A 121,896-nucleotide genomic window follows, 5' to 3' on the forward strand; every position below is an offset into this window, starting at 1 on the left:
ATATGGTGAAACTCAGAAGTATTCTGCAATGGCTAATTGGCAATTTGACATTCATTTCACTCCAGAAACTGAAATCAAATATCCCATCATGGAGTCCAATGATAAAGGAATGACTCAGAAGGTTCACTGTTCCTCACACATGCTTACCTCCATGTTTTCAGCACTATTTTTGCCCTCCTGCCCTTCCAAAATGAGCATGATGTGCTGCCATCATCCTGCAGCAGGGTTTACACGGACAGCAACAGATTAGTAACATAAGGCAATTCCCCCTGCAAATCTCTCAGCCAGCCTGGGAGGTAAAAGGTGCATTGCCACTGTCTCCTGTCACTAACAGGCACTTTAGTTTACATATGTCTTAGCTGGGGACATTAGCTAGCTTATGTCACTAATGGGAACACAGTGCAACAGGAAACGTGCTATTGAGGCATTATGAAGTTAGTCAACATCGAGCCATCTGCTACACATAATCTCAGATTGCACGTCACCAGCGAGGCATGAATTTAAAGAAGGCTCTAGCCTGACATTTTAGCTCTAAATTGAGAACATTTAATCCAGTAGTCATTGAAGAAGAGCAGATACTGTCCCAGGGCACCTTCCTAACAATTGCTTCCCAATGTAGAACAGTGTTTTATGCAGTTTATGATGGTAAAGGATTAGATGATGATGATGATGCTCCATGTTTCCTCCTTCTGTACTGGTTGACTTCACTGCCTGATAACTTATTAACCAGAAAAAGCTTTAAACAATCTGATTTGAAGGATTTTATGACTTAATGGAAAAAGTTGATAAACCATAAAGAGGGTAAAAACAAAATATGAGCAAAAAGAAAGCCTGAAGGCCAGAGACTGTCGCTGAAGAGTCTCTGGAGAGCCTGTCCCACATTTCTCCAAAGCACTGTCAGCAGAAACTCCCTGCCTGCCAAGTCCCTCACGCTATACTGGGTGCTGCCTGCTGGCCCCATGTGCCAAGGGCTAATACAGCCATGGATGGTGTCCTCTTAGATGGAGATGAGCAGGACGTGGTGATTCCATCTTACATATTCAGCCCACCTATTTCCAGTGAAAACAACTGTGACATCTACAAGAACTGCCTGCCCTTTCAACACGCACAGGTAAAAAACAAATATTGGTCAAAAGATGTAGTCAGGAAGGAGAGGCTGAGTGGTGTCATCACTCTCCAGGAGCTCACACCAAAAACCACACAGCTGGAGGAAACAGAACATACCTGTGATAGCAGAAGCCAGCCTTCATCATGGGACCCAAACTGGTTTCATCCTTTCCTGTGCAAGATTGCTCCTACCAGAGGGGGACTTGCAATGCTCACATTACCAAGCAGCAGGTGATGGACTAGTAAAGCTGGAGGCAATGAAGAATCAATAATCATGCACCACAATCCAGTATAGAAAAATATTCAGCCCCTGCAAATGGTAAGGAAGGGGAATTAATAAAACTTCACTAGAACTTTATATAAAGCCCAAAAAGCTGAAAGAATGCAAACCCACAGCATATGATATTGCAACATTGTCTTGTAACCTTAATACAGAAACCCACAGTAACCCCTGCTAAGAGTGTTAAATATTAATAATGGCTCCCAGCTGCTACTGCTACATAATGGGCTTATTTTGATGAGGTAGATGTGCACAGCTTAAGTAATGTGCATCAGTTCAGATGATCCTACTTTCCTTTTGAAATTCATGCAAGACCCTCTCTCCTTGATGCAATTAATTGAAGAACCCAGGGCTATTATTCTTAAAAGGCAAGATTTGTCTCTGATCTTTGTCCTACATTACATCTTTTTTTTTGTCAGAGGTTGCAACATGAGCAGAGGTGGATGGTTTAGCTTGATCCACGACTCATTACCAGAGGGCAGCCTTCTTTTCCTCCACACTGTCCTAATTAGTGCGAATCTGCCCACACAAACAGCCCACAAGGATAGGGGTTTTTTATTGTCCTCTGTCCTACATCAGTGCAACCATTATAAATGGTAATGTCCCTGGCTCGCATCATCATAAACATCAAAGTTAGGAAATGCTCAGTTTCCTTTTATCCTTTACTAAGCAAGCTTGAGTTTCTTTAGTGGCAAAGTAGGTGATGAATTGCTGACCACTAACAGAGTGAATGATTAATCAGCCAGAAGGCATTCTCTCCTCTACTTACTTTGCCATTAAATTATATGGCAACCTTAACTAGACTGAGTTGATACTGATCTCTATTTTAGAAGATTGCTGACTGTAGTCTGCTGACCCATATAATATTTAAAATAAATCAAGATCATTGTGCAGTTACTGATCTAGATATGAATGGTTTTCAGCGACAAAATGGAAGCTAGGTATCCAATACTAAGTGGAAGTAACACAGACTTAAATACCATTGGTTATTTAGAAGATTCATCATGAAGCATTGCTAAAAAGAAAACCCTCATCCTCAGAAATTCAGAAAGACAGAAGAGGCAGCAAGAGTTCCTAGACTTAATGATTCACTACAATTACCATTAACTACTGCTGCATGAGTAAATATTGAAACATATCTTTTCTGGCCTTACCCAATTCACGTACAAAGATTTTATGTAAGAATACAAAACCAGTATTAACTAGGTCTGAACACGTCCCTGAGAAAAAAACGCTGAAAGGGACTTTACCTTTTTCAGACTCAGCTCTAAGTAGAGCCTTAGGTCAGGAAGACACTCCACTCTTCTTGGCTGAGCTTTCTGAAATTAAAACTTTCATCTCTAAAAGTGTGTTTCTAGCTGCTCTAGGTGCAGCCATAGCCTCCCAAAGGTGAAATGAGGAACAGATGTAACAATGTCTGCGGCCACCCTTGGGACAAGGACTCTGAAGAGTGAACTCCTCTGTCCCAGGTTAGTCTGATGAGTGCCAAGTCCAATCCTCAGAGATGTGACTTCAGCGAGCAAGAAGTGGGTTTGGACAAGTACAGCTCCTTGAAACTGGGAGCTGCTGTGGGGAAAGAGATCACAGATGCAGTAATAAGGAAACAGCAAAGACAGAATGGAACGAAGGAAAGGAACTGGAGTTGGTAGTGCCACGAGGCTCCCCCTGAACAGAGAAGGTCATGATCAGACACTAAACCAATAAATTCTAATTGCCATGCAGTCCCTGCCCATCAGCAAATACCCATGGACATCAATAAGCTGCCGATTCAGAGATCAGGAGGAGGAACTGGAGAACTGAGAATCCCAAGGCTACAGCAGGGACTCTTCCTAATGTGGCAAGTTTGGTGTCCTGACACTGAATGCTTACACCTTGAGGAGCAGGTAAGCAGTGGAAACCCTTCCCTCTTTTGGCCTGCCAGAGGAGCTGCCCTTACCTGGAGTCAGACACGGGGTAAGCAACGACCAGCAGTGCCAGCACAGAGCCAGTCTGCACGACAGGGCTGACCCAGCCATGGGCAGCAGGACGGTGTGGAGCAGGTGAGCTCCAACTCCTGCCGAGGTCATGCTAGGGGCTGACAACTAACAACCTCTCAGGGCCCACACACCCTGGGGAAGCTAATATCTCCCTTTGCTTTCACAGGATCAAGGACCAATCCACAAAGATATTTCACTAGCACAAACACCACATTTTCACTGTTAACATGATTTTTAAGAATGAAGTGTCATTAGCAAGACACTTCTAGTTTCTGCTGTAACTCGGTTTGAATGCAAATTAAAAGATACAGGTAAAAATGGGTTGCCTACTTGAAGCTCTTATTCAAATTTCTAACTTAATTTTTGGTTTAGAGGCTATTCAGTTCATGTAGAAAAAAAGGCAGTCAGCTAATCAGATCAAGTATCTTGGCAACATCCCAGATTCAAATGTTCCTCTGGCTATAATACGGATTTTGAGATAAGAAACAAACATTTCCACAAATTGATGACACAAAGAAAGGACAATCCAGCAAGTCCAGAAGAAAAAAACCTCATCTATCCTTGAAATGGTTTATTACTAAAATAAAGCTTTCAATATTAAAATATCTGTAGTAACTTTATGCTACTGCAAGGGATGCTTCTGCTGTTCTCAGAGTCATGACAGCTGATTTAAAGTGTATTGCACATACTTTCCATACAAATAGAGTTTAAGATAACATTAGAGGGAATAATACTGTCTAATATTAGTGTACCTGTCAAGCACTTTTCCAAACTAATTGATATTGCATGTTCAGCTCATTGGAGCACTAATGTTAAACAACATTTCCATGTTCTTGAACTGCAGCTCCCCTTTACTAAAAGCCATTTCAGCTGAAGTAACTGGTCTGAGTAATTCCAGCTCTAGGCAGGCATCCAGATGTTTGCAACTTCCATTAATCATCCTTAAGAGGCTGAAGCTGATCTATGGCTCCACACTGCACACACAGTAGACATTTTTAATAAATGCTGACCTGCAGTTCAGCTCTTTTTCTAGGTGGGTCATGGCTGAAGTGCTGATGCAGTTCTGCAGATCAAATTGTTTCATGAAGAATTGAAAGCACTGAGATGTCACAATCTGGTGCTCACTTTCTATAGCTGGTATAAACTCAATTGGGCATCCCTAGGGGAGCCTCCAACTTCCCAAATATATTGTGTATAAAGACTGCAGAAAAATTAAATTGAACCTTTTCTTGCCAACAATTTATAGTCTCTTGTACTGCTCTGGTCTGTCTGTGTACTGCCTACAGTTCCTCTGCTCAGGATTGTCACACTGGATTCTCATGTGATGGTGAGGTGCTGATGTGTCATTCCTCATCAGCAACTTGTACATTTTGCAGGGCAACTTTTGTATTTTCCTAACTTAGATCTGGAAACTTGTGGCCAGATTAACAATGTTTGGGAGATCTACCTTGATTTTTGTACTGTACTCCTTAAAGAGACTCCATGATCACCACTGAACACAATCTGAAAACTACAGGTAGGTATTATGTATTTTTGCAAATACTTGTGTGAATACATACTGGGCTGAAGAATGTTGAGGTTATGACGTGCATGCTTTTTTTGCTTTGGTTTAAGATACAGATCTATCTCTCTAGGACCTCCCAGAAAAAATAAATGCACCACATGGGTGTTACACACACACACTTCCTAGAAGCCCAGCCAGCTGAGGTTGGAAGTGACCTTTGAGGGGCATCTTTTCCAACAGCCCTGCTCCAGCACAGGCACCTAAGGCAGGCTGCTCTGGACACTTCTTGGTATTTTGGTACGTATTGTGTCTGTACAGGATGCATGCATGTGCACCATCTATACGTGACGTACAGTTTTTGTTAGAAAGCTCCAGTTCAGCAATAATGGATCAGTTTTCCAAGCCCATAGACAGATTTCTTGGTGAGAAGTACTCACTTAGAATGCTGTCACTACAATTAATTTTAATATAACATGGTATTCGAGTACCTGAAGGGAACTTACAGGGAAGATGGGGCAAGACTACCTGCAAGAGCATGTAGTGACAGGACAATGGGGAATGGGTTGGGGAATGGGTTCAAGCTCTAAGACAGTAGGTTTAGATTCGATATTAGAGATTTTTTTTACTGTAAGGGTAGTGAGGCATTGGAACAGATTCGCAGGTAAGTTCTGGGTGCTCAGTTCCTGGAGGTGTTCAAGGCCAGGTTGGACGGGGCTTTGATCAACGTGGTCTAGTGGAAAGTGTCCCTGCCCACGGCAGAGGCTGGAACTAGACGATCTTCGAGGTCCTCTCCAACCCAAACCAGTCTAGGGATTCTGTGATTCTAAGACACAAGTTATTTTCCTCGAATGAATCTCCCAACGTGTTACTGTTTCAATAAATCTGGCATAATGACACTTCCACATTTGTGCACTTACGCCCGAAGTCACCCTTTTTTACACTCTCTTCGATGGGCCGCACTCCCGAGCCTCCAGCCGGCAAACGGGCTGGAGCCCCAGAGGCCGGGGCGCTGCTCTGTGCCGGCTCCCTCAGCAGCGGTTACCGGGCAGCCCTGCGTTCCGGGGAGCGCTGCGGCCGGCGCGGGGCACCGCACAGCCCCGTCCCACCGCACAGCCCCGCACAGCCCCGTCCCGGCCCCGTCCCACCGCACAGCCCCGTCCCAGGCCCGGCCGGGCGCCGCCGGGGCGGGCGCTCCCCGCGCATGCGGCCTCTCCGGGCGGGCGGGGCTGCCAGGGCGAGCCGGGGCTTCCGCCGGGGCCGGGCCCGTGTCCGGCGCGCCGGGGCCGGGGCGATGCCCGGAGCGGGGCCCGGGGCGGCGGCGCGGGGCCGCGGGCGCTGAGCGCGGCGGGAGCATGGCCGAGGCGCTGCGCCAGGAGCCGCCGGGCGGGCCCGAGTCGGAGGCCGAGCTGTCGCAGCGGCTCGCCCGCACCAAGGCCCGCTCGTACGGCAGCACGGCGAGCGTGGCCGCGCCGCTGGCCGAGCGCTACGTGGAGCACCGGCTGAGCGCCGGGGACACGCTGCAGGGCATCGCCCTCAAGTACGGCGTCACGGTAAGGGAGCACCGCCGGCGGGGCCGGGAGCGGCGCTTAGAGCCGGAGAATGGCCTGGGTTGGAAGAGACCTTAAAGATCATCATCCCGTTCCAAACCCCCTGCCGTGGGCAGGGACGCCTTGCACTAGACCAAGGGTGCTCAGAGCTCCATCCAGCCTGGCCTTGGACACCTCCAGGGATGGGGGAGCCACAGCTTCCGTGGGCAGTCAGCGCCTACATGGCCCGGCTCCCCGGACAGCGGGGCCGTTGTTGGGCCCAGAGCCGAGAGATGACAGCAACAAGTTGTCCCATAGAGCATTTCCTAAACACAGCGGGCAGAAAACGGTGTGGGTACGGCGCTAGTTTTAGTTTCAGTATTTAAAATGCTGACAGCAGAACTTAGGGCCTGGCGGAGGGGTCAGCACGCAGGGGCTGAGCGGGCGCTGACCGCCGGCGAGCTGGGGCCTGGCGGGAGGACACACGGCTGCTCCCGCCCGGGAAACCCACACAGCTGCTCACCGCGACACGCGCTTCAGGTTAAAAAAGAAAACCGGTGGGATTAAACTTACCCTGTAAAAAAAGCGTTATTTTGAGCTTGACACACAGGCCGTTGCAAGAAGAAGGAATTTCTCCCTGTAGCTTCAGGGCTAAACATTCTTCCGTTGTCATCTGCCTGCTGCCCAGAGGCGAGGCACACACACCGCTGATTGGAAAGTGTGGCTGCTTTTCTGGTCACTTTCTGTGGAAAAAGAAAGTTTATTTCTGTGAAAAATGCCGAAAGTTTATGCCAGCTTAGGACATGCAGAGTCCAATAAAGTCTACCAGCAGGCCCTTCTACTGCCATTCCAGGCAGAGCAGAACTCGGCTACCCTGCCTCATTCCCACTTATTTGGGGCCCGTATTCCAATATGCAGCTTCAGCAGTCCCAACACACAAAATTGCTTGGGGCCAAGCAGCTGATGAGCGTGGCACTGGTAGGGTCGGTGGCACTTTGACATCAGCTGCAAACAGCACTTTCCAGTTGGGCTCTTTCTAGAAGAGCTACAGTGTAGTCCCAAACTATTAGGTTCTGACTGGAGTGTTTTCTTTTGCTTCTCTTGGTCTGCAAGATCTAATAAAGCCTTCCATCACCTTCAACAGCATTCTGCTTTTATTGTGAAAAGGGTTGAAAGTCTGTTTCTCTTCTCTTCTGAAAGATTACACCACTTTTGACCAATTCTTGTTGGCAGCAGGGTTAATGACACTGGTTCACATTAAAGTAGACTTTTGCTCACTAAGAGGGCAAAGCAGCTCATTGGATGTTAGATTTTTTTTTGTTTGTTTTTTGCTGCACTTTCCATAATGGACAAAGTCTCTGGCCTAAATGTTTTAGCTGTTTTACTCTTCTTCAGAAGTGTGTTTGCTCACTGCAATTAGTGAAAAATACAAAGAGATCACTAAAATAGTAGTTTTCTAGAAAAAAAAGGCATTTCTAAGCAATTTACAACTCTCTTTCATCTCAAGTGAAGCTGTGAATCAAACCTGTACGAACAGCTCTAAGTTATGAACCATAAACCTTGTTTAGAATATGAGTTTAATAAGCATTTGCTGTGCTAATGATGTAAAATATATACATTGAGGTTTTTCCCCAACATCTTATTGGTTATTTGATTTAATAAGTGTTCTGCTTAAGAAGCCAGAGCTGCATCATTAGAGACTTCAGCTGAGAGAGGTTAAACTGACATGAAATGCTCCTAAGAGCAATGACAAGTCCAGCGGAATCAGCCATTGTGTTTCTTTTAATGGGTTTCAGCCCAGGGTAGGATTGTGTGCAAACACGTTTGCTTTTAGCAAAGTGAAGACTCTTGTGTGTTCACACAATGACAAGGACTGACTTCCTCTAACGAGTGCTTCTGTTTGCTTCCTGCACCCAGTATTCTTGGCTGGAAGTGAGAGTTGTAATGGAAACATCAGAATTATCTTTGGCTGCCATTGCCTCCAGTATTACTGGTTTTAGAAGTTTCCCCTGTGGTTTTCCTCACTGGGAATTACTTTGTAGCCAGAGACATCCTGTCCAGTGCCTGCCTTTGCATGACTTGGCATAGACAGTTCAAGATAGATAAAAATACTGTGCTGGGGGGAGGGATCAGTGTGCTTTGTTTGGCCTCAACCTCTGCCCTTCACTTCCTCCCCCGGATACTCTATTAATCTTTACAACTTGCATTTGTTGTATCTTCCTTTTGAGTAAATTAGCACTGGGAATTCACATTTATGGTTCAGCCAATTTATGGTTCAGTGCAAGTGCTGTATCCCTTTTGAGGGGAGAAGGATGAAGACTATATTTCATTGTAGGTAGAAGTAGTTTTGATTAATTAGTTCAGCACCAGTTTATGTGTTAGTGCAGCTTCAGTTAAAATCTTAAGTGTGTGCTGGAGCTTTTGCTCTTCCTCTATGATAGATCTGTAGCTAACGGGCATTACTTCAGTCTTCCCAACACTAAAAAAAGAAAACTTGTGTTAAATCCTGCTCTCCATACACCTCTGAATGTACAGAGTCACACTGAGTTGTAGGAGTTACATTGCACACACGAAGTAACCTGCTCAGGGCTGAGAGATGTTCTTTTTAGAACCAAGTACTTTCCTTTTCATTATTGCTCAGTGCAGAGATACAGACTTCCAAATGCTGTGAGCTGGTATTTTAGGAAGAAATAACCAGAGGTAGAGTTACAGTGAAATAGGAGAGAGAATAGCAGTGCAGTGCATTATTTATCAGCTATTGAAGCATCACCTTCCAACTCTTCTGCAGTAGGATCTCAGTTTTCAGCTTCTGTATTGTATTTTTACAGAAAAGCTCCAGCTAGTATTCTAAACATTTTATTATACCCATCAAGACAGACAACTTCTAGAGATTTTAACAATCAACATTTACACTAGGGCCATTAGAAGTCTCATGACTAAGTCAGGTAGAGCTTCCTTTCTGCCCTTCAGATGGTGCTCAGCTTGGGAGAGAACTTGCACCCTTATCCTCTTTGAGCCTTACTGCAAATGGTTTCCAGCCCTTAGGAGCTGGAAGAGTAGTGATCTTCTCTTACTTGTGCCACTGGATATTAGCTATTCAGTTTTTAAATGGGATTATTAAATCTGAGCATTTCACCACCTTAGCCATCTGCATCAACAGGTTGAATCCTCAAGGTAACTTTATCCCCCTTGTTTGGATTCTGCATGATTTTTACCAGAGTTCACCTATAGGAGCTGCTAGCAGTTCTGAGCCTTATTCTGATATGAATCCAAACCAACAGTACTTTTGTGATTGAAGATTTGTTCTTTGGCAGGCTCTTCCTGTGAGCCTGCACAGAGACTGGAAGACTGCTCAAGGAAAGCATCTTTAGGTAGTGCAACACTGGAGAAAGCAGTATTGTGGAGTCAAGTGTACATAAAACCTGGGATGTTAGCAAGGCTAAAACAGAACATGCACTCTGAAATCACTTTGAATGCAAACAAATTCTTTTCTGAAATAATTGCTGCTGCAAAGAAAGTATAAATTTATTTTAACTAAAGGTTGTGTACTACTTCAGAAATCTAGTGCTTTATACTTCACCAAAACATAATAACTTGTATTTTCCTATCTTTTTCAGATGGAACAAATAAAGAGGGCAAATAAACTGTTCACTAATGACTGTATATTTCTGCGGAAAACCCTGAATATTCCTGTTATATCAGAGAAACCATTGCTGTTCAATGGACTTAATTCACTGGAGTCTCCTGAGAACGAAACTGTTGACAGCTCCCCTTCTTGTGATGAAGGACTAGTGGCAGTTCAGGAAGAAAGTAGTTCTTCCCCCAGTCCTCAAGAGCCTGACAATCAGCCCACTGCACCAGAAGAATTATCTGCCAAAGATTTCCTACAGAGACTGGACTTGCAGATTAAGTTATCCAAACAAGCAGCCAGAAAACTAAAAGATGACAATGTCAGGTAAATGCCGCTTTTGGTGTTAAGCATCTTAATCTCAGCCTGAAGCTGTTTTAGTCTAAGCTGACCCCTCTTTGTGGGGTCTCAGACAGCATCTGTAGCTTTAATTTGTGTGCTTGCTATTCTCATGCACCAGATACATTCAGAGCACAGCATTAGCAGGTGCCTTGCTATGGCAGTTAGAAAGGCTGCCTCACAATATTGTGTTTAGAGAATATGAATACTATTTCAAAAGAGCCAGGCAGCCAGGATTCTCCGAGATGTCTTGCTGTGTAAGTAGGCAAGTATTTAAGCAAAAGCATAGTTTTTGCTAGAGTGCTAAGCCAAGGCCTATGAGGAAGCTGATTGTGTACAGCAAGGCATTATTCTATTTTTCTTCTGTGCCAAATTGCCCCATTGTGTAAATTTTCTCCGTGATGCAGTTTCAGTTAAGCTTTCCTATCTCCTTTCCCTATGCAGTTCCCCCCTTTGTGGATCCACCTATGCAGACTTCATCTTTTCTTCAGTATTTCCAAAGCCAGGAACTCCCACATATTTACTTAAAGAAAAAGCAGTACTTTCTGACCTCTGTGCCACAGTAGTCATCCCCTCACATACGTAGGTATCCCATGGAGAGCACAGAAAGACTCAAAGCTCTAAGAGTGGACTTCAGTAGTGTTTGTTTTCCATGTCCTTGGGACAAGCTTCCTCAGCTTGTTCACAGTCAGTCTCTTGGGCTGGCTCTGCCTGTTTATTCCCTGCAGAAATACCTCAGTGGGGGATGCTGAGGTGGCCTTTCTCACAACAGTGAAAGGTATGACTGCAGGGGACTGGTACTGCTTCTCTCACCAGAGAGCTGGAGAGAAGTTACACCTGCAGATAGATGCTTTGCTTTCGCAAATTTGTTCAATGCAAAACTTAGTCCACCGTCTTGGTTCACTTCACATACTCTGATTTTGAGGGCAAGCAACATACTTTTCATGCTAAGCAGAAAGTAACCTTTCAGGACCAAATTTATTGAGTCGAGAGTCCCATAATTTGTTTAAATTAAGGGATTATTTCAGCAACTAAAACTTTGTTCAGCAGACAAAAGTTTGAAGGACAGCAGTATATTGCGTTTAGCAGTTGGACAAGCCTCCTTTGGAGAAATATCTCCACAAACAACTCTCCATTGCCAGGACGCTGGTTTAGAGTCTCAGGGAAGGCTTAAATGCTTTCACATCTTGTTAACACACTTGTCAGTTACTTTCTTTTGCATTGATTGCATGAAAGGAAAAATGGCTGTTGGAACTCAGAACCTTCTCTGTGCAAGCTCATCCACTCATCCACTTCCACTGTTGTATTTGAGGCAATGTAGGGCATCTATCAAAATGTGCTGCTGCTGACTTTCAGATCGTTAGATGTATGTACCTAACACAGATTAGAGTAGATGTTGACCCAGCAGTTACACTGCGTAACAGGAAACCACAGTCCCTGCCAGAGGAAGGCAATTATTTTAACACCCCTTCAACAAAATAACGTGCTAATTTACAGAAGGAAGTTCACTTAGACCTTGCTGCACCTTGAGCAGAGCCAATACAGCAGAAGTGACACTGCACAAATAGTACACTGCTGCCACTAATACCAATTTCCTATACTGCTTCAGTTACAAATTGGGAAACGAGGACTTGGTACCGAGTTTCCTCCCCAGAAATAATGTACACAAGAGGATGAGTTACTTTCCCAGCTCCTGTTCAGATTTAGCAGGTAATTCTGTTAATTATGAATACAACAGAGCTTTATTGGTCAGGATGCTACTGGAAGCATGAAGTACAGAGCTGCAGTCAGTCTGCTGAGCAGGAGTTACCTAAAGCTTTTGAAGAGAAATAGCTTCCTGTGCATCTGATGGCCTTCATAACGTTCCCTTCTGCATCACTGCCCTTGGCTTTCAGCCATGGCTCACAAAAGCCATCCTTGCCTTGTCCCCTCCAACACAGTTGGAAAGGACAGACCCCTTTACAGTCTGGCAGGAAGGGGCAAAGAACCAAAGTCAATGTTTACTCTGCAGAAAACAGGAGTAGAGAGAGACCATTGCCAAAACCCTCAGAGATACTTTCCAGCTGTGTACCATCAATGCTGTATCTGGGTCCAGACTGGAAGGTGGCAACATTCCTTACTGTGCTCCAGCAGCTCCCCAGAAGGCACCTGTTCTCCTTCCCACCCTGACCTTTCATGTCCCTTGCTTGAAGCAGGAAGCCTTTGGAAATTGGACAGCCATGATAATAAACCAGCCTCATGAATATGCACGTTTTCTATTCTTAGAGTGAAAACCATTTATGAAATGAGAGTGCTGTTTCCAGCTGCTCTGGCCTGCGTTCAGGTTGCCTTGTCAAAGGCTGTTTAGAATGTGATGTGCCAACGCTGCCGAGTACTTCCGTGCCTGCTTGAGAGTAACAAAGGAGCACCTGGAGTTAATCCACTACACCAAAAGGGACCTTGGAACTCACAAAACTGCAAGCAGAAGCAGGCTATCAGTTCATGAACTTAAAGAGCCATAACTTCTCACCATAGCATGAGCCTGATTTGACAGATGGTGAGAACCACATCTAGTAAATTGCTCTTTATAGCCTCCTTTAAGTTGCCAAGGATGCATGTGCACACATGCTGCCCTGATCTGGATTAAACCACACATGGCAGTTTCATAGTCAGAAAATGCCCTGTGCCACAAAGGCAGCTTAGAGTGAATTATATTGTTTAATCAGAACTCTTGGAGTCACTCCCTTAAGTGCTCTTAAAGGAATAAAGTTTAGCTAGAAAAATTGGAGACCACATAGTTGCATATTTAGACTAAATATTAAACTATACTAGCTGTGCAAGCAGATGAGCATTAAAGGTTATAGAATGTGATCCACTCTGTGCCAGCTGCCTTTCACTATTACAGTTTATATAAGCACATAGCTAGATCTACATGTAATGATACTTTTACTAGAGTTTCATTGAGCAAGAAATCATGCCTTAATGAGTCATTAATCATGCATGTTCACCCAAGATGCAGCTCAAGGCAGTAAGACCTTTTTGTTTTGAGCAATGTTTTTATAGTAGGCCAAAAGAAATGCAAAAAGATTAATATAGTTGTCTGTAGCATATGTTATTAACCCATGTGTTTGCATATTAGGGAATAATACTCAGTATTAGTTTTATCCACACATGGAATAAAAGCAATTGTGATAATTTGAGAAGATATAGTAGTGCTTCACCTGGCCCAAAATGGTGTTATGCCGAAACTGAAAATAACTTTAGTGATGCTTCTTGTATCAGATAGTTGAACACGAGATGTCTAATGCAAGCTCTTTATAGAGCCCTTAAGATATACCTAGGCCATATACTGTGCTTCTGGAACAGGTCACATCTTTCTGCATTTGCCTTTTAGCACCTAGTTTTGAAAACCTTGTAACCGAATAGAGCCTTTCAGTCACTGATGGTGATACAAGCCAGTGTGACTGGTGTCAGCACAGGAACAGAACCTCATATTGTCATCTGCTCGCTTGCCTTCATCTGAACCTAGGAAAGAGTATGGTCTTGAAGCCTTCAGAACTGAAAACTAATTAGGTAATTTGCCCAGTAATTTTTTGTCCTATTGGCTATCAGCTGAGAAAAGAGATGCCTCAATAAAGGAGGCTGTCTGTGGAGAATCCTTTCAGACATCCCAAAACTAACAGCTCAGATTGCTGCCTTGTTTGATTGTGGATTCTAGAAGCACCCAAGCATTTGAGTGTACTTGCTCACAGTCAGGTGTCCTTGCTCTTAGAGAAGTGGTTGTTTGTGGCCTGGTGCACACCATAGCTTGCAGGAGACTTCTTTCTGTTCCTGTAAGCCACTGGGCAGAGTGGGACAGCAAATGGGAAGAGACAGCACTACAGAGTGTTGTAATGCTGTGCTGTTCCTTTTCCATCCCCTGAGGGAGAATGTTGCAATGCCTTACCACTTTGCTATTTTAAGCATCTTAAAAGTGAAGTGAATTGTTTGGTCATTAAACATACACACACTGCCATGCTGGTGCTTGTTGGCCATGGACTAGGGCTGCTACTGTATCATTTTATTTCATACAAAGCTCAGCTTGTTTTTAAGCCATCAGAACAGACTTGTACTTGCTATGTGTGGTTCTAAGATCTACATTAGTATTATTTCCTGGTTGTTACCCTGGTTTGGGGCAGTGTTGCAGACGTCACAGAGGGTGGCACTGCAGCCTGGGACAGAGGAGCAGAAGCTGTTCTTGCTGAGCAGTTCCAGGCCTTGGTCAGGAATGTACTTTGCACATGACACCTGTCACTGCCTTGCTTCAGTTCCAGCAAAACAAGCTGCTTTATGGTTCTTAGGTCGCTGCCCTGTGGAGAAGCCCCTCAAGGCTGCCCATAACCCCAGTGCTGGCCTCCTGCCCTGTGCTGCCACCCGCATCCGAGTGCACCCTGCACAGGGGAGCTGGGGACAAGCAGCCCAGACAATGGCTTTGTTCCTTGCATGTCTGAAGACCTGCCAGTATAACATCATTATTTCAGCTCTTCAGTTGTCTATATTCACCCATAACCAACTCATTTCAGTCCAGTGTTTGGCTGTTGCCATGTCAGGATGGATGTTATTCCTGTATTATGGCTTTCAGGAAGAATGACTGAAAGTCTGATTCTAGAGCCTTTGATGAGAAGGAAGGTCTCCTTGCTGTATCTCTGCCACATTTTATTCTCCTAGAAGGGGAAATTAAAAAAAACCTAACCAAAACAAAGTAAACTTGATTTTTTGAGGTTTCTTTTTTTGGCAAGATTATTTCAAGGCAAAAGAAATATTATACCTTTGTCTTAAGATGATAATTTTGCTGGGAAGACAAGTGCAAGTTACTCCACTGTTTGGTTTGTTTGTAGGGTTCTTCAATTCTGCTTTGGGGGAAGATAGATAGATAGATAGATACTTAGATAGATAGATAGATAGATAATCATGTTTATTAGGGAAAAGTCTTCATGGTTTTGATACTGAAATATTTAATTTTTACCTTATACCATTATTAGACTCTTTGAATAACTGTACCTTTGTATGAAGGTACATACAGTATTTAAAGTAATCCTTTCACAGTGTAGTAACTGTAAAGTCCTTCTGTTCTTACCAAAACACTGAACTTGGCAGCATCTTTAAGGCTGGACTCTCAAGAAGAAAACTTTGAAGCTACAGTAGTACAAAGCAATGACCTTGGGGGAACTTGGAATCCTTGATTTAGTACTGGATACTGCACTGCAATAGGTTTACATAACCCCTGTGTTTTTGAAAGGCAGTATTGCCAGCAGGCAGACTGATTTTCCTGAGGATGTTTTAAAAGCAACATCACTTTGCTTTATCCAGTTACTGCATTAACAGCAGCACTTGGGAGCAATTGCTTTTTCCTAAGAAAATCCAAGTGATCAGCCTCAATGGTGATTGGTGCAAGGGAAGTACACATCAGGAGTATCCTTGCAGCATCAAGACCCAGATCCACCAACAGCTGTGATGGACTGCTCTTGCTCTTGCTTCATTTGGTCTGCCTGTCCCCCCTGCCATTCAAAATGCTGAAACAAACCTCTAACTCAGCTTTACTTTTTGAAAGCAGAAATTAAAAGCAACAGTACAGGAACTGCGGTATGCCCATCCTTTAAGTTTTTCTTTGATTTTATCAAAAATAGTTCTTTAAAAACATTCTGATGTTGTTGAACCTACACAGCTTTACTTGCTTTCAGCATTTTCAACATTTCAGAGGTTCTCAACATCTCAGGAACTCCAGAGATGTGTAATTACAGTATTATACTCCAAGTATTCCTGTTAGGCAAGGCTGGCATTGCCTAGTTTGATCCATTAGGAAAACTGGTCACTTGCATTTTCATTGCAGTTTTACTGCTGAGACATGGTGTGTTCCTGACCTGATGATCATGATTATTTTCTTTTTAGAGATGAGGAGGATGAGGAAGGTCCCTATGCAACTTCTTCCTATCACCAGTAGAAGATGGATGTGATGGCCTGGAAACTTTCCATGAAATCAGTTCTTACAGAACTAAACAGTCAATAATTCAAAACCCAAGTCTTTTGGACTCATCCTCTTGATGTACTTAAAAGAAGTCATGAATGGGTAATTGCACTGAAATTATGACCTCTTCTGCCTTCCATAGGTTGATGTCCTTATGCTATATCAATAAAAGGTTTAAGCCTTCCAAAACTAGCAATGGCCTTTTTACCCCTTCTGTGCAAACTGTAGCATGGTAGCAACTATATATCCCTGAGGTCACCTTTATGCAGGATGTTGATCTTTAGTAAAGATTTTGTAAATACTTGTTAAAGTGAAATTTGTTTTAAGTATTTAAAAATATTAAATAAGTTTGCTTGTAAATGACAAACGGTGAAAGTAATAGAAATTTACTTATTCTGCAAACAGAGGCAAGTTTGCTGTGAAAGTTTTGTCTACTTCAGGGCTGCAGAACTTGCCTGTGAACCTTGTGTGTGTCTGTGCGTGGTATGATGTATTCCTAGAAAGGGGAATGCAGCTTGTTTTGATTAGTTACAGTCTTTATGGTTAAAGAACTGTTTGCATATTGGATTTCTACTAATAAAAGGGATGAGTTACAGCAAGAGAGGTTTTTTGTGAGGTACAACATTGGAATATCAGATGTGTGTTCTTGTGTGCAGTTATATTTTGTGTGGTTTTAATTTAATAAAATACAAAAAATACTGATGTGTCTGTTCATAATGAGGTCAGCTTGGTTCTAGCCTGTTTTTTGGGAAGAACGGTTTGTCTAGTTTCATGAGCTGTTAGATGCTAATTTCAGGGTAAATGATGTCTTTACCCTTACCATATAAGTCACCCTCCTAAGTGAGACCTGTAAGAGCTATCTGCCCTGGTTGTGCAGTCTGTTAAGATGAGTAAGAGCCAGACCTGCAAGCCTTCCCTGTTCTGAGAAGAGGTGCCAGCATTCAGGTCTGCAAGTGGACCCCGTCTGAAGCTCAGGGAGCCTGCAGTCACTGTTTGCCCTGAAGTTAGTGTGTTCGCAACTTCTTGGTAAATATCCTATATTTTTTTCCTCAGGTATTCCATAAACTTCACAAAACTCTCATCATTAAAGATTTGCCGGATCCCCACTGCAGCAGATACAGTTTCCTATCTTTTAGCTCATCAGTATCACTCCCTCGAAGCAAAACCTTTCTGCAGTATGTTAAGAGGGAAACAGTATGGAAAGTATGGAAAGTTTCATTAATTTACTCAAACCAGAAGTAAAATTTCACAGCTCAGCAGGAATTGCAATTTCCCTAGAGCTAGCAGGAACTCAGAGCCAGCAGGCTCATTGAAATCAACTCTAGCTTGTCCTAAAGAGAAGGTCTGCAGTGGCACACAAATTAACAAGAACAGAAAAAGCTTAGAGTGAAGAACAGGAAGCACTGATTCTCGTGAAGGGACTAGTGAATTAGTTTTAGGTCTTGTCTCCTTCTTAAATTGGGAGTGTATCTATTCCTTACACGATTATTACTTCTCTTGTTGTCATTTAATTTCAGTAGGACATTACAAAGCCAGAACAAACTACTTTTCCAAAGGCAACCCTAGCTTCAAGCCCAGTTATATTTTATTATTCCACAGAAAAATGTAATCCTTTTCTACCAAAGGCATGCTGTTGTGATACCCCCGTTGCTCCAGCACACCCAGGCCCAAGGTGCTTTGCTGAGCAGGTCAGAAGCACCCGTGGCACAGGAGCACTGCAGCTCTGCCTCGACTGGGCTGGCCACCTTTCACTCAGGCCTTCCCGAGAGCAGGGCTGTGCCTGTGGGCTGCAGGACCTGCAGGACAAGCAGCATTTGCACCTGTTTTCCTTGACAGAAAGCCATGCAGAAGCACAGGGGAGGAAGCAGCTCTGGCAGCCTGAACACACCAGAGCCCATGGCTGCCCACCCGTCCCCTGAGGCAGCAGCAGCGGGCACAGTGCGGGTAACACCCGGTAACAACGCAGATACCGGCCCCTGATAACCCCCGGGAGCTCCCCTCGCTGGAAACCCCTCCACAGCTGCACACAACGTGGCACTGAGTGTACAACCCACAGAGACACCCAAGCCACCTGTGCCACACAAGCGTCCTCCCACAGGGCTGCCACTGCCCAGCACAAAGGCCACCTGCCAGAGCCCTGCCTCACACCGCTGTTCCAGAGCAGGTCCCTACTCCTCTCCTGCCACACAGACACTCTTCGTGGTATTTTTATTCATTACCATGTATATTTTGCTTCCCACTCTGCTTTTATTCTTCATACACTTGTCGTTTCATTCTTTGTTTATGTATTTTTACCAATTCTGCAAGGTGTGGTTTAGGGCTGGAATAGGGCCATGTCGGGCTGAAGCGAAGCAGATAAAATTCCATGTTTTGCAGCTATTTTGTAGTGAGGAACCTGCATGTTTGAAGTTTTGTTTTAATATATTTCTTCAGTCAAAGCTTGAAAAGTCAAAACCTGGGCAGTCTTGTGCAAGGATCTTTTTAAATGAAGTACGTGGGACATACCTGATAAAAAGTTTACCTTTGGGACTCAGTTGCAATGTGGCTGGAGGCTACTAAAGCCCTGTGAATCCAGCTAAGTCAGCCACCAGGTGCTGTAGCTGCATTTACCATTCTCAGAAGGGCATCCCTGTGGCACACCACCCCTTCCTGCATCGTGGTGAGCTGCTGCTGCTCCGTGGAGCAGGATAGCCTCAAAAAGCTGGGCAGTGGAGAGAAAAGATGCATTCTCTTCGACACACAACAGCAGCCTTGTACTGCTTCTTGTGGTTTAACCCCAGCTGCCAACTCAGCCCCACAGCCACTCACTCTTCCCACAGAGGGATGGGGCAGAGCATCAAGGCTAAAAGCCAGAAGCCTCACAGGTTGAGATAAAGCCAGTTTAATAGGTAATGCAAAAGCTCAGCATGCAAGCAAAGGAAACGAAAGCAAGGAATTCATTCACCGCTTCCCACGGGCAGGCAGGTGCTCAGCCATCTCCAAGACAGCAGGGCTCCATCATAAGTAATGGTTATTTGGGAAAACAAACATGGTCCCTCTGAACATCCCGCCCCCTTCCTCCTTCTTCCCCAGCTTTATACACCGAGCATGGCACCCCAAGGTCTGGGACATCCCTTGGCTCGGTTGGGATCAGCTGGCCTGCCTGTGTCCTCTCCCAGCTTCTTGTGCACCCCCAGCCTCCGCAGGGGTGGGGTGAGGAGCAGGAAAGGCGCTGGCTCTGTGCAAGCTCTGCTCACCAGAAACTAAAACGTCTCTGTGTTATCAACACGTTTGTGTTTCCAGCACAGATCCAAAACATAGACCTATACTGGCTACTGTGGAGAAAACAAACTCTACCCCAGCCAAAAGCAGCACACTAATATAGCTTGTAGTAAAGTGTTTAATAAAGTACAGTATCAGAAACAATAGTCTATTAGAAAAGCTCAAAAGGTGAATACCATATATATTGTACTTGTTACATTTTCAGTGATAATTTAGGAGTGAAGGATTTCCAAAGGATCCAGCAGAGATAGAAACAACACAGAAACCTATTTTTGTCAGTTTTGAAACAGAGATGTGCAGTTGTTGAAAATACCTTTCTCGCCAGGAAGAAGGCAAGCACTGAGATTATGATTTATTAGTTATGGCTAAACACACAGCAGTGCATGTCCAGTCCTAATGTGCTCCAAGTGTTCCCTGCAAAATAAGGAGTGATCTGTAGCACAGGTTGAAACTTGTGTCACTCAGTTTGATTTTATTTCGAGTAAGTCACAGCCCTTCAGGAATGCAGGGTGATTCATCAGGCTGGCTGTGCTCTGCTGGCTGGTTCTGAAAGGTGTGATGTACTGAGAGATGTTCATTCCATGTTCCAGCAATGGAACCAGTCTTTGAATCATTCAAATAACAAGTTTAGTGGGCTTGGGCAGGATGGAAAGTGAATTCAGTTTGAGGAACCGTAGCTGTGATTTCTGGTCTATCTGTCAGAGGCTTGCTCTGTTCTCAGCTACTCATCAGGCTGCTCTGATTATCTCCATGGGTATCCCCAGGGATGCACAGCAGCAGGGTAAGCACAGAATGGGTCCAAGAATGTGCATACTCTGAAATACAATCCCGTCATACCCCTTGTTGGGACTTTTTTTTCCCCCCTAAATTATGTTACTGATACTCTGTTCAAGCTATAAAATTTGCAAAACTGAGAGGTTAACAAATATCCCACCAGCCTTTTTGTGGACATGTACTGTTCATAATCACAGGTCACTAGTTGATGACATCTTCCCTTAAGTACCAGACTCATGAGAGGCCAAAGCAAGAAACTAACTTCCAATGAAAACTGGAATTATTATTATACAACTCATCATTTTGACAGGAGAAGAAAATTTGGGGTCTTTCTTAAACCATTGGGGAAGGAAAATTTGTCCTTTTTTGTTTTTTCAAGTGCAGACCCTAGGTCACTACCACTTCCCCAGCTGTAAAGGTCCATGGTTATAGTTACCATCCTCCTGATTTCTGTCATAAATCCAAACTTGGGAGTTTCCTTTTCCTGTGTGATGGTCACATAAGAAAGGAAGTCACAAGCTGTTGCAGAATGCAACTGAGATCTATAGGGATATAAAGAAATTCAGATCTTTGGGAGCATCAGCAAATAATAATAAACAAATGAGAGGGTTTAGATGAGAACAAATACACTGATTTAAAATAACACGGATTCATTTTTCCTAATTTTTTTTTTCTGTAGAGTTTCTAAGGGACTATGTTTCAAAGAGGAAGCTTAGATTGATTACATTTTTGGATACAGTTTTTACCTGAAAAAAAAAATCACCATTAGTGACTGATACTGCAATTCAATGATTCACATCAGGATGTGTATGAGCAGGCTGTGATGTATTTTGTGGAGGCAAGAAAACATTCACTGGCTTATGTTTCATCAGTTTGCAAGGAGTTGTGTTGTTACACCTCAGTGCTATCACATTCACTTAAGACTGATTATCAATAATGCTCAGTTGACAATTTACACTTTGCAGGGATTCCAGAGTTTACTTCAGTTGGCTGAGAAACATTGCTCAAATCTCCAGCTGTGAGGAAGGAAATGACCCACGGAGTGATTTAACACTTAGAGAACTCTGTGCTGTGCAGGCAGTGCTGTAAGTCAGTATCTCCATTCCTGGCAGGCAAATTCCAACCTCTGCATCAGGTAACACTTTTTAACTGTATCAATCTTAGAGATATCATGAGGGGTTTTTTTTTAAATCAGAGAAGGGATAACCTCAATTATGAATGAAGAATCTGTAAGTAAAGAGTACAGGGCTTTCTGGAGTTCCTCTACACAACTGACTGCTGCAGGTGATAGGTCTAAGGCCTTGTATCTTCTGGGACTCTTTGAAATTTACCTTTGTAAAGGTTTCTTTACCTTTGATCTTACTTCATGAGTTCTTCATACATAAAATTATCCATTCACTTAAAGATAGAAGACCCCATGAACATTCTTCCAAAACTCTGTTAGTTGAGGAAGAAGAATGAGGATGACATTTTTGTTTTCCTTTTCCATTCTTTGGGAAATGCCAAATTCTTGGCTAATGCTGGCATATGTAGGCCAAAAAAAAGTAGTTCTCCAAGATAATACTGCTCAGCACAGAACAGAGGTCAGTAATCAGACCACAGCCTTGATATTCAGAGATACTAAGATACAACACATTCTTTAAGTCTTTGTGAAAAGCAGGGCTCATGTTCCTAAAAATGTCTCTAGCTGCAAGCTTCCCTTTCCATACAAAACGACTTGAATTGCTTTCTTTTTTTTTTCTTTAGAGAAACCAATGGCTATTTACACTTGCTATCAGGATATTCACATCAGGAATTCAACTAATTATGCATGCACAACCATCAAATGGTGCACCAAAGAGAATGTTCACACATGCTGAAGAAGAGAATACAGCTCTGTACTATGAAAGGCAATTGTAATGTCAAAGATTTATCAGTTAGCTAAGGACACTACAGTCCAAGTTACAGACAACTACACAGAGAAATAAAAAAGGATCAAAAAAAAAGTATTAGTATTTAAACCCAAAGTTAATGAATATAAAATAATATTAAGATTAATGAAAACCTTAATAGGTAAATTATTTTCAAATAGTTTATTTAGAGAACTATGAACTATTTTCTAATAATGCCCTTTACATAGTTGCATCTATAGAAAGCTTGTTGAGTGAGAGCAAAAAAATGTAGCATTAAAAGAATTTTCCATCAGAAATGATTGGTTTAGCTACAAAAGTAAACCAAGCACAAACAATAAATCAAAGAGAGCATTACAGAAATATTTACCTTATCAAATAGAAATTCAGTGTCAGAATTTGGTGTTTAGGGTTGATTTGTGAATATAGGAAATTACAGTATGCAGAAAGTGAATGGAGCACTACAGCTCTTCATTTCTGTCTGGAGCTGTCAGTACCATGTAAACAGAGCATTTCTAACGATATCCTCAAATTAACAGATCATAAGTCACTGAGCCAGGAGCAGGGGAAACTAGACTAGCTTTCTACATGTTTGGCAGTCACTAACTTTTTACAGGCTGCCATAGATGCGTTTAATTACATCAGCCTCTTCCTTGTCCAGGATGCCCTTGTCCACGTAAGCATCAGCCTGCTGGTCAATGAAATCTCTCAGCTTTGAAAGATCATAGTCTGAAAAACAAGAATTCATTTGCACAATGAGTCATTGCCATTATACTGCTTCACCTAAGAACCAGTGTCATTGTAAAGTTTATCCAGCCAAAGCACTTTACCAAACATGAAGAGAATTCTCTCTAAGTGCAACTTGTGAAAACATTAAAAACCCCAAAACAGCTGCACAAAGTCTTTTTACACATCACGGTGCTTTTATTATCCAAGAGGAATAATCATCTCTTGCTCTTGATTGATTGCTGTCAAATGCCAAGGCAAGAATATTTTCTGGTCCAGAGATTTGTGTTCTAGTCTGCACAGCAAAAGCTGTTGTGCCCTATTATTTTCACAACTGTCATGGAATCAAAAGAAAGTGTTAAATGTACTATTTCCTATTGAAATTCCAGTAAAACTCCCACCTACTACAAACACTGTAGTGAAAATTCATGAATGCCCCTCCCTGAAAATAGATCAAAATAATACAATTATTTACCTTGATACAGAACATAATATTCTGTTTGAAAAATACTGCAGTGAGCACTCTGTGTTAGTGGCAGTTTTTGACAATCTTCCTCTGTCAACCTGCAACAGATCTGAAAGATCTGAAAGCTCCTTCCTCCTTTTCCAGTAGAGGAGTGCACCTATGCAGCCTGATTCACACCATATGCATTAAATAGACTTTTCCTATGCTCAAAAACATCACTATTTTACATGACAAGAATTCTGCTGCAAAGCAATTTTTCAAATAACATAAAAAGGTAACCTATTGTGTAACTCTGGCAACAGGTTCAGTATATTCACACATAAGCACAATAAAGTTTCAGTTACATAATTTGCTGCATAATGTAAAGCTTAATTTGTTAGAATCAGAAGAAGAATATCAATATTTTAAGGGTTCATACGAAGTTAAGTGATCAGTATCTTTCACAAGAATGAATACATTCTGAATTTTTCAGTATGAATTACTTATTCCACAGACAGAGCCTTCAGAATACATTAAAACTGATTTTGCAATGTCCAGTGTATAACATCACACAGCAATGCATGGAAGAACCTTCTTTCAAACTGTGCATTCTTAACAAAATAGACAATAATGAATTTGTGGTTTTTTAGGGTTCAAAAATTAACCAAAACGGGAGAGAAATAGAAAGATATTAAGAAGCAAATTCATGTTTGCAATCATTTTTATAAGAGTATAAGGCAATTTCAAATGAGTAATACAGAAAACTGATATTCAACACTCCCCACTCCTGCAGAGGTGTCCTCTCCATATCTGAGTTAGCAGGAGTTTTGCCATTTGCTGTACTGAGGCCAGGATTTCTTGTCTGGTCTGTTACTGTCATTACTTAATAGAATGTAACCTGCTTGTCTCTCCATCCTGTGTGAGTAATAGGGACAAATAGTGCTGAGCAATTTCGTAATTGGGATGTGAGATTTCATTCATGTTGACAGAATGGGGGTGTCCAGGGAAAGATACCAAAGAATGGAAATGAATGAAGAACAAATACTAAATTAATTTCATATCCACTTTTCACATTAAAATCTCTGTTCTTATTTTACTTCTAGAATACTGTTTCTAACTCTGAGATTATTATGTGGAGATATGAAGGTTTAATTACTAAACATTCTGTATGGGATTTCAACCATTATGATATTATCCAATTCGGGCTAATTTGTGTATCTCACAGCAATTTAAATTGATTTTTCTTCTAGAAATTGATAACTGCCAATTTCTAATACTTATTTCTAATCTATTGCAATTAGGAAAATCAGCTTTGGGTTTATATTCACTGCAACAGCTGCAGCATTACATGGAGCTGTGAAAGAGCTCTAGTAAATGAAGTGAGCTCTTATTTGCATATTCAGATCAAGCCATTTGCCATTGAAATTAATGACAGAATTGACTTTCATTTCTAAATGGCTGCTGTTAGTGTTACAAAGGTCTGAACTACCTAAGTATTTGCTGAACAATCCACACACGTGCTCTCTGCATGTATCAGTTAAATGCTCAGTTCTGCAGTGGTTCCAAACCTCAAGCCAGGTCTGGGAGATACCAAGGACAGGCCCACAGAGCCTGTAGATTGTAAATAGGCAAAACAAACTTAGGGCACAAAAGGCAGTCAGCCCAAAATCCAGGCTTTTATCTTTAAATCATCCCAGCCACTCAAGCTTACCAGCCTCCTTAATAGGCAAGTGATACTTTTAAACTGCAGAAATGCAAATCAACATTTCCAGGGTTATTAGTCATTGAATGAATAATAATATCTACTGAAATTCATACAAAGTTGAGGACCCACAAACATTTGCCTGAAGAAAATCTAAACCTCTTCAAGGATATTTGGTGAGTAAACCAATCCATGAGTAGGGCTGGGAAAGTCTGGCTATTTTAATACATGAATTACTTTGAGAATGGCTTTTCTGCCAGCTCCCAGGTGCCAGCTGGAAGTGGAGAAATGATTGATGAGCACACCAGCACCACCTAATCTTGCACTGAAGAAACACTGCAATGCATTCACGGTTAGATAAGCTTACCCTGACTGTACTTCTTTTAACATCATCCCAGGGGAACTGAATTAGCATTTTACAAAAATAAAAGAGTATGAAAAGGCACAATAAAGATGATGTATCAGAACAGTAAGAATACTATTCTAATTTTGTCATAACTTACACTCACTTTAAGGCCTGTTTCCATTGCCAGAGGACAATAAAGATATTTTAGTACAAATGAAAATCCATCTCCACAGAAATGTGTATCTTAATGCATTCACAGGCAGATAAAATGCTATTGATCTGCAGTCCCAGCCATTTTCAGACTGCAGCAGTGCAGAAGAAAGATTACTACAAAGAGGAGCGAGGGGCTGCCCAGGCAGTATGCGTGATACAGAGATATAATCACACATGATGGAGATCTAATTACTATAATGAGTACATTGCTAAACAGAACCATTAATTAGAATTGGCAGGAAAACTCTCGAGCAAATATGCACGCCTGCTGCTAACTGCCATGGCTGCCATTGTGTGCAAACGATTTGAGAGATGGGAATTTTTTTTATAGTCTTTCCTATTACAGTTTCTGTACAGGAAAATGAATGTGTTGGGCTGTGGGCATGCGCTCATCTCTGAAATGTAATTCATACACACTTCAGCTGACAGAGAGGATGGATTGACTACCCAGGGCTAATCTCATCTCACATCAGCCTCTGCTTGGCTGGTGCAAGAAGGATTCTTCTCGCCAGGCGCCAGTCATAGCCCAGGGGTGGATCCCCTGGCTAGGAACCTTCACTTCCAGAGAGGGTGGTGGCAGAACACACAGCCATGGCAGAGAATAGGGATAGTAAGCTGGTTTTATGTAAGAACTTGAGGGAAAAAACAGTATGAATAAATAAAGATCTTTGGAAAATAAACGAGAAATCCTGCTGCCGCCAGCTCTCACACAGCCCTGCCTCCAAGGAAGAGGCAAATGGTGGGACAGCTGGTGAGCAAACCCTGTGCAGCTGCTTCAGTCACTGCTCCCTTCTACACAGCTTTGCATGTGAGAGCTACAAGTCATTCGAGTTGATTTGGGCTGCAATCCAATCCAATCCAATCCAATCCAATCCAATTCCAGTGCTACTGACATGAGTTTGTATCTCAACTATTCCTGGTTATGAGACAAGACTCGTTGCTATTGGGGCAGGCACGCTGGCCAGATGCACCGAGCTTCTCTAGACACACCCAGACATTTCAAATGCATCCATCTCACATACAAAGTCATAATTAAACAACATGATGAGCTGAGAAATGAAGCACTAGGCAAAGCTGACACAGCTACCTAGTGACAGGCAGACCACCATGACTGTGTGGACAGCCCATGACTAACTCCCCACTGGTCAGTCTCTGTGGGTTTTGTGGCCAGTGGCCATTCGACCCAGTTTACATTAATCTACCTTTGTTCACTATTTCTGGTCATTGGCTTAACTTTTACATGACCTGTATTATTTAACTCTAAAACCACTAATGATCACTGTAATCGACAAGCACAGTTAGTTTCATATTACTATTATTTAAGTTATGACACAATATTAAGTTATACAACACAGTATAAATTACTTGCTTTTTAATGCATATGGTGCCCACCCCAATGTCAAGGCCTTTTACTTCATACCTTCTTTGTTACCTTGTTTATTGTGTTTTTTCAGCCATTCTATGTTCTTCCTGATTGCTTCCAAGTATGCCTCAGATTTCCCTGGAGGAAAGGATGAGAGAGAAATCAGGCACTTACATCAATGATTGATGCAGCTTGCTTAACTGGGTGAAGTTGGTCACAGCGAAGGCAGATTAAAACTATTCTTAGTTTCTGTTTAAAACCTGAGTCCTGTCAAACTTAGTCAGGCAAAATTCCCACAGATGGCTAGCAGCTGTTGCCTGTGCAAGATTAGTCATACACAAACTTAGGATCATGGCTTTTTTTGATCTTTAGAAACTGCATATGTGGATTAAAAACAACCTGTAGCTTTTTGATCATCACAATTGTTCAGCAAAGAAGAAGCTGTTGAGAGAGCAAGGAATGACTTAATTAGGACTGAGAGCTTTCAGTGTCAAAACTCCTCCATATAGTAGGACTAGCAGCATACAGCAAACCTAAAATTGTGGTATTTTGGAAAGGCAACTTGAAATATAGTTAGTATTTTACTGAGAAAAAGGATGTATTAAAATTACCATGATAAGTCCTTGTTACAACTGAAATCTTAAAATGATGACTATTTTTGGACCAGAAAGCACACAGGACAGAATTAGTTCAAGGATTACCTAATAAGGCCCCTAAGGAAATATTCCAGCTAATGGATTTTGAATTCTTAACTTGGCTGGAGCTTTATTGATGTAATGTTCTTACATTTGTCAGGAATAAAAACCTAGTGTGATTAGTGTGTAGAAGCTTACTACTGCCAACTATGCATGTCTGCTCCTGTTAGTAAGTATTAGACACAGTATTAGATATTACCCTCATTTTTGAGCTGGGAGTGCAGTAACTTTATAATAAGTTAGTCTGTGGAGGAGCAAGGGCATTGCATGATGAGACAAAGAACTAAATACTGATCCAATTTAAATTTCTAAAAAGCTATTGGGCTGAAGATAAAGGAAAATAACCTGAAGCAAACTGAAAAGACAAATCTTCAAGAGACGAGCAAAATGTGTTATTTATCACTTCCCACGGGTATTGAGATAACTTTTCTTTACTGTGAAATCAGACAGCCAACTTGAGCTGTCTCCCTCTTCCATGTTCAAATAATTACGCTGCTGGAAAAAAAGCCACCTTCCATCTGTGAGTGGCTGCACTACCCACAGGGCTGAACCAGGTGATGGACAGACTACAATCTACTGCAGTCCTGACTTCTGCAATTCACTACTCAGCAGGCTGAGTGAAAACATTGCATTCCAAAACTTTTGAGCATCAGACAGCACTGGTGCAAAAGAAGCAATTTCGTTTAACCATCTGATTACAAAACACAAAACTTATGCTGGACCCTTAGCCGTAAGAACTCACTGAAAGGTTTCTGCACCAACAAGCATTCTCTTCCAAGAGTTCAGCACCATACGAAGGCACAGTGTCCCCTGCAGATTTGTTTTGAGGTAGAGTAGCTGATTTGCACCCAGGTGATTTCAGCCAGCACAGTCTAAGTTAGCACATGGCATTATATGTCATGCTGAGGCATGACAAAAGTAACTGTACTACTGTGCTACGTTTCCTTAGGGAGACACTAACTTACTGTAATGTTTTCAAAGTTATGTAAAACAGATTAATTACTGATAACCTTTAACCTCTGGCAGTAGGCAATGCAAATTGTGTCACTGCCTTTCAGCACCAGCTTTCGATGGGCCTGCTCTGATTGTTGAATATTCTGGCCATCTGATTTCACTGAAAAGCCACAGATGCAAAGCAGCAAAATCTCTCTGCACTGTGTCAAACTGCATTTCATATTGTTCTAAAGGGGTCTATGAATTCTATGAATATCTGCTCAGCAAGGGCTATAGTGTCATATGTTTAAAACTTGGTAGGTAAGTACACTTCTGAATCAAGCTGTTGTGTGCTGACTCCCAGTGACTATAGACTGAAGATATTTATGCTAACACAATGGAAAATCAATACCAAAGAGAGGAAAAGACTCCAATCACTTGGAGCACACATAGTAGGAAAAGAAATGGCTATTCTGTACCTCCAGATTCTTCACTGTTTCCTGCTGCATTTTGTCCTTCATCTTTTGTAGAATCCTTCGAAACTTCATATTCCTTTTCCATTTTAGCTGCTTCTTGCTTTGTACTGTCTGCTTCTTCACTACTCTTGTCTAAAGAAATAACAAGAGCAAACAAGTTTGTATCAAATGTACCAAGAACATTTCTCAATCACATCAATACAATCTTTGGCAAGTAAAGCATTTTGAATGATGGTTGAGGAGGAGCCTCATTGGAGCCTGTCTCAAAGAGGTTTCTAAAGGTCACCTCTACTCCAGACCTCTGGAAAGAGGAATGCCTGTTTCTGCTCCTACAAACAATAGCTGAATACAGGTGACTGCAATGCAAAGGCACATTTCTTTGTGCAGAGAAAAGTTATATGAAATTGGCATTCGCTAGATCCCAAGTTGACAAATAATGGGTTTTCATTATTATTTAAGTATTAAAAAGCACTGATACAGCTTGCTTTTGTATATGTGTAATGTCTGCACTCCAGTGAAGGAAAAGACTTCTCAAAGACTGGACAATTAAGTGAAAATTTCTCCCTTGTTGTGTGTTTAGATAACCAAGCTGTGGCTACAGGTCCTTGAGGGACTGTGGCTTTAACAAGCAGTCTGGCTGCTACAGCAATTTGCTAAAGCAACTTTTAACTGAATAGGTTAAAAAAAAGTGTTATTCCAGGAGAGAAAATTGGAGAATAAGTACCTGCTGTTAGTTTTGTCCTGGTTTTAGTGGAAGGGTTTTCAAGCTTCTTCTTTGTCTGCTCAGCTATCATTGTATCTAAGTTTTCTAGAAATCAAGGCAAAACAAAACCAAACCCCAGTTATTCTTCAATGGATAAGATGCAGAATCTATACTATATTGTCCCCAACACCAGTCTGACTGGTAAGTAGAAAACTAAAAGAACAGCCTTCATCCTTGCCTCTGAACAATTAATGCAGAGCCAATTATAAAAGAACAAACAACTCTATGGAATATTGATCAATCTTATTTAAAAAAATTAACAACTGAGTCATGACAGTAAGAGCACCAAATAGAGCCAACATGCATAAAGACAGTGAAAGTGTGCATCTATACTCCATATTTCAGTCACGTAAGTCACAAAATACAGATAACTATCTGTAGCAATTTATTCTGATGAAAGCAATGAAAGGCTTTAATTAACTTCACAAAGAATACAAGACTATGAAATATGTGCTTCATCCTGGTGGGAAAACACTATCCCAAACTGCCTATGTGTCTGGATTTCATATGGTTTCATTAGAAAAGAAGTCTAGTAAAAGGTTTTAAATTATATTTAGATGAAATAAACATGTAAATTGAAGAGATTAAAACAAATACTTTCTAAAGTCACTAAAGTCAAGCATTTACCTGAAAACCAACTAGACAGCTGTGGCCATGTATATAGCTCTAGAAGACCAGAAAATGTATTTCTATGCAAATTTCAGGGCTGAATTCATCTAATTTGAAAGTAAAAGCACCTCTCCATAAAGATGGATGTCTCAGATATAAACATTGTATGCTTATGTGGGAAAGAAAGTCCTTTTGATACCACACTTGGTAGATATTCAAAATACGGATCCCCATACAATCTGCCATATTTCCTCAGTCATATTATGGACATGGTGTAGAATTTTCCTTCCCTTTATCAGCTTTTTAAAGGGTCAGTTAAATATGGATTCAAAATTTCATACACATTCTCTTGTTGGTGGGTATTTTTGAGAGACTTAAGTTTCAAAATTTGTGAAAATTCCTTTTCTATTAACAGCTGAAATTTTCAGCATGAGATGTGGCAACTGTGGCAGAATAGATATAATAAGGCTAATAATATTTTAATTCGTATTTTCTGCATAAGGCCAGTATTCTATCTATCAGCTGGGAGAATTTTTTTCCATCAGAAAGATACTGAGCACTGCAACCTAAGGGGTAGTTTTTTAGCAAGCATATTTCTCTTTGTGGCAGATCACCAGAAGCAATTATGCTTCCCATCTGATGAGAAATCACATAATCCTGTCTGCCTGCATCCTCTGTATTTTGTTATTTACATAAAATTAAAATGTAAGCAGTAGTTTTTGGCACCCTGCCTGACTGCACCCTCTCAGTTCTACATCACATCATGGTTTTTTTGTGAATATTTTCATTCGGTACATATCCCTTTAATGTGATTTCTGACCTTGCCCCATATGCCCTAAACAAAACAGGTCTGGGCTGTGTTACAAGTGGATCAGACATCCTGGTGAAATAAAAAACAAGCTAGAATTAAGAGTGGTGGTATCACTAATCACTTGATCCAAAGCTTATTGAAAGGACTGTAAACATGTCTTTCAGTTGATCTTAACATTCTGGTTTTTATCCTGAATCAGTACCATACTAGTATTTCAAGAGGAGTATAAGGATTTCTCTGTTGCAAGAGGTACAGTTTTCAGGATAAGATTACACAATCAAAAACTTAAAAAACCTTTGTAAACTCAAGTGAATAGATTATTCTCCTTCACTAATTCATGCAAATGCAAAAATGTCACTGATTCTGGAGCTTAATCCAGCATATTCTATTAAATTAGGCTTAATTTTAAGTCTCAACATAGTATTTTAAAATTAAAAGTATTTAAAAATTTCAAATATCACACATTTGTAAGTGCATTGATTCATAAGTGCCTTTCATGTTCTTCCTTAAAAGTGTCTGCATCTAGGCAGTAAGGTTCTATTAGCAGGAAACAAAAAGACTCCACCACAAGATAGATTTACAACCTGCCAGGACATCTTTAGATTTAAATGTCTGCATACTGATATTTCCAAAAGTTTTTGTTCTGTTGATAGATTGTAGTGTTTAAAAGTTGTACACATATCCACACACAGCATGTGCTACTGAAGGCAACAGGATTTATATTCTTCCATTATTTATTAACTTCTATAAATAGCATCAGGAATTGTACAGTTCCTCTGAGTCCTTTGATTTGGGTAACAATTTCATGCACTATCACTCCTTTGTGAGTACAGAATTGCCTTCCAGCCCCATGAAGTGTAACAAGGCAATGCTGACCACTGATGCCCTGAGCTTTGCCACTACAGCCAGATTGAATATGGTAAGTGCTGTGTTCACTTTCAAAGCTTTGTTTTGTCAGTAAGGATATGGACAAACTCCCAAGACAGGCCTTCTAACAAGCACTACATTTGATGGGAGAAGTGGTGGAGTTACCTTGCCGGCTGGATAGCCCATCAACACGGATCTGAACATTTATAATCAGCCGTATTTCCTGAGTGACGGAGTCCACGTTTGTGGGGCTTGTCTGATGCACCTACACTTGTACCCTGGAGAGAATATTACCAGATAATCCCAGTTCTTCCTGAACAGGTTTTATTGCCCTTGCTCCACTTCAAAATTAATGCTTTAACAGCTGGTATTGTTTCAAAACATGCTTGTACTCGCCATGTGTGGCCAGGCCCGGGCTGGCCAGGGTTTGCTCTCAGTGACACTGATGGAGTGAGTCATCTTCTCGAGTGAGCCGTGCCTGGCCAGCAGCTAAGCAACCGCATGTCCTAGCGCAGGTCTAACAAGGATTGATTACTTTTCCGGTGTCGTTTCCTTAGCAACCTAATTTGCACAGAGGAAGACCTTAGAAAGGTACTGACCTTTCCACAGAGCTGGCCACTTATTTGAAATGGCACTAATTAAAACAACAGAACAATAACTACTGAGCTAATGGAAGTGACCTACGTTGGTAAATAGGTCAGTGCCCCGGCGGCGGCTTTCCGCAGAGCAGGATAATCGCATCATCCAACCAGACAGCCGGAGTCACAAGATCTGGTTTCTGCCTTGCCTCACTTTCTAACCTGCTCTTTGATCTGGGATGACTCACTGAAGCATTCATGCTGCAGGAGGGCTTCTGTTTTGAGTAGGCATCCTGAGACGTCCAGGCCCAGTTCCTACACACTGATAGATCCTCCTAATTCCACCTGAAAATGCAAATTCCCAGCACTTTTGAAACTCTGAAGTCCTTCAAGTTGGGCATCCAAAACTCTGAACTGCATAAACCCAGAATGCTTATCTTTAGTCTGGGAGAATGCACTGTGGTAACACCCTCTAAATTAATGGGAAAAGATACTACGTGAATAACTATTACAAATTAAATTACTTTGTTCTTATTAGAGAGGCAGAAACTAACGTATCCATCTGAGTATTTAATGGAATTTGTAATGGAAGCCTGAAATGGACCTTTCTCAATATACTGATTCATGGTGTTTTCCAGACTCTCACAAATTTTCCTGCAAAGGGTTTTTTCTTCTGCATAATTGTCCTGTACCTGGGAGGCAGCTTCACATTCTACCCTCATCAAATTGACTGAAGCTGAGATTCTATGTCATTCAACTTCCACAGAAAGACCTGCTTTGCTGTTCTGTTTTCATACAGCATAAAAAGACTGTGTTTATTAAAGGAGGAAAGGGATCATCAAGGTACCTGACATCACTTTTAACACTAACTAAAACATTAGTTTACTTAATGAGTTCATACACTCCAACTGCTTCAGCTGGAAAGCTTTGTGCTGATGACTTCTTGTGTGAGATGCACATATTTCAGATATTAAAAAAACACAGTTCTCCCAGGGCTTTTCTGTCTCCTTATGATCCTTAAGAGTTTGCAAGGGTGTTTTCCATCTGTGAAAAATCTCTGGACATCTCAGCATTTGCTTGGGACTATTCTGTGGGAAGAGCGTATCTGATTAATTCTTTGGCTAAGTGCATGTCCAAGAACTGTCAATATCCACAGGATTTTCCCCAAAGTAGCCAAAAGCAGAGTTTGACCTTTGGTCAGCTATAGATGTATCAAGCATATGTCACATAAACTGCTAAAACTGTGACGAACAAGAGAAATCCCTCCATTGTGGAATTACAGATGGGTCTCACCCTTGCAAATCTCCTGCTCCTCTCTAACTCCCTGCCTCACATGTCAAGATAAAGCATTTTCTTTCTGAATCTCCCTGTTTGACTGATTTGTTGTGATGTGTGTCTGAAGCCTAATGCTGCCATGAGGAGTGACATGTCAGGTGACGAATCCCAGGTCATGGCATCACTTGTAAAGGGATTATAGGCAAGATGGTCAGAGTGATTTGAAATTAAGACAGAAGCAGTATCACTTGGCAATCAGGTTAAAAGCAACTCCACAAGTAAAACACAATTAAACAGATGTGCTTTGAGGTAAAAATAGCTCTGACCAAGTCTCCTTTATTACCCTTATTAAATTCCCTACCTCACAGGCAATTTCTCAGATTTATCCTTTTAATATTCTACAGGCATTTCTTTTGCATTAGTCCAGGTCTCTTAGAGCTGTGTGGTGCAGTCCTTTGCTAATCCTTTCCCATCCTGGAGCTGCTCCATGGCCTGTGCACACATTTTATGTGCTTTCACAGCATGCCCTTTACAAGCGTGATGGTTTGGGACTGGAGCAGCACAGAGCTGCCTCTCCTGCAGGAGTGGGATGGAGCTCAATTTTGAATGTTCAGTGACACCTTCTTAACCCACACCCACGTAATCATCTCAAATCACAACTTACGGTCTCAGTGCTCAACTGTCAACAGAGAGACACTGAATTCAGAAAGCAGGGGGGGTTATGGAGCTACTAAATACAGTGAGAAAAAATAAAAGCATTACCCTCCTCTAGAAATGCAAACCACTTGGTAGGATGCAAAACCAAGGAATACATTTGTCAAATAATACACTATAAGAAGATGGAGATTTCCATCCAGTTGGGAAAGCATAGAAGAGGTAGAGAAGGGAAGTGGAAGAAGAGGCAATATATTTGCAAGAAATAAGTGCAAATTTAAACGGTAGATAGTCATAAGCAAAGGAAGAAACTGTATTTGTTTGGGTTCTTTAACACATGATTTGATAGTCATGTAATGTAGTGGGAAAAGCAATTAGTGATACTAAAACTACTGGATCTCTCCCAAAACATATCTGAGAAGATTTCAATCCTGTGGCTACTGAAAATACTACGCCTTCACACAATGCCACCCTCAGGTGATGTGCAGTTTCCTGTAGTGTGTAGTGGTCCTGGTTCTTGAGAAATGTGAGGTCAGGTGTCATACACTTTTCACACCATAGCCACCCATTTGTTTTATTATGCAGTGAGAGTCTGAATGGGGGAAAATATGAGATAAGATCTAAGTAGCAGAGGAAAAAACCACATTCATGTGTTTGTGCAAATGCAGAAGTAGCAGGGGACAGACATGGAGGAGGTTACAGAAAGAAAAGCTATAAAGGTGCAGTGGGGTCTGCAACCAATATACTTCCTCGATTCCAGTCTTGCCTGTCTTTGCACACTCTCTGTCCCCATATCCTCTTATCTTACCTCCATGCAAATTCATCTTGGGTTTAACTATTTGCATATACTTTACATAATCACTGCTGCTCCTCAGTATTCACTCTACTCTTATTATCTAAGGTGTCCCTGATTTCTCCTTTTCAGATATAGCACAGTACAGTAGCATCTGTGTGACCTTAGTTCATCAGATACAAAATAAATACCAGAGGAAAGAGCTGCCTGAAATTAAATAACTCCCACTGGCAGCTGTACGCATCATTCACATGATAAATACTGGGTAAGGAAAATCACCAAAAGGAAAATTAAGATAGGGAAAAATTCGTTAAATAATGTTTATGAAGAAAATCTACAGTAGCTACAAAGAGACCTTTGGAAAAAAGGATTTTAAAAAGAAAAAAGATGGTATTATGCATGAATGGTTCCCTGTATGAAATACTGTCAGTGCCCTTCATCGCCCAGGTCAAAATGAAGAAAAGGCCCACATGACACTGCCCATATTCCACCTGCAGCCTCTGGCTCTGCTTTAGCTACACCTTCCCTCACCCCTCTGAAATCACAGCCTGCATCAGGGAGCATCAGCTGATGGTCACGGCGAGGAAAGACAATGCCAGTGTGGGCTGTGATCTGCACTTTGCCTCACACTCTTGGCTCTCTGCCTGTTCTTGGCTACCTAAATAAATAGCAGGATCAGATCTTTGACCCGCAGCATCTGTGCTGATGAGAACTTTAGGCATTAATCACATTATTCAAACAAGTTCTCCTCTCCCAGAAAAAGGCCAGATTGTGTCTACTGTGCACTGGCCTACAATGGGGAAATCACAGAGCTTTGCCTTCGTCAGAAGTGGAGCTGTGGAGGTACCAAGAATGAATATAAGATGCACAACAGCTATTTCATATTCCTTAGCATGGGGAGGCAGGCACATGTCAAAAATCAGCACAGGAGACTTTCTGCCTCTTCTCCTTCCCCTGACTTTTTTCATGCAGCCTCAGTCTGCCTAGAAGACAGTAGTACAGTAAAACAATGTCCCAACAGTTCTTTAGGAAAGGACCAAACTAATGAGTGTTCATATTCCTCGGCAATAGTTCCCAGTTCCACCTCCTATTGCTCCTGCGTCCTGCAGCTTGCTCTTCTTTCCTGTTGTCCATGAAGAACAAACGATATGGGGGTGGAAAAGGTAAACAGAGACATCTGTTCATGCCCATTTCTAACTAACACGATCTCCTACTCAGTCACGGGGGACAGTGTGGATTCTGACAGTGAGTCAGAGCCAAAGGGAGGAGGTGTGAGAGGTGGCTCTGGTTTGGTCTACGGAGGGAGGCAGCTGTGACTCAAACACTGCACACTGATCAGCTGGAATGATTTCTCTATTTCCCTCCTAAACGAAGGGGGGTTTGCTCCCCAACCAGTCTGCTGTGGGCTGTGTGTTCTACACTGTGGCTGCAGTACTCTAAATGCTTTACTACAAGGAGGTAAAAAGCGGCATCCCCTTTTGAGAGAGGACAAAGCTACAGAGTTCTTAATTTTCTTTCCAGTCCTTTGCTGCTTTCTCTTCTCCAGTTGTGGAAGATACAGAAGCCCTTTAGAAAGTGAAAACAAGATGACCATCCTCAATTATAAGATGCAATAAAATATGCATTATATGCAGTATCATGGTGGAGCTTCTATGTATCTGTGAGATAGAGAAGTACTGATGGCAAAAGTTTGTGCTACATGTGCCAGTCTATAAATGAGAACTCCACACAAGACTACAATGTGCACAGAACTAATTTGCATTTTTAGGGTAATAGTTTATTGGGTAACATATCTTTCGCTTGGTTGGGGTGGCAATGGATAAATTTGCTACAAATCTACTCTTGTAAGCAGCACACAGCAGGAGGATATAATTAATCTAATGTGTAAAAAGAATTCATATATACACACTGGTGCCTCTTATGAATTTGCCTATCCTCTCTGAAAGCTCTATTTTTTTATGGCCCCAAGCCTCTAATTGCAAATATTTCCTAGAATGATTCTGAAAATCACTCATTATTTTGGTCTTATTAGTGGGAGATGATTTACAAATGTATCTGAACAAACTGGCAGAAACCATTTGTTCCTGTTTCTAAGCTGACAACAATATTATTAAAATAAATCTATTACAAAACTATAGTTTACTTTAAATAATTACTATAAATAGAGCTTTTACCGAGATGGTAGTGGACTGATAGGCTTTCATTTTAGAAGTAGCTAAATAGCCTGGCATATGCAGGAAAAGTCACTTGTCATACAAAAAATCTTTTGTGTGGTGTAGATGAAGCTTTTCCTGAATATTTATCTGGTCTGTGATAGATGGCTTGGTGAAAAAGCTATCACAGTGAGTCTCCTCCATCACGTTACTCAACAGACAGAAGGAAAATGAAGGAAAGTATGATATTACTCACAAACTAATATTTAAACAGTGCAAGCATCTGTGCAATGCATGCCTTGTTCTGCTCTGCTGAAATCAAAGTCAGTTTTGCTATTGGCTCAAACAGTTCTTTTTCTCTTGAAGCACTCAGCACTGGGAAGGATATTGTCCTTTCAGTTGTGCATGGAGCATCACCTATTTACTTATGCAATATAAATGTTATGAATGCCATGAATAATAAAATATTTTATGCTGAATCAGTCATAACTTATCCAAAAGCCTCTTGCTGCTTTCCTCTAGTCGCTACATGGAAGTGTTCCAACACTTCCATTCCCCTCTGTCACTGCACCCTTGCCAACAGCAACATCATTTCAGTAACTGTCCCAAGTCCTTCCCAAAAGCCAGCCTGTTCAGGGATAGCAGCCCGTGCCTCTGGCAGGCTGGGGCAAGCAAGGGGAGCTCAGCTGTTTGGGCAGCATTTGCTGGATGCTGCCAACAAACCCAAAGGTGGATTAACACAGTTGGATCTAATTCACAAGCACCTGTGTTCCTGAGATCCTGTGTCATAATTTATTACCTTATGCTTTCTGGACCAACATTATTTGTCCATTCTTTTAGTTGCAAAAATGATTTCAAAGCAGCTTTGAATCTTGAGAGCAGATGGTCTTTCTAGAAAGATTTCTGAAAGCCTTTGAACAGGCTAGAAACGTATCATGAGGCTTTCACTCCACAGAAGAATTTGCTCCCTGTAACAGCATTCATAGCTAAGAAAGTAAAGAGTGATAGAAGATGGTGGCATTTTGCCACAGCAGGATAATTATCAAAGAAGATGCACCTCAGCTGAACACACATTTTCCATCGGTTTGTTACAGGCTCTCTTTAATGCTTCCAGAGCTATACTTTCTGAACACATACTGTAAAAGGTAGGCACTACTTTTTCTCCTCTTCCATATATATGAATACATTGGTTTGGGCCTTCTGCATTCTGTTACAGGTTACATTTAGCATATGGAAAGCTTTTAAATATGTATTACATAATATTGAATATATGTATTAAAAAATAAACTTATTCCTTGTGTTTCCATGTACGTGCATCTGTGTTTTTCTTGCACCACACTGCAGCTAGACCCTTTGTAACTTAAAGCTAAACCCAATAACATCAGTCACTGCTGCAGCAAAATACTTTCCCCTACAGTAAGATACAATGATGATGACATAATGCTGTGGTTTCCAAATCCCAAGCCAGCTGTTACTGGTATATGAATTCAAATTCACTGTCTCTGCACCCTTGTGACAGGCAAAAAAAGCTTGTGACTTGATTCAGTAAATGATTTATTATTTTGAATGTATAATTCAGAGGCATAGCTTATGCATGGCTGCAGTCACAGAGTGGGGAAAATTAATTTAGACCGTTTTCTACTGTAATAAAATGGAGAGAGGATGTAATCCATCTGCACAGACCCAGTAGGTATTTTCCACTGACTAGCATAGAATCTGCTCACTGATCTTGGATTGAGGAAACAACAAAAAGCTGTCAATTTTTTACACTGATTCTTCTCTCTGATAGATATTCATACTAATTCCTTTATCTGCTATAAATAAGCACACCTGGGTATCAATCCCCTAATCCAAACTGCACCAAGATACACAGTACCTATCCAACTATTACCAACTATGTAACTTTTAGTTGAATAAGAGTGGCAATAAAACTTCTGCCACACTTAAGGGTAGTGCAAGAAGCTAACATGCTCCTGTGGGTGCTCTTCTTCAGTATTTGAGAGTATTAGCTCAATAAATGAAGGTCAGCTTTAAAGCAATTTCTCAACAGCAAGTCTAAGAAAAGAATACCACAGAAGCAACTTGAGAATCTATGAGAAAGCTTTTTCCACTACAGTAAGTTGCTTTGATGGAGCACAAAATCCATCTCTGCCTTGCAAATGAGTGATTTATGCAGAGTCTGGATACATCAGTTGATAGTCTTACTTTACATCCAGACTAAATCAGACCTCTGAAACTCTTAACCTAATCCTTGCCTTCTGTACTATGTCATTATGGCAATTTGTTTCCAGGGTTACAGTATCTATTTGCTCAAAGGAAAGCCAATATGAACAACTGCCCTGAATTTTAGCAGGAAAAATGCATTCCTAGTGTAATTCCATTATCTGCATGGTCTTGTATCAGGGATAATTTAGCCTATTGAGTTTTGGCAATATCTGATCAAGCCACACTATCTTCATTTGTAGAATGACAGTGAAACCACTGTGCTTAAAATCAACCATTTCTTTATGTGCATCTTTCTTTAAATGTACTGGCAGACAGAGAAATAAAAAGCTGAATTGGGGCATAAGTTGTCCAAATATTCCAAAATTCAAGGAAACTTCTTACAGCAAATAAAGGGATAGCCTTGGTCAGATATACCACGAATTCTTTAGAGAGGAGGTGCAATCATGCACTGAATGTGAGTCATGATTCACTGGATCTTTTGTAGCCAAGTAATTGATAATCAATCTGTACAGTTACAGTTGCATCAATCAATCAATCAATCAGTCAGGTGTCTGCAACGTAGAAAGATCATTGCCAGTCCTCTCTCTGTGACAGGATGATTTATGAAGCTGAGAAATTGCCCTGATGCAAACAAAAAATTTCAGACTAATCCAGACCAGGAATACTTCAGAAAAATGAAAGGATTGTGCAGAGTTTGTACAGATGAGCCCTTCTTCTGTAGGTCAGCTTGTTTAACTAGACAGGCTGGCAACAGTGAATGGAACAGAGTTTGTCAAAGCCAGGAAAGGTGTGTGAGAGACAAACCAGGCCAGTCCAAATTCCCTCTTCAGGAAATGGTAATGATTTTACAAAACTTGCATAGCCACAGACTTTAAAATGGATCCAGGAAAGAGTGCTTCAAAATCTACTCCTGTGCCAAGATGTAACACTTTTCACAGATGGAAGGAGTTTTACTAGGTAGACAACTTTAGCATTAGGTCTCATCTATTCCAGCTACCTACTATGACAGATTAAAGGAGCTGAAGTGCTGCATTATTTTGGGGAAATGCAGGTACCTAATCCACTTTAATAGAACAGAGAAAACCCTAACCTTCCTCTGACATAAAGTCATTGAAATCAATTGTGCTTCACAGATGTGAAAGTGTAATAATACTCCAAATGTGTATATGATAAATTACCTTTTCTTCATTAGATGGAAATATTAAAGCAGTATGGAATTGAACATTGCTATAGGGAATGATCAATCATTTAGAAGTGCAGCTTTAGCATTTTCAACGAACAAATCTGAAACAGGTTCCATAAGAGCAAGGGAGATGAGAAGATAATTATCACTGGTAGAGGAAGAATATAACACTAATAACACTTGTATGAAGTATGTACTCTCACCCAGATAGGAAACTCCTTCTTCTGGTGTGATTGTTCCATATTTAACCATCATCTTCACAAAATCAATCAGGGTTTTCATGATAGTTATCAAGGTCTCTTTCTCTTTTGTCTCTGTCTCTGTGTGAGGGGATGAAGCAAAACTAGTCAGACTTGAGGCAACTTGGGAAAACTGTTCTGCAAACTGCACAAACCTCATGCATAAAGAATGACCTACTCATTGAAAGAGAAAATGCTGTGCTGGATTAGCAAAGAGAACTTACATATATGTTCATTTTAAAACTGTTCCTGCAAAGTACAGCTGAATATACTTTAAAACATCACGGGCTGGTTCTTTACAGCTTTTTGTCTTGCAGGGCTGTGTTATGGAAGGCCAATGGTATTAATTCCATTTTACAGCTAAGAACACTAAGCACACAAAGATGGAGTGACCTGACAGCTCAAATTTATGGTCAGGGAGCAGATATAGGTAGAGTTTTCCAGAATCTCTGTCATTTTTCTTTTATTTGTTGCTGAACTATTTAGTAGATCAGTCTGGCTCTGTATGAAAAAGAGATCCTTTCTCCTACAAGATCCATGGGTTCAGTGACAAAAATATAAAGTGTCCCAAACGAGATTGTTACTGTGCACAAGTCCATGACTCACATACTGGGACAACAAAACATTACATGGCTGGGAGGATCATGACTTCAGAATAGGATACAAAAAAATTATTTTTATAAAAATCATCAATTTTTGCCCACACTTACCTGCTTCTTAGCTTTTCTGTTCCCATTGTGCTTATGTGCTGAACAATATTTCTGCTCTTTCTGCATTAGCAGTGTGAAACTCCCCCATCACACAGTCACACAAGCTCTCCCCACTCCCCAGGCTGTCACTGAAGGACCCAACAGAGCCAGGGGCACTGTCAGTCAGGGACAGTCAGAAACATATTCCCAGCCTTGGCAGAGGGCCAGCTGCTCTGGAGAGCTGCTGAACAGGCTTTTTACTGCTGCCTGCAATTTAACACACAGCTGTAGGATGCAACTGAATCCCTCTCCTCCAGCTTGATACAACCTGACAGGCAAACACATAAAGCAGGAGATGTGCAGACAGTGGACCCCAACATACCTTCCTGCATTGTGAGTAGAAAAAGGAGAAGAACTAGCATGCAAAATTGCCATGAGAAAATTAAAAAGACCAGGAAGAAAAATATAAAGTTTGTAGATTGGACTTGAGCAAAATATGCCCTCAGGTTTTTCATTTTAGCTCTCCACTCAGGAGTTTATGGGGACAATTTGAAGCAATATTAAGGCTCTTGTAGGACGAGGGATCTACAGAAGAACCCCCCTGCCAGAAGTTAGGAGAGTGTGTGTGGCTGCAGAATGTGGTGTGTGTAGAGGGTGCTGACACAGGGCTGTGGCAAGGAGCCACAATCTTGCCTGCAATAACTGGAAGGCAGTGATGTCCAGCACCGGAATAGGAAGAGACGTGCAGGGCTTTCACTGCAATAAACAGCAACCCTGTGGTTTGTGGAAAGGCTGGGAGGCTCAGACTCATTTACTGGTACCATCACTGTGAGGATTCTACTGTGGCTTACTCGTATCTCTGTCGGCTTAGAAGACACAGATGTTACTGGAAGGATCTCTGGAGAAAACCATTTGCCAGTTTTTCATCGTGTCCTTACGGGAAAGAAAAGAATTCAGGACTCCTGGATCACACAGCACAAGATGGCAAGGGCTGTCTAGGTCACACTCTTTGCCATTCTGAGTGCTGTTCCTCCCAGTGTTTTGCCATCAAAATCACTAATCAAATTAGTTTCTGCTATACATCTTACAGAACATTTTCAAAGTACATGGTCTCTTGCAACTAGGGAAGTTGTGGGGAAGAGAAAAGAGCAGGAGAAAACAGAGAATCTTAATTTTAAAAGTTTTTCCTAAATATTTCTGTGAACACCTGACAAGCTCACCTGAGTTAAGACTTTTTAATAATGCGTAAAAATTTGGAAAATATTGGAGGTCTTCAAAATTATCTTCAGAAGGCAGCTCATTTCTTCTTTCCAACACATTAGATGATGACCATGTGTTATCCAGTGTATCATCAACTTCTTCATTAATGAAACTATCCTGATCAGATTTGCTTGGTGTCTCCACATACGACATAATAAAAAAAAGATATCTATAAGCACATTGCTTTTGGTGATAGAGTTAATAGAGCAAAAAATTCTATCACAACCTTCTATCACAACCTCAAGGACAACCAACATTGTCCTAATTGCAAGGTTAACACTATATTATTTTCTCAAAGTTATTTCAATTGACATCTGGCTTAAACTTTAAAGTAACTCATGATTCTTTTTCCTATTGGACAGAATTTCTTTAAGAACACCTCTTGTTTCCAGATTGAACAAACTATTCCCTAAAGAAAGCAGTAGTAGTACCATTTGGCAAGCAAGACAAAATTATTAGCTAAGAAATTACCATTCTTTCCTGTTGCTTTTCTTTTGTATCACTGTCTGCTCTGCTTGCAGGGTAATCAAAATCTTCAGACTCCTTCTCACGATCCTTTGCTTCATTTGCAATTAGCTGCTGTAAAACCTCTGCCACTTCATCTTCCAGGGTGTAGGCCTGACTCTCTGTGATCTGTTAAAATATTTGTGCAGAGTATTTACAGGATACTGTGCTTTTTCTAGCTCAAACATCAGTATGAAACCTGATATCAATATGAAAATAGGTTTGCTTCAAAGCTGAGCACAGCCTAATGAGGTGTAATACCTGTGTGTGTGCATACATGTGTACATATACACATGTAAACACATCTACATTTATAACACACATATATATACACAAAGAAATACACTTCAAATGTGTGTGTATACATAAACCCCACCCATTCACACACACAGCCTCCAAACCAAACCTCTTTAGGGCTTAACACAGTGGAGTGTAGCTTGAAAGATGGAGCTGCAAGCGTGGCACCTCCCTGTATGTGTGTCCATGGTGTGTATATAGAAATACATATGCTCTGCAACACATCTATGGGAAGTGGAATAATTACTACAGTATATAGTAATATAGAAAGGGAAAAAAAGCAAATAGCTTTCCATGGTATCATCAAAATGTTTTCTCTTTGCTTCATAACAGCTGTCACTTGAACAAGAACTCTCCCATGCAGCTGTCCCACAGCTCCCTCTGTGACCAGCGGGGTGCAATACCCAACTGCAAAATCTAGTGCTCAAAAGATAAGGTTAGTATTTTAAAATATAAGGATCCCAAATGGCAATGGCTAATGCCATTGAGACATCCAGAGGTCAGAGACAAATCCAGTCTTCCTAAAAATCTGGAACATAATATATCCTCAACTAGCCAGCAACATTATGTGTTTGCTGATGACACTAATTAGCATTAGGTGGATAGGAATGAGCTCAGACCTTTCCTCCTTAAGTATAGAAAAGAAATTAATAATAGAAAAGCACTCAGTGAAAATCAGAAGAGAAATTAAAGGAAAAGTGAGGGCAGACATGGGAGGAGTACAATCAGTGAATGTTTTTTTAACATCAGAAACATTCTGCAGTTTGGCCTATTTTGTTGCAAAGACATCACAGAAACAACAACGTTATTGCAGAGCTTAACCAGCCTGCCCAAACAGCTCTAGAAATTTGCTTAGAGCCTGAGTCCCACTCGCTTCAGACGAAGTTTGCATCCAAATTGTTTTCTGAAAGAGCATTAAACCAATCCACAAAACAGTTGAATGACAATTACTGAGATACTTACTAGCCCCAGATTTAGAAGTTTTGAAACAATCTTGTCAAACACTCCTCTGTCATTTTCCTCATAAATTCTTGCAGCAATTTTTTGAACAATGTCTTCAGCAGTCAAAGGAGTGCCATCTAATTGATGGAGGCCATCTGGATCATCTGAAAGGATTACAGTTTCACTGTGTGCTGACTGTCCTAACTCATTTGGATTGAGCATCTCGTAAAAAATATCTGCCCACATCTTTTTCTCTTCAGAACGAAACTGCATTTTTAGACACATTAGGAATATATTTTGATACACACTTTGCAAGCTATTAAATCATTCACAAGGAAAAGTTCTTTGTGTCTGTTTTCCACATCTGAAAAATGTCTTTCTGACGGGCTCTCCTGAAAGAGCAGAGATGAACATTAGGAGCTTACTCTCCTGTTTATAGAAAAAATTAGTAGAATGAGAAAGCACTGCTCCCATATCCATTTATTTGTGTCTTCCTACTTTCATTGTATGGCCACTTAGATCAAAACGGTTCATGACAAATGGCACACAATCTCATTTGAATTTCAGCAAATTAACTTTTAATTATGTAATTGTTACCTATGGCAAATAACATCATCATGACAATGGGAATATGATGAGTGAGCTTTGGTCTGTGATCAGCATACTTTGATATAATTAAAAATATCCTGAGCTAAATGCTGCTTACAATTCTCAGAGGACTCACCTAAACTACAAATCAATTAACTACTCCTGTAGCAAAGGCAAGTATTCTTCGGCCTTTGGTAATTTCTTTTAGCTTTGTGATGATAAGAATTATCTAAACCTGCACATAATATTTGGAATCAATATATGTGGTTTAGCTGTAGTAGTGCTTCTTCCTCACAAAAGAGAATAAATATATTTTCATTCAAAACTATGTCCCATTTTCCTTCTGCCAAGTCTAAATTGCTAAAAAGCATTACAAATTACACAATCAGATTTCCCTCCATGGAAGACTGTTAAAATCAAGAGCAATTCTTTTGTACTGTGTTTCAAAACCTAACTGTAATACAACAAGCTTCCACAACTGGAAAGAATTGAAACTGCACTCCAGTAACAAATAGAGCTCATGTTTAGTGGTGAATACAACATTCATGAAGGCAATCAGTTTGCAAGAGAAATCTAACCTAGAAGTCACTGAAAGATGATTATGGGATACCTTGGAATTTATAATCCAGCCCGCTTTTAGTGGAGTCATAGTCATCCACAAGCCTGCGGTTCTTGGTGGAGTCTGCATCATCAATGGCCAGTTGCTGTTCATACAAAGAGCTTCTAATTGACTCCCTCTCCTTTTCATTCCTCTCTCTTTCTGCTACTGATTTTAGCAGGTTCAGGTCATCAACAAAGGAATAATTCCTGAACTCTGGCTTATTTTCTGGAAAATATATCAATGCACACATAACATAAAATCTTATACCTCTTTGCATACCATGATGAATATTGCTATAAAACCAGAAAAAATATTTTACCTGTGGGAGCTATTTTCCTATTCTTGTCTGCCTCAGCTTCAGCAATCTAATACAGAAAAATAAAGCAAACAAAACAGCAAACAGGCAGAAGGAACAAAATGCATGACCTCTTAATTCACCAGTATCAGCAGAAGGCTTAATGCCTGCTTTTCACTCTTAGTAAGAAGTTTGACTGAATAAGTAGAACAGGAATAAGCGCTTGGCACTTTTGTCAGCACCACCCATCCTCTGATCAGAATCAGACATTATGAGAAGCTGCAATACACTTTCCATTTTAAGATAAATACCAGTTACATTTTCCTTCTTCATTCCAAGCTCATGCTATATTCCCATAGGATGTCAATAGAAAGGGGTGGCATATCTGTGAGCTGTTGGAGCTAAAAATCTGCTTTTAGAATACTGGACAGTGAAACTCTATATGCCAGTCCTTAAAAATGATTGAAATCCTATTTTGTATCTAACCCCATCAATAATGGGCTTTACTGACAAATCTATTTTTCACCCATTCATTAGCCGTTCATGATATTCATGGATCCACTACCTGAAAGGCTAAAAATATCTATAGGAGCTTCATAAAAAAAAAAAAACCATTTAAATATTTTTTATTTCACTCACCTGTTCCTCCAAAGGTCTTTCTACACTTAATTGTCTGTTGTGTATAGCTTTATCTAGAATAAACACACACACACACACACATATATATATATGCTCAGTTATATGATACATGCAACTACAAAGAGACAGCACATTTTTTTCTTAATTTATAGTTTTCTCCCATAAAACATGATGTCTTAAATGGGATGCCAACTGTTAGTTCTTGCAAAAAAAAAAAAAAAAGTCAGTGTTCCTAGAAGAATGACAACACAATAAAAAAAGTCAAACCTTTAAACAAAGCATGACTGGGGCAGAAAGAGAGATTCTGCAGAAGACAGAAATACAGATATAGGCTCAGCAATCTCTTTCTGATCAGAAAACTCACGAATCAGGGGAAAAAGTGCTGGAGGAGATTGACTAAAATAGCAATAATCGGATTGGCACAACCAAGAGATTAAAAATCTCTTCCATCCAGAATACCGCAGGAGACAGGGAGCAAGAAAGACTTGTGCAGACACTGCTGTAGATTGGATGAAAACATTGCTTGGAAAAGATTCACAAAATTCAGAGCTTTTCCCTCTACCAGCACCTATCCCTTCACTTTAATATTAGATTGCAACTTCAGTGATCGGTGTCTTGCACCACGAATATTGTTGCTTTAGGATCTCCTTGCTTTTAGCCAAGTGGAAGGAAAGTTTTTCCCATCCTCTGTCTCTACCCTGCAGAACTTTCCCCATCCGCAGCAAACGGCGAGCAGGCTCCGGGGCGGGCGCTTACCTGTGCCCGCGGGTCTGGGGAAGCCGTGCCCCCGGCTCGCCAGCAGCGCCAGCAGCTGCAGCGCGACCGCCAGCCCGAGGAACATGGTGCGGCCGCGCAGCCCCGCGCCGGGGCCTGCCAGGCACCGCCGCCCGCGGGAGCCGCCGGCCCGGACGGCGCTGTCCGGCCCGCGGTGCTGAAGCTCGGGGAAGCCGCCGCCGCCCGGGGCTCGGCCCCTCGTCCCCGCTCCCGCAGAAATGGTCGAGCCCGGCCCCGCCGGCGGCCCCGGGCACGGGGAGGAGCCGGGGGCGGGCCGGGCCCGGAGCATGCGCGGGCCCCTCGCTCGGCGGCGGGGGGCAGCGGCGGGGCCGTGGGGGTGGCTGTGGGACGGCGGCTGTGGGACGGCGGCTGTGGGACGGCGGCTGTGGGACGGCCCCGGGAGGGCGGCTGTGGGACGGCGGCTGTGGGACGGCCCCGGGAGGGCGGCTGTGGGACGGCGGCTGTGGGACGGCGGCTGTGGGACGGCCCCGGGGCAGCCCCGCGGCCCTGGCGGCGCACACCGGGCCGGGAGCCTGCCTGCACACGCGGGCTGGGTGTGAGGGCAGACTCGGTCCCGCACGGGAGGCCGGTGATTCACTGCCGTCTGCTTAAAGCCTTTCCGCGGCGCTGAATTACGCAGCAAAGGCACAGTCGTCAGTGACTCTCTTTACGACAAAGAGAGGACATGGAAAGTTTAATTACAGCACATCCTGCTCTTTAAAATTTAGGATTTAAAAAAGCAGTAGCAAAAATGACAATAAGCATGTAAGCTGTTTCTGAGCGTTTTCAATATCGAAACGTAGCACTTGTAGACACAGAACACCAACGAATCCCTAGGGATCAGAGGAAGACATTTTCACAGGTTCGCGGCAGAACAAAGGATTGCAGTGGTAGCCCGTTCCAGAACTACAGAAGCTGCTTCCAAAATAAATCACAGTGTTCTTTCTTCAAAAAAGACCTTATCATTTTGTAGTCGCAAATGCATACACTCAGGGAGCAGATGAAAACACTTTAACATTAGAAATGTCAGTGCTTGCTGACTGCTAAAAATGGCTAAAACCTATTTGAAAAGATGAAAAGGACCAGTGCTTTCACAACTGCAAACCAGGAACACAGCTGAAATGTTCATTCCTTTGTCAATGAATACATACACAGTATGATAGCATAAACTGGGAAGAACACACAAAAAAGTAAGAGAATGATAATTAACTGAGCCACAAGCGCTAAAAAAATTGCAATTTTTTTCCCATTAGCAGCCACTGTGTATCATAGTCAAGCCTTTGCATATAAGTTAGATAAAATGATGCTCTATTTTACATCAGATTCACTTCTATAAATTAGTCTACCACATCCAGAGCAATGAAAATAACTTCCAGAAATGTACTGATAACCCCAGCATCCTCACTTATCACCAGGCTCCTATTCTTGGAGCTCAGCCAGAGTTAGGAATCAAAGTATATTTTGGATAAAAACCTTTTCAGCATAGTTGTATGTAAGAATAAACAGCTTTATTTACACTTTGCTTGGTAATCTACAAGGAAAACTATTATAATAAACAGATCCTTCCCTCATTTTAGAAGCACAGAAGACAAGTAGCTTCCACTAGGGAGCATAGAGTAACCTCCTCCCCTGCCATCTTTAGCAGATGTGTATGTAGGAACCTCAAAACTACAGAATATTGCTGGTAAAGAAAAATGGAAAGATCAATTCTTAATTCAGTGTGGCTTTATATTCCATCCCAGTCTGGTATTAATTCAACAGTTCATTGCCTGTGTAATGTTTTCAATGTTACAAAAATGTGTACTTTCTCTCCAGGTACCCTTCCTGATATTTCCTTCCATTCCACTCAAACATTTCCCACAACGCATTGTAAACGTGCATCCATTGCTACAGCTTTACACATTTGTCATTCAGTCAGAAGTACTGAACAATACAAAAGCAGTGAATGCATTTTGAACTTGCTGAAAGGAAGGTATCTGTAAAGCAGTGAGACCAGAAAGGGAGCTCTAATTAGAGACAGCGGCATGAAGAAGGTGCAGGTCAAAAATATGCCTGTTTATGTGATATGTCTACATATGGCTTTTTGTGTGTAATGATACCTCTAATGGTGTTCAAATGTGTTTATTTTATAGGGTATCCTTCTGTTTATGCGATAAATGTTTCTATTTCTGTGAAATCTTTTCTATACTATTTCCCAGATCCATACAGTTCATTTCCTTAGTGCTAAAGCATCTCCTGCTTTGGCAAGCCTCTCTTACAAGGAATGATGAGAAGAACAGTGCAGGGGCTGGGACTGATGGTGGGGAGAGAAGACAATTCAAAACCTGCCATCACTAAAACTTGGGACACAAACCCTTTCCCTGTTCCTGGCGCTGCCAGCCCTGCGCTGCAGCTGCGAGCACAGAGCACACTGGCACTGCCCCCCTCTGCTTTGGCACACTGGGCCCCCTGCTCCTCGGGGGTGCCCTGGTGAGCCTGTGGGACACGTGACAGATAATACAGTCTCTGCTAATTATGACAAAATAGGTTTCATCCTCATAGAAAAACGACTGGGTAAGAGTGCTGTATTTGTTTCTCATTACACCTGTTTCATTTGGCATCATTTACATCATCTACTACTACACACTCCCCTGCCCAGTGCAGACAACACAGTGAAGAGCATAAGCTCTTCTAGTTTGGATTCTGTTTTGGCTCATGCACAGTCAATCCATTTTCTATTCTGGAACTATTTATTTCCAGTGATGTGAAATGAGCCAGAAAGAATACCACTTGCCTATCAGATGCCAAGGAGAACTTAGGGGAATGACAATTAGAATGTTTCTTGCTGTGGTGAGAGCAGTTGATATGAAGCCTAGAGAAATAACTGAAATGCAGGCTTTCAGTGTTATTTTTGCAGTTGTTTTATAACCACACTTCAAAGTTTTTCCTCTAGCTGATGAAAAAAGAAGGCAGATGAAAGCAGGAAAAAAGCACAACAACCCACCTTGCCAAGTTTATGCCTAGATGGTAGACATTCCTTGCTTCTGTGGATTTGCTTTTTCTACTTTATCTCATATCATGCAAATGATATACTAAATAACACAGTGCTTAAAAGGAAAAAAAAACTTGGAAGAGTTACTGGTGATCTTTATGCAAGGCATTAGGTGCATCTATAATCATCTGACAATAAGTCATGTATTTTGCACATATGTGTGCACTATGAATAGTCCTCTTGATTTCAATGCAATCATCAACAATTAACCATGCACAAGGCTGAAGGTTTGTGCTCTATGAATCATTTTACACACAGCATTTATTTATACACCACATAAATCAAAGACAAGGACTTAAGACTCTAGAACCTCTAAAAGTAAAAGAAAAAAGTCAAAGCTAGTGCATTTAGAGCATTTATCCAAGTTCCATCAACTTTATCAGCAGCTTTTCCTGTGCTTTTTCAGCTTACATTTTTGGTCTGCAAAGCTTACGAGTTTTTCATGCTTCTACAATGGAATGTGATGTTTTTACATGACCAGTTTTTAACTGAGATATTCTTAATCAACTCATTTTGTAAAGTGGACTTCAAAAAATACTGGCCCGTATCTTTCACCTTAGCTTCAAGGAAATGCCCACTTTCAATACTTTTAAAAATAGTGACCTCAGTTTGTTCCTATTGGGCTTTTCTTTTTTTCTGATAATAAATCAATTTATAGCTTTGAAATTCAGAATGATTTTCTGTCCAGATGTATGTAGGAGATGGAGGGATACCTTTTCATTGGAAATACATAGCTTGGAAGAGATTATTTCAGTCTCTTCCCCACCCTTTCTAAAAAAAACCCCCAAAATTACCTTTAACTGAAATACAAGCTCCCTGGTGAAAACCTTCCCAAGAGGACAAACCTCTGCCAGGGGTGCAGTAATCATGTCAGGATCAGCCCTCTGGGAGCCTCTCAGCCACGACAGACCTCTCGATGTTCCCACCTACACTTTAAGAATAATATTTTTCATAACTGGGCGGTTTGGATTGGACATTTGTCAGGATTTCCTCACGGAAAGGGTGATTATAGATATTGGAATGGGCTGCCCAGGGAGGGGGTGGAGTCACCGTCCCCGGAGGTGTTTAAGGAAAACTCAGTGCCATGGTCCAGTTGACACGGCGGTGTTTGGTCACAGGTTGGGCTCAGTCGTCTCTGAGGTCTGAACTCAACTGATTCTGTGATAAGCTGTCTGCCACGCGCTGCTCTTTCGAAACCCACCCTGAAATGTCTTTGTTCCGTGATGCTGACAACAGGAGCCCCCGCGGGCGGGCCGGCGCTCGGGCCGCCCTGCTGCCGCAGCCGGGCCCGGCCGTGCTCCCTCAGGGCAGCGCCGGAGGCGATGGCTCCGTGCCCCGCACACCCGCGGCTCCCCCACAGACAGCCCCGCTCGGCACGCGGGGCTCCAGCTCCATCTCCCGGCCCAGCCGGAGCGGCGGGCGGGGCCCGGGGGCGGCTCCGCCACCGCGGCTCTGCCGCCCCTCACGGCCGGCACCGCCTCCCGCCCCGCCCCGGAAGGCGCCGCCCGGGCCCGTCTCTTCCGGGGGCCGTGGGTCCGGCATGAGCGACGTGGTGGAGCGGACGCTGAGCGCCCTGCCCGGGCTGCTGGGCCAGCACGACCCGGGCGCTGGCCCGGGCGGCCCCGGCAGGGTGTCGGCCTCGTCCCGGCTCGGGAGCCTCATTCGGAGCATCACGGCGCTCACCTCCAAGCACGTACGGGCTGCGGGGCCGGGCTCCTCTCCCTTCCCGCCCCCGGGGAGCCGGCGCGGGGCTGGGCTGGGGGCCCCGGGCGCGGCGTCTCCCCTCGGTCGCGGGGCTGGGTTGGGCTGAGCTCAGGAGCCCACGATAAATGCCCCGATAAAGCCCCGGTGTTTGTGAGTGGCCGCGTTCTGCTGCTCTGGGGCACGGGCTGGGCCAGCACGGGCGCCGTGCTGGAAGCCAGCGGCCCCGGAGTGAGGTACACACTGCCTTGAGGAGAGCGTGGGGCACTGCTGGATTGCCGTGTCTCCTCTGACGCTTCTTTCACGTTCTGCCTGTGAAATCTTTGCGAGATTAAAACAAGTTTAATTTTTCTAGGAAGAAGAAAAATTAATCCAGCAGGAACTAACCAGTTTGAAAGCAACAGTTTCAGCCCCCACCACAACACTTGTAAGTTCTGTAAGGCTGTGGAACAGCACACCGAAGGTGAAGGACAGCAGTGTTCTCACTCTTTTTGACAGGTGGATGTGCAGGTTATTTGCATTATAGATATTTAATCATGAGTATTAAAAAGCACCAATACATGTGGTTTTGCAGCCTGGTTAAAATAGTGAGAAGACTGTGGTTCTGTTTGATGTGCATAAATTGTAACAATATCGCACCCAGGGCCTGTCATCGTGTAGTTTCTGAAGTAATGCAGACAGCAAAGCTGGCTGATGAACTGCTTCCATCAAATCATGCTCTTTGCAGGCTGACATTGCTCTTACAATTAGTTTCTGCTCTTTAAGGAGCTGTGCTTTGTTGTATGGACTGTTGTCATGTCTGAGTTTCAGGAGCTGATGTATTCTGGTTTGAGTTAGTTAATGCATATCTCAGTCCCATGAGTGAGGATCTTTGAAGGGAAAAATAAAGTTTTATGTCGCATGTAGTAAGAAACCATCCTAGGTCAGGGTAGTAACTGGTTAAAAATAAATTGTATTAACAGTGTGATCATCATAATACTTCAGCTAATTCATATTTTTTATGTTGGTCGTAGTTAATCTACTGTTGATCACATGCATGCTAATCAAAATAAGAACTATTTTAGGGGTACTATAGGGGGTGTTCTGCCTTTATAGCAGAAATTTAATATTGCTTTGCAGAAGAGGTTCATGGCAAAAGAAAAAATTACTAATACCCAGATTTTAGAAAACACATGAGTGGATGCGTTTCTATGAGATAAAGTGATAAAGTTCTCTGTTTCAGCAGAGCAGTGAAGAAGAGCATAAAACGTGGCCGACGTAAAATTTTCAATAATTTGTTTCTGGTATTTCAGAGACTGATGAAAGAATGCATGGTGAGACTCATCTATTGTGAAATGCTGGGCTACGAGTCTTCCTTTGGATACATCCACGCAATCAAGCTTGCCCAGCAAGGGAATCTGCTGGAGAAGAGAGTTGGTACGTGTATGGAGCTGTAGCCCTTTTAATGTTCTCAAACTCTTGAGTTTTAAAGTTTCTCAGGATTTATAGTTCGTGTCAAAATACGGCCTACTTAAAATGTTCCTCTGCTTTCTTGGTCTTATTTCATGGTCTGTTACTTTTTGAAATTACCTGAATCCTTAGCTTGTGAGATGCTCTGTGTGTGCTTGCAGCACAGAAGGCAGGGGAAACGAAATTTGAGTCACCAGTAGTTTCATTGTTTTCAATTAAGGCACCAGTAAACAAATAATTTGAGAGAATATTTATTAAACACATCAAGCAGAAAACCAGTTTTTGTCAGGATCTGGTTTCTTTTCCAAGTACTAGTACAAGATTAGACAAAGATGGTTCTGTCCGGCAAATATTTTCTGGTTTGGTGCTTGTAGGATTTTTTTCTTTATTTTAGAAAGAGTTGTAGGGAATGAGGCAAATAGGGAGGCCCTTACAGCATAGAGGCAGAAGTTCCTGATGAAATCTTAAAGGTTGGTTCAGATTTCTTTGAAATTTCATGGGATTGATTTCTTTTCCTGCCAGTGTGGCCATTAACTTGTTTCCAGTAGATGTGGTTTGAAGTATTTGTCAGCCTGTCTCATCTGGAGAATTTCCTTGCAGTTGCTGATTCAACTGCCTAGTGAAGACATTTCTTCTTGTTTGCAGAGAAAATGGTTTAACTCCAAGCAATACCATGTCTGCATGCACAGAAGGAAGGGTCTTGCGGGATATGCTTGTTTGATATCCTTTGTTTGAGTTTCATCTGGATCATCCACTCAAGTATTGGAGTTTCTGAGAGAATCCATTACAAGTGATGAATTAAATTTGCTTTTCCCTGAGTAATGAAAGCCAGTGTACAGATGCTCTGGTAGGGATTAAGAAATTTTGTCTTTACCAAACCTGGGAAGGCAGGTGATAAGCTGTTTTGAAGAAAACTTGGTTACTTCTGTAAGTGTCAAGAGCCAGTGTGTCTTGTTATTAATCAGATTAAGACCTTCCATACTAGGGCTCTTTTTGAGAAAGGTTTGGTGAAGCAGCATCCTTTTTTAATTTTGAATGTAGGTTGCCTAAAGTTCTCCAGACACAAAGTGCCCATAAGCTTTGATCTGATAAAAGAGTGTTATCAAGAGTTTTGGTTTCTTTCTTTGTTGTTGTTCTGCAATTATATATGATACATGAGGATAATCTTGTCAGTTCTTGGTGCAATATACCAGAGTTTGTATTGAGGAACTGTCAGTTGAGCTGATCAAAATGAATGACTCCTTTACCCAGTGTGAGCCTCAGTTCAGGAGAGTGACCTCTGTCTTTGTGCTGAGCTGATCATGGCCATGATCATAAGCAGATAGATCAATCTGATAGCCCAGCCAATACAGTTATTCATTTTCAAGTTGTTCATTTTGATCCCCAAGCCCTGAATGAACCAAAATTCTCTCAAATCTGTCTGAAGTACAGTTCTTGCTGTAACTGGTAGCACACTCTCCCTACCCCCCATTTAAGTCCCATAGTTTAAAAGGAGAGAGGGGTCTTGAAGAAAAAGTGTTTCTTTTCCTGGGTTCTGGAATGGTTTCCTCGTTGTTAAGAAATAACAAAGGAGTTTTTGGCTTAGGATGGTGAATATACTTTTCTATATTCCAAGTTGAATATAAAATTTCTTTGGAGAGATGTTTTATTACTTGAAAACAAAAAAAGAAACAGATATAAGGAAGTGCACTTGTGTTGTGTAGTCTAGAAGTAATGTACTCTTCTCTGTGCAGAGAAAATATTAGTTTTCCAGGAAGTGATTTATAATATAATGGTGCTCTTGACTGCTCTGTAGCTATAAAAGTATTGTAATATCTCTTTATTTCTCAAAACTTATGAATTCTTAGCTGTTATTTTTTGCACTTTATTGCAGCTTAAATATTACTGATTTGCCTGGAAATAAGGGAGTCTTGACATTTAAAATGTGAGCAACTGTTATCCAACAGTTTTTTGTTGGGTTTCTGTAATTGTTTGGGTTAACTCTTCTTGTGTTACAGAAAGTCTTAAGGTTTCTGTCTTCAAGTTTCTTACTGCTTGAAAATAGTAATGAAGGCTGCTTTCTTTTATAGGTTACTTGGCAGTTTCTCTGTTTCTACATGAAAATCATGAGCTGCTACTTCTACTTGTGAACACAGTTGTGAAGGTACAGTGTTTTTGGGGGGGGGGGGGAGAAAAAACCAAAAATAGGAAAATCTTACAGGTGTCAGAGGGGTTATTCTCATCTGCCAAAAGATGAGCCAGTGGGGAAGAAGACCTGTCTGAACAGAGAGCTTTGCCTGGAACTTGGGGCGTGGTGACGGGTGTGGTGTAAAAAAGAGTTTATGACCTCTGGAAGAAGGGGCAGGCAGCTCAGGAGAACTACAAGGACGTTGTGGGGTGATGCAGGGAGAAAATTAGAAGGGCCAAAGCCCAACTACAACTTAATCTGGCTACTGCTGTAAAAGACAATAAAAAATGTTTTTATAAATACCTTGGCAGTAAAAGGCAGGCTAAGGAGAATCTCCATCCTCTATTGAGTGCAGGGGGAAACGTAGAGGCAAAGGATGAGTAAAAGGCTGAGATACTCAATGCCTTCTTTGTCTTGGTCATTAATAGTAAGACCAGTTGTTCTGTGGTACCCAGCTGGAGGACAGGAGCAGAATTTCCTGCCCAGAGGAAATGTCAGCAACCTGCTACACCACATAGACATGCACACGTCCATGGGGCTGGGTGGGATCCACCCAAGGGCACTGAGGGACTAATGGAAGTGGTCTGAAGCACAAGTCTGATGAGGAGCCCCTAAACTAAACTAAACTTGGACCAATTCTTCCTGTTTTGTCACACAACATTTAATTACTTGTCTTCCTGTCTTAAAGTTGCTGTTTCTTTGATTAGCAAAGAAAATCTGAGATGGCTTTCTCTTCCATTTCCTTTTTAATTTAGTCTTTATGTTCTTGCTCTTGAAGCCATATTTTAAGTTTTCTCAAAGGAGGTGTGCAATAAACTTTTCTTTATAAGTGTACCAACTGTATATGTTCTCAACTCCAGGAGGAACCATGCATGCATCTTGCAGTGTCAGCTTTGGCTTTTAGCTGATGGCAAGTATCTGTTGCCTTCTCTGAGTTCATCTGATGACTTTGACAGAAAATGGAAATACATTTTGGAGTGCCACTGAAAATCTGTTACTACTGTCTCCTACATGGAGCAATTACGACTTAATATAACTCTTCCTCTGTAATGTTTACTTTTATATTGTGGTAGGCCAAAGTCACAGAAATTATAGATTGAAAGTGATGTTTATTTTGTTGCTGTGATTGAAAACTGTTCTATAATATTTAAAAATATGACTTGAAACTCAAAAAGAACTAAACCAAAATAAGGACTGAAACTGATCTGGGAGAGATGAACAAAGCAAGTTATATCAGCTGGAAATCTTACACACTTAATTTGTTTTGAAAAATGATTGTAGTCTTGTATTAATAAATTCATCCATCCTTCTTTAGTTTAAGGTTACAGTGAGCTATACTTTAATTGTATTTGGGACAGACTGAGATTTTATTCTTAGTTTTGTAGAATGTTACTTGTAATTTGCATTTGCTTCTTAGGAAGTAAGTAATATTTTAGGGTACAGATATGTACTTGGCAGTACTATTGAGCTTGCTCTTTTTAAATTCTTTTGGCTAGATCAAAGGCAGTAGAGAGTACTATTGAATTCTGTGGGAAGTGACTCGTCTCCCTGATCCAAACAGGGATTCAACGTTTTTTTACAATCATTTCAGTAAACAAAAATTGATTGTAGCTCTATGTGTTAATCTCACATATATTTAAAATATGAATGTAGTTCTCTATGATGAATGTGAGGAGCTGCCTGTGCCCTCTTCCTGTGGAAGAGAAGAGTCCGATGAGCTCCCTGAGAGCTGGCACCTCTCAAACACGAACAGGATGCTGGCTGTGGGTGGGCTCTGTGGGGTGGGGGGGGTAGGTCCAGCCTGCTTGTGAAAGATTCGGGGGATGTCTGTGCAGAGTTTAAAAGTCTAAGAAAAAATGTACTGTCTCCTATGATTGTAACAGGACTTACAGAGCACTAATCTAGTAGAGGTGTGCATGGCATTAACTGTTGTCAGCCAGATCTTTCCACGGGAGATGATTCCAGCTGTTCTGCCCCTAATAGAAGACAAGCTTCAGCATTCTAAGTATGTATTCATTACAGGATTTCAAATGGCCTTGTACAGCTGAATAACTTAATTTTGTAGGTACTTTTGGTAAACTGATGTTTCTTCTCTTAGTGGTCTTTTCTAATCATCACCTTTAGAAATTAATCCTGTCCTTGTATTTCTCTTGGATTCTTGTCTCATTTACTTGCAGCTTGAATGAGTATTGAATAGGTAGCATTTTTTTTTCATAGCCAGTTTTGATAGGTAAATGTAACAGACTTTATTTGCTGGAGTCCTTGTAACAAATGTGCATGAAGAAGTGTTTGTGGAGTAGGAGGAGAAACAGATCAGGATCCTTGAACTTCACTGATACTTTTTTCATAAAGCTCTTTATAAAAACTGTGATAAAGGTTTATCTGTGCATACCCTTGATTTGTTTCACTGGTAGTTTACAATATCCCATAAACAGAGGAAAATACTATAATGGTTGTGTTGGTTAGAAAGGGAATTGCAGAATGAATTGACTCAGTAACTTTTAGACATGTATTTTTTGGAGCTGCATATATGACCACAGCAGATTAGTCATGGCCTATTTCATTGTTTATTTGGTGGACATTGTTTTAAATCATCAATCTGACATCAAGCCCTACTAAGCTTTAAAGTTGGCTTTGTCCCTTCCTCTCTTAGGTGGTATTTGCAAAGTTATTTGCTACCAATATGTAAAACATGGGTTCTCATCTCTACAGGTCATAATGTTCTGGGGTCTGGCAAGTTTTTTTCTAGAGTCAAGTACTTGAAGTACCTAAGCAGCTTCATTTTATTAAGTGTAACTCTCATTTCAGGGAAATTATCCGAAGAAAAGCTGTTCAAGCTTTATATAAATTCTATCTCATTGCTCCTAACCAAGTTCAGCACATCCATGATAAGTTCCGGAAAGCCTTGTGTGACAGGGACGTTGGAGTCATGGCTGCTTCTTTGCATATTTATCTTCAAATGATTAAGGTAGGCAAACAATTAGAAGCACAACCGAATTCGGGAGATATTTTTATTTATTTTTTATTTTAAATACACAGTGTGCTCTACAAGAGTTTTGCAGAAAAATCTCACTTGTAGTAGTTAGAAAAGTTAATTTATGGGATCGTGTGTTACGGTTGTTTCTGCTAGCTCTCCATTTAGCTGGACAGATCCACTTCTGGCAGGATCCGAGTGCTCAGCATCGCTGGGTCCTTCGCCAGAGGGTCTAAGTCCTACAGTGAGTTAAAGGGAAATTTCCTTGTAAATGTTATACCTGCTCCCTTTGCAAACATGTGAGAAAAGAGCATAGGCTTAAAGTGAAGAGCTCATGGGTGCTGAGGGTTGAGAGCAGAAGTCTGATTTAGAGAAACGAAGCCATCAGTGTAGCTATTTTGATCTTACTCGAGTTGTAAGTATTATTGTAAGGATTATTTTTACTTTTGAGTTGCTGTATCGAAATATTTGAATTGTATTTAATTTTCATTATGTAGGAAAACTCATCTGGATACAAGGACTTGACTGGGAGTTTTGTAACCATCCTGAAGCAGGTGGTGGGAGGAAAGCTCTCTGCTGACTTCAACTATCACAGTGTGCCAGCACCATGGTTACAAATTCAGCTTTTAAGAATATTGGGGCTGCTGGGAAAAGATGATCCAAGGTAACCACATTTTTCTCTGTAATTAATAGTTTGAAGGTACAGTCACAGCCTGCACCTCATAGACTGTAAGAGGCTTTCAGTGTTGAAATTCTTGCAGATTTGTTTTTAACCAAGACAGCATATTAGTTTCTGCAAAAAATGGTTTTTTAGCTTCTGGATTGTCTAAACAATTGATTGTTATGGAATATGCTTAAAATGTAATTTTACTGTGACTTGTATTACAATGTTACCAAATAGCTTTACTCCAGATTTTCGCAGTTATTTTTAAATTGTCACCATTTAGTGAGGTCCTAGTTGTCTGTCACCCTTTTTCTATTTATCTTTTTATTTATACAAGCACTGAGGGAAGTGTTCTTATTCTTATAATTTAGTAAATGTTTCTTTTGAAAGCTGCAAACATCTTGTTAAATGCCATTTAGGATCATGGTATAGAGCTCTGCTGTGTTAAAGCAAATTTGTGGATGTGAATAAAGTGTTACAGGTTTCAGTAATAGTGTTTGAACTGTTTGGCAAAATAAGACCACATGCTTATTAGTGCTGCAATTAATTGTAAATATTTTCTTAAACAGGACAAGTGAATTGATGTATGATGTTCTCGATGAATCGTTAAGAAGAGCCGAGATTAATCATAATATTACATATGGTGGGTAAGGTTATTTTATGTAATTATCGATATTTGAAAAGGTAGAAGATGAGTAGGTGATTGTACTAAAATACTTACACAGTACTTTTGAGAAATCTAATTATAGTCTTAACATTAAGTGTATTCTGAAGTGTCCAACTAGTATATAGTACCACAAATGATGCATTGCTGTACAGCACAAATTTTTTATCATTGAAATAAAACACATCTATATACAGGGAATTCATTGGCTCAGAAGCCTTTATCCTGTGTTTGCATTAACCTTGCCCTTAAACACAGAAAGTCAGCTCCTTCTTGAAAGTTCTTATTGGACATTGCTTAAGTTGAAATAAGGAACAGAAGAAAATCCTACTGATGCATCTCTGTGTGTTAGAAATGCTTAGATCTTTTCACTGCCCCAGGAAAGGCACCAGATGGTGTGCAAGAAGGACAGTGTCAGTTCTTTGCAGCTGTGTGGGGCTTCTCTGAGCACAGCTCATAAACGTTACACCTCCAGAGTTCAGTGACAGTGCTGCCTGTGAAAGGATGTCTTTGGCACATGCCTCAATTGAAAACTTCTAAATCATAGCAGAAGGTTCATTTTGGTAGAGGTTCATTATCTTTGTAGTAGAGAAAACTGGTTTTGTTGCTAGACTAAAGCAAAAGGAATAATTGCATTGTTAAATTTTTCCTACTAGAAAGTTGAGCAATTTATTTGTCTTTTTTTCTTTGTCTTCTCCTCCCCAGGTTCTAATACCTCCCCAGAACCCTAGTTCTGATGCTCTAGAACCCTCGTTTAAGAGCTATTTCACTACTAGAAAAACCTGCCCCTCCAATTTTTTTATTGCTAAAGAAAGCCTTGCAGATGTGCCAAAGTCCCTGTGCTAATGGAATGGAAAGAAAATTGAGACTTTCTTAAAACAGAGTGAGGGGTAAAAAAGAAAAAAAAGGGAACATGGCTGAAAGCTGTAGATGTCTAACACCTACATCATACATCTGTTGTAAAGCATTGTGTAAGCTTCACTGCCATCAAAAGGGGAGCTTTGGGGAAGTATTCTCTTAGTAAATAATAAATGAGGAAGCATCTGTCCGACATTCAGAGTATTCAGCTGATTGCTTCTGTTCTTTTAGGCAAGAACATATAAGTTATTGGGAGGTGTGTTGCCTTGTAATACAGATTGTTTGCACTTGCCAAGAGTTAAACATTAAATTTGTTTTGAGCACTTAAAGGGACAAAGTAGGCAGTTCATTATGGTTTGTACAAGGACATAGAATTTAGGTATGTAGTTCTTGTTCACCTATGGCAAGCATTTTATAAACTTACAGTTGATAATCCCAGACAAAAGAAAAATGTAATTCTGAGTGATTGCTCGTTCTTACAAAAAGTCTTTGGTTCTGGCATGTTTCTTGTAGGCAGTTTTGTTGTGTGCTAGTCTTTCTCAGATTTAGTTTGTAATGCCTAAGGAAGAGAGGAGGTTGTCTTTTGGACAGTTCAGTTAGTGACTGAAGAGCAACTGAAAATTGCATCACGATTTTAAGACTTAATTAACTTGGGAGACTAACACTGTCTGAACCTTTGCCCAAATTATTGCCACAAAGGATTAATTACTTTTTGTGTGTTGTTCAGTTTACTTCTAGATTTTTCTCAAACAACTGTACAAAGCTGCTGGGTTTTTTCCTGGTTTTGTGTTTTGATTTTTCATTGGGGTTTTTTTTTAACAGGAATATTCTTGGGATGATTTTGGCTGTTGGTAGTAGCTAAGAAATGGTATGAGTTATCAAAACTAATTTGTCTCAAATCCTTTATAGTTGCTTATTGGCTTTCTGAAGACCGTCCCAGTCCAGTGCCTTGAGCAGCTGTAGGAGACTTCTGGGTTGGAAGAACTTTAAGGACAGAAAGTTGTATGCACAGTGGCAAGGGCTAATTAAAATATGTATGCACTAAAGGAGATAGACTTTCACCCTGCTTTTCCTTGTGTCAGATGGTACTCTCTGGTTACATTTGGTGGGAGTGGGACAGCACTGTAGTCCTTTGAGGCAGTCACTGAGCTTGTTTGTTTGTTAAAAATTTTTGGATTATAGAAGTATTCAATACACATTAATTATGTGTCTTTTCCTCCTGCAGCCATCTTGTTTGAATGTGTCCAAACAATTTATACCATTTATCCCAAATCTGAATTACTTGAAAAGGCTGCCAAGTGCATTGGAAAATTTGTTTTGTCACCCAAAATTAATTTGAAATACTTAGGTAAGGATGCCTGATTTCATTATGCTGTCTTTAATTTGGCCATAGTGGTAGCATTGCCTTGTATCACTTGCAATCACTTCCATTCCAGGTTTAAAGGCTCTGACCTATGTTATCCAGCAGGATCCAAATCTGGCACTTCAGCACCAGATGACAATAATTGAATGTCTGGACCATCCGGATCCCATTATTAAAAGGGAGGTCAGTGAATTTCTAAATGTCAAAAATGCAGTTAATTGTTAAGATGGGTGATAAGTTTTGTAAAATGAGAAGGGTAAAACTGTTATGTTTCCGTAACTGTGAGAGAGCAGTTACAAACAGTATTAATGTGACAAGCTGTGTAGATAAGCAGTGTATTTCATTGAAGAATAGTTACTTAGTTTGGCAGTGTACTAAAGCTGATGTTTGCCTGCTTCCTTTTTTGAGTCATCAGAACCATTTTTTTTTCTTTTGCTTTCTCTTTCAGACTTTAGAGCTTCTCTATAGGATTACAAATGGACAGAATGTAGTTGTCATAGTTCAGAAGATGCTTGACTACTTAAAAGAAAGCAAAGAAGAATATGCTGTCATCAACTTAGTTGGCAAAGTGGCAGAACTAGCTGAGAAATATCCTTTTATTTTTCTGAACTAGCTGAGAAATATCCTTTTATTTTTCTGAAACTTTGCAGTCTGAACTCAGGCACATGTAGCACTGATACCTATCAAAGCATCTGTCATGATCTTGTGAAGTAGGAAGTGTTAGAGCTGTGCCTTCCATCCTTTCAAATGCAAAAGAAAGCACATGCAAAAATGACTACAGTGTTTCTTGTATTTCACTGGGAGAAACTAATTGCACTCAGCTTTTGGCTTTGGAGTTTACCATTGAAACCTTGTGGTTTTAAATTTGGACTTTGAAACCTTATACCACTGTATAGAGATATCTCAGTGCTACCTGAAGTGCTGTTCTGTAGTTGTGGGACTGATCTTCCCTGATCAAGCTCTTCATCGGTGTATGGATTTTAGCAATAGCACACTTCGATGGAAATGAAGAAAAGATTTTTTAAAAATGCCAAAAAAGATGGAAGTGATGATTAGGGATTTGGCTTATGATGGGCATTACTGTTAGACCTGCCACTGCCTGATTTTCTGTTTGTTTTTTTATTTGATAACTTGAGTTATAAGCTCTTTATAACGGAGCTGCCTTGTCATCCTGTTTGTACACTGCTTGGCATGGAGCAGTGTACCAAAAAAAGCTCTGTTGTCCAGCAGTATGCAAAAATAATGCAATAACACTGAAAATTCTGTACTGTTAAAAATTTCCGTTCATTAACTGTGGGTTTTCAGGACTTGTCTGAGAGAAGGCAGAAGCCAACTTACAAAGTTGGCAAAGGCTGATCAAATGTTAAATATATTAAAAAAAGCAGTGGTGATTTCTGTGGAGTGCTTCAGAATGTTTTTGTAAAATTGGTAAATCATTAGCAAAGCACTGCTGAAAAGAGCAGTTTTTTTGTCATTGATCAAGTGATGCTGGGTAAACAAAAGATTATCTGGAAGCCTAGCACAGGATAAGTGTGAGCTTAAAATAGAGTAGGACAGATGTGAACGTATCTGTTCATAGTGTGTGAGGCCTGCATAAACTTAACTTTTTCAACAGAGCAGTAACTTAAGACTTTTCTAACTTAGCACCAGTTATCATGACATTTACAGGAAATACTTGATAAAAGATACAGGAATATTTCCTCTTTACTTAGATGGAGCTGATATTTGCCCATCAGATCCCCAGCTTACTGGGGAGATCACAATTGGGCATTCCTTAGGAAATACACTAAATAAGAAAGAAAAAGTTATGCCTTAGCATTTCATTCCTTAACATCTGGACACGTATGCCCCTAACAACGAGTGGTTCATCCAGACAATGAATGCTGTGTTCTCAGTTGGAGGTGATGTTGTGCATTCTGATATCCCAAACAACTTTCTGAGGCTCTTGGCTGAAGGTAACTCCCTGCATGCCCTGAAGAATTAGACACGTTCCTTAATAATCTGTTTGGTTTGTTTTGGTTTTTTTCCTCTTAAAATGTACTTTGAAATATTTGGTAGGACGTGTTATTTGTGTTTCAGGGAAACTGTGTTGTTTTCTATCTAGGATTTGATGATGGAAAGGAAGATCATCAGCTACGGATGTATGCAGTCCAGTCTTATTTAGCATTACTTGAAGAGGAAGATAAATTGTATCCACAGAAATTCCTTCAAGTTATGAGCTGGGTAAGGTAGACACATGGTCAGAATTCCATACACATATTTGAGGAAGCTGTCAAAGGTGATAATGTTTTTAATAACTGTTTATTAAACATTTGTTTTTAGTCATTTTTACTTGAATTCAAGCTGACATGCTGAAGTCTCTTTTAGTGACCAGGATCCTCAGTGACTGAGGACTATTCACTTGTGGTTTGTGGAAAAGCTGACTTGCTCCCTGTAAGGCAGGTGATTGTTGGAATGGTTTAGCAGCCACCTGAATCTGACTGCATACTGAGAGCCTTTCTGTCTTCATCCAAATGAGCCAGATGTGGTTGTGAAATGCACTTGCAGCCTTGCAAATGACTGGCCAAGTGCTATGCTGGTGTTACCTGACACTTGGGGAAGCTTCAGCTTCCAGCCCAGGGACAGGCTGCAGTTTGAGGAAATGGTGTTTTATCAGGGCCTAGTTATGTTTAGCTTTCTTTTCAAGACAGTTACTTGATTTTTAAAAGGCTAAAAGTTGGAATCTGTTGAGGTAAACACAAAGATCACTTCAACCCTTTGACATTTAAAACACAAAATGGTAAAGAAATAACTTGAAACATGCTTAAATAATAGTTTCTTGAATGTGAGGTGGATTTTATTGTGTTAGTTAGTACTATATTCTGATTTCAAAACTGAAAGCACTGCTGTGTGTAACTAAATGCATATTCTGTGTGTTCTTTGTAAATAGGTGTTGGGAGAATATTTCAGTCTTGTTACAGATGTTGATCCAGAAGTTATTTTGACAAAGCTGCACAGTCTGCTGAAGAAGACTTTTGTTACTTCTGAAACTAAAGCGTGGATAATGGCTGCAGTCACCAAGATAGCCTCACGCACCTCCTGCTCAAAAACAGTGGATGAACTAATCCAAGAACTCAGCAGCTCTCTGGATACATGCCTGAGACAATATGCCTTTGAATTGAAGCATCTGTGTGAAGACAAAGCACTGATGAAGAGCTTGCTTCCATTTGATGCTAGCTGCAATGACCTGGTGGTAAGACACTTACCATGGGTGTTTTTCATGAACCTCTTTGTAGTTCAGGGGGCTGAATATTTTGGTAAAAAGGTGTTTCCAAAATGAATGGTGTTTGCAGTTCTCACTGGGTGCAAGTCTGCTTAAAGTGAGCTTTCAGAAGCACTTTTTCAGGCATGTGTGATGTATCATGGTGCTCTGTACAGAAAGATAAAGAGCCATGGTGTTTTAGTTAAGTAAGCTGGAGTAGCTTTTAGCAAAACTATCATCTCATACACTGGTTTATTTTTAGTTGTCTTTTTTGTCTTTTAGTCGTCTTTTGTTTTTTCAAAGATAAGGTAGGCCTGCTTTAGTGATACAGTACTTTTGAATTCAAAGGGTTTGCCTCCTATTGGAAAATGACTTATTTTGACCATGACATTTCCACAGTAAATGATGGAAAAGATTCTGTCCATACACCATCTTTACTGGTAGATATGGGAGATGTGAGATGAAGATCCTGATCTGCTGATAAGACACGATATTCTTCTGGTAATGTCAGGCTCACATGAAGCAAATATTTTCATTGCCTTTTCATTCCTTTTAATTCTGTGTAGGTAGATGCTTCCTTATCTTTTCTGGATGGGTTTGTGGCTGAGGGACTTGCTCGTGGTGCAGCACCATATAAGCCTCATCACCAGAGACAAGAGGAGAAACTTTCTCAGGAAAAAGGTGACAGTTTACTGCATTTATTTAATACTGGTAAATTACCTGATAAGTATTAACGATTTAAGTGTACAGTTAATTTATCTTCTTAAAATAATAGTGTCTTAATGCAGCTCTTGTGTGTAGTCAACAGCTAAGTTCGACTTAAATTTTAGTTCCACCTCTATCTAGCTGATGTATATAGATTGTTCTGCAGGTGAGAAAGTCTTACTGTAATCCTTGCTGGTCTATAGATTTGAAATTTATGGGGATTATCAAAGTGAGAGCCTGCGAAGTCCAGCAGTACAGGGATATCTATTTTCAGAAAATAGATTTCGTTCTTACTTTTTTTTACGCCTCCTTGTAATTTAAGATTGTCTGTCTTGCAGCTCTGAATTTTGAACCTTATGGATTGTCCTTTGCTTCAAGTGTGTCCTCATCCGGTGTCACTGGCAGACAGTCCCCCACTGGTTTATCTTTTGGCTCTGATACATCTGCAAATAGTGCTGAGACGGGGCACAAAGAGTGAGTTAATTTGTGTATGAAGTGAAGTACTTTGAAGCTTCTGTTCTTGTCAGTATCATGTGTCTTTGTTGCTTCATTGCATGGAACTAGAAGGAATGCAGTTGAACTTGGAAACCCCTATCACATACGAAGAAAATCAGGTGGGGGCAGGAATAACTAGGGAAACGGCTGATGTGGTCAGACTTTTCTCCACTTTCTTCACAGACTACAGCTTAGGTGATAGTTAATGCAGTAAAATTGGGACAGGATTGCCTAATTATTACATTGTTAACTATTTTTTCTGCCTTCTTTCTTTTTCTTACAGGGTACACTTACTTTTATTGGCATTACAATAAAGTCCCTTTAGGATACTCTTTTTAGGTAAAAGTGAGGCTATGACTTGCAGTGTAAGATGCTCCTTTTATTTTTAGTGCACTACACATCAATTCCATGTCCATAGTTTCATACAAATTATTAACTTCATTTATGCTCTCATAAACTGGTATACAGTAAACCTTTCCAGAATCTTTATATTTTACTGCTCACTCTTGTCTGTCAAAGTACCAAAGTAGTGAATGGGTTTGAGTGTTGGCATGTTTTTAGGAACATGTTCATATGGCTGATCCTGCTTTGTTTCGTTTGCCTTTTTAGGACAAATACTCTGAAACTTGAGGGAGTACGCAAGCTGTGGGGGAAAGAAGGCTACCTTCCAAAGAAAGAAAACAAAGTAGGGAAAGGAGATGAGCCACAAACAGTGCCTTGTGGCAGTTTATTAGCAGGGCAGGTCGGGGAGCCTCCTGCACTTCAGCCTGGTCAAGGTGCCAGCCTCTCTGAGGAAGACAAAGAGAAGCAGCAGTTAGCATCAACTTTGTTCATTGGGCTGGGATCAAGTGCTGGTGTCAGCCTGGTAAGTGATTTTTTTGAGATTTAACAGTTTAAAGTGTACATATAGTCTTACTTAAAATTATAGATACCTGTATGCAAATGGAGATCAAATTAGTGGTAAGAAACCCCCCCCAAGTCATTGAAAAACTACTGAGAAGTACTTTCGCAGTGTGATAATTTATTGAAACCTGAAACAGCTTGATGAAGCAATCTCTGGAGCAGGTCTGATTTGGTAACTAGAACTTTCCTTTGTTTACATGTTGTGCTCCAAGTTTTAGTGTCAGTTTTCCTGAACAACTGCTCCTTGACCCAGCTTTGCAGAGCTGTCACCGTTCATTTGGATGTGAGGCTGGAATTTGACACCCTATGTCAAGGCCATTTTTAATTTATGCATGGTAATATGTGGAACACAGAAGAATTCACGATTAGGTAATATTTTTAAGACTGGGCATCATATTAGCCAGCTCAAATCTTGGCACTTAGTAGCAGTTAACCAGTAACTTTACCTGTGCTTAGCTTTTAATAAGAGCTTTTAGTTTAAGAGAATCTAGAGTCATTTTGCATTATAAGCTAATTCAGTACTCTGTAAGAGATCCAGCAAAAGCCTGGTTCCATTAAAATCTCTGGAATCTATTTGTATTTGTCATCTGTTTTGATTCCTTGGTCCCTCCTCACTGTTTCATGGTATTAGCAGTAACACAACTGGTTGCTACAAACTTTTCCACCCTTTTTTTTTTTTTTTCTCTTTCCTTTTTCAGATGGGGAAAGCAGACACAGCTACTCAGAAGTTCAAAAGGAAATCAAAGATAAATGAAACTCAACAGAGTGAGGAGGCATCAGACTTCCAAAACAGTGCTGCTTCAGATTTTGGTCCCTTACTTGATACAGTACCTACTAACGTGGAAGACTGTGAGGGAAGTACACACACAAGGTTAAGGAAAGCCTCCCCTTGTTCTTCAGATATTGTAGAAGATAATTTAGCATTTGAAACACCTCAGTCCCTCAGAAAATTTGTGCTGGATGACAGACTTTCAGCTAACAGGCTGTCACAGTCATCTTTGTTTGCTGCTAGCAACATTGAAATTCTTCAGCCTTCTCCAAGTGCTCAATGTGGAAGTGCCAGGGAAACACCATTGGTCCCTTCCTTACCAGAAGAACTTGAAGAGCTTCCTCACTCTGAGGTAGTGGGACTTTGTCAGAGTGATGCCTTAGCTCTGCATTTATGTAAGGTGTGGACAGATGACTCTTTGTTGCTCATTGTTTTTGTTTCAAATAAAACCACTTCTGCACTTACTGCTGTGAACTTAGTGTTTGAAGAAACAGAACACTTTCAGGTAAGAAACTTTGTTTCCATTGTATTTTAAATTCACTTGGAACTTCTTGCTTTTTGCTTGCATTAAACTGTGCAGTGTCTGGTTTAATAGTCATGCCTTTTTCCAAAGTATTTCCTTAAAACCTTGTGGTACAGCTATTACACACATTTTTAAAGGGTGGTGAAAGAAATTGCACTATAAATTTAGTGTCATTGGCTATAAAAGTGAGAGGCTCACTTTTCAATTCACCTTGATTTTGTTTGCCTCTGTATAACAAATATGTGTGATTTTTCCATTCTGAATGCAAAGACTAAACCAAGTGCCAGCCTAACTTGTCCTGCTTGGATTGGTATGACTTAAGTTCACCTCACTTGTTGCTTTTGCCTGTGTGGCTGTTGTGCTTGTGCATTCATTTGTATTTACCTGACAGGCAAACGTGATGCTTTCCTGGCACCAAATTTGTGTAAGCTTCCTTCAGGTTTTTTTTTTTTTCCAAAGGCATGGTTCATTCTCATGCATTTAGTTGATGGTACAGAGGAATTGGTTAGTTTGTTTTTTTACATTGGCTACATTAGAGATTTAAGTATGATTGATAAAAGCATGTTACAGTCAAATTAAAACTTTATTTAAATATTTGGAAAGATATTTAGGAATTGCCAGTTGGCATGACTATCCACAGACTTTGCTAAAAGAAGCATGGAATAATTAATCAACTCAGCAAGTGATAACTGGATAAAAAGAATTAAGTGCATTGTTTCTTTTAGAATTGACTTAATCAAGGAACTGCTAATTGGTTATGGAGTTCCTTCCCTTTCCATTTCTGACTTGAATCAAACTTGTCTTGGCATTGATAGAAAGCGGGTATCTCATGTCTAGATTTTTCTTGTAATTCACTTAACTTCCCACCCAGACCACCACCATGGATAGAATCTCTTACCAGTTTGTTTTGAGAGCTAGAGACTGCTGAGTAATCTAGAAATCCTTTTTATTCGGGATGTTATCTCAACTTCTTGCTTTTAGCATATAGTTTGAGCTATGTTGCAATGCTGTTTGCTTGTATATTAGATTATTTTGGGACTGAGCTACAGAATTCAGGTCCTTGGTGCAGTTCTTTGGAGCTGGGAGAATCCAGTTGTCAGAAAGAGATCCATTTCACTGGTGTTATGCATCTCATAGCATGTTTGTAGGTGTAAATGATTGATTTATCCTTCATGAGGGCTGAGAAATGGTAGCTCTGTTCACTTGTCAAATACTCCAAGAAAAATCAACAGAAATAAAAGGCACTTACACAGTTTTATAGCTGTATCTGAATCACTTGCACAACTTGACAGCAAGACTTATATTCTGTATTCCTTCTATGACATTATATAGATTTTGGAGAGTGCCACCTCCCAGTTTCCTGTAATTGAAGCTCAAAGTGTGGAACGTTGCCAGAAGTATGTGAGGATGAGCAAAGTCTGTACACAGGGAATTCTTTCTGGCTCTGTTAATTACCAGTCAGAGATGGAAACTCGCCTTGAATTTTCAGTAACTTTATCATTGATGGACTTCATCAGGTAAATAAAACAAGCTGCACTTTTTAAAAACACTTGTATTCAACTCAATATTAGACAAGGTAGGATGGTTTGGGTATTGACTATGAAAATACAAGGCTTCACCTTGAGCAGCTAATTCAAATCTGAGATGGCTGTTCAGGATAATAAAGGGTTATTTTACACCTGCAAAAAAGGGGCAAAGTTCCAGCAAGAAGTACAAATGCAGGGAGAATATTGACAGTAGCTGTTTTTGAGGAGGCTAACAGAACAGAGAACAGAAGGACCTGCTGCTTTAAAATATGGCAAAATGTAAACGTGTCAAGAGGAAACAAGTGGTTTGAGTGCAGAGACCAGAACATGGTATGAGAAGGCTGACAACTTTTGCAGAGGAAGAAGGCTTATTCTTTTCATTTTTGAACACTGCATTTATTTTAGGAGTAAGAAAAAACAAATATCCTTTGTCCAGCAGACTTCTCTTTTGAAGTGAAGTAAATTAATTTTTTTTTGAATTTAGAAATCTAAAGCAAGGAATAGAAACATTTTTTAAATGTTAAGGAGGAAAAAGGAGGGGTTTGTTTAGACTAATACATGTTTACTGCTTGTGTGCTCTATTGTCCAGTTGCTTCTGGGTACAGGGGTTTATTTGAGACCAACTATATCCTGACTTACATATATTATTTGGCTAAGAAATGTGGTGAACTTCCTTTTAGGCCAATGGAAATGACTACAGAAGACTTTGGGAAGCTGTGGTTATCCCTTTCCAATGATGTGAAACAGAATATAAAAATGTCATCTTGCCAAGGCTCCCTTTCAGCAGCCCTGGATACACTGCAACAGAAGCTGAAACTCCACAGAGTTGACATTATAGGTAAGTGAAAGTATGCTGTAGGGTTGCTCACAGGGTAATTTGTCCCAGGAAAACAAGTGCATGGGAGTGAGTATCTTACAGGTTAAGGCAGAGAATGTTTGGGAGCATGGTAAACGCAGGACTGGTGTCCCAGGGACTTCGTTTGCCTCACTCAGGGGTCTGTGGGGAGGTGATGTAAAGGTACAAGTGTTCAGCAAACAGTGGATTTTGCAAGGGAGAAAACTTGCACTGGGAAGAGTTTTGGACAGGACAAAAAGGGAATGAAGCTGTATGACAAATAGAAGCTGGGATTTTGGCGTGGTTTGTGGTGATGTGTTCCATGAGTTAGAGGTAAGGGTAGGGGAAAACAGCGGACATGGAGTGTGAAAGATGTGTTTTCTATGAAGTCTACTGTAGCAATTGTTAGTTAATTGTTACCTCATTTTTTTCTGTGGTCTCTCAGGTAATGAGGGAATACTGGCCTGCCAGCTCCTGCCATCTGTGCCCTGCCTGCTGCACTGCCGTACTCACTCAGGGATGCTGGCCCTGTGGTTCAGATCCCCTTGTGCTGCTCTTCCAGATGGTTTGCTCTATCAGTGTCAGAAGGTGATGGAGGAATCCTGAGAACAATACTGCCTGCCTTAATCTATTTGGTGTGTGAAAGCAAATCAAAGATTTATACAGTTGCACAGATAATTACCAAAGCTAAACTAAGATACTGCTTCTTGAAGTATTAAAAGTTTTCTTCCAGCTGGCAATGTCCAAGTGGACTTGTGGGGGAAGAATGATGACCTAAATTACCCCTGCAAAAACATGCTCAGGACTGTACAGTATGTTAAAGTATTGTTACCTGTGTGAAATGTATATTAATTTTGTTGTAAATGACTGAAAGTATTTATTTTTATTACGCAGCTTTTATAGATGCCAACACTTATTCCTCATGGCAACTACTTCAATATGATTTTGAAGAAAACGTATTTCCATTATGAGGTCAGACTTGATCAGTTTTATCAGTTTAATTTTATTTTGATAATTTTTCTAAAGCTATTTTTAAGTACTGCTGGCAACAAGACCCATATTGGTGGTTATATAAAATAAATTATGTAGCAGCAAATGCATGGTTTTAAAACAGTTAAAATATTCTAGGGAGCAAAACACTTCCCATGATCTTTGATATTTACCATGGAAGTGATAACATCTAAACAAGTTTTTGATAGGAGTCAGGCATGTGAAATTGTATGGAAGCACCTCCTGGGGGATTATCTGAGGCCCTTCAGGTTAGTTCCTGTCTGCAGTTCTTCCTGCCCCATGTTTCAGTCTCATTCCCTTTCCAAAGGGGTCTGTGAGTATTTGTGCATGTCTAAAATGAAGTTCCATGTGGATCAAGTCTGAGATGAGCTGGGGGCACTTGGCTGTGGACATGTTGACTCCTTGATTGTTGGGTAGTGAACATGTTCATTGCTTTTCCAGTCCATCCTATAAATTTAATCTGGCCAAAATCCCTGTGCATGAAAATTCACAAGGGAAAAACTTCAATTTATTTTTATTTCTAATTATTTATAGCCTCAGTATGACTCATCAAATGTCTGACTTGCAGAGATGTGGCTGTGTTGTGTGTGCATGCCTGGGAACTGCAGCAAAGCATGAGAGATTAAATCAGAGCAGCAAACGTGGAAAATGTGTCTGAACAGATTCTCTCCTCTTCCTGAAGTAACCTCACAGCCTTGAAAATCCAGCAATCTTAATTTATTTAGATGTTAAATGAAAAGTAGTACTGGTTATTATTATTTATAGCTGGTCATGTTTTCTGTTTAAGCATCTGAGGTGGTACACACAGTTCAGACACGGTCTGAAGGGATTCTGTAGTGGAATTCTCTCCTCCGTGTGTTTGATAAGCAAACTTGTATTTCAGCATTACTGATTCTTGCCTGTTAAGTACTGGTTGTAAAGGAAAATATTCTTTTACTTTGCTGACATTTGGTAAACGTTCATGGAATCGTTGTAAGAATGTTAATGTGCTGATAGCTATTTTTTTTTTTTAAGTCCAGCTACCTTTGTTATCACAAGTATAATGATCCAAGCAAACCTCCTTTTTTATTGTTTCAGTACCCTCTTACTGAGGAATTTAAAGTGCACTGAACCTGTAAATATATTTAATGTTCTGCATACTTCAATGTTTACTTGGCACTTCAAGACAGTTTATATAAATGAAAACTGATTTATAGTGAAATAATTTCCAGCAGATGATTTCCCTGCTGGTAAATCAGACTTGTGTTATGCAATTGGACTTCTGTAATCATAGGAACTCTAATACAAGTATCTGTTTGTGGCCTATGCATTTAAACCATTTCAGCAAGGAGATGTTCAATGTCCTGGTGTTTAAAGAACAGCAAAGACAACAATGCCTTCTGTTGTTCATGTAATGTTCTCTGTAACTGTTTTCACTGTATGAATAGTGTGTGTTAGGGTGTCAGTATTCTGATTCTAATTGCTTTATGGTAACATCACTTAAAGGAGTTTGCAGGGAATTGTACCTATGTCAGTCTTTATTTTTGGATTGCCCAACAAATACTGTTCTGAATCTATCACCATATTTGCATTTCTTGCAGTTTAATAAAACTCAGTTTTATTTTAAAAAAATCAGTTTGATACTTGTTAAATGTTCTCTTCCACCATATGTAGCAGTGTTTCTGCATATCAAGAACTAGTTTCTATTTTAATTTTTTCTTTGCATCTGAACAGTGATTAAGACTGTAACATCACAGAAGTCTTAAATCCATTAATAATTTAAATGTCATGTGTCTCAGTTGGAGATAGATATCAGAACAGGGAAGGACTATACTTTTTAAACAGCATTCTGTGTGCCAGCTCACATTATCCAGTCCTTTTTTTGGGAATACTGCCAGATTGTGATTTTGTTTTTAGGCATCACAGGAGATTTCAGTATCTCTTGTTGGTCATAGGTGACAGGAAGAGCGTATTTGTAAGTGCAGTGTGAACATAAGAAGCCCTTGCTATGGAGTTGGGAGCTTGGGCAGTGTGACTTTGGCTGAACCGAAGGTGGCTGCAGCTCTGAGCTGAGCCACGAGGCTGTTTGGGGTAACAAAGCTGCTGCTGTGGGGCAGGAGTCCTGGCTGAGGTGGGGAGCTCAGGCCCTGGGGAACCTCAGCATTTCCCTGCTGGGAATCTTGATCTTAGTCCGTCATCCGGTTGTCTTGGAAGTAGAGCTGCAGAGGTAACTCTACAAAGGAGTATTATTCCACCTAGTTCTGTATTGAAAATTCTGTCATGAGTATCCTCATCTTCCATAGTGGTGTAATGACTTCTCTTTGTGACTTGGTCGATCCTGAAGGATGAACCTGTTTTCCAGGAAGGGAAATAGGGTGCACAGAAGCAGGCTAGAAGGAAGAGAGCACAGGAGCAGTTTGCATGAAGGAGTTTGTCCAAGAGGCAACCAGAGGCCCGTCAGTCTATAGGGACCTTGCTGAACTGGCAGGTTAGCAGAGACTGGAGCAAACCCTTAGCTACCAGCAGGCCTCACTGTTCTACTGCTGTGTGCCCCGGGAGTTCTGGACATCTGGGAGTCAGCAGCAAAGTGATTGTATTGGACCCATATTGCAACTGTTTTGTCAGCTTCTACCTCCTCACCCCAAGTATTTTCAGGTATTTTGATTGAAACCAACACTTTGGCAGGAAAATGGGAGGAAGTGCAACATGGCAGTATGATGCAGGGTGTTTTCCCAGGTACAGACTAAATCTAGTGGATTATATTACTTTCTGCTAAGTATTCATAAACACTCCTCATCCTGTAAATTTGTATGATGGATGGCACTACCTGGAGGTTTTCCTGTACGTGCAAGTAGCTCATAAATGACACTGGTGCTTTCTGAATGTCGGAAAAGTGTGTCTCTCCTGTAGAGTCCCTCAAGTAGTTTTTCAGCATAAAAAGCTGTATTCTCTTTTTCTGTGTGGGTAAGACTGTGCGTGGTCTTTTTCTGGCATTGATTTATGTAAAAATGAAAATAGACCTGCTTAAGTCATCCAGTTAAAACTTGCTTTTGCATTTCTGTTGCTGTGGTGAAAGTTAATTGTGCTTTGCTGCTTGGTTCTCTTCAGGGCCAGCTATTTATGTGCTTGTCTGTGAGAATGTTTCTCTAGCACAAATCAGGTCACATGTTCAGTGTGATGCTCTGTGGTACGGGCACCATTTCATTAAGATGTCAGAAGTGGTCACTCCCATGAGAGTTTCTTGAACATTAACCTTTTTGTCTTTATTATATAAAGTTGTCAGTGATGAAGCAAAGAATATTGTGTCCTGCCATGATGTGATTCATAAAATTAACCTGACAGCAATGTTTTACCAGCAGGAAGGCTCAAAGCACCACTTAAGAAGATTGCTTTAAACTTTGATTTTAAGGCAGTTGTCAGTTTTCTCTTTGTGCCAGTATTTCATTGCTTTCAGTATAATTGCCATGTGAGTTGTTTGCAAATCCTGAGCTCTTTCAGCCAAAACAGTTTGCCTTTTCTGGGAATAAGGACAGGAGAATAAATGCTTGCTGCAAAAATGCTCTGGTAGGTTCCAGCATCTCCATGTTTAGGGCAGGGCTTTGAGGTCTGTCAGGGCTGTGTCTTCCATCCACCTTAAATCACGTCGTGCTAAACTGGGCTGAACATACAATGGGAAACTTGCAGGAAGGACTTTGGAAGAGTGAGATTTGGGCTTGTGGTGTCTGCTCCTTTGCTGCTGACGTGCTTGTGATACAACAGAGGTGGTAGGATAAATAAATCAAAAGGAAACAAAAAGGGCAGTAATCACACATTTTTAATCCACAAATGTGATAATACATAATATATTTAAGGTGACCTGAACATTGCCCATATTTTAGCAATGTTGTTACATACCAAGCTACAAGTACAAAAGTAAACAATGAATACACAGGATATGCAAGTATGAGAAATACTTGAAAACATATTTTTCCTTAAGGCTACTCAGATTACTTTTAAATAAAACAACAGATGTTCAGCTGGTGTGTTTAAAATACCAGAATCTGAATATTGATACTTGCAACACACAAAAAGTCACAAATACAGGATATCCCTTTCCTTTAGACATCTTGAATGTTGAATAATCTCTTTTTCTGGCTTTAAAAGAAGAACCCAGGTTTGTTTGCCACGAATGAAACACACAAAATCTGACATGTGCACTGGGACAGGAGCATTGGATACAAGAAATACTGTTCAAAAGCATCAGCTGACAAGTACATGCTTGGAAGAAATGCAGGTAATGAGGCATGTAAATATGGCTCTGCAACTGGCTGAACTTGCAACCCCAAGTGTTGCTGTTTCATTTCTGTGTTGCAAAGGAGTTGTCCGTCTTCATTGCTACTAAGTCTACTTTTAATGGTTAAAGGAACTATGTGGGGGAAATTTACACCGTTAAAAACTGTTCTGCCAATGTCTTTCACTTTTACTGTGCTTCAAATGAGTTCTCCTGGGAACAGGTAAAAATCCATCTAGGACAACCCAAGTGAGTACATGACCTGGGTGTGTGTATTTGCAACTGTATAAAGTATGACAGTAAAAACTGTTGTTGCAAGAGATAAAGGATAGTTATTCTGGGGTGAGGAAAGACAGAAGGAGAATAAGAATTTTGAACAGTTTTCTCTTAATACCATAGTATGTGACAATTTATTTAAATGAAAAACATGGGTTTTGTCTTATCCTAAAGTAATGAGTGATCAACCCTGTAAGCTTCCCCTAGAGAGGAATGGCTTTCAAATACATTTTCTGGTCTTTGTCAATGTTCAGATGCATGCATCTTTCTATTACAGTATACATGATATGGAAGGTGTTACCCCCAGATGATGGCACTGGCTGCTCTCTGTGTCAGCTGAATGGAGAGGGCTCCTGATACTGCAGCATCAGAGATAGAGATGAGTCTGGAGGATAAAATGGAGAGGACAAGGAGAGATTTCTGAATATGTTTTTTACTCTGGGTCAGTTGGCACTTACCCAGGTTCTGCAAGTGGCAGCTGGAGCATCTGGTCTGCTTCCCCACTCCCTGTGTCCAACCACGACTGCAGAACCCACTCTTTCTTTGCAAAATGTTTTCAGTTTGAAGACATCAGTGTATTTTATTTCAAAGAAAAAAAAAAAGGAAAAGTCACTGAAAACATTCTGAACAAAAACTCACTCCAGAAACTCGCCAGAGTCACTAAGGCTGTTCTCTTTTGACTTGTGGATATGCTACACTCGGAGGCACTGCAAGAATAGTGGATGGGTTCCTTTGTATCCCACCTCTGATTACTGTAGGCACAAATGTCATGGGCACATTAAACCAAGAGTTGTACCTAGGCTGAGTACTTTGAGGATCAGGGATGTAAATGTTGGTGTCTTGGTCATGCTGCTCCTCACAAGGGCAATTTCAAAATCTTCACAAAGAGTATTTTGTTCTGTCAGGCAGAACAGTAAGAGGAGCACAGCCTTCAGCCTGACCTCACCTGATGTCACCCAGTACACAAGCCCTGGGAGCTGGGGAACTGCTGTACTACTTTATTTACCTTTGAGCTCGAACCACTGAGCTGCTTTTCAAGTTAAAATCAAACCTTCTCTCTGTTGTTAGCAGGGATAAAACAAAACTGATGAAACTGTTGCTTCATTGAGCAGTTCTTTAGATTTTCTCCCACTTCAGTTTGTGTGATGTGTTGTTCTCCTATTAGATTTATATACCATGTAAAATCAGAGATGTTTTCTCATATTGATTCCTGATCCTTTTGAAAGGAGTGAACTTAATCCATTACAGCCCTACTTTCTGTCAAAGCTTTTTCATTTGGCGTGGAAATAATAAAAAATATATGCACCAAGGGCCTTGGGGGTAAATTCCATGCATTGCTCTTGCCTTTATCTGTCTGTTTTTACACAGCCATGCATCTGAGTTTACTTTCTGTTTGCATGTTCAGCCTTGAACACAAAGCTAGCGAGATCAGGGTGAGTAGCAATCTGTTTCTGAACGATATACATCAGCAGCCTTGTTCACTCTGCTCCTTGGAAAAGACTGAATGATCTGAACAAAACAGTAAAATCGATAGCTTTCTGATTTAAGTTTTCCACTTCATCATGAGCCTGGTGAGCACATTCTGGGCCCTGCTGGGGACTGCAGTAAGACTGATGGGGAGGAAGCTTGCTTGCCTACCATGGCTTATGAAGGGTGGCCAGTTCTAGAGAGAAGTTTTTGGTTGGTTTCTTGCCTTTGAGCGCAGTTTCAAAGAACCTTCTCATCAAGTAGTTTGTTGATGCCATTGCAGATCTTTTTGAGGTATGGCCGACAATCCCCGTCCAGGCTGTACAGGGCAGACAGAAACTCCACATCTGCAAAGTGGTTGAAGACGTGGTTGATGCGCCCGTGGGAGCGCGCGGTCAGGTGTCGCCCTACGAGTTCATGCACGAGGTCTTTGCACTCGTTCAGCAGTTCTGCGAGCACGTTCCTGTCAAAAGTGTATTCGACCTCGTAGAAGCTGACGATTGTCATGGCAGTTTGGTTCAGCTTCTTCCTGAACTTGTCTACAATCTCCAGCTCTTCCTGGTTGAACTGATTATTTCGATAGAGGATCCCGATTTTTATTGCCACTTTGATCAGGTCTTTCATGATTTTATGGGCTTCCTTTTTGTTTCTGGTGTGTTCCTTTGTTACTTTGTACAGCTCATCGAAGATTTCACTGCTTGTGTCATCGATGAGCATGTTAGCCATGGTTTTGGTTGCCATTTTACTCAGGATCTTTTTCTGGGCTTGCAGTGCGAGATTCTTGGAGCTGAAATAATCGGGACCTGGTTTGGGATAGAAAAAAAGGGGAAATGTTAATTTTATTTGGTGAATTATTTTTGCAATGATTTAAGAAAAGTAGAACCGATATCCTTAACTGAGACCTGGCCTGTGGCACTGACCAGAGCAGCCACGGCTGCAGGAACACTCCCAACACCCTCTAGCCAGGTAGGTATCCTTGGGGTTTCACACATGCATGTTTCAGGTCTTGCTGTCACTGAGGGCTTTTGCTTGCAAATAAAGAACAGAATATTCTGGCAGGGGATATATATGCTGATTCTTTGATAGCCTTTTAATTTTGTAGTTCAATAGGAAAGCTTTCTTGGCAGAGAGATCCACTGAGATGCTGTGGTTGAAATAATACATAAAATACTAGAGACAAGCAAAATGAGATAGTGGCAAGCAATGCATGAACCTTCAGAGTTACACTCTGGTCATTGGGAGGCACTGTTGTTCCACAGCTAGGCTAAGCAGCTTCACGAGCATGGGGTTTTTTTGCCTTGATCTGTAGTATCAATGCCTTCCTCTTTTGTTACCAGTTTGTAAAATTACAGAATATGATTTTTATAAAATGTTGGTGCTTCAGTGCACGCGGTTCCTGCCAGACAAAAACATCTGAGCTATTTGCTCTACAGTTATCAAACAAATATTAGGGATTTTTGATTTTTTTACTCATATCTGCACCTTTCACTCAGCAGAGCACCTGAGCACACTCCTGCTGGGCTTTATCCCATGAGCTTCTGTAATTCTTGGTAGAGATTAATCTGACCTTCCTCTGTTCTTCACATTAATGTTTGCTTCTAACTGACCCTCTGTGGACAAAGTAAAGGAAATATAGATATGAAAGAATTATCCAGGTTAATACAGGGGCAGCAAAGCCTCTGTTGGATCAGAGGGCACTTTATCATTGCAGCCAGGTGGTGATGAGTGTGTGTATCTGGGGAGGGCAGCCAGTGAGCTCTGAGTGATGGCAGAGTGGCCTTGTTCCAAGGTTCCTTGTTCTTGGTCTTTGTTCCAAGACACCTTCCTTGCCTTTCCCTGTCATCTGCTCTCAGTCTCTGCTCCTGCAAAGGAGGTGCCCGTGTCTCCCTGCCAGCTGGGACCTCACTCTACTCACCACCACACCACAGCCTTGGCTGCTCCAAGGGGGATGGAGTTATCCACGTCCTTCACCAGCTGCTGGGAAATCAAACCACTAAGAGATTAAAAATGACAATAAAAATCAAATCTTCCAGTGCTTATTTGATTGTGGAGCCTCAGTGAGTCTTTAAGTTGGTGGGGTGGGCTCTGAGGCCCTCTCCAGCCTTCAGCACACGAGTGTTGTCACTCGTCCCCGTGCTCCCTACACCCTCACGCCAGGACAAAGGGGTGCTGGCTGCCAGTGCTCACTTGGAGTAAGTAACACTCTGAATCCAAAGTCCTCTGGTTAAATTCTGACTTTCAAGTTGGCTGGAACATTGAAGTTGTCATCTTTGTGTGCTGCTGAGCAATGTTAAAGAGTAACATTTAATTTCAACTGAACCACCACCTGGAAAAAATAATTCAATGTGCTTAAAAGAATTGCCTGTCATTTGGAGAGAAAATTGTGGGGCTGAGCTGCTGTCTGGAGGAAATAGAAAAACTGTGATTTAATCTAGAAATGATAAAACCAGGATGAAAGCATTCTTTCACTTAGCAGTACGTGGGTATATAAATAGTATCCGTGATGAGTAATTATGTGCATTTGACACACTGAAATGGTAGATTGTTAGTGTCTGTTTCTGTAGTAAGTGTTTGCTATTAATCAAGTGGATGCAGTTGTTCAGTATCTGGTGTGATCAAAACCTGGAAATAATTGCAGTAGATTTTTAGAATATTAATTTTACTGAAGTTCACGACACTTCAGCTTCGTGTCCCTTTGCCCAGGTGAGAGCCCAGCTGGCTCGTGCCCTGCCCAGCTCTGCTGCAGGGAGAGCTCTGCAGAGCTGCTGCAATTCTGTGGCTCGACACAAAGCCAGCAGTTGGGGTGAGCGAAACATCCCATCCCCATCACACAGCCCAGGGGGGAGCTGGGACCAGCAGAGCCACCAGCACCTTAAACACAGACACATCCAGCTGCCCTCCCACCTATGTGATCTCTGAGACAAAGCTGGATGCTGAATTAGCACATAAAAGCTTCTGATGAACTTTTAAGAAGGGAGGGATGTCCTGCACAGAAAAAAAAAGTATGATATATGTTCGTGTACCCAAAGTCCTGTGTTTTATCCACAAAACTGAGCAGTGGGACCTTCAAACGTGGGTCTCTTTCCCGGGACATCCCTGGGTTTGGCAGCTCAGGCAACGGTACCGCAGCTCCCAGGGAAAGGTGCAGGCTGTGAAAGGGGCAGCACAGCTGGAAAGCATCAGGCCAAGTTTAACTGAATGTTAAGGCTGGGATGTTTTTCCATGGCGAGTCCCAAGTGTGGGATCTGCTAGTTAACAGCATGAGTCTGAGCTCCTGCTCATCTTTCTAAAACTAAAATAAAGATGTATTGTTGTTTTGCTGCTGTGGCTCCCTCCCCACTCTGTGCTCCTGTCTCTCCATCCCATGCTCCCATGGCATGTGCATTCCCCAGGCATGCCAGCCCTCAGAAACCAGGCACATCCAAATCCTCTGTGCACGCTCTGCTCCCCTGACTCCAGTGTGCTGCTCTCTGCACTGCACGGCCTGTAGGAGCTGGGAATTACTTTCTCCACCGTGGCTGCCATGTGCCTTATCCCAGCCGGCTGTACCAGGCACAGAGGTTCCAGCGGGCAGGGGCAGAGCCTGGTGGGACACAGGTTGTTGTGCACTGTGGTGTCTGATAGATACAGAAGCTGCTGCCCCGGGTCCTCCACCGTGTCAGGAAGCTGCTGACGAGCTCGGGAGGAGGTGAAGGGCAGCGTTCCACCTGCCTGCCTGGACACTGGGCTGGGCACTCTGCAGAGCCTCGGCCGTGGCTCCACTGCCCGAGCCGCTGCTGCCGGGGGCAGACAGCGCGTGTGGGATGGGAAGAAGGCAGCCAGCAGCCCACTCGTGCATCCAGACAGCGGCGCGGGGCTGTTCACAAGGGGCTCTGCTCGAATTCAGGCTGTGCGTGTGCTGGAGAGCCAGACAGGCTGTTTGGATAGATTGGATTCCTGCCTCCAAAACCACATTGTGCTCAGACACCCAGGTGACGCCCTGCCTTTCAAAGATCACAGGTGGTTAGCCACATGATTACATGCAGGCTTTCGTGGGGACAGCATGTTTACCGTGGCAGCCTTTTCTTACTGCAGCACATTGCTCACTACACAAAATACATCTTCACCTCCTACATACAGCAATTCTATTTTCTGCTTTCCTCCACACAGCAAAACAAATCAGCAACAACATCATAGATGCTATTAGCTTTCAGGAACATTACACCAAGGCTAAAAATGAAAAACGACCCTCCAAGCACACTGCTTTGTTGGGTAGTGATTAGCTTCCATTATAGAAAATCTGACATCTTAGTTTTTACTAAAGAAAGGGCCAGTTCTGCCTCAGATCTGCTCTCAGCCTCTCTCTGTCACCTCGAGAGCTGTGTATGATAAAAGCTGTTTAAAAAGGCCCTCGTGACGGTATTGATCCCACAGCAATCCTCCATCCCTCAGGAGCTGCAGCTCTTCAGCCCTGTCTCCCACGGGGGGATGGCGAGTGCCCAGCTGTGGGCAGAGCCTCCCTGTGCCCAGGGAGTCCCACGGCCAGGGCAGGCCACCACTCCCCACCAGTGACCACCCAGCTCCTGGCAGGCGGTGCTGAACGTGGCAAAGAGGTCTCACATCCACTAAACTTAATAACACGATTGCTTAATAACAGAGTTGCTTAATAACAGAAGTGCAGAAAAAGTTTGGCAACTCTAGTAAGAGTTTTACATTTTAGGAGTTTTTGAGACTAAAATGCAAGAACATCTGTAATATTCTCCAAGTATTTTGATTGCAGATGGCTGTACCAAATACAAAATGGTCAGAACTAAATGCTCAGCAATACTATTTTTATGTAAATCCCCATTCAGCCACTCTGTACAAAACACACGGCAAATCCAGTCAACCAGAAGATGCTCCCACCATGCCGAGGAGGAAGAATGATCAACATTTGCTGGAAGCAATTATGAGGATATGGAAACCAGCCTCCTGAGCACATGAATCCATTTCCCTCCCAGTCAGCCACTTACTCAAAGCCGTAATACCATTTTGCAGCCAGGATATTTTCTCCCCTGGCTAATGGCTGAAAGTTGAGTTGAAGTGAACTCTGGAGGGAGTGTGGCTTCACCACAAAAGAGGAGAGAGGAGGAGTTGACCTGAAGGGTTTCTGTGGAGGTTGTCCAGTGCATTTTTAATTGTATCAGCAGGCTGGCTTGGAGAAAGGAATTTCACCTGACACTGGGAGCTGCTACCCCAGTGCCTGCTGCAGCTTGTCCTGGGTAATCAGTTACCTCATTGGCTTCACCTGCTCTCAAGTGAGACACACGTGGAGCCTCTGCCTCGTTTCCCACCACGCTGAGCGTGGCCCCAGCTCCCAGCAGTCGGGGTGACTGTGTTTTCCAGCCAGGGAGCGCATGGAGTAGGGTACTGAGTAGTCTTGAGAGCATCCTGGAGAGGTGAGTTGAGCTGTTTTAAATTAAAGGTCTGAGCTAAAGTCATGAAGAGGCTGCAGGTCTGAAGCAGCTTGGCAGGAATGGGAGGTGATGGGCACCAGAAGTGGTTCCCTGCATCTGTGCTCCAGCTGTACTGGAAGTGAGCAAAGGGCTGAATCTTAACTGAACAAGATGGAAATGCATAAGAAAGTAAAGATGATGAAGAGGCTGAAATATTTTTAATACTCCTGAATCTTCACTTTTAAAATGCAGCACAGCTTCTGCAGCAAAAGACAGGCTTTAAGAGTCAGCAGTGCTGCTGGAAACGTGGGCATCCCTCCAGCTGCTAGCAGTTGCTCAGGCTTGTGGGAGATGGACCAAGCCAAGGGCCAGGCATGCTCTCAGAGTCTACTACAGTGTGAGATAGATGGGTTGTGAAAATTGTTGTAGGAATGTGCTGTTTTAATGCCTTGTGTGACCCAGTTTGAATGCACCTGTGTATTTTAACTTAGTGATATACCTGCCCTTGAGCCGGGGGAGTCTGGGAATGGCAATGAGGCAGCTGGGTTGTAAAGCCCTTGTAGTGGATATCTGAATGGTGAATCCAGCATTGCTTCTCGTGTTGATAATTTACTGTGTTGCAGCTTGCTTCTTTATAACCTAAAGAGTTGCCTGTAGTGGCTCCTTTTCTTGACATAAATACAAAAAAAAATCTAGTTGCTTAATTTGCATAATTCAGGCAAAATATTAGAGTAAATGAGCTGCAAACGTGTGTGTTTTATTTCTCCATCAAGTCTCACTTACACGTTATAAGATTGATCAGAAATGTGAACCGCAGGACTTAGGATTTCAAAATAGCTCTAAAAGCAGACAGGAAAAAAAGTCCACTAAAACCACTTGTCCTGTAGTGTTTTAATCCTGAGCAGCCCGGGCACGAGCTCTGAGTGTGTGTATTACTCTTGGACAGCTACAGGATCACTGCAGAAGAAACATTCAGTGTTTCCAGTAACTTTAAGCCAAGAAATCCAATAGACCAGATGGAATACATCAGCTTTCAGGGAGGGCCAACTTAAACATGTGTAAGCATCAGGGGCCCAGTGCTCAAACTTTAACACTTCTAAATTGTTACTGTGAGCATAAAAGGGTTGCTCATATCCGCACTGGAACAGGAGATTACAGACTGATAATTATATCATCCTGGGAGAATGTACCAGTACCCAAACGTCTGAAAGCAAAAGCTGGACCTGCTGGAAATGGCAGCGACAGCCCTGTACAGAGGAAATATGACTGAATGGAAAAAAGACCATTTTTCCTTTCAGTGCTTTAGATGAGCAGCAACTGTGCCACAAGAAAAGGCACTGTATGGGAACCTGGGGACTGGAGATTCCAAAGGATAGTCTTATTTCTGCTGCTGATTTGTATCTGGCATTCACTTTTCTAGCACTATACTGGAGTTGCCTTTCAATACCTGGAGGAGGTGGTGGAAGGCTGGGGGGCCCCTTCTGTAAAGAGAAGAGGAGCAGTGCAGCGTGAGCAGATAAACTGCTGTCCTCTGGGTGATGCCTCCAGGAGCCTGTCCAGGGGACAGGAGCTCAGCTGCAGTTTTCATCAGCTCTGATGGAGCTGCCAAGGAGGGTCTGGCTGAGCTCTGCCCCTGGTAGCTGGCTGGGAACTGAACTGCACGGCTGTGTTCCTCTCCTGTGTCTGAAAGCAGTGGCTGGCAAGAGGTGTGTGGATGACAGCACTGTCCCGGGGCTGAGCCTGGCTCACAGGGTGGAAACCCTCCCAGGCACTCCCTGGAATATATGGCACAGCTGACAGCACGCTGGGATTCTGTATGGCTGCTGTTTGACATTACAAATGAGACATTAAGCTTGGCCATATCCTGCAAACTCGCATCCAGCCGGTGGCAGAGGAAAGCACTCCCTGCCAAAGGGGCTCAGGGAGGATCCCCTCTGTGCACTGCGTCCCACAAACCAAAGGGCTGTACCAAACACATCTGGTTAGCTCCTGGCAGCTGGCAGGGAGTGTAAGTGATGCAGAGCCTGCACAGCACCCTGAGGCACGCCCAGGGTGTGAGCAAGGTTTTGCTATTACCTGAAACTGCTCGGGAGGTAAAGTCTGTCTGCCAGGAGCGAGAGTAAAATGCTGTGGTGTTTGGGTTTCTAAGCTTTACTATACAACTAAAAGAGGTTCTGTTAAACTGACCACTGTATTTTATAAACAGGTTCAAAGTCTTTTGATGTCAGTTCGTTAAGCTCATGGCAAAATTCGTTGAAAAGAGTGACCATCCCTGTCCCAGAAAAAGCTCGTTCAGCTCTGCCTGACACTGCCAGAGGAAAAGCTTCCCCACTGACAGCAGAGTTTTGGCAAGGGAAGATTGGTTACTACCCCTTGCAATGACCTATTGATCCTGTTCCTGTATTTTGAGACAGGTGTTTATGACTACATTAGTGTGGGGTATTTTTAAATGCTAGTTTTACTCTACAAGACTTCTTTTGACCAAAGAGGCCTGAAGGCATGCCCAAAACACTACAGCTGGATCTTACTTTAGCATGGGTAGCTCACAAACCCCAGCAGCCCACGCCTTGGTGGCACTTGGGGACATCTTTAATTGGCTGGGAGTTTTTTGCCTTCAGATTGTCTGTGAGGGTTTTTTTGCCCTCAGTATAGGCTCTATAGAAAATCCTGGGCAGGAACTACTGAAGAATTTAACTTCAGTGTCTGAAACATTTTGTGTTGAAGGTCCGTTGCCTTCTCCACAATTACCACATTTCTTACATTGTCCTTTCAAGAAAACACTGCATGGAAAAAAGAAGCTATCATGGGGACTATGTGGCAAAAATACTCAATTAGTCAAATAATTATTATCTCTATAGGAAAATTATGCTTGTTTTAATGTCCAGCCATGTAATTTTCACAACAGGAGAGTAACGAGTTCTTTGATATGTGCTAAGGGGTTGTTTATTGCTTAGAAGGGACAGAGGCTCTTGGGGAGCATCAGGCATATAATGAATGATAAACAATTATCTTGTTAAGGAATGAAGGCTCGCAGGCTTCTTTGAAAGGATTCAACCACCACGTTCTTCCACACTAAGTAACAATTACCCAGGAAAGAAAGGCTTCTCTTGCCAAAGTATTGTTTAAAAGCCATGTGAAACCTTTCAAGCTCTTGCAGCTGTCCTGCTTCATCCAGATGCAATCGTCGCAGCAGCTTCTCTTTGTCAATGATCTGTAGAACTTGCTTGCAGTGGTTCCAAAGAGGCAGATTTGTTCTGAACAAAAACTTTGAAAAGCTGTTTGAACATTGTGACACTTGCACAGGTCTTGGGGGCTTTCAGTCCAGTTTCCCAAATGATTTGAATTCTTGATCAGGATGTATATGGTTTTCACGTATTCTTTTATCCCCTCCTCTGGCAGGCTGAGGGAGAGAGGAAGGCTGTGGAGGCATCTGTGCTTTTGTGGGCTTGGTGCTTGGCAGTTACCACAGGCACCACTCCTGGTTAACGGGAGGGTCAGATTTCCCTGGGCTTCTGCAGCTCAAAAGCTTTCTATCCCTTCCAAAGAAGTCTCTTTAGCATGCAGGAGCTGGTTGTTCCCAGTAGGAACAAAATAATATGCTGTTAGTAAAACAAGGCCCGGCAACATCAGCCCTAAGTATTAAACAAGGCCTCGGTGCAATCTGTGTGCTTTAAATAGTTAAAGTGCAGCTATGAACAGGCTATTGGGTACTGCTTCACCAATTTCTATTTTTTCCCCCACCCATTTCTCATCCTCTCAGGAAGAAAATTTTGAGGGTTTATTTTTGTGCCTTCAAATTGCTTGCTGTTGCACTACACTGCTCTTTCTCCAGAGATAAAACGTCCTTGCCTTTTACATAGAATAATTCTATTTTTGGCTCCAATATATTAAGAATGGCATGAAAAATAACCACGTCTATGCTCTGGGGATGTACAAAATTCCATGAGAAAGCAAGCAACCGGGACCCCAAGGGTAGCTGGTCTGAAGATGCCCTGAAACTGAAATAGCCGACAGAAAATGGGAAGGGGGAAGTAATTCTGCTACACCAGGCCAGGGTGAACAAACTCCAGAGAACCCACACCAGGACGCAGCTGCAGCAGGTGTCCAGCTGCTGCTGACCAAGTGGTCATGGCTGTGTGAGCTGAGCTCTGAGGAGGGGTCAGCAGCTCCACCCCTGCAGAGCTGTCCCAGCCACGCTGCTCGGATGCTCCCCTCCGTGGGACGAGGCTCTCTGCGGTGTGAGCAGCACAACTGTCCTTCGCTCTGCTCGTGGGGCTTTTGGCTTGGCTTTTAAACACAGGCAAAAGCCCTGACAACAGCACTGGGTCTGCTCTGCTTGCATTGAGTGCCCTGACACAGTGAGAGGGGTGGGTGGGCTGGGTAACACCTGACAGGGTGTGTGGGAGTCGGGAGAGGCCAAGGGAAGGGGGGTGGAGGGGAAGACAGGCTCTTGAAGCTTGATTTCAGTTAATGGCATCCGTGTATCTGGCAAATGAGGGAGATACTGTTTTATGGACAGAGTGTGCTGCTGGTTTCCTAATTTGGTACTTGGTTGCTTGACCACTTGGTTTTGAACTAAGAAGGTGATGGGTGGAAGGGGAATAAACCAATGCCAGATATCAGGTACTAATGGAAAAACATACTGTTGGTCCCTAAATAAAAACCCCAGAGGAGATGTTAATTTCCACACTTAATTCCAGCCAGGCTTCCCAACTCTGTTTATACCAGAGAACAAATTCAAACGAGGGGAAGGTGAAGAGGACAATAATGGCAAGAAATGTCTGACAGCAGCGCACTTTGCTAAGTCAGGAGCAGACGCTGCAGACTGATCACAACATGTTTAACACTATTAATGAAACAAGGTTTCCTTGGCCTTTTGCATAGACTGTTTATTGTCTAATTTTTATTCTCTGTGCATGTGTTTTGGGGGAGTCAGCTAAATTAAAAAAGTATTTTGAAGATGCTGATCAGTGCTCACAACTCTGGAAGGGGAGGGCTTACAGGTTATAGCCCGTTTGGAGCAGCTGTTTGACAGTGCACAGAGAGGCACAGCTGTGGCTGTCTTACAGCTGGAAGGGTAGGACTGGGATGTGTCACTAAGCAAACAAAAGATGTCAAACCTGCTCCAGCATGAGAGCCTGGTAGGAGCATAAGGGAGCTTCCAGTGAGTGAGGCTTATCCTGTGATGGATTGATGTTCCTTAACAGATTAAACTACAAAAAAAACCCAACAAAAACCCCAAACCCCAATCCTCCCCCTCAAAAAACCCTCAACAAAACAAACAAAACTCCCTAACCAAACAGAAAATCCCACTAAAAACCCCAACCCAAAACTATTGCTGGAAGTGGCTCTGCAGGTGTGTAAGTCTATTAGTAAAGAAATGGTTTCCTGAACCCTCCCCTTGAGTCATGCTTAGTTATATTGTCTGTGTCACAGAATCATTACTTACAAGGTATGTGGGTGCTGCTTGTCTCTGTGTATTTATCACAGCTTTCACTCCCTCCGTGAATGCAAAGGCCTGGATTTGTAAAGGCATCTAATTTATCACTGACTGCAGTCCAAGATTTTAGCTCCTATCCTGAGAATGTGCAGGAGGTAAAAAAGGACTTAAACAGATCCCGAAGAGTTGCTGTGACTTGTGAAGTCTTTTGGGGTAAAGCAAATGCTCTGCATTAATTCATGGCTCCCACTGCCAGTGGCCCTCCTTGTGCCTTCCAGAGCAAGCATCCCTTGCTCCCTCTGCCCCAGTGCTGTGTCCCATTGCAGGGTGGAGACAGCACCAGCATTTCTGAGCCAGGTGTTGAACTGTTACAGCAGGTTTCAGGTGCAGATCCAAGCTCCACTGTGGCAGTGAGGGTTTTGTGGCTGCTTGAAGCAGTTTTGTCTCACCCAGCCCCAATTAGCTGTTGATTGTGCTGCAGCTTTATGAGCCCAGCACAAAACCAGATGGGAATGCTGCTTGTGCAAGTTCATAAAAGACCTAAGACCGTCCTTCCTTTCTGAGCAAGAGCTGCTGATAATATCAGTTTCCGAATTATGCCTGCTCTGGTTTCTTTTAACTCATTTGAAGGTTTTTTTGTTGTTTTTTTCCACCATTTCCTTACAGACTTCTAACAGACAATCCCATCGTGGCCTTGCTGAAACAAACCCTGCGTGCTGTTTGATTATAACCACCAGGGCTGATACTGCAGAATCCACCTACAGCGAGTTTAGTTCAGGGGTATAGCTGTAAATGAACTAGTGGTGTTACAAGTTTAAAAGAGAAAATTTATTTTTAAATGTCATTGGCTTCTTGCTGGCAAGCAGAGACCAGTAAGTTCCTTTTCCTTGCAGTTTAGGGGTTTTTCCCCTTCTTCAACAGAGAGGAGATTAAGCCTGGGCTATACTGAAATAGCTGCCCACATATGAGCACTGGAGCTCTGCACAGCTCTACAGGAAAATCGAACCTCAGTGTGTCAATATCCTCCACGCAGGGGGAAACCAGGGCCTTGTTTTCTGTCTGAAAGCACTAGGAAAGTATTTGTCAACAACAGCAAAGATGAAACCGAAAAGACAGAAGACGTGAATATTTAGAAGGAAGAAGAGTTCGCTGTTTAGTGTTGCTCCCCAAAGAGGACAACAAAACTAGAAGAGTCTCCATGTACTTATTGCTTTAAACAATGCTTTACTGTTTGCCTGGTTATTCAAAAGAAAAGACATTTTTACAGTTGCACAATGTTAGGCTGTGTAGAATCCTTGAGTAACTTTTTTTCCCCATTTTTTTTTCCTTTCCCCTGTCCCTAGAGAAGGATTAGCTGCTGGGGAGATGGCCAACCCAGATTCTGAATGGAAAACTCCTGACCAAAGGAAAAAATTAATGCTGGTCAGTGCAGCTGGGATTCATCACACTCTCCATCTCTCACAAGTTTTTGAGCATCTGATTGGGGATTTATTGGTAGGAACGTGTTGCCTTATGCCTCAGATGTGATCTATAACCCTGTTTTCCTTGAAAATGAAGTCTGATTTGGACTTTAATATATCCTTTGGGTGATCTGCTCCGCACTGCTTGTCTACAGTGTCAGGTCAAGCATCTGATCAAGCTGCACAAAGTAGTAGGAATGAATATGTGATGACTTCCACCCCTGTGGAAAAACAAGACACAGGCTAAAATACCTATCTATTCCACATGAACCAGACCACCTGCTGTATTCTCCATACTTGTCCTCTGCAATCCTGCCATAAAGAATGACCACTGTGGAAACCTTAGTCTAGGCTAATGAAGCTGAGCCTTACAGTACAAGCAAAAGGTTATTTCCTTTGGAAGGACAGAACACCTGGGAAGGTAGAACTGCAGGTCAATTCTGTTCCTCCTCGGTTCAAAATCTGCACAAATAATACCTGCCAAAACTTACAGTGTCTTAGTGTCTTACACCAATGAAAGAAAAAGTCCTGAATTTATGGTGGGGGAAAAAAAAAAGCAGGAGAAACCTGACTACAAATGATAGTTTCCTTGTTATGGGTTTAAACTAAACTGCTAAGCATGGCATCAATATCTTCACAGTGAGGTGACTGACCCAAGCAGCACCAATAACAGCTGACAGTCACAGCTCCTGCAGAGGATAAACACTAATGGACATAATCTGGTTTTGTACTTTTACCTTGTTCGCTGTGTGTATGCATACTGCAAAACACATCATGCCAGGAGGAAAACACTGATAACAGGGATGCTTTTGCTGTCATCAGTCTCTAATAACACTGTAACAGCAGTGGCTGTAACCACCCGTGGTGCTGAAGTCACTCTGAGTACAACTCTTTATTTCAGGAAAGCAGAAATGGAAAAGATGCTGGGAAAGTACTGAAATGGTCAGGACAGTTCTTAGAAGGTCTGTTTCATTATTCTGAGGCATGTGAGTAACAGCAATGTGTTGTGTGGGGGTTTTTATATATATATATATGGATGGATGGATGCACATGTACCCTCATTATATAACATTGCAGCTCCAAGGAGTCAGGACTGAATTTGCATAGGAAAAAACCAAAAATCACTGCCTTTGCATTACCTGAAGAAAAGCCTGGCAGGACAAACCTCAGCAAAGAGCACAGACAGACAGAAGGCGCCGTGCTCGCGGTTCCGGAGGCGCACGGGGCCGATGTGCGGGCGCCCAGAGCAGCCAGCGGGGCAAGCAGAAACCAAACCCCGGAACGCAGCAGCAACGTCGGTCTCTGCAGAGAGGCTCCACAATTCCTGAATGTGGCCCAGGCTGATTCCCAGAGAGAGGCAGGCAGCACAGCCCACACGCCGTCGCCATCGCGCTGCTCCAGCTGCCAGCAGAGCTGCTGCCCTCGGCTCCGGCTGCCGGGAACGCAGCGCCAGTGCCACGGCTCTGAGGAACGCCGAGCCCGGCAACAGAAACCCGTTCCAGCCACACACCTGACACTGCTGAAGGGAGCTTGGGCAAGGCAGCCCTTCCGTGATCTCCAGCATGGGGTTTTAGAGTATCTGTGGTACCTGCTGAAGAAGCAGAGGCACTGGCCTGTTACTTCTCCTTCTGGAGCCATTCTAAGCATAGGCAGCTTCTTGAGGCTGACCTAGAAAGCTTCCAAAGGTGAGTTTAGACCCATCTTATCTCTCCTGGAATTGACATGGTATTCCAAGACTGAACACCCTGTGGAACGTTCTCAGATAGACCAGCAGCCACCTGAGGGAGAATACTGCTTACTTTCCTCTCGCTGCTTTGCAAGACTTGGTGTGTCCTTCTTTCCTAGAGAATTAATCCTGCATTTCTTAGTCCTGCTCGAGGGCTCTACTGGGTTCAGTGCTCTTTCTGCCCGAAGAAATGTGACAAAATCCACTTCTTGCCCAGCTCTCATCAGTTCTGTAAGAAAAAACTGGATTTTGCCCAATCTTATGTTTCCCATTCAACTTTTTATACAATGAGGAGAAGTGTTAATTCCTTTCTTGAAGAGGGATTTGAGCAGTTCTGGCACATTCTGCTGCAGACAGGCAATGCCCAGAGAGGACTTTGCCAGGCAGGGATGGGCTGGAGAGAGGGAGGTCTAACAAGCCCTATCACAGACTTGTCTAGAGAACTGGGATTCCCATGCTCCTGCTTTTGCAGGGCTCAGGTTTCCCTGCAACGAGGTCTGTCTGTCGTTCCTGCTCGTGCTCCTGCCATTGCCATAGCATAAGCCAGGGACATTCACATCTAAGTACACACAAGGAATGAGCAGAAAGCAGAGAGCCTTTGGTCAAATGAGACATTTCTGTGCTTTTAACGGGAGACAGGAGCCTTAAAAAGGAATGACTGTGTATGTGTCATTCATTGCTATTATTTCATAAACCCAAATAATCTCGAGATTCCTGTGGGTTTGCACCAGAAAGCCTAGAGAGTGATAATGCAGTGTTTGTGCTCTGAATATAGGTATTGCTCACAGGGAACAAACTGCTGGCAGGAACACTTCAATAAACTCTATCATCAAGCTGAATGATACTCTAAAATAATTATTTAACCTTTACTAACAGTCATTATTAATTTGATGAAGTTTCCCAGGATGCTTTAAGCCAAAAGAGAGAATGTTTGCAGTCCTCTGCATAGAGACATCACACATTACATATTCAACAGGAAAGGTCTGGAAGAGGAGCCCTTTTGTTTATTCTTATTTCCTTTTAACCAGTGCTAATCTGAGCTGCTAGTCTCATGCTGTTAAACCCTACACTTCCATATAGCTGAAGCCTCCCTTGGCAAATAACTGAGCAGCAATTTAACCCAGTGGGTCTCACCTTAGAGAAGCTGGGTTTGCTGCCAGAGAGAGCTGGCCCGCTTTTCTTTTTAGTATTTTTTTTTCCCTTTTCCCCACCCAAGTCTATTCAAATAGTTTCTTTTCAGCAATCTGTTCTCTTCCTCTGGGCCTGCTGAGGTCCCCTTGGCATGGTGCTATTCAGGCCTGCCTGTGCTCATCTGCATTTCCTCAGCTTCTGGCAGCACTGGTCCCTCCCTGCCCACAGATCTCTCAAGGTTTGTTTCAGGAGCAGCACTTCCCCATCAGTCAACTGTCTGCCTTTCTTCAAGCCTAAAGCCAGAAGATGGTTTGCCACTTGCCCCTTTTCAGTATTTTCTCCCCAAATACTAAATACTCTCATGCTTACAGAGAAAGCACACGCAGCAGCTTTACCCTTCTGGCTTGCTTAACAACCAATGCAAAATATGCCTGTGATAAAATTGCATTTTCTTATGGCAAATGGGCTCCCCAGTGAGCCTCTCAGACTCATTCCCACTGTGTGAACCCTCATTAAGTGCAGCCCAGTGGAGGTAGCATAATGTTGCTTCAGTGGACATTTGTCTGACTTTAATATACAAAGAAATTGCTTGTGGAAAGCTTCTATCAAAGAAATAAAACTCCAGATACCAGAACTCTGCCTCTTATCTAGTGAGAGACAGCCTATAAATCCAAGCAGCACGTTGGAGGTTGCAAGATTTCTGACCAATGGAAAGAGTGGGGTAAAAATGAGGAAGTCAGCTGCTGTTGTGTGTTCTGGTCCCATGTTCATGCTCCTGGCTGGCTGATGCATCTTCTTCTTGGAACTCACACAAAGGATGCATCCTGAGACAGCAGCTGAAGAGAGATTTGTATCCAGTAACTTTTGGTTAAGTGAGGCCATCAATGCTCTGAACACAAATCTATCAATGTGATGATACGCCACGATTCATTCAGGGCAGCACTGAGTTTCTTAATTGAGATGGTCATAACAACCACACTGCTTTGTAAACTGCTCACATGGAGCCTGATGAATCTCCTTTACAATCTGATGGGTCTGGTTTGTAAAATTCTAGAGATGCTTGACAATTGTACAGCAATCTGCTTTAATCCAGAATAAAACTCGGTCCAACACTACAAAAGGAATGTAGCATATTTCAATATTCTAGAAGTGTACACTCGGATGTCTTACTCTGGATATTCCTCTAAGGGCTTCTTCCAGTATCATTTAATTGCCTTCTTATTTTACACTTACCCATAAAAGACCTTTGTTTTACAACTAATGAAACTATATGCTTTTGGAGGCAGCTTTCCCCTTCATTGTCTTTCCAAAGAAATTTACAAAAATTGAAATGTATGGCCAAGATGGTGTGGTAAGAAAAAGTTATCTAGAAATCTGCTCGGATAAACTACAGAAAACAAAATGTTTAAAGGAAATACTTGCCCTTTTTTTCTTCACAAAGGTGGAGAAAATACTGCCTTGTGGAGGAGCATTTGCTGTATGGGGCTCTGCCTCTGAAATAGCTGCAGATCCTAAGGTTGCATATGAACAAGATTTAGGATTCCATTCTGCTTCCTGTTGCACAGATAAGAATTCTTTTGCTATATTCAGAGTTTCATGAAAGAAAGTTTTTACTGATCTCAATGACAATGGCCTGAATTGGCCAAGTAAATTTATGATGTTGTGTATGATGACACAGAGCTTGTTTTTCCATGATGTACTTAGGTTTGACTCCAAACATTTCTCATCCAAAACTGACTTAACCTCCAGCAGGCCCTCTCTCCCAATTCTTTTAGAGGGAACTCACTGTTTAAAGGGGCTGTATCCCAACCAGCCATCTGTGTTTTGGATGCACTTCATCCCGTTTCTCAGAATGCTTTGTCTCTGTACAGGACTCTGGGTGTTATCGTTCTGAATTCCCACAGCTACCAGAGAATAACCCTGCACTGCACAGCGGCTACAGTCTGCATTAGCCTCCTGAATTCACAAAGTATGTCTGTCTCAGGCTCTCATCCTCCTCACTGGGGAGTGAACCAGCAAATGAAGAGAAGGACTATTTTCTGGTTTCTTTTAGTTATGTTTATTTTTCACTATGACAACTTCACAGGGAACAAGCTGAAATCTTACAGTGTCTGCTCTTGCCTCATTCCCCCTTTGTTTTTTTTTTTCTCACCACAAAAGAATAGAAATCATCTGGAGTATGGGGATATAAATTATTTGTGCCAATGGCTAGATTTAGGAGTGACTTTTAACGGCATTATCTTTACATTGCTTCAGAAGTGAAGAGACCACAGGCATAGGTCAGCAAAGCAGTAAATGAAAAAAACAGCTTCAGAGATAAGAATGGAGAAACATGTGCAGTGGATGTTTAAAAACCCCATAAGTTTTGAAATATAATAGGCTAATTCTGCCAAACTCTCCTGATTTATAAGATCTCTGAAACTCTTAGTTCCATGTTATTTCTTGGCTGTCATTTTTATGACATAGGCTGGTTAATGTACTTTGGTTAAATATGGGCAACTATAATCACACTCCGTTCTTCAAGCCCTGCTTGTGCAATCTTTTCCCCTTTCTTTGTCGTACAAGGAAAATGGACTTTCATCTTCAAAGGTTTATGTGGGTCTTTTAAAAGATTCTGTGAAAAAAGTTTCCTCCAATTCCTTGCAGAGTTTGCAACATCACAATGCAGCACTCTCATGAATGAGTCCCAGAGAGTAAAGCTGCTGGGTCTGCTTTCCCTAGCTGAGATGTGCAGAAATGAACTGAGCTACCTAAGAGTAAGTGGAGCAAAGTAACCCTCTGGAGCTCCTGTAACAAACTGCCAGGGGTTGGTAACACCAAAGCCACCTCCACATAAAAATATAAAATCCTTATCCTTTGAACAGCTGCCATAACGAGCCTTTTCTCCTCGGTTAGTCCTGACTACCCCACTGGAGTGGGAAGAAGTGAATGAAAAGACGTTTCACTCTCCATTGCCAGAGAACAGCTCTCGGAACAGCGCTTTTCAGCAGTACCCTGATTAGAATGGCTGCAGGCTCAGGGGACTCCCTGTTGCCAGCCTTGGCACCTTGCTGATTTTCAGCACTATTTGTTACTTTTTTTAAACCCACAGCCAGTTGAAACTAATGAAAACACGCTTCTTTAACAGCCAGGGACTTCGCAGCCAAGGCTGCTTAAACTTACTAATGTAAATAGCTTTGTCATTTTATAGGGTATGCTCTGAGTTAAATGAACAGACCTTACTGGGAAATTGAATTAAAAAAATATTGATTTCCCCCCTTCCTCATATCTTTCCAAATATGTCCTAAATTTTTGCCAGTTCTAAGGTGACCCTGTTCATGCAACTTAATGTTTAATAGCTATATTGAATAATATCCCAAAGGTGAGTCAGAGCATGGCTGAAATTTGCACTGAAGTCATAGAAAAACATAACCCCTGAATGAAAGAGAATCTGTGGTCTTTCCTATATCTCTGTCCCAAGGTACAGAACCAGCCTCTGAAACCATTTGCTTTTCTTAAAAGTAAGGAGCTAAATCCTCTGGTGTACACCAGCACAGTTCCACCTGCACTGACAAACTCGTTCAGTTCTACACCCCGCGGGGGAGCACTCCCCTCATCAGATTTGTTTTGAATAGGTTGACTGAAGAACAATAACCACTCTGCACCTAATGAGACTTAAGGCTGGACAAATGCTATGGCTGTATCTACTCATGCAGTTGAGAACAGGGAAAATCACAAGTTCTGGGCTGTCTCTAGCATTGCTATAAGCTGGAATTATTAATCTATTTTGACAGAAAACGTTGGCTGGTTGAAATATTGTTGGAAGTGCATGTATTTTTTCTAAAATTCCTTGTGATTTCCTGTAAATCTCCCAGGCTGTCAGCCCTTTCTCCTTGTGTCTGCTGTTTGAGTTAGCTTTGCTGCACAGATTTTGGCTGAAAAAGTGAATTGTTCCCCCGTGCAATAGGGAATCCAGCTCAGTGCTCCTCTTCAGACTAACAGAGCTGAACTGACCTTGGTCATGTACACTTGGTGTCCTTTTGGAAAAAAATCCCAGACAAAACCATCAAAACAAACCAAAACCACCAACAAATGTATAAATGAATTTATGCATGGATATGTTACACACATATACATTTTTTTCAGGAGATTTTTTATTCTCAATGCCAACACAGCACCACTAGATTCTGCAGTGCAAGGACTGCCTCTTAATCAAGTCTAATCTTGCATACACTTATGTAGATTTCCCTAATGATAATTTCATCTCTGTGACACCATAGGACTGACAACACTAATTGTTTCAGCATTTATTATTACCTACTGTCCAAAGCCTTTGTCATTTCATTGGACAGCACATACATTTATTGTGACACCCTACTTCTAAAATATACAACAGAAGAATTATTGTTGTCATAAAATGTTCTAAATGTATGAAGCATGGAGGGAACAACCCTATTTCTCATACTCGAAGGGTTAACTCACATACTTTGGGAGCACTGTCGCTTATTAAAAAATTATTGATGAGTTGAATTGTATCACTTCTAAACGCATAAAGAGTTGGGATGGCTTCCAGCAATTACTAAAGAAGCCAGCCAAGTGATGCTTTCCAATTAAATCAGGCTGAGTTGATTTTTTTTTTAACTTCTCAGCGTCCTGTGTTCTTGCTCCTGTTTTTTCATGGTTCAAACAGACGAAGCATTAACCTCGTGCAGGTGAAGTCTCACACGTCTCCTCTCCAGCATCCTTTCATGTGCTGCTGAGCAGTACGAGTCTCTCTGTAGGTACCCACCACATGAAAGGTGTCTTTCTTGTCCATACAAGTGCTGCTGCTGGTGCTTCAGTCCTGGCTTTTATTTAGAACCAGTTGTTATACAAAGCTTCAAAGCCTGTAACTTCTGATAGCTTATTTATATTTGTGATGTTCAATCTTTGATAACGGCTGTGTTAAAAAACCTGAGTAAAGCGTGCAGAGCTGAAAGCATTGACTTCCATGGCAGTGCCTGTGCAGTTCAGGTTATACAAAGAGACAGATGAAAGTCCACGATGTCTAATTTATCAGCAGGGAAATAAAGACAAATTAATTAAAAAGAAAAATGCTGAATTTAAAAAAAAAAAAAATCACTAAGCCCTAAAGTACTCCCTTTCCTCCTCGTACTGGATGAAGCTCAGATGCTTACAGGGAGATCATGCACCACTACTCACATGTGGTATCGTGCTGGTACCAGCTCTTGACAGAGAAAAAATTCCACAGCTCTCCACAGGTTTATTTCCTGGGTGAAGCATATTACAGAAAGTTACGTATCTAGGCTGAGTCCTGGACTGTAGACCTGGAGGACTTACCCAGACCAGAGAAACCCAGGAACTTTTTCCAAGATGTCTGTGAGAAAGGTAATTATGAAAACCTAGTGAAGTCTTTAGAAGCCTAAATTTACTGGAAGCACTCTGAACCGAAAAAATGTTATGTAATCTGCAAAATTAAACAGAACATTGAAAACACTGCAGCAGACTATTGAGTGCTGACTCCTTGGGAGTGCCTGCTCCCTTCCATAGCTGGCTACAGTCATTGCTGCTGCAGAGTTCACTTTGTTCTGTGCTGAAGAAATATGTCAGCTCCAGAGTACATAGGACCTGCCTTTATTGCTGGGATTGGAAGTTTGCCACTCTGAGATCTAATCAGAATTGTTTATTTTTTCCAGCACTCTGGAGTAGATAACAAGCTCGTTTGGGTATCTGGCATATTTATTTAGCTCTGTTACAGGTTCATCTACTCACCCATGACCGTTTACAAGATTTAAACAAAGGTTTCTCCTCGATTAGTGCTGGAAAATGAAACCAGCTTGTATAACTTGGAAAAATGATTTAAAATGATGGAAATTACTCTTGTGCAAGGCAGACAGAAATAGCCCAACACAAGTGCATTCTGCAGTTGCCAGTTGAAACAGCAGCCTATTTTGTGCTGTGCCTTTTTCTGATTCATTTCTAGGCTTGTTCTCCAAAAAGAATCTACAGTTACTGGGGCTGAACTGCTGCTTTCTGTCAAGTGGAAACTGAGTGGCTGTTCCATAGCCTTTTTCCAAAAGCTTCCTTTGAAAGCTGAAACACTGGGGCACAGAGCTCTGCCAGAGCCTGCCACTGGGAATGCAGGAATGCAGTCCTTGCCCAGTGTCTGTAGGTCCTGCCAGCTCCTCCCTTTCTGCTGTGACAATTCAGATGCTGCAGTAGTGGCTATCGCTGCCCATGCCACACACAGGAGTTTCAGCCAGAGAATTTGGGAAGCCAAATCCGTTTGTCACATGTCTGCATCTCCACTAGCCTTTCCAAGAGCATCCCAGAAACGATGTGCAGCAGTCCTGCAGGTAGAGCACACTCTCCTTCCCACAGAGCGGAATTACCCTGCCACGCTACCCCTCTGTTAAGGGATGGGCACTTACACACCTGTCTGTGGTTTTCAATAAAGATTTCTTTGGGTTGGTTTCAGGAGCTCAAGTTTTCTGGGCACAGAAACACCACCTGTATTGGCACTGCAACCATCTCTGCGTGGGAGACAATACAACAGCAGCTCGTGCTGAGAACATCTCCTGCTGACAGAATTCAGGCAGTGAGTGATGTGCCCTGGGTAGGGTTCCTGACCACGTGCAGAATACCCCTGCATTTCTTTTACCTTGCACAGCCAGTGCACTGGGACTGCTGGGGAATGTAGCCCTGAGGAGCAAGCCAGAAGAGAGATGGTCTGTGAGGCACCAGCCAAAGAGCACTCACAGGACTGTGGATGAGTTTGTCATTATCAAAGTTGAGCCACTCCAACTCATGGTTGGTTTCACTCACAGACTAATCCCATTATAACAATGTAAAGCCACTCTGCTAGGCCCAGGTAGGGCTGTCAGTCCCTCAAGTAACATCCCTCACAATCAAATGATGCTTTAGATTTGGGAATTGGCAACAAAACTCACCATCCTATTGAATTACACACCTCGCTACATTTTCACAATGCCATTCAACGAGTAACCAAACACTAAAGTACTTATTTATGTACTTCAAACACAATAGCCTTAAACAGATTTCTGTGGAATGTCCACCGTGCTTCTGAAAACCATTCTCACAAGCCAGCAAGCTTCTGTGAAACTCTTACCAGCCATGATCAACCCTGGACAATCTTTCATGGCTAGAATTGAAGATTTTCTTAATACTGTATTATCTGGGGGCGATAGGATGTATAAAGAATCCCTGGAGAACTCTTCAGATTGCTTAAGACCAACACAAGCCTTCAGCAATATACATTCTTTAGGTCCTTATTGAAGTGTATCTTATGGGTATCCTTTTTACCCATATGAATTTCACAGTCTGAGCTGGGATCGACAGATGAAGGAGTGGGAGAAAGGGAAGTTTTATCCCACTTTCACCCCCACTTCTGCTCAGTTCATTCATTTCATTATGTGCTCCTGGCTGCACAGTGTATCCTCCTCTCCTGGGTCAGGCTGCATCCACCCTGCTTTAACCTCTTTCTGTCCCTGTGAGTTGTTCAGCTCATGTCCAAAATAGCGCTGGGCTGCTCCAGAAACGACCATAGCTTCTCCTCTGGGGCACAGCCAGCATGGCCTCAGCCAAACTATCTATTTACAATACATCTCAAAAGCCCTCTGACATCCCAATCAGTAGTAAAATGAAATAAACATTGATTTCTTACAAGATATATGAATCTTTCTACCGTGAGGGAGAGGAAGGAAAATAGAGGCTTTAGAGACAATCAGAGTAATAACTTTTGAATCCCAGTCTGGAAATAGCAACACACACAAAAATAGACATATTTTTCACATATAAAAACCTAAAATGTATTTTTCTACATTTTTATAATTTGAAAGCATATAATATAAAGCATATAATTCTCAAAGCATAACGAACACAAACATCTTTTTGTTTGCAGAGTGTGTCCTGCCTAATAAACCATGACACAAAGCATTTTGGCTCTTATAAATAGCTACTAAAATGAAGGCTGTCTAACAGAGCACAGATCGAGATGGTTATTAATGTTAACACTCAGCACCTAGATAGTCTGTCAGTCTCTGCTCAGTAACAACTGAGAAGTTCTTTGCACTTGTCTTAGAAATGTCTCTCCATAACATCCATACTTGGAAAAGAAATATGAAAGGACGCTGAAACAAATTATTCTTTCCCTCTCCAAGCAGAACTCAACAAAATTGGGTATTATCTAAAATTGTACAAAGAAAAAAAAATGCTTCCACTGCAATCAGTTCCTGAGGTATTTAAAATTCTCTTACTTGCCTTAGTTAAAAAACAGTATCACTGCTACCTCAGATTTGCTACGAAGAGAATGACAGATCTGTCCTGAGCTTCAAATATCAGGCACTTGTTCATTGTTCTTTCCTAATGAAAGACCAAATTTTCACTCCTGTTTGGAAATCAAATGACAAAATCGTTTGACTACAGCTGTGTACAACAAAGGCACTAATTAGAAACTTCCCTGGCAAATGACACAGCCAAGACTCTTTCTGTTCAAGATGTTTACCCCTGTTTGGGTAAATGAGAAATACAGAAGACAAGGATAATCAGCTATTTTTGTGTATCCTAAACATTTTTAGTCCAAATAACTTGTACCTGGTTCTATTACTCTAATTTCCACGTAAAATTATAACTTCAAATCTTTTAGAAAATCCCAGTAGCATCTTTTACTCCCCACCTTCTCCTAAGCTGTAAACCTTGTCTGCTGTACATGTTATCCATGTCAGAAAACAAATCCCTCTGGTTTTAATTTATCCAATCACATCATCTTTGATTTTGTACCCATCAGATTTCACACTCAAGCTGAGAATTTTCATTAAGGTCTACAGAAGGACAGATTTTGGGACCCAGCTAATCACGATTCCTTTATTCTACCCGTGTATTACAAACCACTCCAGCAAATGCAAACTTTCCAAAGCTTTTTACCATTTGAACATTTTGATTTAGAACGAATCCTCAGCTTGTCAGTTGTGTTGGTTTGTGCTTTTACACATAAACGGTATCTCTTTCTTCTCATGGTAGGGATCCCACTTCACACATCGGCTAATTAACTACAATTTACACTGAAGTAGGAATGATTGCTCGCTGTAATGCTGCTGTTTCTTAGCAACCATGAAAGATATGGTAAGGGATGTGAGACAGAGACCCAAATAACATCATTTCCAGATTGAGAACTTCCACCTAGACTAACCTACAAGTGGGACAGTAAATTAATTTCAAATTTCTATTTGCCTACTTCAGTGCTACGTCCCTTGCAGGCTCTTAACAGTGTGATTTTTACAGTCCATGATGGCACTCAAGCATTTAACTTCCCCACAGCTGATGATACCTGCTAGCTACTCCAAAAAACTTTTAAGATTTAATTAGAAAAATATTTTCCTGCATTCTTCCCACGTAATGACTTATGTCTAGCAGTAATTCCTCACTTGATGGGAGTTCTACCAAAGTAAAGCAGCAAGGTTAGGCCTTGCTTCAATGTTACACAATAAGCAAAAATCTATTTTATTAGTAGCAAATTGGTAATTATGTTTTTTCCTCATAATCCTAATAAGGTATTTTGAGCATTTCAATTGCCTTACTCTGATCTGAAGATAATTATTTTATATATTAACCAAATTTACATTGCAAGTAAAACAATTCTGTCAAAGCTTTTCAAAAATACTGACAGAATTAAAAAAAGTCTGACCACTAAAAGTCCAATTAAAAATCAAATTCCTTTAATAAGTGATGAATCTTTTTATGACTTGCTATGTAGTTCTACTCTGTGATTGCTACTTGCATTTGATGATGTCAATAGTGCAGATTTAATTTTTATTCTCGCAGAAATGGAAGATTGGTTTCTGTGATCCTATTTATATTCTGCTTTTGAACAGAGGAATGACTGAAGCAGGAAACCAAAAAGCAGACTTTGAAGTACCACAGTGAGGACAAAAATTGATGGCTCAAAATAAGATGAGCCATGCAGGCACATTTTGGGTTATACATCCGAGGCACGCAGAAGGCGCAGTCACGGCAGACACGGGTGCTAACAGCGCTCCTGGCAGCTGGGAAAGCTCCAGCTGGAAGGGATGGGCTCTCATGGGTCACCTGAGGGTCACAACCCCTCCCAGGACGCAAAACTTCAATGTCTGCACCTCACCTGGCACAGAGGGCAGAACAGGGCTGCCAGGAGGCGACGTGGGCATCTGGCAGCCTTTCTGCAGGGGCACCTTGCCAGCAGAGAGCCCTGGCCAAGCCCGTTGGTGCTGTGTCCCCATGGCACCAGGTGCTCCCCATCAGCAGAGCCAGGGCTGCACTGACCAGCTGCACCTGGCCTTGAATGGGAGGGCAGGGGAGGGGGCTATTCCTGCAGGGAAGGCGGGAGGGCATGGTGGGTGATGGAGGTTGGAGCGTGGGGCACGCAGCTTGTGAGGTGAGTGTGCAGCTCCTGGCTGCTGCTGGTTCTTGGTCTTCCTGCTTGGGGCTGCTTGTTGTGAGAAGTTGCTCTGCTGGTATTACAACGTGCTCAGTTGTTGTCTGGGGCTTTGCTGCTGTGAGACATTGTGTGCTGGGCTGGAAGGAGCCCTGGTTCCACCTGGGGACTGTTCTGTATGCAGTACTTGGGGTCTGCAGGCAAAATCTCTGTGAGAGATGGTGGCTCTGTCACTGTGCCACCAGCTCTGCAGAGGGCAAGGGGTTTGGGGACCTTTTTTGTTGCTCTGGCAGCAGGCACAGATGCACCCTGGGGTTGTCTGCATGGTTGCTGTAGTTGTGTTTCATTATCTCATGGAACTGAGAATGGATCCAGCCATTTGTATAAGTTTTTCATTGTTTTTGTTGGAAGAACCTAAACCTAAAAATCTGACATTATAATTCTTAATCGTGCATCTATAATGGTGTCTGGCAGGGCATTTGGCAAAGTCCTGCATGAACCAAGGAGTCAACTCCACTTGCACTATGTGTGCTAACACCTCCACTAGCCTGTCTGACTTTGGGTTTAGAGGACAGCTCTTCACTCTGTGACCTTAGAAGTAAGGTTAGTTTGGCAATGTTTGGATTTTTGCTTGTTTAGGTTGTGTGGTTTTCTTTTCTGTTGTGCTTGGTTTTGGCTTTTTTTTTGTTGTTGTTGGTTGGTTTGTTGCTTTTTTTAATGAAGAGATATTCATTAGTAGTCTGAAAGAATGAGAGGAAACTATTGGATTAATCAGTATAAGTAAGTACACTCTCCATGCTCAAGAGGGGTTCACAGAAAGGGTATTTTCTTGTAGTGCAAGTTCATGTGGTCCTTGGGAATACTGTTCTATTATAACTTTAGCTGCTTTCTGTTGAGGTATTTTATTTTCATCTAAAAGAGCAATGACTGTGTAGTTTCTTTAATATTCAAATGAATATCATCAAGGCTTGATAAGTTTATTTCTGGCAGCAGCATAGCTGAACATGATGCTGATCACTTTGTTATGGTAGTCTTGTTCATGCATTGCACTTCAGTAACTTTGCTCTGATGGGCTTTCCTTGCATAGCTCCGAGTGACTTTGTAGCTCCTTCCTTGAGAGGAAAATGACTTTCCCCCTTGTTTTCCCCTCTAGGCAATAAAACTTTGGAAAACTCCCCCCCCCCCCCCCCCCCCCCCCCCCCTTTCAGTCTGTTTACATTTTTCCAGGGCAAAGTTAGAGCTCTATGAAAAAAGGACTAAGGCTAACTATAACTCATAGGTTCTAACATTCCTTTTTATTTCTAGTTAAAACTCAGATTCCTAAGGCAGATGGTCTGTTTAGTCTATCTTAAGTCGCCTTAGGAACAGTTCTACTTTACTAAGACTTTTTTTCCTGCTATATATGGCTTTGTTATAACAAGATTAAAATAAAACCCCCCAGATGTTTGATGTATAAAATTACATTGTCCAGCTCGACGGAAAGTGTGTCTGCTCCTCAGCACTTGGTATTAATTTGTCTCCTGGCCTCACTGCACTGCTGAGCTGTAAATCAATGTAGAATCTGTCTGTAGGCTGGCAGTAGATGGTATATTTTTAATTAAAATCCACCTTCCTTTTTTTCCAGGTGTAATTTATACCCACAAAGTGCTTCTAGTAGGCATTAGTCAAGTTGCATCTACAACTATCTACAGGAGATATATTTTAGCATTAATTAGGAGGGGGAAGTTTGCCATTAGGTGTCAATAGTGGCTATAGGGTGTGGCAGTGTAAATATCATTGACAGACTGCCAGGTGTAATCTGCTGATGATTTGGACTGGCTCTTTTTCTGCTTTCAAAGCCAGCTGGCACAGAAGGTGGCTGCACCTGGCTCCTGGAGGAACAGTGGCTTCCAGACAGGTGAGGCCGATCCCGAGTCTCCAGGGCAGTGCCTGCTGTAGCAATTAAGGATCAGCAGCACCCGAGGCAGTGCTGGGAGGAATCAGTCTGAGGTGAATCTGGGGAATGAGAATGGATTGTGAAAGTGATCTGACAGCATGGGATACACACAAGTGGTGCACCTGATCTCATGGCATACTGCAACCTATGGGTTTTGGGCTTGCTGCAGATTGGAGGATAAGAATATTCAAGTGTGGTTTTTAAAGGTTTTTTTCAGCTGTCTTTATGAGTCTCTGCAACTGAACTGTCTGAATTTACACTTTGGAAAGCAATGTTTTTGTTAAAGGCCACCTGCAACTTGGTGATTAGGTAGCTGATCAGTGAACGAGGTGCAGCTGCAAGGGGCTGTTGGCTGATGTAAGGCTGGGGCAATCTACACAGGTATTAGCTGAAGGAATGACAGCCTCCAGAGAGATTGGAGGCTTTATCTAAAAGCTTATCAGTGTTAAAATGAGATGGAATTAAGGACTGAGTTTTAGCAAAGATTATTCTGTCTGTTCACATGGAAAATGAGTCAGGTTTGGCATAACAAATGGTTGTTTACATCGCCCAGCTAAGCTATGAATTGCTGTGCATTGCTTCAGTGCCATAGAAACCTGGGGTTGAAGGAAAAAAACTTCTTATCAATCATCTAATCCATTTCTTTCTCTGAGATAAGACTAGCAGGCTAGAAGAGATATCTGATCTGTTCCTAAAGACCAACATTCCTGCTCAGTGCTTACAACTCTGACAGAAAGATTTTCCTAATGCCAGGCTAAACCTCCCTGGCTGCAAATATGCTGAGTGCCTCTTGTGGTGTGTCCAGCAGCCATCAATCCTGGTGTGCATGAACAGGGTTCAGCATTCTTCCAGTATGTGTGTATTGTCGTGCCATGATTTCATTTCTAGATTAAATAAACTGATCTTGAGAAGTGAGAGAATGAAAATAACATTATCCACTACAGCTGTTTACTAGGAACTCTTCAACCTGTGTTTCTACAGGCAAGGTGACTGTCAGAGCTCTATTAATGAAAAGCTATGCTTTGGCTGGACCTGGTTTTGGAGTTTGTTGTATTTCAGGCCAGGTTTCACCTGGCTTTGTAGAATTTGAGGGTTAGTGCCTGGTTACCAGACCTTGTCACCTTTGAACAGAATTCATTATTTCTTCCACTAAGGCATTGCCTGAGATGAAGCAGCATAGGGCAGATGGTTTTAAAGCACAAATTCACACCCTAGGAAGCCAGCTTCCTGCAGGGAAGTCTTAACAGACAGGACTGGAAAATGTCCATATTCCTTGGCCCGCACACAAGCGAGCTTGGCAGCAAGCAACCTCTTGAGAAGATTATTGTGTAGGTGGGTTATGTATGGGAAGTCCACACAAACTCTTTTATGTGCAAGAACTGAAACTTGGGCTATAAAGAAAGTAGTGGCCCTGCATGCTGTGGGAACACTTTCCCCTCTGGCTTACAGCAGGGTTCTGAGGGATGATGTGGTGTCACACCAAGGTGTGTGTATGAAGGTCACAGAGGAAAGCCTGTGTCCTATCACTTGGCCAGGATCTTTTTTTTTTTTTTTTTTTTTTTTTTTTTTGTGCTTGGTTCCACCCTGCAAAGACTTGTATCAAAGAATATACCAGTGGTCATCAGCAGGTTAATTCTGCCAAACTCTTTCTGGTAAATTCTCTTTGGGTGAATGGCTTTCTTCATTTCAGTAAGAATATACTGAAGGGCAAAGCAGAACAAGTCAACACACGGTAACTTCAAATTGTGGGGTCTGTTTTGGTTCCAAATGTATTTTCACTGCCAGAAAGCTAAACAGTTGGAATCAGAAGCAAATGGAAAAACGGAGGACAAAAACATAAGTGTGTCCTCTTTAGCTCAATTGCTAAAAATGTGAATTTTCCACTTTTGCTGGTAACATCCCTTTGTCTGATGATATGCAGTAGCACTGCTGATTGAAAAAAATAATTACAGTCATCTGTTTAATGTGACAAAAAGTCAAGTCTGGTTAAGGTAAAGTAGTGAACAAACTTCATTCTTTTTCATAAAAAACTTCTGAAAGACCTTATTGAATGCATATGTATCTTTCACATTTAAGATGATGTGTGAACTGCAGAAGAGCAGATTTTTTCTCTGGTAGGGAAGTCCTCTCATAATATACCTATAAAAGTACCATCAGTGACCATGCTCTGCATCAATACTAGTATCTACATAAAACATCTCAGGGCTCTTACTGCACAAATGTAATGAAACATTCCTGACCTAAAAATAGTAAAGGTAAAAACAGACAAAGAAGGCCAGGAATGGGAGGAGAAATAGATACAACTGAAAAACTTGCTTTAGGCTGTCATTAAGATCCTGCTGTCAGCCCAGTCCTTTATCCATCAGGTTTTGAAAAGTTATCATATGGGAGGTTGCACAAAGAAATTAGCCCAGTATCTTTACAATGTCCTTACATTTCCAGTTTTATTTGCTTTGAAGTTCAGGAAGGTGTTACTTAACAGAAATCTGGAGTGGCAAAGTGTATTTTGAATGATTCACAGATACCTTTTACAATGTACTGAATTGGTGGAAAAACTGTCAATATGGAGCTCCAGGTTTAATATAAATACAGTGTTATTGGTGCACAAACCTAACTGGGAGGTCACACAAAGAAAGGATTCCTGCCACTGTCACTTTTGGGGTTTTTTTTCTGTTGTTTTGGGGGTTTTTTTGTGTACATGCTGGGTTTTTTTTTAAATGATGGAAAAACTTTTTTGGGTATTTTCTTTCCATCTTTTTCCAAGTGAGCATGGGAAAACATGGCAAAGCTCCTTAAATACTGCTTTCTCTGTCACTCTGCACGTCTGTCCCTGAGTACTCTGTCAGAACAGCTCTGAATTACATAAACCCCAGATCAGCATTCCATCTGTTGAAATCTGACACATCCATGCACATCCCAGTCTCCTTCCTAAACCCTTTCAGTGCAGCCATCTAGCATTTCCTCTCTGATGTCTGGTCTACCTCAATAACTGTGCTCCTGCAGAATCAGTCCCCCTGCTTCCAATGGCTCAGCACTATCCCCAGATTAATTTTTATTTGCTACAGACAAGCTTCTGGTTTGCCCTTGTCATTGTGGAAGCTGTGTGTCTTTGAGCCCGAGTGGTAGTAACTTTAAATAACAATTTTGTGTGTATGCATTAGTATGAAATCTTTTTTGGTATATCTGCTAAAAAAAGAGGGAAGGAAAAAACCAAATAAGAGCATCTAGTCCAACTTCTACCACAACCCAGGTCTGCTACCCTCGAGGTCTGAGAAGAAGTTGCAGAAGGTCAAGATGCAGGTTTCTCCCCCTTAGCAGCAGCACTGTGTGCAGGTCCCCTGAGGGATGCAGTTTCCTGGCCATGGTGCTCCCTGGGACAACTCTGGAGCACAGAGACTGCTTTATCCCCAAGAGGTCTGCAATGCCCTGCAGCATTCCTTCTGCCCCAGAGCTGTTATTCCACACCATACATCTCAAGAGTTGTGGAGTCCACATTTTCCCTGGCTTATTCAGGTTGTGACATTTGTCAAAAACAATTTTAAAACTCAGTGTTACCTACTGATGTGTGTGCACCTCCCGTTCATGGTAACAGGGAATGATGATCAGTAGAGTGCAAAATATGAGCCAACAGGATAAATGACTTCCACTCTGCACAACACTGCTCTCTGTACTTGCTGTTTCTGATGTTCTGTATATTCTTGTGAAGGAAATTGCTTTTTTATTGTCTTTCTGCCTCCCTGGGGATGGTGTTAACAAACCTACCGAAGTCTGTGACTTGAAAGTCTTTAGCTTTTCTTCTATATATAGCATTTCCTTACTTAGGGAAAATCATTTTTGTCCACTTTACACATGTATAAAAAAAGCTTAGTTGTATTCAATCATATGCTGTTTGTATAAAAAATGTTTTCAACTCAAAAAAATGCTAGACCAAGGCAAGCTTCAGACCAAATAAATTCAAGTAGATCTGTAAAACTTCTTCAGCAACAAAATTACTGTGAGCTTTATGATCTCATATGTATTTTTATACTTTATCATGGTAAAGAAACCACATTGCTTTAAAAGCAAGCTAAGTACTTATTTAAAGCTTTGTTTCCAATCTCTTTAATAGCATATGAGCAGAGTTTGTATTTTAGTCAATGATGAAGTGACTAAGCACAGGCCTTAACTGTCCCTAAAATGATCCCTATTAAGAAGTGTAACTACTGCTTTAATGCCTGTAAAAGAGAGGAGAGAAGTGAGGTATTCCAGAACTGGTTGTTTAGCATAATGGCACATGTGCTATCTGAATTCCACCAGAAAAGGCTATGAGGAAAAAGGATTTATGAATATAGAAAAGCTTCTTCAGTGACAAGTATATAATTATTTTTTAAACAACCTCTTGCAGTCTGCATGGGTTATTTGGTGTGTCTAGTCATGCTTTATTTCCGTGCTCAGAGGTATTTCACGTGCACCCTTCTGCTTGTCATTGACTGCAGTAACTTCAAGGAAATTAAATTCTGTTAGATGAAAATATGGAAAACATTGAATAATCTCTCCCCCACCATCACCCTGAATTCTCTTCCTACATGTCACTTGGCTCTTTTTTAATACCACCTGGCTGTTGCTAAGGCACGGCTTCCCCTGCGAAGCTCTGGAAGGTAAATACACAGAGCTCTGAGCAGTGCAGGAGCAGCTGCTACTCATCCTCCCCACACGGACAGGCAGGTGCAGGCACAGCTCTTGGGAACCTGAAAGCTGCACAGATATTCTGGCTGCAAAATCATGGGTGTGAGATTGTCCTGCTGCACTGTACCTGCAACTGGGGAAGGGCAGAGCTGTGCTCTCCTGCCTGCTGTGCCCCCTCCTGTCCTGGCTGGTCACACACGAGGTGCTGCTGACCAAGGACACCTCAGGTGGGTCTGACAGAGTCTGTGATCCGCACAGATGTGCTGGGGTGGAAAATGGGGGCCGTTTCTGGGAACTCTGTTTCTCTTCCCCAGTGATGGAAGATGAAACCTGAGTGTCAGGGTGGCTGCTGACCCTCCAAAGGGCAGACCTGACCCAATTTTAGTTTGATTCAGCTCAGGCAGGTCAGTAGCAGAGTGGAAAGGTGGATGTAGATGCTTCTGGTGAGTCTGTACGTACTTGGCAATTCCTGTGCTTCAGACCTTTCCCCAAAGCCTCCTTTTGTGCATTTCTGTGCTCTCATCTTTGCCTCATTGGCACAAGAAAACTGAGAGACATTCTTGTCCCAGGTGAACACGAGTTTAGTTTACAGAAGCATCTTTTGCCTTCATTGCCTTTTCACAGCTGTTTAAAGCTTCTGATTGCTTTCTGGAGGCAACCTCTGTGAATTCTCTTCAAGTATATTCTAATGGAAGTATATTGTCACTTTTTAAGAAATATCTATTTGTAACCTCGGGTGAGGGAGATCTGCGTGCTGTGGTTCAACACAACACTCTGCAAAATGGCAAGGCTCTGGTTTCCTTTATTCCTTGTAATTAAGCTTTGTCACTAGGAAACAGTGTCCTCCTCTGACCTCGTTTGATCGGTGACAGTCACAGACTGCTGTGTCTGGTGACAGATGCAATCCTCCCCTCGATCTGCTATTCAAGGCCAATAATTTGAACTTATAGGGGTGAGGATATACTGTTTCTTCAAGGAGTTGTTTGTTCAGGAATGCATTCTGGAAACAGCTGGGAAGCGCTTGTTATCTGTGAAGATGCTGTTGTGTTCTCACCTTCTGGCAAATATTGCATCTACCTGTTTCAGTATTTCAAAACCAAATTAACTTTCCTGATCCCACTTGCAAGCCCACTGCATTTTTTGCTTGCCAGAGGAGGCAGGTTATTTCCTGCTTCTAGAACCTTTAATTACAAAGACAAGTTGATATCTTACTTCCATCAATTTCCCCTTTCTTGAAATATAACCTGACAGTATTTACTCCCTTTTGTAGTGGTAGAAATCATAAACCCAAGAGCATTTGAGAAGAAATGAGTTAAGGAAGAAGAATCAGATCAATACTGGAAGAACTGAGGCTTGAGGAGAACAGCATATTGGCTGGGGCACAGAGAAATGAGAGATCAGTTAAATGCCAGAAAGATGTGGCTATCTGGAGAAGGAACACAAATTGTTAGCGTAAGATATGAGGACAGAAATGGAAACAGAGGATTTAAAAGTATTCTAGAGGTCAGAAGATGGAGAATATAGCCAAAATCTTGGCACCTGCCTTCCTGCAAGGGCCTCAGCCTCTTTGGTGGCACGGCCAGTCAAAGCGAGGGTGCCAGGAGACTTCAGACCTTCCGTGCCCTCTGCACGTGCCTTGCCTCAAAGCAGGAGGAGTTTCTGTGTGTGCTCCCAGGGCACAGTGACACTGCTCCTGATGGAGTGGAAACATCCATTTATTCCAGCCCAAGTATGTGGCAACCTCACCCTGAAAGTGGCTATTTTCTGCCTCTTCCTAACTAGGCTTTCAAACACCTAGCATGGAGTAAAACCAACGAGTTCAAGAGACGGTTGTGCAGAAGTGAACGATACCAACTAGTTAAGAGCCCTAGCTCACAGTTTGGCTTCAAAACTGGAGGAGATCTCCTGGTCTGGAGGATAAACAGATGCCAGCTGATTAACAGCTAAGTATTGGGACTGCTCTAAGCCCTCCGGCATCTGATTTAATCCAAACGATGAAGGTAAATCATGGAACTGTGGAAAACACTGGTATTCATCTGTCCTTAAGACAATTTGTTCTTGGCTTTCCATCAGTTCTGTGTGATTTCTGTAAGGGGAAGTGTTCTGCAGAGAAATGCCAGTGGTGACTGTTCTGGATGAGTGTACAGGTCCGGGGGTTTTCGGTGGTTGTTTTCTTTTCTTGTTGTTGCTTTTGCGTTCGGTTGTGGGTTTGTTCTGTTTTGGGGGAGAGGAGTGGACAGGACTGCAGGCAAGAGTAAACTCCTGGCTATATCTGCCCCAAGGATGCAAAGTGTTACATCCTTCCTTCTTATGCAGGATAATCTGATACTGACCTTTAAGAACTGGTATAGAAATAGACTCTTAAAAACAACTGCAGGCAAGGGAGAAGCCAGAGAAACCTCAGCTGAGGCCAGGCTAGATTTACACAGTAGAAGCTAGTTTCTGACACCAGTGAGGTTTAATCACTGAACAGAAACTTCCTCTCTTAGTTACACAGACCCTGGGATATTTAAAGGGCACCAGTTAGTCCCAGTGGGTAAGAAGGGGACACACTGGCACTGTACAAAGTTTGTGCAAGCGGTCTTTACACGTACTTAGGTTTGAACTTTTTATCCCATTCTTAAACCTGTAATTCCAGTCAATATTCTTCCTCACCAGTTCTTTATCACTTTCTAATGAATCCAGTAGCTGTGCATCATAATGACTGTACTGATTACTTTTGTATCTACTAGTAAACAGTTCTCCTTAGAGTGGAGATGATTAATAATGTATAAAAATAGTGAGGCACCAACTATAACTTCCTTTGAAGTGAACATGAAGGTCACTCGTGATACCTTCAGCCCACTTCCTTCTCACTTCTGGGAGTTAGAGGGAAGCGATGCACAAAAACACAAAGCTAAAATTAAATGCAAGTAAACAAAAGCTACAGATGTTCACCTGGCCTAACACAATATGGCACAGAGCTTTTGGTGGAAAAATCATCTGAAAGATGGTTATCTTAATTTAAAGAAATAAAAATACCCCCGACTTTGAAAACTTGTATTTGTTTGATCTGCATCTGTCAGTGATTTGACCATGTGAACTATATGCTCTAACAGTAAATGGAAAACTATTTGGAAAGAAAACACTAACACAATAACAGTGTTAATACATTTCTCCAACGAGAAAGAAAGACATAATTTAGTTTTTCCTGCAACACAAACTGCATGGATAAACAAAGTTAATGCCAGAAATGAGATGGTGATAAGTGAAGTATTCTGCTAATTTTTACTACTGGTGTTTCAGAAGATTGCCTTTCATATTAAACTAGCACTAGTAAGAAGACCTAGGAGAATGTCTCCATGGTGAAGGGTTTGTTTCATATCACACAGGGCATAATCTTCCTGCTCTATTTTGTGTTGTTCTATCAACAGATGTCAGCCAAAATCTACACCCATACAGAGGGACTGGTCAGTCTGTTCCTCTGCAGGAAGGCTGAACAGAGCCAACTGCTAAAACCTGACATAAACCAGCATCTGTACCAAGGAGGGATTAGTGACCACTGGAAAAGAAATCAAAGTGACTCTTGCTCTTTCTCAGCCTTTTTTGTTAAAGATGTTTGCCTTAAAGAGCAGAAAAACTCACTGGCTACCAGCCAGGGTCTGAGCTCAGCTTGGCTCCTCAAGATGATGTCTGAGGCTTGGGTATAAAATTGTAGTTATTGCAGGAAGTTAGTCTCAGCCTCCCAGAAGTCTTCTCCAGCTGCACTTGTCAGCCTATGAAATGACCTCCCACTCTGTAATGGGCAGAGAGATTTCTGCAGGCAAACAGCAAATAACACACTTCTAATTGGGCAAGGCTCCAAAGCCAGGTCTCAGCCCAGGGAAGCTGCCCTGAGCAGGGTCCCCAGGCAGTCCAACGGCCTGGACAGCCTTGAGCAGGGCACCAGAAGCCACAGTGACAGTGAAGAACCTCTGCACCCTGCTCTGCCCACAGGGTCTGCCTGCAGATAAACCAGGACAGAACCTGTTGTCTGTGTATTGTGCTGCCATCTGGATACAGGCTGAATTCTTTCCCACACTCCAAATGTTGTTTAATTCATACTGGCCACTGCCATCCCCTGTCTCATGCCAGGACATTCAGTGGGAGGCTATCTGGCATGGGCTGAAGCAGTGCCAGGAAGGGTATTAATAGATAAACAGTTCAGAGGATTGTGTACCACTGCTCGGGCTCGCAGCCAGCTCCTGCTTAGTTTACCAGATAAAACAGCGAGGTCTCTTCCAAAGTTACAGGGTTCTCCTGCCTTCCTGGGAGGGCCTGTCACCCTCAGGCTGATGCTGTGGGTAGAATGCAAGTACCAAAGGCTTCTCAGACATGCCAGGTCTTCAGGAAAACTTTCTCATCTGTCTGGCTTACTGTTGTCCTTTTGGCCTGGGATTTACAGCTTGATTGCTCTGTTACCAGCAAAATAAGGTGACTTATTCTTCCCACCATGACGTTTTAGTCTTTGCTGCAGAGGAGATGAAAGGCTAAAAGATTTATTTCTTCAAAGGGGAAGTGTGATTTTTTTTTTTTGAGGCAGTGCACCCATTGCCTTGTACAGGTCATTCACAAAATATCACATTAAATAGAACTCAGTCCCATCCCAGACCCTTAGCAAGGCAGACAGGAATGGCCAATAATTGCTGTGGGGCAGAAATTACTTCCTATTCCTACTTATGAACTTAATCTACCATCATAAATTCCTTGTCCATATCCACATATTAGGAAAAGCAGAGGCTCTTTGCACACTGACTGCTGGCAGTGTCAAAATTTCAGGTTGGGGAGCAGCTTGGTCATGATCTTGCACAAGCAGGTGAGCTTGGGCTTCCATCCAGTGCTTCAAGAAGTTCGTATTTCCACTTCATTTTAAGAACAGAAGCCTGAGCAAATGGACTTGTTCAACTAAGTTATTTATTATTTGTCCAAGGGGTCTAGTCCAACTTGATGGAAGTGGGATTATTTATGGTCTTTACTATGATCACAGTGTGATTAGAAATTTTCCCTTTCAAAGTTTTTACTTTTTTTTTTTTTTTCCTTCCTTCCTGCTGGACAAGACTCTCTAAGTGACAGCCACTGTGCTAATGAAGGGTCTGTATGTAAACCAGCAGCCCAGGTGTTTCCTGGAGGGAACACTAAAGATTAAAGAAAAAATTCACCCAACCAGGCTCTTGGCTCACATCCTTGCTGCTGCCTGCTCATCCCAAAGCATCTCTTGGCAGAGACCTGGACGTGTGCTTGCCTCAGTCTGCAGTGTGATCCAGAAAGCCCTGGAACAGCTTGGTGCACGGGGTCCCATGGCATGTTAGTTCATGTCTGTTGTCTATCCATCTTTTTTTCAGTTAGCTTTGTTTTTCCTTTGGTTTCTGGCAAAAAGGGGAAGGGAGAGCCCTTTGTCAGACAGTTGCTAGAAAGAACTTCATAAAAATGTTTTGCTTTTTAAGTTTTTTTTTCTAGTTTTCATACCTAGAATGTTATCTACCACTTCTTTTGGCCTGTCTGAAGGCTAATAAATATTATTGTATATCTGATTTGGAACTTTCTATGTAGAATCAAAATAAGGCTTTGATAAACCAAACCCCTCCTTGTTCACACAAGTATTCCTTAGGGCAAAGTATACCTTTTATTGTGATAAATATTTTTCAAATGGCTGGTGTGATACTGCAAAACTTTAAACAATGCCTGCTTGCACTATATATCACATAAGCACATTACTGATGCCTCAAATAATAATTGTTAAATATCTTCATTACACTTTCAAATTCATTTTGTATTTACAAGAATATACTAGCTCTTGAATGGTATTTAACTCTGTAAAACAGTGATTAAAATATGTAACAGGCTTCAAAGATTAACATCACAAAACTACAGGCAGTTCACATAGCATGATGAATAATCTGCAGAAAAAATTACTTGCTAAGCATTGCAAATCAAATAATATTACAGCTCTAGAAAAATTATTCATGTCTGCAGAGGTTGATTTACACCAGTAAATAATGTTTTTTACTGAGTATATATTGATTGTCTGGGGTAGAGCTCAGATAATTTTAAATGCTTTAACATTTTTGAGCTAAGAGTTCCAGGGTCAGTCTTGGCTCTGTTGAAGATGTACTGAAGTCATTATCAGGCTCCCACTGCACTTATGGATACAAGCCTGGTGATAAGGTTGTCTTCATTTTGTTATCCTTGCCACTATACAGAGTTGTAGGCTTCACACTGTCCAATTCTTAAAAAACCCCCCAGAAAACAAAACCCCTCTCACCAGAGTAGAGCTCTGCTTGGAGTACAAGCTGCTCTCTTTCCTAGGCCCAATGTCTTCTGACTTCTGTGGAAGGAAACCCAGAGAAGGGACCAGCAACAGTTTGTTGTCCACAGTATGTCAAACTTCATGAGGATAATCTGTATTGTTTCAAAGACCATACAGGCAGTTTAGCCTCTGGTTATCACATGTTTCTAGCGTAACATAATGGTTCCATTAAAACAAACATGAAAATCCATGTTGTGACTCAGTGGCTTGTACAAAGGCTTAAATCAGTATCACATAAAAGCTGTATGGCCAAATTCCTGCCTGTTTCAGCCAGGGAACCTGGGACAAGGCACACCAAATGAAGGTCTGACACCTTTTTTCTCCTATCTGCAGAATTTCCAAACCCACTGCAAAATCATTTCTGTTGGTGATGACCCGAATTTTATGAACTGTTACTCTGAAAGATGACATGGAGGATGATTCTTTCATGTGGCAGGATGACTATGAAAGAGCTGAGGAAAAGGAGACCATTACTCCATTGAAAAGGGCTTTTTGAAAACCCAACCTCTCAATAGGTGGACATTAAAAAATGAGAACAAAGTTCTATTTTAAGATTACCTGTTCAGTTCTCAAAAGCTCTTCTGTAGGACAAGAAAAAGAATGTGACTAGTCACCTCTACAGTAAAACCAGAAATTTCACTAGCTAGTAAGCATGTAACTTTTCTTCTTTTGCACCCCAATATGTAATTTTTTCAGAATCACAAGGACTTGTTTAATGTTCTTAATAGGAGTCTGTCTCATGAGTAACCTTTTTTGAAAACCAAAGCTTTTTGACCCTATAGGCAACTCAAGTGCAAAGCAGTAATAGATGGGTGTGGGAGATGTGTGGGAGCCAAGGCTGTAGAGCTGAATGTTCTTAGAGGTGTGGTGCTTTTTGCTGTTTGTTTGCTTTAAAGTACAGCTAACATCTTGCACTGCTCACACATAAGGAGCTTTTTGTTTGCACCAAAGGAATATGGAGATGCTATTGTGACAACAAGTTCGGAATAAATACAGAGAAAACCTTTCTGCCTCTTTTGAGACTCAAGTTTCAAGTGGGCTGTTAAAGGAAATGAGGCTGCTGGGATCTTGGAGCAAGATTCCAGCTGGTTTTTGGAAGCCACGTGTGTATGGCAGATGGTGGGGGTGCACTAGGTGTGCTCCTGCACACCCATGAGAGTCCCAGGCATGGCAGGGGTGCTGCTCCACTGGGACAGAGCAAAAGGCTGGGGAGACTATTGCCCGAGTAGTGCAAACCCTGAAATGGGCTGTGCTTTAAACATCTGGCTTGCATCAGCATCGTGGAGCCCTGGAGGAAAAGCAAACTGCATCACACTGGGCTGGAACAATCGGACAGCCCAAGCAGTGGGCAGTGGCCACAGGGAGTTTGAACCGTGCCAGCTGAAGCCCTGAGAAGTGTGAGGACTGGTAATGAGGCGAGCAAGCGAAACATTCGGGCTGCTGTCACTTTCAGTGCAAAATTCTAGCTGTTCTAAAATCAGTGGCCAACAAAATCAAACCATTTCCAGGACTTCATCCCAAATTCTCCAAGACACTGTGCCTGCCTTGCGAGCTGTGAGCATGGCCCTGGTCACTGGGATGTGTGGGCTGTGAACAAGGTGGTGACTGAATCCCACACTGCAGCCCCTCAGCTGCTGTGCCTGCAGCAGTGACTGACAGCCTGACTACTGAACACCCACGTACAGAGAGAGGCTGCACTGTACATATGGCAGAGTACAGAAAAAAAAGACCAAAGGAAATCTAGCAAAAAAATCTATTTTTCAGATGAGGATGGGGGATACAAACAACAAGTAATTCTTTAGTGCAGAAAAAAAAGATTGCAGCTGGTCAAGAAAAAATGTCCACATTTTCTCTCTATTCCAGTTTTATTCTACTGCATAGGCATTTGCCATGTATGGCCAAAATACCAGATTTTTCTTCTCTTAAATTGTACAAAGAAGGAATAGAAAAGAGGAGGGGAGACTGATGAACATCAACTCTTGGCAGCTAGCAAGTGATGACATGAAAAGCACTTATGGCAATCACTAAGCATGGTTATTTTTAATTTATTTAAAAGAAAATCCTATTCAGAACAGAAGTAAGTTGTTGGCAGGAGCTCTGTTATATTAATTTGTCTATAAATGTAATGTTTGTAACTTGCTCTTCATGCATGGCTTGGAAGATTTGTTTGGATGAAAAATTATAGCTGTTGGTGGTCTTTGCAAGTAAGCTCAGCCTAACAGAGCTCTGAGAATATAAGGAGCTCTGTGACCTGTTGCTGGTCTTCTTTAATTCTCTAGATCTCAAGTAAGAAAATACAAAGCAAGATATCAAGAGTAGACACTCCTAGCCTTTAAAACTGATTTAGATGTAAGATTATGCTATAAAATGTTCTGCTGGGAGACTAGACAAGATAAAACACATATTTATCTTATGACTTCCTACTGTTGTTTATCACTGCTGTATTAGTAGGACAGGTGAACTATTCCACAAAACATATGTTGCTTTTCTGCCTTTGTAGTTAGAACATTGTTTGATGTTCAAATCTTTCTTTCTGGGGATGCAGGAGGCTGTGAGCTGGGATGAAGCACATGTCCAAACTGGACTGGTCACGGTGAAAAGATTTTTCTCAAAGATCTAATAACATAACATGGCAACTTTCTATTTGGATTTAGTACGATCACTAGGACTACTTCAGGCTTCATTCCAGTTGCACTTACTTACATCTGATGCCAGTTAAATGGCTTCAGAGAAAGATGTCTATGACTTCCACCATGGGAAGCTGGAGGTCAAACAGGTCCCTTCTGCACCTGGTGTCAGTGACAGCCCAGCATCTGTCGTGTGCCAGCCGTGTGTGACACCCCTGCAGCCCTCTCCTCTGTGTCTGTGTGTGTGTGTGACACCCCTGCAGCCCGCTCCTCTGTGTTTGTGTGTGTGCGACACCCCTACAGCCCTCTCCTCTGTGTTTGTGTGTCTGTGTGTGTGTGACACCCCTGCAGCCCTCTCCTCTGTGTCTGTGTGTGTGTGACACCCCTGCAACCCACTCCTCTGTGTCTGTGTGTGTGTGACACCCCTGCAGCCCTCTCCTCTGTGTCTGTGTGTGTGTGACACCCCTGCAGCCCTCTCCTCTGTGTCTGTGTGTGTGTGACACCCCTACAGCCCTCTCCTCTGTGTCTGTGTGTGTGACACCCCTGCAGCCCTCTCCTCTGTGTTTGTGTGTCTGTGTGTGTGTGACACCCCTGCAGCCCCCTCCTCTGTGTCTGTGTGTGTGTGACACCCCTGCAGCCCACTCCTCTGTGTTTGTGTGTGTGTGACACCCCTGCAGCCCGCTCCTCTGTGTTTGTGTGTGTGTGTGAGACATCCCTGCAGCCCTCTCCTCTGTGTTTGTGTGTGTGTGTGACACCCCTCCAGCCCAGCTCTGTCTGTGTGTGTGTGTGTGTGTGACACCACCGCTGACCCAAGGGTCGGATAGCCGGAGGTGTAGCCGTGAGGTGACAGCGCATCTCTGGCCCACGTGCTGTGCTGGTAGAGCGAACCTACCGCTGTGTGTTTCACACAAGTTTGTCGTCCCCGTTTTTACCATGTGTGCAGGAGGCTCTTTGACTACGGCACATCAACCATCATTTGTTTCGCATAAGACACAAGAACGTGAAGGTTTGGAAAGGGCAGGAGAGATTCTTTTTTTTTTTTTTTTTCCCTTTTGCTTCTGTCTCATCTAAGAACTATGTGGGTTGCAGCAACCAGACAGCATGGTTCTTGGTGACAAGTTAAGACTTGAAAACAAAAGCCCAGCGTGCCCGCCCCGGAGGGAGGTCTGTCCTTCTGTACGTGCGCCAGGCGCGGTGGTCCTGGAGCGACAGCGGAATAGCCATGACCGAACCCCCGAAAACTTTGCAGCCTCTGGATATAAAGCAGCAGCTTGCGCCAGCACCGCCACTGAAGCAGCTGTCACGTCCCAGCCCTTGAGGGCAGCTCTCCCGCACCCCGGGCAGCGGCGGAGCGGGGCCGCACCCCCGGCCCGCGGGTTCCGTCCCCGAGAGCCGCCGGAGGAGCGGCCGGGCCGGTGCCCGCCGTGTGCGGGGCCGCGGGAGCGGGGCTGGCGCTGCCCTGGGCCTCGCAGCGCTGCCCGGAGCTGCCTCGCAGCCACGGGGACCCGACCCCGCACCCGACCCCGCACCCGGCGCCCGCCGCGCAGCCCCCGCTGACCTGCGGGCGAGACCAGCTCGCCTTCGCTGAGCTCCGCGGAGTCCGAGTCCATGCTGCAGGCACCGCCGGGGCCGGGGGGCAGCTCGGGCCGCCGCTGGCAGGAGGAGTGCCCGGAGCGGCGGAGCGCAGCCCGCTGCCTTCTCCTGCGCTCGCAGCCGGGCGCTGGGTCCGCGCCACCACATGCGGCCAGCTCGCCGAGTGCCATTGGCTGCGGGCGGAGCGGGGCCGGGCGGGCGCGCCGAGGGCGGAGGCAGCGGGGGCGCGGCGGGGGAGCGGCTCCTGCCCCGCGCTCTTACGCGAGTTGCGCTGCCCGGCCCCCGCCGCCCCGCACGGCTCGGGGCCGCTGCCGGGGAGCGGCTGCTGAGCGCAGAAATAGCGAAATGACAGTCCTGCACGCTGCCATCGCATCTCCCGTCTGGCTTTTCCATC

General features: G+C 42.1%; 4 protein-coding genes across 8 annotated transcripts; 2 read left to right on the forward strand and 2 right to left on the reverse strand.

The window, feature by feature from the left end:
- Positions 1 to 6,076: 6,076 nt before the first annotated feature.
- Positions 6,077 to 17,045, forward strand: LYSMD2 (LysM domain containing 2). Its single transcript, XM_010391178.3, has 3 exons — positions 6,077 to 6,417; positions 10,011 to 10,348; positions 16,268 to 17,045. Exons 1-3 carry the CDS (start codon positions 6,220 to 6,222, stop codon positions 16,317 to 16,319), a joined length of 588 nt encoding a protein of 195 aa, XP_010389480.2. The 5' UTR covers positions 6,077 to 6,219; the 3' UTR covers positions 16,320 to 17,045.
- Positions 17,046 to 19,704: 2,659 nt separating this feature from the next.
- SCG3 (secretogranin III) lies at positions 19,705 to 48,112 on the reverse strand. 3 transcript variants are annotated; one of them, XM_039557431.1, is made up of 12 exons: positions 47,889 to 48,112; positions 47,133 to 47,185; positions 46,518 to 46,563; positions 46,208 to 46,423; positions 45,031 to 45,173; positions 43,738 to 43,899; positions 43,227 to 43,404; positions 41,282 to 41,398; positions 29,891 to 29,974; positions 29,170 to 29,298; positions 27,132 to 27,200; positions 19,705 to 22,996 (listed from the first exon to the last, which is right to left on the reverse strand). In XM_039557431.1, exons 1-12 carry the CDS (start codon positions 47,971 to 47,973, stop codon positions 22,878 to 22,880), a joined length of 1,401 nt encoding a protein of 466 aa, XP_039413365.1. In that variant the 5' UTR covers positions 47,974 to 48,112; the 3' UTR covers positions 19,705 to 22,877. The 3 variants fall into 3 exon arrangements, with proteins under 3 accessions (XP_039413365.1, XP_039413364.1, XP_039413366.1); XM_039557430.1 differs by having other exon boundaries at positions 27,120 to 27,200; positions 47,889 to 48,110; XM_039557432.1 differs by lacking the exon at positions 46,208 to 46,423 and having other exon boundaries at positions 27,120 to 27,200.
- A 4,332-nt stretch (positions 48,113 to 52,444) lies between these two features.
- Positions 52,445 to 72,511, forward strand: AP4E1 (adaptor related protein complex 4 subunit epsilon 1). Of its 3 annotated transcripts, none has more exons than XM_039557356.1 (21): positions 52,445 to 52,630; positions 52,994 to 53,065; positions 53,931 to 54,054; positions 56,157 to 56,230; positions 58,138 to 58,259; positions 59,063 to 59,222; positions 59,726 to 59,892; positions 60,462 to 60,535; positions 62,640 to 62,762; positions 62,851 to 62,960; positions 63,226 to 63,365; positions 64,620 to 64,732; positions 64,882 to 65,000; positions 65,707 to 66,009; positions 66,585 to 66,699; positions 67,062 to 67,197; positions 67,828 to 68,083; positions 68,820 to 69,395; positions 70,746 to 70,930; positions 71,620 to 71,777; positions 72,220 to 72,511. In XM_039557356.1, the coding sequence occupies exons 1-21, from the start codon at positions 52,478 to 52,480 to the stop codon at positions 72,378 to 72,380; spliced, it is 3,441 nt and encodes a 1,146-aa protein (XP_039413290.1). In that variant the 5' UTR covers positions 52,445 to 52,477; the 3' UTR covers positions 72,381 to 72,511. The 3 variants fall into 3 exon arrangements, with proteins under 3 accessions (XP_039413290.1, XP_039413292.1, XP_039413291.1); XM_039557358.1 differs by having other exon boundaries at positions 52,552 to 52,626; XM_039557357.1 differs by lacking the exon at positions 52,445 to 52,630 and adding an exon at positions 52,669 to 52,874.
- A 4,049-nt stretch (positions 72,512 to 76,560) lies between these two features.
- TNFAIP8L3 (TNF alpha induced protein 8 like 3) lies at positions 76,561 to 121,687 on the reverse strand. The gene is made up of 2 exons (XM_039557359.1): positions 121,468 to 121,687; positions 76,561 to 79,580 (listed from the first exon to the last, which is right to left on the reverse strand). Exons 1-2 carry the CDS (start codon positions 121,670 to 121,672, stop codon positions 79,018 to 79,020), a joined length of 768 nt encoding a protein of 255 aa, XP_039413293.1. The 5' UTR covers positions 121,673 to 121,687; the 3' UTR covers positions 76,561 to 79,017.
- Positions 121,688 to 121,896: the final 209 nt, after the last annotated feature.

The sequence above is a fragment of the Corvus cornix genome, chromosome 10, assembly GCF_000738735.6.
Source record: "Corvus cornix cornix isolate S_Up_H32 chromosome 10, ASM73873v5, whole genome shotgun sequence".
Lineage (NCBI taxonomy): Eukaryota > Metazoa > Chordata > Aves > Passeriformes > Corvidae > Corvus > Corvus cornix.

Excerpts from the sequence above, each read along its gene's own strand:
- LYSMD2 (XM_010391178.3), top strand. The coding sequence starts at position 6,220 with ATGGCCGAGGCGCTGCGCCAGGAGCCGCCGGGCGGGCCCGAGTCGGAG. Across the intron at positions 6,418-10,010 it reads CCCTCAAGTACGGCGTCACG|ATGGAACAAATAAAGAGGGC; the intron begins GTAAGGGAGCAC and ends TATCTTTTTCAG. Across the intron at positions 10,349-16,267 it reads CTAAAAGATGACAATGTCAG|AGATGAGGAGGATGAGGAAG; the intron begins GTAAATGCCGCT and ends TTTTCTTTTTAG.
- TNFAIP8L3 (XM_039557359.1), bottom strand. The coding sequence starts at position 121,672 with ATGGCACTCGGCGAGCTGGCCGCATGTGGTGGCGCGGACCCAGCGCCC. Across the intron at positions 79,581-121,467 it reads CGAGCTGGTCTCGCCCGCAG|GTCCCGATTATTTCAGCTCC; the intron begins GTCAGCGGGGGC and ends ATCCCAAACCAG.
- AP4E1 (XM_039557356.1), top strand. The coding sequence starts at position 52,478 with ATGAGCGACGTGGTGGAGCGGACGCTGAGCGCCCTGCCCGGGCTGCTG. Across the intron at positions 62,763-62,850 it reads AATTAATTTGAAATACTTAG|GTTTAAAGGCTCTGACCTAT; the intron begins GTAAGGATGCCT and ends CTTCCATTCCAG. Across the intron at positions 69,396-70,745 it reads AAGAAACAGAACACTTTCAG|ATTTTGGAGAGTGCCACCTC; the intron begins GTAAGAAACTTT and ends GACATTATATAG.
- SCG3 (XM_039557430.1), bottom strand. The coding sequence starts at position 47,973 with ATGTTCCTCGGGCTGGCGGTCGCGCTGCAGCTGCTGGCGCTGCTGGCG. Across the intron at positions 41,399-43,226 it reads ATTAAAAAGTCTTAACTCAG|AGACAGAGACAAAAGAGAAA; the intron begins GTGAGCTTGTCA and ends CCCCTCACACAG. Across the intron at positions 29,975-41,281 it reads AGAAGGAGTTTCCTATCTGG|AAAACTTAGATACAATGATA; the intron begins GTGAGAGTACAT and ends CTTGATTTCTAG.